General features: G+C 38.0%; 2 protein-coding genes across 5 annotated transcripts; both read right to left on the bottom strand.

The window, feature by feature from the left end:
- Nucleotides 1–55322: 55322 nt before the first annotated feature.
- IPO8 (importin 8) lies at nt 55323–143061 on the bottom strand. Of its 4 annotated transcripts, none has more exons than XM_025930292.2 (25): nt 142757–143060; nt 135996–136077; nt 127413–127569; nt 123962–124120; nt 122807–122963; nt 119037–119126; nt 117383–117477; nt 116439–116523; nt 114006–114140; nt 112067–112166; nt 108982–109058; nt 108578–108694; nt 108050–108139; nt 106457–106622; nt 105118–105278; nt 104154–104279; nt 100661–100727; nt 96835–96960; nt 96061–96158; nt 92982–93077; nt 74548–74768; nt 70257–70462; nt 67461–67664; nt 66839–66955; nt 55323–57255 (listed from the first exon to the last, which is right to left on the bottom strand). In XM_025930292.2, the coding sequence occupies exons 1-25, from the start codon at nt 142838–142840 to the stop codon at nt 57158–57160; spliced, it is 3114 nt and encodes a 1037-aa protein (XP_025786077.1). In that variant the 5' UTR covers nt 142841–143060; the 3' UTR covers nt 55323–57157. The 4 variants fall into 4 exon arrangements, with proteins under 4 accessions (XP_025786077.1, XP_086569850.1, XP_086569848.1 ...); XM_086713724.1 differs by lacking the exon at nt 142757–143060 and adding an exon at nt 139456–139973; XM_086713722.1 differs by lacking the exon at nt 123962–124120 and having other exon boundaries at nt 142757–143061.
- LOC112867418 (BOP1 ribosomal biogenesis factor) lies at nt 70469–73781 on the bottom strand. Its single transcript, XM_086711859.1, is given in 16 exon segments — nt 70469–71263; nt 71266–71438; nt 71441–71747; nt 71750–71825; nt 71827–71861; nt 71863–72138; nt 72140–72181; nt 72184–72332; nt 72335–72514; nt 72517–72579; nt 72582–72657; nt 72660–72990; nt 72992–73063; nt 73065–73154; nt 73156–73298; nt 73770–73781. Coding segments are annotated over 16 exon segments (2079 nt in total). The 3' UTR covers nt 70469–71209.
- Nucleotides 143062–144179: the final 1118 nt, after the last annotated feature.

Raw genomic sequence — 144179 nt, 5'->3', positions numbered from 1 at the left:
TCTATAAACAACATAATACAAATTAGGAGTTGGGGGTAGGATGATGCTCTTCAGATGCTTGAAGACATTGACTGTAGCTGGAAAATTCATTTTGTGTTGCTCTAGATAAACTGAGTATCAAATTGAAACTGAACAGTAGATACCAGAGACATAAAATTGAGCTTAAAATAAAGAAACTTTCTCATCTCCCTAGGCTTTCTTTCACTAACGATGTTGTCTTCCTTACAAAGTGTTAGGCACCTTGTCATCTTGTATAGGCCAGGTGACTGAATTAATGAGGTAGTAAGAGATATTACTGAAGTGGTTGTTGAGCTGGTTAGGCAATTATTCTAAGATTCTATTACAATGAATAGTTTCTTTAGGGAAAAGTTTTCACAGCATTGGATTTGGCAATGATTTCTTGGATAGGACATCTAAAGCATAGGGAATAAAACCAAAAAAAGGCATATTGGACTTCATGAAAATCAAAAAATTTTTTGCGTCAAAAGTCACTATCAACAGAATGGGAGAAAATATTTGCAAATCATATAGCTGGTAAGTGATTAATATCCAGAATATATAGGGAGCTCCTAAAACTCAACAAGAGAATGTAACAACCTGAGTCAAATTGGGCAAAAGACTTGGATAGACATTTCTCCATGGAAGATACACAAATGGCCACTAAGCACATGAAAAGATGCTCAATATCACTAATCATCAGGGAAATGCAAATCAAAACCACAATGAGATACCACTCCACACCCATTAGTAAGGCTGCTGTAAAAAAACAAACAAACAAACAGGAAATGACAAGTGTTAATGAGGATGTGGAAAAATTGGAAATTTTGTGCGAATGTTGCATGGGATGTAAAATGGTACAGCTGCTATGGAAAACAGTATAGCAGTTCCTCAAAAAATTGAGAATAAAACGACCACGTGATCAAGCAACTCCACTTCTAGGTGTATACTCAAAAGAACTGAAGGCAGGGTCTCAAAGAGATATTTGTATACCCATGTTCAGAGCAAGATTATTCGTATTAGCTAAAAGATAGAAGCAACCCAAACGTCCACCACTGGATTAATGGGTAAACAAAATGTGTATATTCATACAGTGGAATATTATTCCACCTTAAAAGGGAAGGACATTCCGACACATGATACAACATGGATGAACCTTGAGGACATTATGTTAAGTGAAATAAACCAGTCACAAAAAGACAAATACTATATCGTTCCACTCCTATGAGAAAACTATTGTGAAAATTAATGAGAGAATCTCATTTAAAATGGAGTGAGGAGGCCAGCAGGGGGAGCTCTCATGCCCTACAGCTCCTTGTTAATTGCAGACCCAACAGAGAAAGATCTGCCTTGCAAATGGATACTACTTTAGCTACTACCTTACTACCCCTGTAAGAGGAAGAAAAAAAAAATCCTCCTGTTGTCAGGCAACAGCCCAGGCAATGAAATACTGTCACAGCTCAGCTGATGAAAAGCCACTATACTTTGAACTCCTAGTTTACTCCAATGTTTATAACAGCCTTCCCAATTTCCTCCCCTCCTCTCTAAAAGAGCTTCTCTCTCCTTTGTCCTCCAAGCTTGCCTATGATCCTGCTCTTCTCTGCTATGCCCAAACAAACCCATTTTTGCTGGTAAAATAACTGGCAGATTTATTTTTAAGGTCAATATTATAGTAGTCAGGTGCACAGATTCAGAAAGTAAAATGGGGGCTTCAAGAGGCTGAAGATAGGGGGACATGGAGAGTTATTGGTGAATAGGTACAGAGTTTTAGTTTTGCAAGATGAAAAGAATTCTGGAGATGGGTGGAGATGATGGTTGCATAACCATACAAATGTACCTGATACCTGGGAACGGTACCCCAGAAAATGGTTATGATAATAAATTTTATGTTATGTGTATTTTACCACATTAACAAAAAAAAAAATCAGGAGAAAAAACTTTTTCTTACCAACTCCATTACCTACCATTTTTAGAACAGCTGAAAAGCACAGCTTTCTTGCAAGTCAGGGCCAGCAGGAAATGATGCACTATAATAGAAATCACCTGGATTCCCTGCAGGCATCCTTAGTCTCTTCAAGTGCACAGGATTATCTCTGCAGGGAAATTACACATTCGAGGGTTTTTTCACTTTAGAATCAGCAACTTGCACTGTGCATGGCATTTTGCAAAACAATAGAGACTGGTTTTCTATTATTTAGGAAATAATAGAAAATAATAGTGATAATTATTGTAGTAACCATATAAATGTTTGTATGTGAAGAGTGGGGTTTCACAAACCTGTAGTGTTAAAGATGGGTTCTCATATCCTAACCTGAAAATATTTCTTATTTAATTAAAGCTTCAAAGCAGCCATGGAACTAAATCCAGATCAAGCACAGGCCTGGATAAACATGGGTGGAGTCCAGCACATCAGGGTAGAAGAAATAATTCACTTCCACGTGGACTGGGGCTTCCCTCTGTGTTTTCTCTTTCTGTATTTCTTCTGTCTTAAATGATTAAAAACCTATATCCTCTGGGGTGCTGGGGTGGCTCAGTCGGTTAAGCGTCCCACTTCAGCTCAGGTCATGATATCTCGGTCCGTGAGTTTGAGCCCCGTGTCAGGCTTTGTGCTGACAGCTCAGAGCCTGGAGCCTGCTCCAGATTCTGTCTCCTTCTCTCTGCCCCTCCCCCACTCGTGCTCTGTCTCTGTCTCTCAAAAATGAATAAATGTTAAAAAAAAAAAAATTTAGGAAAGACTATATCCTCATTGAATTACTTGAAGACCCAAAACATAGGGTTTTAAAAGTGAAAATAGCAGTTTGTACTCTGCCTTATGTTATCTGGATGCTAAGTGTCATGCACCCCTTGTTCTTCCAAGGAAAAAAAGTATGTTAATGAGGCACGATGATCTTACTGATCACAAATAGGACTTACAGATCAGAAGTATCGCACAGCGATTACAAAGTAATTTATGTGAGCTAAAGTCCTACTAGAATTTAGTTGGCTTATTTTTCTCACAATTTTAATTGAACGCAACAACTCAAGAATTACTTTAAAATTTTTAAGTTTATTTACTTTTGAGAAACAGCATGAACAGGGGAGGGGCAGAGAGAGAGGGAGAGAGGATCCCAAGCAGGCCCCATGCTGCCAGCACAGAGCCTGACATGGGTCTCCATCTCACAAACCGTGAGATCATGACCTGAGCCAAAATCAAGAGTCAGACGTTTAACGGACTGAGCCACCCAGGCGCCCCAAGAATTACTTTAAATACTATTTTCCTTTAAACACTCTTTTCCCCTTAAGTACTTTTTTCCTATTTCTTATACCTATCTTTTTTTTTTTTCCTTTCCTTTTTTCCCTTTACTGGTAAATACGCTTGCTTTCTCTACTCTCCCCCTGCCCCCTTTTTTTTTCAAGAGGAAAACTACACTTGATGAATCTACCAACCAAGAAGCACTGGAAGGTATTTTGGATCTATCCAGTAAAAGAAAAGATTGACCATCTTCTGTTCATTTTTCTCCACCCTGATTCAGTGTTCTGCTTTCAGCCCTCCCCCAACCCTGTTAATGGGCAGGAGATTGGTTCAGGACTTCCTCAGCAGTGGGTCTGCAGTGATCCACCTGATCCTAGACCCGCATGCCTTTCCACAGGAAAAATAGAACAAGCTGGAGTGAGCACTCTCTCAGCTTTAGCCTCCATGCTTTTACTATCAAAGTAAATGTTCAAAGTCTCCATTGTTTTTTATTTGGACTTGTTGCCTTAGTCAGCTCCTCTAGCTCTCTCCAGCTCAGCTGAACTCGAACATTAAGCAAAACAGATGTGGCCAAGGACTGGGAAGATGGTGGGGTAGGAAGCACCAGGAATCAGTCTCCCACCTAGACAACTGCACTGGGAAGAACCTGTCTGGTGTTGACAGTGCCTCCATGAGAGTCAAGAGTGGTGGAGGCCTTGCTTTCACATCAGTAAGGGCACAACCAGTGACACTGTCGTCTCCAAAATCAAGGTGACACATCTGGGGACACATGCTGATAACTGGTGCTGAGAGACTTACATTTCTGTGGTGAAAATATGAAGGGCAGCAGGGAGAGGGAGAGGAGGACCTGATATTTTATCCATTTGTGCCTGGTTTCACTTCCATTTTAATGTATACTTTTCTCTACACTTGCAACCTGGGGACCTAATTCCGTCTCTTAACTTTTAATTTCAAAGATACAAAGACTTAGCTGCTACTGAGGCAGAGCATCTATTCTAGAAGGAGTGAGACATTTCAAAGTGGGAAAACCCTCCAGGGGTAAGCCAACTGGGGAATGCCACCAAGAGAAAGCTCATTTGATTCTCAAGAAGGATGCAATCAATATTTGGGATGTAGACGTACTAAAAAAAATCATCATCCTTTATCTGAAATTCAAATTTAATGTCATGTCCCGCTTTTCATTTGTTTGTTGTGAATCTGGCAATCCTCCTTCAGCTGGGAACACTCACCCATATGTGTGTCATTTTTGCCCCATGCCATTGAATGATTGGATGCAGAATAGGTCAGTATGTGTCACCTTCTTACTGGGAATCTGACTCTAAGGAGGATGATATGAAGGAAGTTACCTCACCCCATTCTTGAGAAGTTGGTAGCCAGCACTTTGCACTTGGTGAGAATCCCAGAAATCTCCGTGGATGCTTGAGGACATGAACAAAATACTATGTGGCTTTAACAAGATTGCTACGGCAGAGTTATGTAGGAAACAGTTACAGATCACAGCGATTTCAGATTGTCTTTAGGGAACTGGATGATGCATAATAAAGTTTTGATTGGGGAAAAAAAGATATCCTACAGAGAAGTAAGAATTCCATTTTGAGGGAATAAATCTGATTAAAGAATCATAACAGTTGGGCATGTGTTCCCATTGCAGTTTCATAGATTAGAAGCTGCAGTGGCTGGCCCAGAATTCTTTTTTTCTTTTCTATGTAGATGAAATTTGCCACTTTTTCATAGATGGTACCCAAATGGAGAGGTTCGGAATTAAGGAGGAAGGTGCCGATCAGAGTATGTATCAGGCATGAGTCCGACATCAGGTTTTGAGCAGAGACTATCAGGTGAGGTTCACCCTCAGCAGTGTTGGTGACGTACTGTGTGTACCAGTCTTCTTGAACATACGTTCAACTCCAGTCAACTCAGCTATACTTGATGGAGAACTTGGCACTGACAGAGATGCTGGGGTCAATAGAGACTCTTTTTTTTTTAAATTTTTTTTTAAACATTTACTTATTTTTGAGACAGAGAGAGACAGAGCATGAACGGGGGAGGGGCAGAGAGAGAGGGAGACACAGAATCAGAAGCAGGCTCCAGGCTCTGAGCTGTCAGCACAGAGCCCGGCGCGGGGCTCGAACTCCTGGACCTCGAGATCGTGACCTGAGCTGAAGTCGGCCGCTTAACTGACTGAGCCACCCAGGTGCCCCAACAGAGACTCTTAAGAAGCCTGTGGGGCACTAGATTCCATTCACCCCTGCCCACCCCAGGATGCCACCCAGCAATTCCCCCATCACCCCTGACATCATGGCCATCGGCTTTTACTCTCTTTGGGTCTGACCCATCAGCATGCTGCTATACCTCCCATGCTAAAATTAAAACAAAACTTTGGCCTCTACTTCCCCTGCCAGATACTGCTCTTTTTTCCTTTCGCCAAAACTCCTAAAAAGATTTTCCTAAACTGTCTCCAATTCCTCATAGCCTTTTCTCCCTTAAACCTGCCCTAATCAGACATTTCATCCACCCATCCCCTGTCCTCTGATACTGTTCTTACTAAGTTCACCAATAACTCTATGTAGCTAAATTCAATGTCAGTTCCCAGTCTACAGCGTTACAGATTTAACAGCAGCATTTGAAGCACTTTCTTGACTTCCAAGACCACACGCTCTCTTGGCTTTCTATTTGTCAGGCTTTGGCTAATATAATGCTGTACAACAAACAATCCCAAAATCTCAGCGGCTCGCTAAAACCACCTTTTCGTTTCTCACAGATCTGAAGGTAGGCTGTGGTTTAGCTGACCTAGGTGTTGCTCAGCTAGGCAATTCCAGGTTCTGGTTCTGCTCTATAGGCCATTTATTTAAAGCTTATTTTACTCTGTAATGTTTTTGAAATTCATCCATGTTGTCACAGGTTTGAGCAATTCAGTGATTCTGAATTGGTCATTTTAAAAAATATGTGTATTCTAGTTCTGTCCACTGAAAGGGTCTAAGAGCAATGATCCCCCGGTAGCAATGAATACAAATAGTGCCCAAATCTTGATTTCTAAATACCATTCCCACTAAAAGGGATCAAATCTCCTTGGACAAATGGCTAGTTGCAAGATTGGTCCAGGGAAAGTAGAAAGTGAATCTTGAATACCATGTACTAGAAAGCAAGAAAACGCTTAAATATTAATGAAGACATGTTAAAAGAGCATAACAGCCAGTTTATTTTTTTATAGCGTCAATGTTAACTTTTTAATTTTTTTAATATGAAATGTATTGTCAAATTGGTTTCCATACAATACCCAGTGCTCATCCCAACAGGTGCCCTCCTCAATGCCCATCACCCACCCTCCCCTCTCTCCCACCCCCCATCAACCCTCAGTTTATTCTCAGTTTTGTTTTTGTTTTTTAATTTTTTTTAATGTTTATTTATTTTTCAGACAGAGAGAGACACAGCATGAACAGGGAAGGGCCAGAGAGAGAGGGAGACACAGAATGTGAAGCAGGCTCCAGGCTCTGAGCTGTCAGCACAGAGCCCGACGCGGGGCTCGAACTCACGAACTGTGAGATCATGACCTGAGCCGAAGTTGGACGCTTAACCGACTGAGCCACCCAGGAGCCCCTATTCTCAGTTTTTAAGAGTCTCTTATGGTTTGGCTCCCTCCCTCTCTAACTTTTTTTTCCCTTCCCCTCCCCCATGGTCTTCTGTTAAGTTTCTCAGGATCCACGTAAGAGTGAAAACATATGGTATCTGTCTTTCTCTGTATGACTTATTTCACTTACCATAACACTCTCCAGTTCCATCCACGTTGCTACAAAAGGCCAGATTTCATTCTTTCTCATTGCCAAGTAGTATTCTGTTGTATATATAAACCACATCTTTTTTATCCATTCATCAGTTGATGGACATTTAGGCTCTTTCCATAATTTGGTTATTGTGGAAAGTGCTGCTATAAACATTGGGATACAAGCGCCCCCTATACATCAGCACTCCTGTATCCCTTGGGTAAATTCCTAGCAGTGCTATTCCTGGGTCATAGGGTAGATTTATTTTCAATTTTTTGAGGAGCCTCCACAATGTTTTCCAGAGTGGCTGCCCCAGTTTGCATTCCCACCAACAGTGCAAGAGGGTTCCCATTTCTCCACATCCTCTCCAGCATCTATGGCTCCTGATTTGTTCATTTTAGCCACTCTGACTGGCGTGAGGTGATATCTCAGTGTGGTTTTGACTTGTATTTCCCAACATGAGCATCTTTTCATGTGCCTGTTGGCCATCTGGATGTCTTCTTTAGAGAAGTGTCTATTCATGTTTTCTGCCCATTTCTTCACTGGATTATTTGTTTTTTGGGTGTGGAGTTTGGTGAGTTCTTTATAGATTTTGGATACTAGCCCTTTGTCCGATATGTCATTTGCAAATATCTTTTCCCATTCTGTCAGTTGCCTTTTAGTTTTGTTGATTGTTTCCTTCACTGTGCAGAAGCTTTTTATCTTGATGAGGTCCCAATAGTTCATTTTTGCTTTTAATTCCCTTGTCTTTGGAGATGTGTCGAGTAAGAAATTGCTGTGGCTGAGGTCAGAGAGGTTTTTTCCTGATTTCTCTTCTAGGGTTTTGATGGTTTCCTGTCTCATATTCAGGTCCTTTATCCATTTTGAATTTATTTTTGTGAATGGTGTAAGAAAGTGGTCTAGTTTCATTCTTCTGCATGTTGCTGTCCTGTTCTCCCAGCACCATTTGTTAAAGAAACTGCATAACAGCCACTTTAAAAGAGTTCTTATTTGCCCCATTAATTCACTGAATTGCATTAAAAATTTTTAAATTTAATTTAATTTAAAAAAAAGTCTACAAAGAGAATGGGATAGTTACAGAATAACACCTGCTTTAAAAAATATTAAAAGGAATGATTGATTCCAAAAATCACCACCTTGCATCTCTAACATAATCACAATTTAGGCAAGAATCATCAATGGATGCTAAAACCATTTTGCAAAATAAGATATTGAATATTGAATAAGAATTGTAGATAAGAAGCACATTGCATGACTCACATCAAAAGGAGCTCACATCAAAAGGGATCAGGGGCGCCTGGCTGGCTGAGTCGGGTAAGCATCTGACTTTGGCTCAGGTCATGATCTCACAGTTCATGAGTTCAAGCCCCACGTTGGGCTCTGTGCTGACAGCTCAGAGCCTGGAGCCTGCTTTGGATTCTGTGTCTCCTCTCTCTGTCCCTCCTCCATGTATGCACTCCCCGCCCCCACCCCCAAAAAAAACCATAAAATTTTTTTTAATATTTAAAAAAAAAGTGTTGTGATCAGAGGGTGTACCGAACAAAGCAGGAAGGTGCCCACAGGAAAGAATTATAGGCATTCTCCAGGGCCAAAGGGTACAAAAAACTATCTTCAGATAGTACCGCTCAAATAAGAACTTCCTGCTCCATTTCTCCTGCTTCCTCCCGTGTTCTGGGGAATGAAATTCTGTGGGGAAAAGGGGGCCACTCCCTCACCCTCCCAGGAGCACAGGCTACAGGCTGATAGGGGAGGAGGGGAAGAAGTCATCTTTAATTCAAGATTGAAGTTTTACTTAATCTACTGAGTTTGACATTCTAATTTATGAATCCTGAAGATTCAAAATATGAGCTTCAGGTAGAAAGCACAGTGAAGTCTTGGAAGTTTCCAGATGACATCAAACTTTACCAGGTAATGAATAGCTGTATTGACGGCTGAGAAGAGACCGTGGAACAAGTCTGTGGAGAGACAGCAAGCTACGGCCAGGGTGGAATAAAGACTCACCGGTCGATAATCACCTCTAGGGTTTTTCCTGTAAACCTGTCACAATATGTCAACATACTTTTTCTAGTTTGTATTTTAAATTGTACAAGTGCTCCCAGAGGCCTGGTGACACATGTAACTTTTTATAAATATATAAGAGCCAAACAATCTGCACACAACTACCAGCCTGCTGAAGACTCCCATCCCCTTCAGATTCAACCACTCTGATTGTCTGAAGACAATTGTGTTTGGAAATTTTAAACATACAGCTAATCAGTCTCAGGAAAACCAGAGTTTACTCCAGTAACATGACAACAGAGCATTTTCTCCAGCCCTTGTTTCGTCAGCATTAGAACCAGGAGATCTGTTCACATCACCAAGAACAGGGAGGGAGCCACAAAGCAGGTGAGGTGCAGGCAGAGATGGTGGCGTGGGGTAAAGAAGGAAGTGTGGGGTCTGCAGAGAGACCCAAGTTCAAATCCCAGTCTTGTGCTTTCTACCTGGCATGTCCTCGGCCAAATTACTTAACTCCCACCATGAGAGGCAGCTTGGTGTGGCAGCCGGGCTTTCCTGGACTCACATCTTCCCCTGCCACCTCCTTGCTGGTGATTTCTGGCAGTGGGGCAATGATAACACGATACGGACTTCGTCGCATTGTTACAAGGAGGCAATGTCAGCTACGTGAAATACCTAAACAAGGACCTGTCGTGCAGAAAGCAGTATAGCTGCTATTTTATAATCAGCTTTTAAAAAGTATATAGTCCCTCATAGGGCATGAGTGATGATTCACTGAGTAGAGGAAGAGGGCAATACACACAGGTTCAAATCCTAAAATCTCAGCTCTGCCACTTATCAGTTATATATCCTAAAGTGATTTCCTTTATCTTCCTGTACTTCTGTTTTGAGACTGAAGGAGACAATGCACTTACAGAACCTCGCAGAGGCCCCCGCACATAGTGAGGGGACAGTAAGCTGGTGCTTCTGTCCATGCCATGCCCCAGCAAATGGTACCTTTTGCTGTCCTGATCATTCTTATCACGAGTTATTTTCTCCTAAAGAGGAAAAGACTATCAATTTTGTTGGAGTCAGAGGTGATCTCCAGATGAGGGCTGATATGGGCTGAACTGTGTCCCCCCAAAATTCAGGTGTGGAAATCCTAACCCCACTACCTCAGATTGTAACTATATTTGAAGATCATTAGATTAAAACAAGGCCATTAGAGTGGGCCCCAATCCAGTCAGACTGGCATCCTTTTAAAAAGAATAGATTCAGACACACAGGGAGACACAGAAACTTGAGCATACAGTGAAGAGACCACATGAGGACACAGCAAGAAGGTGGGCATCTTCAATCCAAGGAGAGAGGCCTCAGAAGACAACCTGTCAACACCTTGACCCTGTATTTCTGGCCTCCAGAAAACTAATTTCTGTTGTTTAAGCCACCCAGTCTGTGGTATTTTGTTATGTCAGCCCTAACAAATTAGCACAAGGATATAAATCTATTCTAAACATTTTGAAGAAAAGGATACTCCATTTTCCAAAGTCCAAAGTGTTTGGCAATTTATTCAGCAAACATTTGTCGACCACCTGATACAGATGAAGCACTGCTTAGTACTGGAGGTACCACAGGGAAGTGCTGTGTGTCCTTGGGGAGCTCACAGACCACTGTGGGGCCCTGACAGGTAAAGAAGGAATTGGTCACACTAGCTATGCCACTGTGAACGTGAGGCTTCCCGGGTTGTCACGGCAAGAAAAGAACAAGATGGAGGAGGGTCATAGGCCTCACATCAAGTCTACTCCCAGTCGATTGTCACATGGCCCCCAACCTCACCTCAAGAAAGGCTAGAAAACATAGCAAGGGTGAAAATTTGGTAAGCACCTGCCTCAGGTGATATGTTTATTATATCTCCATTCTATTGGAGAGGTGAAGTATATTGCCCAAGGCCACACCACTAATAAACAGTGGAGTCAGGAATCTAATCTAACTGTCTGATTTTAAAACCCACATCTTCACCACTGTTCTGTATGGTCAGATCACTAAAGAGCTTTTATTATAAGAAGATTGACTATCCTGTAGACAATGGGGGCTGCTAAAGAGTTTTAAGCGGAAGAATGGCACTACAAGACTTTCCTTTTAGGCAGATCATGTGGGCTGTGGTTTGGATGATGACTTTGAGAAAGGAAGGCTGGAAGCAAAAAGGCCCCTCAGGAAGCTACAGCAATTTCTTCGATGAGAGATGATGAGGGCCTCAAGTAGGGCAATGATGGAAGGAATGGAGAGAAAGGACATATTGGGGAAGTTTGGGGGATGTGGATCAAATTAGCCCAACTTACTGATTTGATATAGAGGTGAGGAAGAGGAACTCTTCAAGAAAAATATCCTTGCATTTGAATGGTGGCCTGTCAAGATGGCGTCACCAATGAAAGCAAAATACAGAAAGGGGAGCAGGTTTACTGGAGAAAATGGTGACTTCAATTTTGGAAATGCTGAGTTTGAGGAAGTTGGGAGACAACAAGCAGCAATGCATATCCAACTACTTATGGAACAATTCCAGAGCATGGGAAGAAAGTAGTTGGGGTAGGAAGTTATGAGTATGCAGGTGGTAGGTGAACGAGGGAGAGTTGGAATCCCATAGAAAACAATCGTCGAAAGGCCAATTTCAGGGCACCTGCCTGACTCAGTTGGTACGGTATGCAACTCTTGATTTCAGGGTCATGAATTCGAGCCCCACATTAGATGTGGAACCTACTTAAAAAAAATTAAAATGAAAAGGCCAAGTTCACAAGTGATGATAGAATCAAATGCGGCAGAGTCCAGTATAAACAATATCATTTGGGTTTTGCCATGAAAAGTCATTGATGAATGAGCTTACTGGAAAGAGCTTCTGCGGAGTGGGAAAGCATGGGGCTGACGTGAGATAGCCACATTCCAAAGTGAAAATGAATGTAAATTGCTACCACGTTTGATCTTCTCAACAAGATAGGAGATAGGTGTTGAGCAGGGACTTTATCCTACTTTATCCTGAAGCTCAGTGTGGTGACCCAAGGTATCAGGCAGTGGCTGAGAACTCGGGCTCTGGAGTACTGCTCTCTCAGATGGAGTCCCTTGGAACTAGACTCGGAGATGGATATTTGTATGCAGGTTTGTTGGGGAGCATTTTCAAAACCAGCATCTTTAAGGAAACGAGGGAAGCAGATTTAGGCAGAGGTGATGAAGTAGCTACAAAGATTTAATCATCTTGCAGAGGGCTCTTGGTTTGGAAAGGGATTTCAAGTTGCCTTGAAATTTTCATATGGATTTATTACACGGTTTTCCAAACCAGATAACCCAATGTTGGTCATTCCCGATAGCCAAACCTACAAATTCAGTTTCATGGTTTTTATCTTCCTGCAGCTGCTGATGTCAAACAACACTCAGGAGGGTGGTGTCAGGATTGGTGGTACTTTCACATAAAACAGAATCTTCAACATCGGTAGATGACAACAAGAAGTGTTTATTTCTTCATGAGGGTGTTGTCTATGTTGGTAGGAACAGAAAACAAGTTTTCACTTCAAGTTCAATGAGGAGTTGTATTGGGAAACCTCCATTGCCTGGCACCATATTTCCAACGTATCTTAGGGATGTGAAAGCCTTAGCGTCAGTGCTCCAGGCCACCCCAGCTAAACCAGCCCTTAAATGGGATTGTGGTTGGTCACTATTGCCAGAGATGCTCTGAAGACAAACAAGTTAAATAAACAGATTGTTTACTCTCTCATTGTGCCTACATCTGACAGGCTTTCATCCTCTTCTTTTAACCCGAGTTTAATGAATATAGTACAATCTACACCAGCTGCAACTGCCAGGTGATGTTCGTTCCTTTCCTGCTCTTTCATAGACTCCCTCCTCATGCTAATCCTCACGAGTGGCTGTCCTTTGGTTGGCTGCTGTATTACAGGCTGTGGTAAGCAGAATAACAGCCCTCACCCCCAGATGGTATCCAAATCCTAATCCCCAGAATTTGTGAATGTGTAATGTTACATGACACAGGGGAATTAAAGTTTCAGACACAATTTAGTTTAATAATCAGTTGACCTTGAAATGGGCCGTGTCTGCAGGTTATCCAGGTGTGCTCAATGTAATCACAAGGTTCCTTAAAAATAGAAGAGAGGGGCGGAAGAGAGGATCGGAGTGATGTGGTATGAGAAAGACCGAGCTTTGAAAATGGAAGAAAGAGGTAGTGAGGCAATGAATACGGATAGTCTCTAGAAGCTGGAAAAGGCAAGGAAATGGTTCCTTTCCTAGAGCTTCCAGAAAGGGATGCTGCCCTGCCACTACCTTGATGTTAGCCCAAGTGAAACTCAGCTGGGACTTCTGACCTCTGGAACTGTAAGATACTAAATCTGTGTGCGTTAAGCCGTTAAATTTGTGGTAATGTATTACAGCAGCAATGGAAAATGAATTGCACAGGCCCTGGTAGAGAGTAGGTGCAGGAAAATTCTCAATTTTGATTAATATTTTGAGCTGGATTAAGATTTTACATTATAAAGTTACTGTGGGTCCTATTATTACCTAAAAGCAATCAGAAAATCATCGGGCCTGCTGGGTGTTTTCATCTAAAAACTTCTTCCAGTGGATAAAACTTAAAGAGCAAATGAAAGGTAAAAATGTGCTCTTAGATTATATCCCAGGGGCGCCTGGGTGGCTCAGTTGCTTCAGTGTCCGACTTTGGCTCAGGTCATGATCTCATGGTTCGAGAGTTCAAGCCCCACATTGGGCTCTCTGCTGTCAGCACAGAGCCAGTTTGGATCCTCTGTCCCCCTCTCTCTCTGATACTCCCCTACTTGCATGCATTTTCTCTATCAAAAAAATATTAACATTTAAGGGGCGCCTGGGTGGCTCAGTCAGTTAAGCATCTGACTTCGGCTCAGGTCATGATCTTGCAGTTCGTGAGTTCGAGCCCCACATCTGGCTCTGTGCTGACAGCTCAGAGCCTGGAGCCTCCTTCGGATTCTGTGTCTCCCTCTTTCTCTGCCCCTCTCCTGCTTGTGCTCTGTCTCTCTCTCTCTCTCTCTCAAAAATAAATAAACATTAAAAAAATTAACATTTAAAAAATAGATTATATCCCATAGGTTGTGATTGTTTAGTGTACCTCTTCTAATAGTATAATATCTAAATATTAAGTATCTAATAGTATAATATCTAAATATCTATGAAGTATTATAATGTTACTGGTCCATGACATTTAAAAATTTTTTTAATTCTGGTATAAATAATGTACATTTTTATATTAGTTTCAGGTGTACAATATAGTGATTCAACAATTCTATACATTAATCAGTGCTCATCAAGATAAGTGTACTCTCAATCCCTTTCACCTATTTCACTCATCCCCCACCCACTCCCCCTCTGGTCTGTATAGTTAAAGTCCAGTTTGGGTTTGTCTCTCTCTCTCTCTCTCTCTCTCTCTTTTTTTAACTTTGTCCATTTGTTTTGTTTCTTCCACATATGAGTGAAATAAAATATCTCTCTTTCTCTGACTGGATTATTTCACTTAACATTGTATCCTCTAGGTCCATCCATGTTGTTGCAAGTATCAAGATTTCACTTTTTTTATGGCTGAATAATATTCCATTGTGCATATATGTATACCACTTCTTCCTTATCCATTCATCTATGATGAACACTTGGGTTGCTACCATATTTTGCCTATTGTAAGTAATGCTGCAATAAACAGGGCTGCATATATATTTTTGAGTTAATATTTTTGTATTTTGGGGTTAAATACCCAATAGTGTGATTACTGGATCATAGAGTAGTTTTATTTTAATTTTTTGGGAAGCCTCATACTGTTTTCCACAGCAGCTGTACCGGTTTGCATTCCTACCAATAATGCATTAAGGATTCCTTTTTCTCCATATCCTTGCGAATACTTGTTTTTTGTGTTTTTGAGTTTAGCTATTCTGACAGGTGTGAAGTGATATCTCCCGGCAGTTTTGGTTTGTGTTTCCCTGATGATGAGTGATGTTAAGCATCTTTTCATGAGTCTGTTGGCCATTTAGATGTCTTCTTTGGACAAATGTCCATGTCTTCTGCCCATTTTTAATTGGATTATTTTTGGGGTGTTGAGTTGTATAAGTTCTTTGTGTATTTTTGGATACTAACCCCTTGTTGGATATATCATTTGCAAATATCTTTTCCCATCCAGTAGTTTTCTTTTAATTTTGTTGGTTGTTTCCTTTGCTCTGCAGAAGCTTTTTATTTTAATGTAGTCCCAATAATTTATTTTTGCTTTTATTTCCCTTGCCTCAGGAGACCTGTCTAGAAAAAAAAAAAAAAAAAAAAGTTGCTATGGCAAGACATTACTGCCTGTGCTCTTCAAAGATTTTTGTTTTTGTGGTTTCAGATCTCACATTTATATCTTTAATCCATTTTTAGTTTATTTTGTGTATGGTAGGAAAAGTGGTCCAGTTTCATTCTTTTGCACATAGTTGATCAGTTTTCCCAACACAATTTAAGAGATTACCTTTTTTCTATCGGATATTCTTTCCTGCTGTGTCAAAGATTAATTGACCATATAATTGGAGGTTTATTTCTGGGTTTTCTATTCTGTTCTGTTGATTTATGTGTCTATTTTTTGTGCCTTACCATACTGTTTTGATTACTACAGCTTTGTAGTGTAACTTGAAATCTGGGTTTGTGATGCCTCCAGTTTTATTCTTCTTTTTCCAGGTCGCTTTTGCTATTCCAGGTCTTTTGTGGTTCCATACAAATTTTAGGATTATTTGTTCTAGCTATATGAAAACTGCTGCTGGTATTTTGATTGCATTGAAGGTGTAGATTGCTTTGGGTAGTATGGACATTTTAACAATATTTGTTCTTCTAATCCATGAGCACGGAATGTCTTTCCATTTCTTTGTGTCATCTTCAATTTATTTCATCCATGTTTTATACTTTTCAGAGTACAAGTCTTTCACCTCTTTGGTTAGGTTTATTCCTAGGTATTTTATTATTTTTGGTGCCATTATAAATGGGATTGTTTTCTTAATTTCTCTTTCTGCTGCTCATTATTAATGTATAGAAATGCAACAGGTTTCTATACATTGATTTTTGTTTCCTGCAACTTTACTGAACTCATTTATCAGTTCTAGTAGTTTTTTGGTGGAGTCTTTTGGATTTTCTATACATGTATCAGGTCATTTACAAATAGTGACAGTTTTACTTCTTCCTTACCAATTTAGATGCCTTTTATTTCTTTTTGTTGTCTGATTGCTATGGCTAGGACTTCCAGTATTATGTTTGAATAAAAGTGGGGAGAATGGACATCCTTGTCTTGTTCCTGTCAGCTTTATTTTTCAATATGTAAAGCTTTCACAAATGAAAAGGACAAATTTATAGGCTATATTTATGTGGGCATAAAGCATCATTTGCAACCATGGCTGAATTAATTGTTGACACATTCAGACATTACCTCAAGTTATACTCACTCCATGGGTCAGCCCTTCTAACTCATGCAACTGAGACAGTTGTTCAATAGATCAGTTTAATGTGCATGACAAACTTACATTGCTATAAAGCTATTTCTCAGTCTCTTTCAAAAGTATTCATAAGCTTGGATATGCCTCTCTGCCCTTGGGCTCTATTTTTACCGACTCATGTTTATATTCAACTTGGAAATCTGATTTTCAGAGATGCCTGTGTTTAGAATTGACTGTGGGATTTAAATACAAGAACAGGATTGCTTGTGTAATATAATAACACAGGCGTTTGCCTCCCTAGGTCTTTTGTTGAGCTGTCACTTGACGATGGTTATTTGGTGACATTGTTAATTTTATTCTGCAATGCACAGAACCACTAAATTAGAGTAATGGATTATGCTGTCAGTCACGTTTGAGAAAAACCCTGGGAGATTTTCTAATGGAATGAAATCAACACAGTCAAACTATACTAACTCTGATTAGCGATATACTTTAATTATTAAAGAACCAAATTTTTAAAATGCTGTGAAGTGCATTTCTTTATGATAGATCTTATTTCCAGAGCATGCTTTGATAAGATTACAAATGTTGTCTTCAGGGTAATATTTAACTTAACAATACTTTATAGCAAAGTATAAGACTGGAGTTTAAAAGCATTTGATTATATATATGTATATACAATTGCCCTTAAGCAACATGGATTTGAACTGCATGGATCTACTTATACATGGATTCTTTTCAATAGATGCAGTACTAACAATGTATTTTCTATTATTTTCTTTACTTTAGCTTACTTTATTAAAAGAATACTGTATATAATACATATACAATATATATGTTAATCAACTGTTTATGTTATCAGTAAGGCTTCTGGTCAACATTAGGCTATCAGTAGTTAAGTTTTGGGGAGTCAAAGTTATATGTACATAATCAACTGTGAGAGGGGGGCCAACACCCCAACCCCTGCATTGTTCAAGGGTCAACACATGTGTACCAACACATATAAACAAACATATTTTACATACAGAGAAAGAGACGGAAAAGGACAGGGAGAGACAGAACTGGAGAATGGGAGGAACAGGAAGGGAGATTGAGAGGGTGGCGAAAGGAGAGGAGAGACCAAGCAGAGGAGAGAGACCACCTGCCCTGGGGATCTTTTCTTGATAGTTGTTAATTAAGGGCTGGAATATTCTTTACTTGGGGCAGGGGTTTCTTCAAGGTTTCCTGCTTTTTCTTCTTATTTGGTCAGGGACTGCCTGTCATGGCACCAGGCATCTGAGGCCAGTCTTGTTTGATTCCACTTCTTGTGGAGTACTGCCAGGACAGGCTTCTGATTTCCTGGAGAGTTGGTCATGATGTCCTCATGTCCTCTTTCTTGTCCTCCAGGTATCCTGCTGGAGGCTAACCAACTGCTTATTCTAACATCGGTCCCGAATGCTTACCCAAAGCTCTATGAGTTTCTCTGTCTCCCCAGGAGAGACCATGCCCAGACCCTCAGTCTCTGGCCCATACCCAGAATTGGCATAAAACCTCCTGATAAAGGCAACTGCAGGTTCTCCGCAGCTTTATAAGATGTTCTCTCTCTTCTTAATCTCTAGAATTGTAGTTCCTCTGGTACTGTTTGCTTTTGCAGTTCTCTGATGCCTTAGAAAGTATGATTCTAGGTTTATTTGGATTTTGTAGTTATTCTCAGTAGGAGTATTTTCCTGCCACGAATTCTATCCTATCCAAAAGCAGAAATGTCTGATTTTTATCCATTTGATCTCACTTGGACAGAGAGAAATGAAGTCTCTCACTATGGTTTCCCCATTTCTCCTTGTGCCTCCAATAATTACTGTTTTTATTGACACTTCTGCTACACTATTTAATACAGATATATTCATAACTGTTGGTTTGTATGCATTGGCATTATGAAATGCCTTAATATTGTTTTTTTTGGCTTGATTTCTACCTTCTCTAGTATTATATTGCAATCCCCATTTTCTTTGTTTTGCTCTTTTCTGCTATGTCTTTGTTCATCTTTTTTTACTTTGAACTTTTCCGAATAATTTTTGTTTTCAGGGTTACTTTTATATATAGCCTGGGAACTGGGTATGTAGCCTAGATTCGTGACTCAACTGAGAATCAATTTTTTCTTATACTAGGTAAACTTACTTTCTTGGTATGGTTGATTTTAGTTCTATAATATCATTTATGTAACATTTTAAAAGTCCCTCCTGTGTGGTATTTCTTCTTGTTTAGTGGCTATATGATTATATCTTTATTTAATACCTTTATTCTTTTTACTTTAGAAAAAGAAATATATTTTTCTAATATATTAGATATCTTAATTATATTAGGTAGTTTTCCTAATATAAGCAGCTTTGAAATTACGTTTTCTTATGTTTCTTATGCTTTCTTCTTCCCCCGTCATTCCTTCCCTGCATCATACAGTTTTAGTCAACATTGTCTTAGTGTTGGCTTTGTACTGTTAAATATGTTATACTTCTAAAACTTGATTTTTTTCAATTATAATGTCTCCTGGCTTCTAGATTTTATTGATGAAGCAACCAACAAGCTTATTCTTCTACTTTCTCTCCCTCTTATTTTTCCATTTTTAAAGTTTTATCTTTTTTAAATTGTCAGATCATATATCACTTAAATTCTATTCTGTCATCCTAATTTTTATGTTTTTTTAATGTTCTATCTCCAGGTAGATATACTTGCCATCAATAAGAAGTCTTTTTACTGAGGCTTCCCCAGTCATTCTTTGACAGTTTTTCCTCTAGTAGTTTCTATAAGAAGAGTACACATAAACCTCATTCCCTGAATTCTGGAACGTTCAAAGCAATTTGATAGTATTCGCTTTTGGGAGATGTGGTCAAGAGTATATGGACAAGAGTGTCTATTTCTTACAACAGTATAAATTGGCGTAACCACTGGAAAACAGTTTAGCAACAACTTGCAAAATGAAACATTTATTACAACCCAGAAATTTCACTTGTAATCAAGAGAAACTCTTGCATATTCCAGAAGTCACATATAGGAATGTTTATAACAGCACAGTTTATAATAGCAAAAGTGGAATGGGCATCAAAAGCAAATGGATAAATAAATCAAGGTATATTCCTGAAATTGAATTTTTTACATCAGTCAAAACTAATGATCTGTAGCCATAATCTACACTTAGAGATTTTTTTAAGTTTATTTATTTATTTTGAGAGAGGGAGAGAAATAAAGCATAAGCAGGTGAGGGGCAGAGAGAAGGAGAGACAGAATCCCAAGCAGGCTCTGCACCATCAACTCAGAGCCCAACATGGGCTCAAACCCATGAACTGTGAGATCATGACCTGAGCCAAGATCCAGAGTCACTGCTTAACCAACTGAGCCACCCAGGGGTCCTTAGAGATTAATCTTAACAATGTGCTGTGTTTTATTCTCATCTTTTCATTTTGATATATGTCAAACTGTAATATGTAATATTACATAAAATAATGCTGTATCTTTCATTTTATGGGGCCTTATATTCAGTGAAATATGGTAATAATATATGACAAAATGAAGTCAGAAGATTATGTACAATGTGATGCCCTTGTTTAAAGTTGAAACAACTAAAACTAAGACATTTTTATTTGTGCATATATATATATGATAATACTACATATGTACGAGGGAATAATTTTTTTAAATGTCATATTGAGGGACACCTGGGTGGCTCAGTAGGTTGACCGTCTGACTCTTGATTTTGGGTCAGGTCATGATCTCACCATTCCAGAGTTCGAGTCCCATGTCGGGCTCTATGCTGATGGTGCATGCCTACTTGGGATTCTCTCTCTCTCCCTCTATCTCTGCCCCTCCCCTGCTCATGCTCTCTCTCTCAAAATAAATATTAAAAAAAAATTTTTTTTTTAAGTAAAACTTGGCTGGTTCATACTCTGTTTGACTATATGTGTTTAAAATATCTCTGGCATTGAATGTTGCTATTGAATAATGTGATATCAGCCTGATTTTCTTTCTCTTTTTTTTAAAATGATACAATCCTTGTGCTTGGGTTTCCAAGTGATTTCTTCTTCTTTAAAGGTGATAACTCTACTAAAATGCACCTGTGTTGTTGGTATGGGACCAACTTTCCGTGTTACACAGTGTGTCCTTTCAAGACACACACTTAAATTTTATATTACTGGAATATTTTCTATAATTATACTTTTCAAATGTGTATTCCATCCCCCTGTTTTGCCTTTCTTCTGTTGGATTCTATGCCTGTCTTCCATATCTATGATTTGGTCTTCAATACCTTTGATCCCTTTCTCTGTTTTGGTTTTATTTTGCTTCCTCTCCCCTTTTCTTTCCTATCTTTTACTGTGCATTTCATAGTATCTGTTTTCCCCTGTGCTTTTAAATGATTTATTCTTTATATTTTTTTTTTTGCTTTCCTTCCTGAGTCCTGCCTCTTTCTCTTCCTGTCATCTATCATACCATTAACATCTAATGTCCCTTCTCTCAGTTCTAGTTGTTCTTTGTGCTCTACCTTCATAAATGTAATTTTATTTGAATGCAGATCTTACCTGCTCTGTAACAATGCTTTCTGATGGATTGTCATTTCTATAGGAAAGGTTTGCTGTATCTTCCCATATGTTTCTTATTGTATAGAATTTAAAAAATAGATACACTATCATTTATTTTTGTAATTCATATTTGATGAATTTGTATTTACCTGTACTTTCCTAGACTAGCTACTGGCATGTGATTAGGCAAGTGTGGGTGGATAGAGGCGAGGGTTACCTCCTCTAGTGAAAGATTTTTCTTTACATATCTCATGACATTTTTCATCCCACCCCTTTATCACCTTCTTTTGTGTTAAATGGACACATTCTGCTGTACCATTTTAATTCCTTTGTTCTCTTTACTCTCTATTTTTTTAATTATTCTCTTAGTGGTTACTCTGGGGATTATAATAAGCATCTTAACATAAAACAATCTAGTTTAAAATAATACTAAATTCCTGTAATATATACATATATATTTTCTTCAATACGGCTCTTTCCTCTCTCCTCCCTGTGTTGTTATTGTGTATAATTATTATATTGAGTACATATTTATATATTATAAATATATCAATATAGCTGTATCCTTCTTATTTTATGTAGTTGTCTTTTAAATCAACCTAAAGGACAAATAACAAAAAATATATTGTCTTCTATATTTACTTATGTGTGGTAGGCAGAATAATGGCTCCTCGCAAATGTTCTTGTCATATCTTTTGACAGCTGTGATTATGTTAGGTTACATGGTAAAGGGGAATTAAGGTTTCAGAAAGAATGAATGCTGCTCACCAGACTTTAAAATGGCGGGGAAGGGGCCGGGTTATGCTAGATTAGTGTGGTGAATACAATGTAATCAGTATTTTAAAAATGGAAGAAGAAAGCATAAGAGGTCAGAGGAATATGATGTGAGAAGTTTCAACCCACCATTTCTGACTTTGAAGATGTAGGAAGGGATCCACGATTCAAGGAATACAAGAACATCTAGAAGCTGAAAAAGGGAATTGGATGGATCTTCCCCTAGAGCTTACCAGAAGAGAATGCAGCCTGCTGACACCGTGACTTTAGGCCAACAAAACCTGTGTTGGACTTCTAAACTTGAAAATCATGAGATAATACATTTGCATTGTTTTAGGCCACTAAGTTTTTGGTAAATTTTTATAGTAGCCATAGGATACTAACCCACGATGTAATGACCTTTACTGGTGCTCTTTATTTCCTCATGACGATGTCAGGTACTGCTTAGTGTCCTTTCTTTTTAGCCAGAAAATTGTCTTATAAAATTTATTATAGAGTCATAACTGCTAGCAACAAATTCCCTTAGTCTTTTTAGAATGTGGGTATGTCTTTATTTTACCTTCATTTTTTGGATAGTTTTGCTGGAAATATAATTTTTATTGGACTTTTTTACTTTTAACACTTTTTAACTGCCTTCTAGCCTCCATTGTTTCTAATGAAGTCAACTATTTATTTTATGGGGCCCCTTTGTGGCGATATGTGGTTTTTCTCTTGCTTTGTCCAAAAATTTCTTCTTGTCTTTTGGCAATTTCAATATGATGCGTCTAGATGTGGATCTGTTTAAATTTATCCCACCTAGACTTTGTTGAGCTACTTGGTTTTGTAGATAAATGTTTTAATCAAATGTGGGATGTTTTCAGTCATTATGACCTCAAATATTTTTTCTGCCCCCTTGGGTTTTTTTCTTTTACATATGGCACTTCTGTGTATGCCTCTCTGTACTTCATCTGGTTCCATATGATATCTATAGTCTGTTTTTTCACTCCTTCGGATGCTTCACCCAATACTGTGCCTACCTGAAAAGGTGATCCCGTCATTTTTAGATGGTGTGCATTGGTTGCTGCTTTTGATATTTACTAGTCTGGACACCCTTGGGCATCTTCCACCTTTCTCTCTCTCTTTTCCAGCACTTGAAACCTATTCAAACTTGGTTCTGTCCACAGCAAGTGTCACTCATAATGCAGTCCTGCTACCCTGGAAAATTCCTGTTGCTGATGACTTCTGAGGACTGTTGCTGCCACATCCCTCTGTGCTCCGCTATTATTCTCATTTCTGCCTTCTGCCTTGGCCTCCCAAGAATTCTGCTGAACTCAGCTGCTTTTGAAAACACTTTGATTAAATTTAGGGATTTTCTGTTTCCTCGTTTCATGAAAATTGAGTTTGTGGCTTTAAAAAACTAGTTTTCCCTCTGGTTTTCAAAAGAAGGCATGGGAAGATGTATAATAAACTACCACCATATTTATATCAACTGTCCTTAAAATATGTGTGAAAAATTTCTAGCATATTTTCAAAATCTATGTACAGTATTCAAGAGAAAGAAAAAAATCAGAGAACAAAAACAAAGCTGACCCTGAGTTTCAGTCAGATATTTTTTTTTTAATTTTTTTTAACGTTTATTTATTTTTGAGACAGAGAGAGACAGAGCATGAACAGGGAAGGGGCAGAGAGAGAGGGAGACACAGAATCTGAAACAGGCTCCAGGCTCTGAGCTGTCAGCACAGAGCCCAACGCAGGGCTCGAACCCACGGACCATGAGATCATGACCTGAGCCGAAGTCGGATGCTTAACCAACCAAGCCACCCAGGCGCCCCGCAGTCAGATATTTTGACTGTTGTTTTGTTTATTTCACTGCATGGCTTTTAAGGGGATTGAGGATCAGAGTGATGTTACAGGCAGTTGGTCACATGTCTAAGGTGAATTTTGAACAGGATTGGGGAAATAGCTAAGCGGAGCCAAAATCAAATATGAGAATTTCATAATTTCTCAGCGATTTTCTTAAATTAATCTTAGGGAAAGAAGTCCCAAGAGAGAATCTCAAGTAAGGTCCTTGCTGATGGCACAGAGCCAAATGTGGGGCTCATATCGTGAGTTCATGACCTGAACCAAAATCAAGAGTCAGACATTCAACCACCTGAGGCACCCAGATGCCCCTATACCACCTCTTTATCCATTTATCTAGAATGGACACTTAGGTTGCTTCCATATCCTGGCTATTCTAAATAGGGCTGAATATATATAGGAGTGCATGTATCTTTTCAAATTAGTGTTTTTGTACTCTTTGGGTGAATTCCTAGTATAGGAATGAATGGATCATATGGTGACTCTATTTTTAATTTGAGGAAAGTCCATACTATTTCCCACAGTGACTGCACCAGTTTGTGTTCCCACCAACAGTGCATTGAGGTTTCTTTTTCTCCACATCCTCATCAACACTTGCTGTTTCTTGTGTTTTTTATTTTAGCCATTCTGACAGGTGTGAAGTGATATCTCATGGTTTTGATCTGCATTTCCCTGATGACGAGTGATGTTGAGCATTTTTTCACATGACTGTTGGCCATCTGGATGCCTTCTTTGGAGAAAGGTCTCTTCGTGTCTTCTGCCCATGTCTTGCAATTGGACAATCTGTTATTTAGATGTTGAATTATATACGTTCTTCAAATATTTTGGAAACTAACATCTTGTCAGATCATTCACAAATATCTTCTCCTATTCAGTAGATTGTCTTTTGTCTTATTAATGGATTCCTATGCTGTGCAAAAAATCTTTTTATTTTGATGTAGTCCCAATAGTTAGTTTTGTTTTATTTTGTTTTTGTTTCCCTTTCCTAAGAAGACATAGCTAAAAAAAAAAAAAAGTTTTTACTGCAAATGTTAGAAAAATTACTGATTGTGCTCTCGTATAGGACTATTATGGTTCCAGGTCTCACGTTTAGGTCTTTAATCTTTGTTTATACCATAGACAGAGACATAAAGATTAAAAAAAAAAAAAAAAAAGTAGTCCAGTTTCATTCTTTGGCATGTAGCTGTCCAGTTTTCCCAACACCATTTGTTGAAGAAATGGTCTCTTTTCTATTGCATATTCTTGCCTCCTTGGTCATAGATTGATTGACCATATAATCATGGTTTATTTCATGGTTTATTTCTGGGCTCTCTTTTCTGTCCCATTGATCAATGTGTCTATTTTTGTGCCAGTACCACACCATTTTGGTTACTATAGCTTGTAATATATTTGAAATCTAGAATTTGAAATCCAGCCTTTTCTTTTTTCTCAAGATTATTTTGGCTATTTGGGATCTTTTGTGGTTCCATACCAATTTTAGGATTATTCATTCTAGTTCTATGAAAATACTATTGGTATTTTCATAGGGATTGCATTAAATCTATAATTGAATTGCTTTGGGTACTATGGACATTTTAACAATATTAATTCTTTCAATTCATAAGCATGGTATATTTTTCCATTTATTTGTGTCTTCAATTTCTTTCATCACTGTCTTATACTTTTCAGTGTTGTTTGATTTGCAGATATTGAACCACTCCGTATTTCAGGAATAAATCCCAGTTGATCGATGTACTGTTGGATTCAGTTTGCTGATATTTTGTTGAGGATTTTTATTTACCTACATTCATCACAGACATTGGCCTATAGTTTCTATTTTGTATTATCTTTATCTGGTTTTGGTATCAAGGTAATGCTTGCAGTATATAATGAATCTGGAAGCTTTCCTTCCTGTTCTATTTTTTGGAATGGTTGGAGAAGAGTTAATATATATTCTTCTTTAAGTATTTGGTATAATTCACCCGTGAAGCCATCTGGTCCTGACCTTTTTTTTGTTAGGAGTTCTTTGCTGATTCAATTTTATTGCTGGTAATCAGTCTGTTCAAGTTTTCTATTTCTTCCTGATTCAGTTTGGGAGATTATATGTTTCTAGGAATTTATCTATTTCTTCTAAGTTGACTAGTTTGTTGACATACAATTTTTCATGTTCTCCTACAATCTTTTGTATTTCTGTGGTGTTGGTTGTTATTACTTCTCTTTCATTTCTGATTTTGACTCTATTTTTTTGATAACCTAGTCTAAAGGTTTATCAATTCTGTTGAACTTTTAAAAAACAATTTTTAATGTTTATTTTTGAAAGAGAGACAGAGTGTGTGGGGGGGAGGGGCAGAAAGGGAAACACAGAATCTGAAGCAGGCTCCAGGCTCCGAGTTGTCAGCACAGAGCCTGACGCAGGGCTTGAACTCACCAACCATAATACCATGATCTGTGCCGAAGTCAGATGCTTAACTGACTGAGCCACCCAGGCACCCCAATTATGTTGATCTTTTTAAAGAATCAGCTCCTGGTTTTATTGATCTGTTCTACTGTTTTTTAGTTTCTATGTTGTTAATTTCTGCTTTAATCTTTATTATTTCCTTCCTTGTACTAGTTTGGGGTTTTGTTTGTTCTTTTTTTCTAGCTCCTTTAGGTTTAAGGTCAGATTGTTTGAGATTTTCCTTGTTCCTTGGTGTAGACCTGTATTGCTACCAACTTCCCTCTTAGAACCATGTTTACTGTATCTCAAAGATTTTGGACCATTGTTTTCACATTGTGTTTTCATTTTGATTTGTCTCCATGTATTTTTTTTATTTCCTTTTGATTTTTTGGTTAACCCATTTATTTAGTAGCATATTATTTAACCTCCATTTATTTGTGTTCTTTCCAGGTTTTTTCTTCAGATTGATTTCTAGTTTCATAGTGTTGTGTTCAAAAAAGATGCATGTTATAACTTCAATCTTTTTTAATTTTTTGAGACTTGTTTTGTGTCCTAACATGATCTGTTCAAGAGAATATTCCATGTATACCCAAAAAGGATGTATGTGCTGCTCTTTTAGGATGGAATGTTCTGAATATATCTGTTAGATCCATTTGATCCAATGTGTCCTTCAAAGGTACTCTTGTTTGTTGTTGATTTTCTGTTTGGACAACCTATCCACTGCTGTCAGTGGGATGTTAAAGTCCTCTATTATGCTGTGGCAAGTGACGTGGAGCCACTTTGGAAAACTCCTGTAGATGGCAGGTTAATCGTTGCTGGTCTACAGGAGAGCACAGGTGTCTCTGTGGCTGCAATATGCTCATTGGTGGCCTGCGGGGGGAGGTGGGGGAGGAGCGGGAATCAACCTATTTGTAATTAGCCTCTCTACAACAGCTGCAGAGATATCAAACTCAGACCTTGCTCGATAATCAGCCAGGGAGGAGACCTGGCTGCAGGTACTGCAGGCTTGTTGGTGTTTGGGGTTATCTCCCCCACCATACCCTCCCTCTCATCAAGGACAGGACTCACTTTGGTATGGCACTTGTCCAGATTAGGGCTGCCTTTCAGGTGTGGTGGGACAGGAGCCATTTTGAAAGGATACCTACCGAGGTGTACAGGTCTGTAGGAAAACACTAGGGTGGGACACATGGTGCTAACAAGGTAGATGGAGAATGTTAGCACTCTCTCCCAAAAACATGCAGGATTTAGTCTGGGGGAGGAGAAAGAAATGGTGCCCACCAGCACTTTTGTTCCTGGAGAAATCTCTTACAGATCCCTGCCCCTCCAGTGCACATTCTAACATTAGTCAATAAATCACTTCACATACACCCCAAGTGATTTTCACACTGTTGCTTTGTGCTCTCAGGCTATTTAGTATGCTGGCTCTTTAAGGGCAAGAATTGTGTTTCCTATTGACCTCTGGGTCTCCTGGAGCTAAGCGTACTAATTTTTAAGAAGTTTTTATTTTTTTTTAAATGTTATTTAAATCCAAATTAGTTAACGTATAGTATAGTAATGGTTTCAGGAGTAGAATTCAGTGATTTGTCACTTACATGTAACACCAGTGCTCATCCCAACAAGTGCCCTCCTAAATGCCCATCATTATTATTTGCCATAAATTATTATTATTTACCATTCAACTTGGTTGCTTTCCATTACCCAGTCTTCCAGATCATGGATCTGTTCTTCTGCATCCTCTAATCTGCTCTTTATTTACACTAGTATATTATTCCACCCCCCCAACCTGCCCCCCCTCCAGCAACCCTCAGTTTGTTCCCTATTGTGGTTTGCCTCGCTCTCTGTTTTTATCTTATTTTCCTTCCCATTCCCTAAGTTCATCTGTTTTGTTTCTTAAATTCCACATATGAGTGAAATCATATATTTACTTTGACTTATTTTGCTTAACAATAATATACTCTAGTTCCATCCATATTGCTGCAAATGGCAAGATTTCATTCTTTTTGATTGCCAAGTAATACTCTATTTTATTTATTTATTTTTTTAGTAATACTATTTTATATGTGTGTTTGTGTGTATACACACACAATATATTGTGTGTGTGTATATATATGTATATATATATATACACATATATATATACACACACACACATACCAAACCTTCCTTATCCATTTGTCAGTTGATGGATATTTGGGCCCTTTCCATAATCTGGTTATTGTTGGTAGTACTGCTATAAACACCAGGGCGCATGTGTCCCTTCGAATCAGCATTTTTGTATCCTTTCGATAAATACCTAGTATAGTAAAACCTTGGATTGTGAGTAACTTGTTCTGTGAGTGTCCCACAAGATGAGCAAACATTTCTAATAAATTTTAACTTGATAAAAAAGCGATGTCTTGCAATGTGAGTAATATGTGATGCCAAATGTCACATGATCACACCTGAGCCGATGGTTCTTCTCTCTCTCACTGCAAGATTGTGGGTGATCATTTCCCACACTCGGATGCTCAGTCTCAGGCCATGGTGTTCAGTAGAAATCAGTGACTTTTCAGAACGTTGGAAGGTACCCACAACTGAAACTAGTGTATTTTTTGTCACTTCAAAGCACCTGTGGACAGTCCTTTGCTTTTCCACACAAGAGTAAGTTTACGAATGTTTTGCTTCATTCTAGGTCAGGCTGCCTGCAGATATAGACCCTTTCCTCTGCTGCCTTATTGCCAGTTACATTAAATATCGTACATGACAAGAGTTTATTAATACTGTCTTGTAGCAGTGATTCCATTAGTGATAGTGAAAGTCGTCCTAAACAACCCTCCTCTCTCTTGTCTCCCTCATACCAGCCATTAAGGTTTTCAAAGTACAGGTTAATTTGTTTATTTTTCTTTATATTTTGTATTTTCTTTATTATTTAATATTGTATTACAGTATTGTAATCATTTTTATATGAATATTTTTGGGTTGTAGAATGAATCATCTAAGTTTCTGTTATTTCTGATGGGGACATACGCTTTGATATGCAAGTGCTTTGGATTACAAGCGTGTTTCTGGAATGAATTATACTTGCAAACCAAGGTTTTACTGTAGTGCTATTGTTGATCACACAGTAGTTCTATTTTTAATTTTTTTGAGGAACCTCCGTACTGTTTTCCAGAGTGGCTGCACCAGTTCACATTTCCACCAGCAGTGCAAAAGTGTTCTCCTTTCTCCTCATCCTCGCTAAAACTTGTTGTTTCTTGTGTTGTTGATTTTAGCCATTCTGACAGATATGAGGTGATAGCTCATTGTAGTTTTGATTTGCATTCCTCTAATGATAAGTGATGATGAGCCTCTTTTCATGCGTCTGTCAGCCATCTGTATGCCTTCTTTGGAGAAATGTCTGTTCATGTCTTCTACCCATTGTTTAATTGGATTTTGTCTTTTGGACATTGTTTATAAGTACTTTATATATTTTGGATAATAACCCTTTATTGGATATGCCATTTCCAAATATCTTTTCTCATTCCATAGGTTGTCTTTTAGTTGTGTTCATGGTTTCCTTCACTGTGCAGAAGCTTTTATTCTAATGTAGTGCCAATAATTTATTTTTGCTTTTATTTCCCTTGCTTCAGGAAACCTATCTAGGGAAGTATTACCATGGCTGGTATCAAAGAAGTTACTGCCTGTGTTCTGTTCTTGGATTTTTATGGCTTCAGGTTTCACAGTTAGGTTTTTAATCCATTTTGAATTTATTTTTGTGCATAGTATAAGTAAGTGGTCCAGTTTCACTTTTTTACATGTTGCTGTCCACTTTTCCCAACACCATTTGTTGAAGAGATTGTCTTTTTCCCATTGGATATTCTTTCCTGCTTTGTCAAAGGTTAATTGACCATATAATTGTGGGTTTGTTTCTGGGCTTTCTATTCAGTTCCATTGATCTGTGTGACTATTTTTGTGCCAGTACCATACTGTTTTGATTACTACAGTTTTGTAATATAGCTTTAAGCCCAGAATTGTGATGCTTCCAGCTTTGGTTTTCCTTTTCAGGACACCTTTAGCTATTTGGGGTCTTTTATGGTTTCATACGCATTTTAGGATTCTTTGTTCTAGCTCTGTGAAAAAATGCTGGTGGCATTTTGATAACAATTGCATTGAATTCGTAGATTGCTTTTAAAATGTATAGACATTTTAAAAATAGTAGTGCTTCCAATCCGTGAACATGATGTCTTTCCATTTCTTTGTGTCATCTTCAATTTCTTTCATCAGTGTTTTATAGCTTTCAGAGTACAGGTCTATCCCCTCTTTGATTAAATTTATTCCTAAGTATTTTATCATTTTTGGTGCAATTGTATATGAGACTATTGTCTCAATTTCTCTTTCTGCTGCTTCATTATTGGTGTAAAGAAATGCGACAGATTTCTGTACATTAATTTTGTAACCCGCAACTTTCCTGAATTTGTGTATCAGTTGTAGCAGTTTTTTTGGTAGAATCTGTCAGGTTTTCTATATACAGTATCATGTTATCTGCAAATAGTGACAGTTTTGTTTCTTCCTTAATGATTTGGATGCACTTTATTCCTTTTTCTTATCTGATTGCTATGGCTAGGACTTCCAGTACTATGTTAATTGAAAGTGGTGAGAGTAGACATTGTTGTCTTATTCCTCACTTTAGGGGGAAAGCTCTGTTTTCCCCATTAACAATGGTGCTAACTGTGAGTTTTTCATGTAGGACATTTATTTATTTATTTATTTATTTATTTAACATTTATTTACCTTTGAGAGAAAGAGACAGAGCATAAGTGGGGGAGGGGCAGAGAGAGGGAGACACAGAATCTGAGACAGGCTCCAGGCTCTGAGCTGTCAGCACAGAGCCCAACAGAGGGCTCGAACTCACAGACCATGAGATCATGACCTGAGCTGAAGTCAGATGCTTAACCAACTGAGCCACCCAGACACCTGTCATGTAGGACCTTTATTATGTTGAGGTGTGTTCCCTTTAAACCTATTTTGTTGAGACTTTTTATCATAAATGGATGTTGTACTTTGTTAAATGCTTTTTCTGTGTCTGTTGAAATGATAGGGTTCTTATCCTTTCTCCTGAGGTGATGTATCACATTGATTGATTTGTGAATATCGAACTACACTTGCAACCCAGAAATAGATCGCACTTGATTGTGTTGAAAGACTTTTTTTTTAATATTGTTGAATTTGATTTGCTAGTATTTTGTTGAGAATTTGTGCATCTATGTTCATCCAGGATATTGGCCTGTAGTTTTTTCTCTCTCTCGCTTTTTTTTTTTTTTTTTTTTTTTTGTAGCATCTTTTTCTTGTTTGGGTATAGGGTAATGCTGGCCTCATAAAATGAACTTGGAAGTCTTACTTCCTTTTCTATTTTTTGAAATAGTTTAAGAAAATGGGTATTAATTTTTCGTTAAATGTTTGGTAGAATTTGCCTGTAAAGCATGTGGTCCTGGACTTTTGTTTGTTGGGAGTTTTTTAATTACTGATTTAATTTCTTTGCTGTTATCAATCTAGTCAGTTTCTATTTCTTTCTGATTCAATTTTCGAAGTTAGATGTTCCTAGGAATTTTTCTCTTTCTTCTAAGTTGTCCAATATGTTGGCATATAGTTGTTCATAATAGTCTCTTATGATTGTATTTGTGGTGTTGGTTGTGATTTCTCCTCCCTCACTTGTGATTTCATTTATTTGAGTCCTTCCTATTTATTTCTTGGTAAGTCTGGTAGGAAGTTTATCAATTAATTTTTTCAAAGAACTAGCTCCTGGTTTTGTTATGGTCTATTGTGGATTTTTTTAAAAAAAGTTTTTTGTCTGTTTTCTTAGTTCCTATTATGTTTTTATTTCTGTTTTAATCTTTATTTCTTCCATCTGCTGGTTTTAGTTTTTTTTTTTTTTTTTTTTCTAGCTCCTTTAGATGCAAGGTTAGGTGTTTATTTGAGATTTGTCTTGCTTCTTGTTGTATGCCTGTATTGTTAGAAACTTCCCTCTTAGAATGGCTTTTGCTGCCTCCCAGAGGTTTTGAACCATTTTGTTTTCAGTTTCATTTGTTTCCATGTACTTTTTAATTCTTTTTTTTTTTAATTTTATTTATTTATTTTGAGAGGGTGAGGGCGAGGGCAAGAGGATCCCAAGCAGGCTCCACGCTGCCAGTATGGAGCTGAATGTGGGGCTTGAACTCACAGACCACGAGATCATGACCCAATCTGAAACCAAAAGCTGGGCACTTAATTTATTCTATTATTGGCACCCCTTAATTTATTCTATTTATTGGTTGACCCATTCATTGTTTAGTAGCATGTTATTTAACCTCCATGTACTTGTGGTCTTTCCAGATTTTTTCCTGTGGTTTATTTCTAGTTTCATAGCCTTATGGTCAGAAAAGATGAACTATATGATTTTAATTTTCTTGAATTTGTTGTGGGATAATATGTGATGTATTCTGGAGAATGTTCCATGTGCACTTGAAAAGAATGTATATTCTGCTGTTTTAGGATGGAATGTTGTAAGTATATCTGTTAGATCTGTCTGTACCAATGTGTCATTTAAAGCCATTGTGTCCTTGTTGATTTTCTTAGGATAATACATTGGTGTAAGTTGGGTGTTAAAGTCCCCTACTATTGTATTATTATTTATTAGTTCTTTGTTTGTTATTAACTGTTTCATGTATTTGGGTCCTCCTATGTTGTGTGCATAAATATTTACAATTGTTATATCTTCTTATTGGATTGTCCTCTTTATTACTATATAGCACCCTTCTTTGTCTCTTGTACAGTCTGTTTCAAAGTGTACTTTGTCTGATGTAAGTATTGCTACTCTGGCTGTCTTTTAACATTCATTTGCATGATAGATGTTTATCCTCTCACTTTCAATCTTCAGGTGTCATCAGTCTAAAATGAGTCTCTAGGGGCGCCTGGGTGGCGCAGTCGGTTAAGCGTCCGACTTCAGCCAGGTCACGATCTCGCGGTCCGTGAGTTCGAGCCCCGCGTCAGGCTCTGGGCTGATGGCTCGGAGCCTGGAGCCTGTTTCCCATTCTGTGTCTCCCTCTCTCTCTGCCCCTCCCCCGTTCATGCTCTGTCTCTCTCTGTCCCAAAAATAAATAAAAAACGTTGAAAAAAAAATTTTTTTTAATAAAAAAATAAAAAAAAATAAAATGAGTCTCTTGTTGGCAGCATTGGTCTTGGTTTTGGTTTTGTTTTTTTTTTCAAACAGTATCAAACAGTTTTTTTTTCAAAAAGTATCTATTTCGATACTATGTCTTTTGATTGGAGTTTTAGTCCATTTGCATCCAAAGTAATTATTGATATGTATTTATTGCCATTTTATTATTTGTTTGTGGTTGTTTCTGAAGACTATCTCTGATCCTTTCTTCTCTTTCTTTCATGTTTTGCTGATTATCTTTAGTGATTTATTTCTCTTGATCCTCTACATATTTATTAGTGGTTTTTATACATGGTTACCATTAGGTTTGTATATAACTTCTTCTGTATAGCATTATAACTTATGTTGATAGTCACTCAAGTTTGAGTGACTTCTCTTCTCCTCTCCTCCTCATGTTTTAGGTATATGTTATTATCTTTTGTACCCTTTTTTGTGAGTTTTCCACTGATTTTTTTTTACAGAAATATTCATTTTTACTGCTTTTGTGTTTCTTACCTCCTTACTGTCACTTGGTCTCTTCTTTCCACTCAGAGAGTCCCTTTTAACATATCTTGCAGAACTGGTTTATTGGTCACAAACTCCTTTAGTTTTTATTTGTCTAGGAAACGCTATATCTTTCTTTTCTTTTTCTAAATGATAGCCTTGTCAGATAGAGCTGGGGGTAGGAGGCTTGGAGTTGGCTAATCCTCAGGAGAACTCATGGGCTTGGTGTACTGCTAGTGGGTTAGGTAGTAAGTTTCTGTGCAGCCCTGCCTCTCATGGGTGGCTCTGTTTATGCTGGGGGACAGGAGAGGAAAATGGCATCTGCCAGCTCCCTCGTTTTCAGGGAAGTCTCCCAACATGCTCCAAAATCAGATCTGTTACCTGTTTGCCCCTTGCATCCTGTGAACTGCCATTTTTATATTGCCTTTCCATGCAGACTGCTGTCTCTTTAAGGGCACTGATAGAGCTGTCACCCTCTTGGCTCACCCAGTGCTGATTCAGACCTTTAAAGCTCCAGGCTCAAAGTATCACTGGTTTTACAAAATCATGGAATTCGGCCCCTCTGGTTTTTAAAGCCAAACATTATGAGGATTAGTCTTCCCTGTGTGAGCTCCCTGGTATGAGGGCCCATTTCTCTGCCTTCTCCACATACATGCAGATCCCTCTACCTTTCTGACTTTCCTGAACTTTCAGATGCAGCTTCTTCTCTATATTTAGTTATAGAGTTTTTTCTGCCAGTCTTTGGATTGCTCTCGGGTTTGTTGACTTAGATATGGATATCTAGTTGAAAATGTGAGAGAGGATGCTTTCAGGGTCCTCCTGCCCCACCATCTTTCCAAGCCTCCCCTGGACCCCACTTTCTTACACTATACACAAAGATAAATTCAAAATGGATTCAAGATCTAAATGTGAGACATAAAATCATAAAAATCCTAAAAGAGAACACAGAAGATAATTTCTCTGATATTGACCTTAGCAACATTTTTCTAGATACGTCTCCTAAAGCAAGGGAAATAAACACAAAAATAAACTATTGGAACTACATCAAAATTAAAAGCTTGTACACAGCAAAGGACATCATCAACAAAACTAAAAAACAACCTACTGAGTGGGAGAAGATATTTGCGAATGATACGTCCAATAAGGAGTTAATATCCAATAATATATAAAGAACTTCTTTGGGTTCTTCTCAACACCAAAAAAACTCCCAAATAATCCAATTAATAATTGGGCAAAAGACATGAACAGACATTTCTCCAATGACAATATACAGATAGTCAACAGACACATGAAAAGATGATCATCATCACTAATCAGGGAAAAGCAAGTCAAAACCACAATGAGATATCAGAATGGCTAGAATCTAAAACATAAGAAGCAAGTGTTGGTGAGGATGTGGAGAAAAAGGAACCTTTGTGCACTGTTGGAGGGAATGCAAACTGGTGCAGTCACTGTGGAAAACAGTATGGAGAGTCTTCAAAAAATTAAAAATGGAATTACCACATGATCCATTCATTCCTCTACTAGGAATTTACCCAAAGACTGTGAAAACACTAGTTCAAAAAGATATATGCATCCCTATGTTTTTTGCAACATTATTTAGAATAGCTAAGAAATGGAGCAACACAAGTTTTCATCAATAGATGAATGGGTAAAGAAGATGTGGTATATATGCACAATGGAATATTACTCAGCCTTAAAAAGAATGAAATATTGCCATTTATAATAACATGGATGGGTCTAGAGGGTATAATGCTAAGTTAAATAAGTCAGAGAAAGACAAAAACCATATGATTCATTCACATGTGGAATTTAAGAAACAAAACAAACAAATGGGAAAAAAAGACCAACAAAAAACACTCTTTTTTTTTTTTTTTAAATTTTTTTTTTCAACGTTTATTTATTTTTGGGACAGAGAGAGACAGAGCATGAATGGGAGAGGGGCAGAGAGAGAGGGAGACACAGAATCGGAAACAGGCTCCAGGCTCTGAGCCATCAGCCCAGAGCCCGACGCGGGGCTCAAACTCACGGACCGCGAGATCGTGACTTGGCTGAAGTCGGACGCTTAACCGACTGCGCCACCCAGGCGCCCCCAAAAAACACTCTTTAACATAGAGAACAAACTAGTAGTTACCAGATGGGAAGCGAGGGGGGGGGCGGTGGATAAAATAGCTGAAGAGGATTAAGAGTACACTTATCGTGGTGAGTATTGATAATGTATAGAATTGGTGAATCACTATATTGTACACCTGAAACTAATATAACATTGTATTATAATTATACTGGAATAAATGAATGAATAAAGGACAAAAGACTTGAACAGACATTTCTCCAAAAAAGTTATACAAACGGACAACAACCATATGAAAGAATGGTTAACATCACTAATTAGAAAAATGCAAATCAAAACCACAATGAGATGCTACCTTATTCCTATTAGGGTGGCCACTATTAAAAAAAATTATCAGGGGCTCCTGGTGGCTCAGCCAGCTAAGCGTCAACTTCAGCTCAGGTCATGATCTCACAGTCCGTGAGTTTGAGCCCCACTTCTGGCTTTGTGCTGACAGCTCAGAGCCTGGAGCCTGCTTCGGATTCTGTGTCTCCCTGTCTGCCCCTCCCCCACTCATGCTCGCTCGCGCGCTCTCTCTCTCTCTCTCTCTGTCATAAATAAACGTTAAAAAAAATTTTTAAATAAAAAAAACAATTCTTAGAAAATAAATAAATAAAAACATTCTAAAGTTCTACCTTTCTACTCCTCCAACCAAATTATATGTTTGTTTATTTATTTTAATTTCAGTATAATTAACATACAGTGTTATACTAGGTTCATATGTACAACATAGCGATTCAACAGTTCTATACATTACTCAGTGCTGGTCATGATAAGTGTACTCTTAATCCTCTTCACTTATTTCACCCATCCTCCCACCCACCTCTCCTCTGGTAACCACCAGTTTGTTCTCTATATTTAAGAGCTTGCTTTTAAGTTTGCCTCTTTTTTTCCTTGCTCATTAGTTATGTTTATTAAATTCCACATATGAATGAAATCATATAGTACTTCTCTTTCTCTGACTTATTTCACTTAGCATTATATCCTCTAGTTTGATCCATGTTGTTGCATATGGCAAGATTTCTTTTTTTATGGCTAAGTAATATTCCATTGTATATATATACCACATCTTTATCCATTCATCTCTTTTTTGTATATAATTTTTATTTTTATTTAATTTGAGAAAAAGAGGGAGAAAGAATATCCCAAGGAGGCTTCATGCTGTCAGCTGAGCTGGACATGGGGCTGGGTCTCAAAACCCATGAGATCATGACCTGAGCTGAAACGAAGAGTTGGGTGCTTAACAGACTGAGCCACCCAGTCACCCCATCCATTTATCTCTTCATGAACCCTTGGATTGCTTCCATATATTTACTATCCTAAATAAGGCTGCAGTAAATATAGGGGCACATACATCTTTCTGAATTAGTGTTTTTCTATTGTTTGAGTAAATATTCAAAAGTGAAATTACTGGATCATATGGTGACTCTATTTTTAATTTTTTGAGGAATCTCCATACTGTTTTGCACCAGTTTGCATTCCCATCAACAGTGCATATAGGTTCCTTTTTTCTCCACATCCTTGCCAATATCTGTTGTTTCTTATGTTGTTGATTTTAGACATTCTGACAGGTGTGAAGTAATATCTCATTGTGGTTTTGATTTGCATTTCCATGATTAGTGATGTTGAGCATCTTTTCACGTGTCTGTTGGCCATCTGCATGTCTTCTTTGGGGAAATGTCTATTCGTGTCTTCTGCCCATTTTTTTAAAGTAGTCTTCATGCCCAGCATGGAGCTCAACACAGGGCTTGAAATCACAACCCTGAGATCAAGACTTGAGCTGAGATCAAGAATCAGATGCTTAACCAACTGAGCCATCCATCTGCCCTTTTTTTAATTGGATTATTTGGGGCTTTTGCTGTTGGGTAGTGTAAGCTCTTTATATGTTTTTGGATATTAACCCCACATCAGATATGCCATTTGCAAATATCTTCTTCCATTCAGTAGGTTATCTTTTTGTTCTCTTGATTGTTTCCTTTGCTGTGCAAAAGCTTTTAATTTTTATATAGTCCCAATAATTTATTTTTGCTTTTGTTTCCCTTGCCTCAGGAGACATAGCTAGAAAAATATTGCTACTGCAGATGTCAGGAAAATTATTGCCTGTGCTCTCTTCAAGGAGTTTTATGGGTTCAGGTCCCACATTTTGGTATTTAATTCATGTTGAGTTTATATTTGTGTATGGTGTGAGAAAGTGGTCTAGTTTCATTCTTTGGCATCTAGCTGTCCAGTTTTTCCAACATCGTCTGTTGAAGAGACTGTCTCTTTTCAATTTCCTGTTCTTTCCCCCATTGTAGTAGATCAATTGACGATGGGTTTATTTCTGGGCTCTCTATTCTATTCCATTTCTCTATATGTCTGTTTTTTGTGCTAGGACCATATTGTTTTGATTACTACAACTTTGTAGTGTAACCTGAAATCTTGGATTGTGATACCTCCAGTTTTGTTCTTTTTCAAGATTGCTTTGGCTGTTTGGGTTCTTTTGTGGTTCTATAAAATTTTAGTATCACTTGTTCTTGCTATATGAAAAATGCTATTGGAACTTTGATATAGGGATTGCATTAGATGTATAGAGTGCTTTAGGTAGTGTAAACATATTAACAATACTTGTTCCCTCAATCCATGAGTATAGGCTACCTGTCCATATGTTTGTATCATCTTCAATTTCTTTCATCAGTGTTTTACAGTTTTCAGAGTACAGGCCTTTCACCTCCTTGGTTAACTTTATTCCTAGGTATTCTTTTTGGTGCAATTGTAAGTGGGATGGCTTTCTTAATTTCTCTTTCTGCCACTTTATTAGTAGTATATATAAATGCAATAAATTTCTTTATATTGATTTTGAATCCTGCAACCTTATTGAATTCATTTTTCAGTTCTAGTAGTTTTTGGATGGAGTCTTTAGGGTTTTCTATATAGTCTTATGTCATCTCCAAATAGAGGAGACATATGTCATCTCCTTACCAACTTGGATTCCTTTTATTTCTCTTTTTTGTGTGATTGCTATAGCTACAACTTCCAGTACTATGTTAAATAAAAGTGGTGAGTGTGGGCATTCTTGTCTTCTTCCTGACCTTAGGGGAAAAGCTCTCAATTTTTCACCATTGAGCATGATGCTAGTTGTAGGTTTTTCACTGTGGTCTTTATTATGTTGAGGTATGTTCCCTCTTAACCTACTTTGTTGGAGATAAATGGATATTGTACTTTCTCAATGCTTTTTTCACATCTATTGAAACAATCATATGGTTTTTATCATTTCTCTTGCTGATATGATGTATCACATTGATTGATTTGTGAATATTGAACCACTCTTGCATCCCAGAAATAAATCCCACTTGATGGTGTTGAGTGATTTTTTTTAATTGTTGGATTCAGTTTGCTACTATTTTGGTGAGGATTTTTTGTGGTGTCTTTATCTGGTTTTGGTATCAGGGTAATGCTGGCCTCATAGAATGAATTTGGAAGCTTTCCTTCCTCTTCTAATTTTTGGAATAGTTTCAGAAGATAGGCATTAACTCATCTTTAAATACTCAGTAGAATTCACCTCTGAAGCCATCTAGTCCTGGGCTTTTTTTTCTTGGGAGTTCTTTTATTACTGATTTAATTTCATTGCCAATGACACTCTTCAAATATCCTATTTCTTCCTGGTTCAGTTTTGAAAGGTTATATGATTCTAGAAACTTATCCATTTCTTCTAGGCTGTCCAATTTGCTGGCATATCATATTTCATAATATTCTCTTACAACTGTTTATATTTCTGTGGTGTTGGTTATTTCTCACCTTTCATTTCTGATTTTGTTTGAATCCTCTCTGTCTTTCTATGTTTCTCTCTCTCTCTCTCTCTCTCTCTCTATGAGCCTGGCAAAAAGTTTATCAAATTTGTTCATCTTTTCACAGAACCAGTTCCTGGTTTCATTGATCTGTTCTATTGTTTTTTTAGTTTCTTTTTCATTTATTTCTGCTCTGCTCTTCATTATTTCTTTCCTTCTGTTAGAGGAGTTAGTTAGTTAGATTCTAACAGGATGCCTAGAGGCCAGCAAAGAAGAAGTCATGGCCAGCTATTGGGAAAGCCAGAGGCCTGTCCTGGCAGCACTCCAAAACAAAACTTACCACACTGGATCAAACCAGACAGGCCAAGATGGCTGACAAAATAGGCCAGAAATCCCTGAACAAATAAGAAAGAAAAAGCTTGAAACACTGTTTGCAAGAATTCCCTGCCTCAAGTAACAAATATTCCTCCCCGTTGCTAACAACTGTTGATAAAAGGTAGAAGAAACTCAAACCCCAGGGCACGGGATGCCTCTCTGCCTTTCTCCCTCTCCCACTCTCACATCTTGAGAGTGTACTTTTGCTTTAACGAACTTTTCTGCTTGTGTCTCTTACCCACTGTGTTGCATCTGTCCTTGAATTCTTCCTTGTCATGAGACCAAGAACCATCAGCAACATCTTTGGGATGGGCTGTGTCGAGGCGTCAGTGCCTAGAGTCTCCCCAGTTAACCTGGCAACATTTCTACTGGTTTCTGGATTTAGTTTTTTCTTCTTTTTCTTGCTCATTCAGGTTTAAGGTTAGGTTGTATATTTGAGATTTTTCTTGCTTCCTGAGGTAGACCTGTATTGCTATAAAGTTCCTTTTTAGAACAGCTTTGTTTGCATCTTAAATATTTTGGATCATTAATTTCTATCTTCATTTGTCTCCATGTATTTTTATTTCTTCTTTGATTTCTTGGTTAACCCATTCATTGTTTAGTACCATGTTATTTAAGTTCCGTGTATTTGTGTTCTTTCCAGGTGTTTTTGTTATGGTTGATTTCTAGTTTCATAGCGTTGTGGTTGGAAAGGATACACAGTATCTTTTTGAATTGGTTGAGGCTTGTTTTATGGCCTAATATTGTGGACAATGTTCCATGTGCAACTTGAAGAGAATGTATTTCTGTTTAGGATGGAATGTTCTAAATACATCTATTAGATCCATCTAATCCAATGTGTCCTCAAAGCCATTGTTTCCTTGTTGATTTCCTGTTTGGGTGATCTAGCCACTGATGTAAGTGGGGTGTTAAAGTCCCCTACTATTATTGTATTCCTATCGATTTGTTCCTTTATGCTTGTTAATAGCTGTTTATATATTTGGGAGCTTTCATGTTGGGTGCATAAATATTTACAATTGTTTTATGATTTTGTAGCATCCTTCTTTGTCCCTTGTAATAGTCTTTGTTTTAAGGTATATTTTGTCCAAAATAATATTGCTACCCTGGCTTTCTTTTCACTTCCATTTATATGATAAATACTTGATCCCTTCACTCTCAGTCTGCATGTGTGTGTAGGTCTGAAATGAGTCTCTTTTGGGCAGCATATAGAGGGCCTTTTTTATCCATTCTGTCACCCTTTGTCTTTGGATAATGAGCAGTTAGTCCATTTACATTCAAAGTAATTGTTGATTGGTATGTATTTATTGCCATTTTGTTACTTGACTTACTGTTGTTTTTGTAGTTCTTCTCTGTTCATTTGTCTTTAGTTGCATATCTATTACTGGTTTTGATTTGTGGTCACTATTAGGTTTATATATACATTTATACATATAGCAGTCCTTAGATTAGGGAAGTTTTTAGCTATTATTTCTTCAAATACATTTTCTGCACCTTTGTCCCTTCTTCTCTTTCTGTGATCCCTATAATACGAATGATGTTACCATTGATGGTGTCACTGAGTTCCCTTAATCTATTCTCTTTTCTTACTCTTTTTTATTTCTCCTGGGTAGCTTGATTGCTTTCCATTTCTCTATCTCCAGATCACTAATCTGTTCATTTGTACTTTCTAGTCTAGTATTTATTCCATCTGGTATATTTTTCATTTTAATTATTAAATTTTTCATCTCTAGTTGGTTCTCTTTTATGTTTTCTGTCTCTTTGTTGAGGGTTTCACTGAGGTTCTCCACTCTTTTCTCAAATCCAATGAGTATCTTTATGGCCATTACCTCAAATTCTCTATCAGGCATATAACTTATCTCTGTTTTGCTTAGCTCTCTTGCTCTGATTGTGTCCTCTTCTTTAATTTGAGACATATTCCTGTATCTCCTATTTTTGTCTAACTCTCTGTGTCTGTTTCTGTGCATTAAGAAAGTCAGTTATGTCTCCTATTCTTGAAAGTAGTGGTCTTATGAAGAAAAGGTCTGTGGTGTCCTGCAATGCAGTATACCCTGTTCATCAGAAACTGGCACTTCAGGGGTGTCTCCTCTGTGTGTTGCATGCACCTTACTGTTGTGACTAAGCCACATTTGCTTTCTGTCCAGTTATCTTCAATGGCTGTCTTTGCCTGTTGTGGGGAGGGTTTGGCCCCGTATTGATAATAGGCTAGTCTGGGGCTGCCTTGGGTTTGAGTTGAGTCAGAGGAGGCATTTGCCAGAACTGTGGTCACATCAAACTGCAGAACACTTTCTCTGTGTTGCCCTGTGAGAGGCTTTCACTGGTGGGCAGGGCCTGCAGTCAGACCAGGTGACTACCCCCAGCTCACTTCTGGGGCTGCAGTGGAAATTGTCTGTGTGACATCTTCCCCTCTTCCCATGGCAAAAGCCAATTTGGGGTGGTGCTGACCAGTGTAAGGGCTGCTTGCACATTACCAGGCTTATGGCATCACTTTGGATGATCCCCTGCCGAGGGCAGGTTTGAAGGGGTGTCTTTGCAGGAGAACATGGGGGTGGGGTTCACAATGTTAGCAAGGTTTACACTTTCTACTGTGGGAAGAGTACTGGAGCTGCTTTGGGGAACTCCTGGGGAGGTGAAGTTAAAGGGGTCAGTTTCACTGGAGAATGTGGGGGTGGGACATAACAGGATGTTAGCATTGTGTGCAGAGGTCTGCTATGAGAGGGAATGTGTTGCTACCTTGGAGAATAGCTGAGGGTTGGTTGTAGGGGTGGATCCAAAGAAGAGCATGAGGTGAGCTGCTGTTAACAAGCTAGGTGTAGAGTGTTGGCACTGCACGTATTCCCACAATTCCTGAGTCATGTACCTCGGCTGGTGGGCAGGGAGGGAAATGGTACCCACTGCCTCTTTAGTTCTCAGAGAAGTCTCCTAAAGATACCTGCCCCTCCAGCATACATTCTGAGGTTACTAAATAAATCTCCTTCCCATATACGCCGGGTGTTTTTTCAAACTACTGCTTCTATGCTGTATCTCTACAGGGCTATTTGTTATGCTGTCCCTTTAAGGGCAGAGACTCATTTTTCTATTGCCCTCTCTTTCTCCCCAAGTTGAGCCATTGGTTTTTAAAGTTCCTAGTGTTGAGCCCCACTGATTGTAAGAACTCCTTAATTAAGCCCCTCTGGTTTTTAGAGTCAAATGTTATGGGGATTTGTCTCCCCATTGTGAGTGCCGGTGCCTGGGGTGGGATCTGCTCCTCTCCGTTCTCTGTGTCTGTGGTGTCCCTCCCTCCCACGGCCAGTCTCATAGGTCAGTTTTGTTCCTAATGATGTCTCTACCCATCAATTTGATTCCTGATCACATGTCCACCCTTCCTACCATTTTTCAGTGTGGCCTCTTCTCTATGATTAGCAGGGGAGAGTCCACTAGTCGTTTTCTAGGTTCTTGACAATGGTGTGGGTGTTATCTAGGTGTATCCATGCGACCAGGTGAACTTAGGATCTTCCTACTCCACCATCTTTTCCAGACAGACGGGTTTCTGATGTAAAACAAAGTTTTATAGCCTTGTGATATCTCAGAAAATTTTCATTTTAAACTTAAAGCCAAGAGTAGGTCATTTCAATTCATAAGCTTTAAGTTAAATACGTAGCATGTAATTCTTTTAAATCTTCCTATATGTTATATTCTGCATTAGCTAGTACTCATTTTAACAGAAAAGGCATAAATGACCGGATTAGAAACCTCATCATGTCTCAGTTATCCATTCCAAACTCAATGCATCACCTTTGACTAGATGACAAGGTCAGATCTGAAAGTCTTGTGCTTTGGAGAAAGAAACAACCAGCTTCTTTAGCAACAAAAATGTCAGGAAGTAGCAAATTCCTTCAAGACCTGGATTTTAGATACCCTTATAGAAGGTAGTGGAGATACAGGGATCCTTTTCATAATCCTCTGAATCACAGTGTAGGTGGTTGCCTAACAATTCTTGGTCCCTAGGGCACCTGGGTGGCTCAGTCAGTTAAGCATTTGACTTCGGCTTGGGTCATGATCTCTCAGTTCACGAGTTCAGGCCCCATGTTGTGCTCTGTGCTGACGGCTTAGAGCCTGGAGCCTGATTCGGATTCTGTGTCTCCTTCTCTCTCTCTCTGCCCCTTCCCCACTTGTGCTCTGTCTCTGTCTCTCTCAAAAATAAATACAGATTTTAAAAAATAATAATAATAATTCTTCGTCCCTAAGTATAATGCTCATAGCCCCTGATAAGCTCACCCAGACAAGAGGGGAAGGCCTAACACAGAATGCCAAGACGGGAGAGAGGGCAAAGAAGGGCTGGCTGCTGGGGTAATGTGATCTCTCCAGATGGATTCTTTCATCTTAGATGAAAAGGTCAGTCCTATGATCTTACTATTCTTTTGCAAACATTGCAGTGGTTGACTTTAATACAGGGATTAAGGTCTATCCTTTAAGTGATGTAATGTGAACAATTCTTTCTTAATCTTATATTGATTTAAGGCTCTGCATAGGCTTTGATTTAGTTAAGTGTGCAGAGTAGTTCACAGATAGCTGAATTCCAGCAACAACGACAATTGCTATACTTACACTGCAGCTGTTGAGCTGCTAACTTTTCTTTATAACAGTGTTATAGAATAGAAAGATAGTAGTTGTTTGAATACAACAGACATGACTCTCCATTTGTCTGTACTGTATTAAAATGTTTTAAAATCACATATTTTTTTTATTTTGAAAACACTCAAACCTTGAGTTACAGACCAGATTGTTTCCAGACTTTTTCATGAAACTTTAAAATACAGTAAATAATATTACTCCACTGATAATTTTTTAAATAATTATTTAAGGGGATTTCATAATGTCTTAATGATAAGTGACACCTACATATGAGTGCTCCTTTTGAATTGGCTCAGAGTCATTTAAAAAATAATATCTTGGGGCACCTGGGTGGCTCAGTTAAGCATCCGACTCTTGATTTCGGCTCATGTCATGATCTGACAGTTTGTGAGTTCAAGGCCCGTGTCAGGCTCCAAACTGACAGCACAGAGCCTACTTGGGATTCTCTCTCTCTCTCTCTCTCTCTCTCCCTGCCCCTCTCCTGCTTGCTTGTTCTCGTTCTCTTTCTCTCTCAAAATAAATAAATAAACTTAAAGAAATAATAGCACGGATGTTTCTCTTCCTTTACTAGCTAAATTCTGGATCAATATACTATGAGTGGCAAAGCTGAGAGAACGTAGTGGAGAACCAGGGGGTAGGTAGGGGAAATTAAAAATAAGTGCTCTGAAGTCTTGTGATGGCTGAAAGAATGTAAAACAAAAATGTAAGAACACATGAGATAGCATGTTTACATTGTGCCAAAAAAAAAAAAAAAATACCACCCAAAAACAAAAAACAAAACCCAAAAGCCAATACCATACTTATTATTTCAAGGAATACATCACAATAGCAGGGTTACTTGTATCATTTGCCTTGAAGTAACAGGTACACCCACTCATTGCCCGCCACACCCATATCTCACCTCTAAAGAAAATCAGGGAGGCCAAATGCCTTTTGGGGGTTTGAGGCAAAACCATGCTCTATAGAGGAATTCCACAGAAGGTAGTGACAAACTGACCAATTTCATTCTTTCTTTATAATAGACACAGATTCAAAGAACTATGCAGAAATGGGAGTTCTGTCCTAACGTTGACCAACGTATGTGCTGGTGCTCCGTGAGCCCTGCTGTGTAGCTATCTTTGGGAGCAAGGGTGAATGAGTAGCTAAGAGGGAGATGATAACCTGTTAGACCTAACATGTTCCTGAATCCTTGTGAAAGAGACCCTTGTCACTGAAGGTAACCAGGAATGTCTTTTGTAATCCTGAAAAACCAGAAACCGGGCTTCTGCTTCAGAAACGCCCACTAAGTCTGGAACAGGATGCTTGTTTTCGCCTCCCATTAATCTCTTAGAGATACCATAGTCTTTCCCCTTTCTGAAACACAGATGGTGACACAAGGTCTAATTAAAGGTTAGCTGCCGATTAGGTGCACGTGAACCCTTTGATCTCACTACAGTGCTTTTCTGTGCATCCCCTCACTCTAAAACTTCTGCACAGTAAAGCCCGAACTTTGCAGAGAATAACTATATACAGAGCCTGGATCATCTTCCACCCCATCCCCGCTGTCAGTAAGTTACCCTGATAAAACTGTGCAAATTGTATGGAGTTACCTGCTTCATTTCCGGTCTCACAGTGTCTTCTCAGTTTGGGGAACAGCTTCCTTTCCCCCCCCCCCACCTTCTAAGAGTAGAGATGAGAGTGTTCCACAGACAACACCTTCCCTCCAGCAGCAAATCATCTACTTCACCATCCAACTGTGGGGGTGGCTGCTGCTGTGGAGCTGTTTTCTCCTCCTAAAGGCCAGGTGCCTGCACAGAAAACTACCTGTCTCTGAGATCGTCGTATTTAGCCTCTGAGAAGCTCAAAGTTCCAAGCTCATTGGCAGAACCTCAAATACCCATTTATTCATTTGTTCATATTAATCATGCTTGGTCTCCAGATACAGGGTATATAAAGAAGGCAAAATGTGTACAAAATACTATATAAAACATAGTCTCTTCCCTCAAACTTACAATCAATGGCATGAGCAATTCAAGGCAGATCAGAAAAAATACAAGTGCTGTGAAAAAGAAGAGGAAGGACCTAACAGCAAGACCAGCGATTACCCACTGTGAAGGAATTCTAATTTGCTAACATGCACGAGGAGAGACCAGTTGGAGTCAGATGGTCTGGAAATCAGCAGTCAAGATAGAGCTGCAGAAGTTTCCAGAATGAATGACTGCCAAGCAAGAGAAATGACGGTACTGTCCTCACTCACTAGACTGTACGAATGGGAGTCACTATAAACTAAGAGAGCTGAGTTGGGGACACTGGGCCACAGCTGAAAGGTGCCCATAAGGCCTTACTGCTTAGTTCTCATCTGCCCCAGTTCTTCCCTTCATCCTCAAGGATATTTTTTGGGAAAAGGCCACTCTTGCCTCAGTTGCTCTTAGCTCCCTGCATATTCCAAACCCTTTGGAAATCCTCCAATTTCTAGCTCTTGAGGGGCATCCATCTACTTGTGAAATCTTTTTCACACAGATCTCCAGGGTGAATTTCCTCTCACTTGACCTGCAGGGAGCACAGGCACTCTCTCACCTCCTCCATCTACAGCAGAGCCTCTCACTCCCTCCTCCCTTCAACACAGCCCTCTCCTCCCTCTGATGCCACTGCTGCCTGCCCCAGACTCTCCCACTGCCCAGTCACTGACTCTCTGTTGCACACACACCTCTCTTCTGGCTATGGGATCAGCCACATACACCTCTCTTCTGGCTATGGGATCAGCCACAGCTGCCCTGGTGTCTGAGCTGCGTCCAACCCTTTGTTCACTGATTTTTGTGGCCTCACTCCCTAGCAGACTGCCCAAGAAGATTCCAACCCATCCACAGTCAGCACTTACACACTGATCTTAATGGAGAGAATGAAATGGGGACGGGAGCCATTTCAGACCCATCTGGATTTTTTTTTTTTAACAGATGAAACATATGTGTATCTGTAGTGTTCTCTGATCACATGACCAAGTTTTCCCTTGATTTTCTCCATGGATTTTTTAGTTTTCACTCTCCCTTACTGAAGAGAAAAGTGGACTGTAATTCACTATATTGCTTAAATGACATAATTTAAAATAATTGTTTTCTACCTTAGGAATTTTCCCTGATCAACAATTTACTGGTTTCAGTGTGGTCTTAACATAAGAGATGGGGAAAGGAACTTGCTGTCATGATAGGTAAGTACATGAGAATCAAAGGGCCAGCATTTACTATTGCACTCAGCTTTATTGTATTGTTATTCCATTTTTTTATTATCTTTTCATTATTTGTGAATTCCAGTATAATTAACGTACAGTGTTGTATTAGTTTCTGGTGTACAATATAGTGATTCAACAATCCTGTGAACACTGAATATGTATCAAGATAAGTATACTCTTAGTCCTTCACCTATTTTACTCATCCCCTCACCCTCCTCCCCTCTAGTAAATACCCGTTTGTTCACTCTACTTAAGAGTTTTGGGTTGTCTTTTTTCTTTGTTCATTTGTTTTGTTACTTAAATTCTACATATGAGTGAAATCCTATGGTATTTGTCTTTCTCTAATGGACTTATTTCACTGAGCATTATACTCTCTAGCGCCATCCGTGTTGTTGCAAATGGCAAGATTTCATTCTTTTTATGGTTCAGTAATATTCCAGTGTATGGAATCCCTTCATCTAGTGATGGACACTGGACACATGAATTGCTTTCATGTATTTAGCTCTTGTAAATAATGGTGCAATAAACACAGGAGTCCATGTATCTTTTCAGATTATTGTTTTCATATTAACTGGGTCAATACCCAGTCGTGAAATTCCTGGATCATATGGTTATTTTATTTTCAATTTTTTGAGGAACCTCCATACTGCTTTCTACAGTGACTGCACCAGTTTGCATTCCTACCAACAGTGCATGAGGGTACCTTTCTCTACTCATCCTTACCAGCACTAGTTGTTTCTTCTGTGTTTTGTTTTGTTTCGTTTTGTTTTGTTTTGTTTTGTTTTGTTCTGTTTTGTTTTAGCCATTCTGATAGATATGAGGTGATATCTCATTGTGGTTTTTATTTGCATTTCTCTGATGATGAGTGATATTGAGCATGTTTTCATGTGTCTATTGGCTATTTGGATGTCTTCTTTGGATAAATGTCTGTTATGTCTTCTGCCCATTTTTTAATTGAGTTGTTTGGTTTTGAGGTGTTGAGTTGTAGACTTTTTTTATATATTTTTTACGCTAAACCCTTGTCAGATATATCATTTACAAATCTCTTCGTCCATTCAGTAGGTTGTCTTTTAGTTTTGTTGGTTTTTTCCTTTGCTGTACAGAAACTTTTTATTTTGATGAGCTCTTAATAGTTTATTTTTGCTTTCATTTTCCTTGCCACAAGACACATGTCTAGAAAAATATCGTTACAGCCAATGTCAGAGAAATTATTGTCTGTGCTCTCTTTGAGGAGTTTTATGGTTTCAGGTCTCACATTTAGGTCTTTAATCCACGTTGAGGTTATCTTTGTGTGTGATACAAGAAAATGGTCCAGGGTGCCTGGGTGGCTCAGTCAGTTAAGCTTCCAACTGTTGATTTCAGCTCAGGTCATGATCTCATGGAGCCTGCTTGGGATTCTTTCTTTCCCTGTCTCTCTGCCCCTCTTCCCCCGCAAAAATAAATAAACTTGAAAAAAAAAATGGTCCCATTTCATTCTTCTGCATTTAGCTGTCCAGTTTTCCCAACACCATTTCCCATTGCATATTCTTGCCGCCTTTGTAGTAGATCAATTGACCATATAATCATGGGTTTATTTCTGGACTCTCTATTCTGTTCTAGTGATTTATGTGTCTATTTTTGTGGTGATACCACACCATTTTGATTACTATAGCTTTCTAGTATGTCTTGCAAACTAGAATTGTGATGCCTCTAGTTTTGATTTAGCTATTAGTGGTCTTTTGTGTTTCCATACAAATTTTAGGATTCTTTGTTCTACTATTGTGAAAAATTTTATTGGTATTTTCATAGAGATTGCATTAAATTTCTGTAGATTACTTTGAGTATTAACAATATTTTAATATTTGTTTTCCCAATCCATGAGCATGGAATAGCTTTCCATTTGTGTGTGTCATCTTCAATCTCTTTCATTAATGTTTTATACTTTTCAGAGTACAGATCTTTCACTTCCTTAGTTTAGTCTTAGGTATTTTACTCTTTTTAGTGCAATTATAAATGGGATGATTTTCTTAATTTCTTCTTCTGCTACTTCATTATTAGTGTACACAAATGCAATGAATTTCTGTATATTGATTTTGGATTCTGCAACCTTACTTAATTCATTTATCAGTTCTAGTAGTTTTTTGATGGAGTCCTTAGGGTTTTCTATATATAGTCTCCTTTCATCTGCAAATAGTGAAAGTTTTACTTCTTCCTCACCAGTTTCAATACATTTTATTCCTTTTTCTTAACTGACTGAGCCACCCAGGCACCCCGATTTTATTCCTTTTTCTTGTATGAATGCTGTGGCTAGAACCTCCAGCACTCTCCTGAATAAAAATAGTGAGAATGGACATTCTTGTCTTGTTCCTGATCTTAGGGGAAAAGCTCTCAATTTTTCACTATTGAGTATGATGTTAGCCGTGGGTTTTTCATATGTAGTCTTTATTATGTTGAGCTACTTTCCCTCTAAACCTACTTTTTTGAGGACTTCTATCTTAAATGGATGTTGTACTTTGTCAACTGCTGTTTCAGCATGTATTGAAATGATCATATGGTTTTTATCATCTCTTATTGATGATGTATCATGTTGATAGATTTGCAAATATTGAATTACACTTGTATCCCAGAAATAAATCCCACTTGATCATAGTGAATGATTTAGTGTATTATTGGATTTAGTATGCTAATATTTTGTTGAGGATGTTTGCATCAATGTTGATCAGAGATATTGGCCTATAGTTCTCTTTTTTTTTTAATAGTGTCTTTAGTTGGTTTTGGTATCAAAGTAATGCTGGCCTCATAGAATGAATTTGGAAGCTGCCCTTCCTCTTATATTTTTTGGAATAGTTTGAAAAGAAAAGGTATTAACTCTTTTTTAGATGTTCAGTAGAATTAATCTGTGAAGCCATCTGGTCCTGGACTGTTGCTTGTTGGGAATTTTCTTATTACTAACTCAATTTCATTCTGGTAATCAGTCTGTTCACATATTCTATTTCTTCCTGTTTCAGGAAGGTTGTTTGGGAGGTTGTATGTTTCTAGAAATTTATCCATTTCTTGTAAGTTGTCCAGTTTGTTGCCATTTTTCATAATAGTCTCTTAAAATTCTTTGTATTTATGTAGTGTTAGGTGATATTTCTCCTCTTTAATTTCTGATTTTGTTTATTTTAGTTCTCTCTCTCTCTCTTTTTTTGGACGAGTTTGGCTGAAGTTTTTTCAATTTTGTTGATCCTTTCAAAGAACCAGCCCCTGGCTCCGTTGATTAGTTCTATTGGGTGTTGATGTTGTTGTTTCTATTTCATTTATTTCTGCCCAATCTATTATTTCCTTCCTTCTGCTTGTTTGGGGACTTGTTTGCTCTTTTTCTTGTTCCCTCAGGTGTAAGATTAGGTTGTTTATTTAAGATTTTTCTTCTTTCTTGAGATATTGTTATAATCTCTCTTAGAAAAGCTTTTACTGCATCCTGAATGAATGAATGTGGACCATTGTGTTTTCATTTTCATTTGTTTCCATGTATTTTTTTATTTCCTCTTTGATTTTTTTTTGGTTGACCCATTTATTGTTTAATAGCATGATATTTAACCTCCATGTATTTGTGTTCTTTCCAGATTTTTTGTTTGGTCAATTTCTAGTTTCATAGCATTGTATTCAGAAGAGATGCATGGTATAACTTCTATCTTTTAAAATTTGTTGAGACTTGCTTTGTGGCCTAATACGTGATCTATTGTGGAGAATGTTTCATGTGCACTTGAAAAGAATGTGTATTCTATTGTTTAGGATGGAATGTTCTGAATATATGTTAAATCCATCTGGTCCAGTGTGTCATTTAAAGGCATTGTTTCCTTGTTGATTTTCTGTTTGGATGATCTGTCCATTGTTGTAAGTGGAATGTTAAAGTCCCCTACTATTACTTACTTTGTTTGTTAATAGCTGCTTTATATATTTGGGAGCTTTCATGTTGGGTGCATAAATATTTGAAATTGTTATATCCTCTTGTTGGATTAGTCCCTTTATGATTATGTAGGGTTCTTCTTTGTCTCTTGTAAAGGTCTTTGTTTTAAGGGCTATTTTCTCCAATATAAGTATTGCTACCCTTGTTTTCTTTTCACTTCCATTTGCATGAGAATTGTTTTTCCATCTCTTCACTTTCAGTCTGCATGTATGTTTAGGTCTGAAATGAGTCTCTTGTAGGCAGCATATATATGGGTCTTGCTTTTTTATCCACTCAGTCACCCTTTGTCTTTTGATATGAGCATTTATTTGGTCCATTTACATTCAAAGTAATTATTGAGAGGCATGTACTTATTACCATTTTGTTATTTTAAGTTGTTTTGTAGTTCTTCTTCTCTTCTCTTGCCCTCTTCTCTTGTGGTTTGCTGGCATTCTTTAGTGGTATACTTGGATTCCTTTCTCTTTATTTTTTGCATATCTATTACTGGTTTTTGATTTCTGGTTTCCATTAGGTTTATATATAATATCTTATACATATAGGTGTCTATGCTAAGCTGATGGTCACTTAAGTTTGAACTCATTCTAAAAGCACATAAAGTTTTACTCCTCTCTCTCTCTCTCTGTCTCTCATGTTTTAGGCACATCATGTCATACTTTAAATCCTTTTATTTTATGAATCCTTGACTGATTTTTATAGATATACTTGATTTTACTGATTGGACTTGTGCTTTCTATTTTTCCTACTCCTGCCTATGGTCTTCCCTTTCCACTCAAAGAATCCCCTTTCAAATTTCCTCTAAGGTTTACTGGCGGTGAATTCCTTTAACTTTTGTTTTTGTAGAAAACTCTTTATCTCTCCTTCCATTCTGAATTATAGCCTTGCCAGATAAGGTATTCTTGGTTGTAGGTTATTTTCTTTCAACACTTCGAATAAATCATGCCACTCCCATCTGGTCAGCAAAGTTTCTGGTCAGCAAAGTTTCTGCTGAAAAACCACCTGATAGTCCTTAAGAGGTTTTCTTTCCTGTAACTGTTTTCTCCTGCTGCTTTTTTTTTTTTTTTCAACGTTTTTTATTTATTTTTGGGACAGAGAGAGACAGAGCATGAACGGGGGAGGGGCAGAGAGAGAGGGAGACACAGAATCGGAAACAAGCTCCAGGCTCCAAGCCATCAGCCCAGAGCCCGACGCGGGGCTCGAACTCACGCACCGCGAGATCGTGACCTGGCTGAAGTCGGACGCTTAACCGACTGCGCCACCCAGGCGCCCCTCCTGCTGCTTTTAAAATTCTCTTTATCACTACTTTTTGCCATTTTAATTACTATGTGTCATGGTGTGGACCTCCTTGGGTTGATTTTGTTGGGTGCTCTCTGTGCCTCCTGGATCTGAATTTCTGTTTCCCTCCCCAGATTGAGGAAGTTTTTAGCTCTTAGTTCTTCAAATAAATTTTCTGCCCCTTTCCCTCTCTTCTTCTGGGATCCCTATAATGTAAATGTTATGCTAGATAGTGTCATTGAGTCCCCTTAATCTAGTCCCATTTTTTCTTTTTTCTTCCTCCTGTTCATCATGATTGCTCTCCATCCATTACTCTGTTCTCCAGGTCACTGATCCGTTCTGCTTTCTCTGGTCTTATTCCAATTTTTCATTTCAGTTATTGAGATTTTCATCTCTGTTTGGTTCTCTTTTATGTTTTCTGTCTCTTCGTTGAGGGTGTCACTGAGGTCCTCCACTCTTTCCTCAAATCTGATGAGAATCTTTATGGCCACTACTTTAAATTCTCTATCAGGCATATTACTTATTTCTGTTTGTTTAGCTTTCTTGCTGTGATTTTGTCCTATTCTTTCATTTGGAACAAATCATCTGTCTCATTTTGTCTAACTCTCTGGGTCTGTTTCTGGGTGTTAGAAAAATTAGCTATGTCTCCTACTCCTGAAAGTATTGCCCTTATGAAAAAGAGGCCCTGTGGTGCCCTGCAGTGCAGAGACCCCACTTACAGAAACAGGTGCTTCAGGGGCGTCTCCTATATACGTTGCATGCACCCTATTGTGGCTGAGCTGCATTTGCTTTCAGTCTAGTTGTCCGCAATGGCTGTCACTGACTATTGTGGGTAGGGTTTGGTCCCTGTGTCAATGGGTCAGTACGGGGAATACCTTGGGCTTGAGTTGAGCCAGACCAGGTGTTTGCCAGAGCTGCAGTAGCACCCAATTGCAGGGCACTCTCCCTATGTTGAACCCTGAGATGTTCACTGCTGGGTAGGGCCTGCAGTCAGACCACATATCTTCACACAGTAACTGCTGGCACATTTGGACTGGTATGTATGGTTTTCCTCACCCTTCCTCAGGGCAGGAGTCATTTCAGAGTGGTGCTGGCCGGGGCTGCTTTCATACTATCAAGCTTGTGGCACTGCTCCGGATGGACTTCTGAGTGTGGTTTGGGGGGAGATGGGTGCACTTGTTAGCAAAGCTAGATGGAGAGTGTCCATGCTACGCTGGTTGCTGCAGGTATCTAGGCTAGGGGGCAGAGGAGAGAAATGGTGCTTGCTAGCTCTTTTGTTCTTGGAGAAATGTAAGATCCCTGCCCCTCCAGCACACATTCTGAGATTAAATATATCTTCCTGTGTACCCCAGGCATTTTTAAAACTGCTGCTTCTATGCCATATCTCAGTAGGGTTGTTTGCTATGCTGTCTCTTTAAGGGTGAGGACTCAGTTTCCTCTTGCCCTCTTGCTCTGAGCAAAGCCTGATGATTTGTAAAGTTCCCAGTGTTGGGGCGCCTGGGTGGCTCAGTTGGTTAAGCATCCGACTTCAGCTCAGGTCATGATCTCACGGTCCGTGAGTTCGAGCCCCGCGTCGGGCTCTGGGCTGATGATGGCCCAGAGCCTGGAGCCTGCTTCCGATTCTGTGTCTCCCTCTCTCTCTGACCCTCCCCCGTTCATGCTCTGTCTCTGTCTCAAAAATAAATAAACGTTAAAAAAAAAATTTTTTTTAAAGTTCCCAGTGTTGAGCCCCATTGATCATAAAAACTCATAAAGTCCTTCTGGCTTTCAAAGGCAAAAATTATGGGGATTCATCTTCCCATGGTGGATCTCCCCATGCCTGGGGTGCTGGATGTAGAGTCGGCTAGTCTCTTCTATCCATGCCTGAGGTGTGCCTCCCTCCCCTCCTCAGTTTTGAGGGGGGGGTTTTGTTTCTAACTGCATTGCTGCCTTTCCTACACTCTGAAGTGGCCTCTTCTCTACATTAAGCAGTGAAAGTCTGTTCTGCGAGTCTTTGGGTCATTTTCTGGGTTATTTACACTGATGTGGATTTTATCTAAGTGTATTCATGGTAGTAAGTGAGGTAAGGATCTTTCTACTCTGCCATCTTCCCTGGAAGTCCCCGTTCCACTCAACTTTGACCTCTCCTAATCTGATGACAGTCTATCAGAAAATGGCTCTCTTTCCAGCACCTTTTTTATTTTCCTTCAAAGTCCTGCTGTGGCTTAATGGCCTTAGCTTTTTCAGAGTATCTTTCTCCTCGGGATACCACAATTTATGAGATGGGCTCTAGCTCCCAACCGCTCCCCAGGCTCCCCGCTCCTGATGAGCCCTTGTTACCCTCCCAGGCCAACAGTTCCTTGCTCCACCTGCCCCCAAATAAGGATTTTTATCACCTGCTTAAAGCACCTCCACATTTCAGAAGATTTCACACAGAGGGGTTCAGAATCCTGGGAATCAGTCCATGTTTTATTTTACAGTACATTCATATAAGTTCCTGCATTTCCAAGGTAACCAGATCACATTCAGGTTAGCACTGCTGGTAACAAAATTATACAACTACCCTGGCTTCAAAAACAAGATAGGATGATACACATTAATATCTGTTTCCCTTTAATACTGTAGAAGACAATACCTCACAAAAATAAAATCACATGCCTTTTACAATCCAGTGTGAAGGCATATTTATGTTAAAAGAAACCATTTTAGACATGTGGAGAAGAGTTTCAAAGCTTAAGATATCTAAAATGTCCCCCAGTGCCATCTGTCTCTTCTGTCAGCTGGCACATTCAATATCAATGCCTTGGGAAGAGAGGGACAGAGGAAAGCAAGGGACCATTTAGCTCTGAAACTCATGGCTTCTTAGGCTACTTCTGTAAAAACTACTTAAATAACCTAAAATGCTAAAAAGAGTTAATATTAACAAGGGATGGTAATATAGGAAGCACCTGGAGAAAATTCCTCCAGTAACTGAGGGGAAATAGAAGCTGCAGACATTTCACAAAAATGGAAAACTGTATCACATCCAGTAATACATTGTTTGGAAAATACACTTTCACTTTACTGTATGAAAAGACTATGATCCATGTTCTAGTCTTGAATCTGTTCATAAAAAGAGCCACAGCCTCCATCTGCAATATTTTCTGTAGGCATCATTACCATCGAAGAGTGACCAATATCCCAACCCTTGAAGAATATAACAAGCCAAACTGAGCTATAATAAAGGCTAGAATGAATTAGGTAGGAGAAAATTCAGATGTGTGAGAAGTAGAAGTTAAATTCATTTGGGTCATTTTTTCTAGATAAAAAAGGTTAGAAAATGTTTTGGACCCAGGTCCAACATAGCTGGAATGATAAGTTGTTGAAAATGCAAGCCCCCATCCAGAAACCACGTGCTTAATGTAGCACCCTTCTCCCAGAAGTTCAATGTGCTTTTGTATTATTACCAATTCATTACATAATGAAGTACATGATTCAGAATATACTTGGACTTATTGTTAATTCCAATGACTAAAGAGTTCCTGCCACTTGCTGCCAAGAAATTTTTGAGTCCTTCACTTATTAGGTTATAAATGGAATTTATACTCATATTTTCTGACCCCAATAGAAACACCACCCCTTTCAAGGCTCAAATATATGATGGAAGAGGGAATAAGACACTTAGTAAGAAAGCCTCAAAACATACAATGAAAAACCAGAGCCAGTGCATGTTATAACCCCTGAAGACAGCCCCCAGCAGCAGGGTGAGCAAGGGGAGCAGTGATGTTTTTGAAACCAGAGTGACTTGTAACTAACTGCCTAACAGTAAAATCACACAGTAAAATGCAGAATAAGTCAACAAATAGCCAAGGTTTACATTATATCTAGAAATATGTTTTATGCTTTAAAAAAAATTGCAATGCACTCCAAAAAAATTTTTCAGATAATTCATGTACAACAGAAGGCACTGTTATCCGCATAAATCCATTGATTCTGCATGGCAAAAACCTGAGACGTGCAATTCAATCCTTTAAATCCACCTTGGTCATTCATCCTTTGGAGAATATGATTTGTCCTTTTCAGTCCACTGATTTTGTTCTTCTTTAATTTCATACATTACAGTAGCTGCTTAGAATATATATTTCAGGGTGAGAAAGGTCAAAGGGGAAGAGGGAGTGGATAAATGTGCTGCCCAATGTCAGTTATCCGGCACAGCAGCAGGGTGCTGAATAGCAGCTCACTGTCGTCCTCCCCTTGACCTTCACATTCCCCCGGTGAAGGAAAATATAGTGATGTTCCTTCTTTCAGTTGTTGCTGGGCACAGTCCCAAAGTTAAATGCGGAGAGGACTCCTTTGTTTTCAAACGTGAAGCCTCCCTGTTGTTCAATCTTCTTCTTGGCCTCTAGTATTTGTCAAGAGAAAGGGAGGGGACAAAATTAGAGTATTTAAGGTGACAAAGTTGGAAATAACCTAAAATGAGCTAGATTTATTTATACTTAGCATTGTGAAGGACTGTGACTTATGATATTAGTTATCCTGCCCAACCAAGCATTAGCCTTTTTTGGTTTTAATTCTAGTGTAGTTAATATACAGTGTTATATTAGTTTCCGGTGTATAATATAGTGATTTAACACTTCCACACAACACCCACTGCTCATCAAGGTAAGTATATTCCTGAACTCTTTCACCTATTTTGCCCCCCCCCCACCCCGCCCCGCACCTCCCCTCTGGTAACCATCTGTTTGTTCTCTTTAGTTACGAGTGGGTTTTTTGGTTTGTCTCTCTTTTTTTCCCCTTTGTCCATGTGTTTCTTAAATTTCGCATATGAGTGAAATCATATGGCATTTATCCTTCTCTGACTGGCTTATCTTGCTTGGCATTATACTCTCTAGATCCATCCGTATTGTTGCAAATGACAGGATTTCATTCTTACTTATAGCTGAATAACATTCCATTGTACATATATATACACAATTTCTTTATCCATTCACCTATTGATGGACACCTGGGCTGCTTCTATCAATTGGCTATTGTAAATAATAACAGCAATAAACACAGGGGTGTGTGTGTGTGTGTGTGTATATATATATATATATATATACACATACATATATACATACATATATATACACTCATATATACACACATACATGTACACATACATGTACATATACATATCTTTGATTAGTGTTTTTGTATTCCTTATAGCTAAATACCCAATAGTGCAATTACTGGATCATATGGTAGTTCTATTTTTCACTTTTTGAGGAACCTCCACATACTGTCTCCCACAGTGGCTGCACCAATTTGCATTCCCATCAATAGTGCACAGGGTTTCCTTTTTCTCTACATCCTTGACAACACTTGTTTCTTGTGTTTTTTTATTCTAGCCAGTCTGATAGGTGTAAGGTGATCTCTCATCATGCTTTTGATTTGCATTTCTCTGATGAGTGATGTTGAGCATCTTTTTACATTGTCTGTTGGCCATCTGGATATCTTCTTTGGACAAATGTCTGTTCAAGTGTTCTGACCATTTTTTAAATGGATTGTTTTCTGGGTGTTATGTTGTATGAATAACTTACACTAACCATTTACTGGACTGTCATTTGCAAATCTCTTTCCCATTCAGTAGGCTTTTAGTTTTGTTGGTTGTTTCCTTTGCTGTGCAGAAGTTTTTATCATGATGTAATCCCAACAGTTTATTTTTGCTTTTGTTTCCCTTATCTCAGGAAACTGATCTAGAGAGACGTTGGTATAGCTGATGTCAGAAAAATTACTGCCTGTGCTCTCTTCTGTAAGTTTATGGTTCCAGGTCTCCCATTTATGTCCTTAATATATTTTGAGTTTATTTTTGTATATGGTGTAAGAAAGTGGTCTACTTTTCCCAAAACTATTGAAGAGACTCTGTTCTATTGCATATTCTTGCCTCCTTTGTCACAGATTTACTGGCCATATAATTATGCGTTTATTTATGACCTTTCCGTTCTTCATCTTGATCTGTGTGTCTATTTTTGTGCCAGTGCCATACTGTCTTGATTACTACAGCTTTGTAATATACCTTGGAATCTGGGATTGTGATACCTCCAGTTTTTTCTTTTTCAAGACTGCTTTATTTGGGGTCTTCTGTGGTTCCACACAAATTTTAAGACTGTTTGTTCTAGGGGCACATGGGTGGCTCATTTGGTAAGCGTCCGACTTCAGCTCCAGTCATGATCTCACAGTTCACAAGTTTGAGCCCTGCATCGGGCTCTATGCTGACAACTCAGAGCCTGGAGCCTGCTTCAGATTCTGCGTCTCCCTCTCTTTCTGCACCTCCCCTGCTCCCTTTCTCTCAAAAATAAATATAACATTAAAAATAATTTAAAAAAAAAGATTGTTCTAGTTCTGTGAAAACTACTGTTGGTACTTTGATAGGGATTGCCTTAAATCTGTAGATTGCTTTGAGTAGTATGGACTTTTTAACAACATTCTTCCAATGTTTTATACTTTTCAAACTATAGGTCTTTTACCTTCTTGGTTAAGTTTATTCCTAGGTATTTTACTCTTTTTGGTGTGATTGTAAATGGGATTGTTTTCTTAATTTCTCTGACATTTCATTATTAGTGTATACAAATGCATGTTGATTTTGTATCCCACGACCTTAATGAACTCATTTATCAGTTCTAGTAGTTCTTCAATGGAGTCTTTAAGTTTCCTATGTATACAATCCCATGTTATCTGCAAATAGTGAAAGTTTTACTTCCTCCTTATGAATTTGGATGCCTTTATCCCTTTTTGTCTCAAGCTGTGGCTAGAACTTGCAGTACTATGTTGAATAAAAGTGGTGAGAGTGGACATCCTTGTCTTGTTCCTGATCTTAGAAGAAAAACTGTTTTTCACCATTCAGTCTGATGTTAGCTGTGGGTTTTTCACCTGTAGTCTTTATTATATTGAGCTATGTTCCATCTACCACTTTGTTGAATGTTATTATCATGAATGGATGTTGTACTTTGTCAAATGTTTTTTCTGCATCTACTGAAATGATCATATGGTTTTTATACTTTGTCTTATTAATGTGATATATCACATTGGTTGATTTGCAAGTATCGAACCACTCTTGCATCCTGGGAATAAATCTCACTTGATTGTGATGAATGATTTTTTTTAACATAGTGTTGGATTTAGTGTGCTAATATTTTGTTGAGGATTGTTGAATCTGTCTTCACCAGAGATACTGGCCTGGTAGTTCTTTTTGTGGTATCTTTATCTGGTTTTGGTATCAAAGTAATGCTGGCCTCATGGAATGAATTTGGAAGTTTTGCCTCCTCTTCTATTTCTTTGAAAAGTTTAAGAAGAATAGGTATTAACTCTTCTTTAAATGTCTGGTAGAATTCACCTGTGAAGTCATGTGGTCCTGGACTTTTGTTTGTTGGGAGTCTTTTGATTACTGACTCAATTTCATTGCCAGTAACTGATCTGTTCAAATAGTCTATCTCTTCCTGGTTCAGTTTTGGGAGAACTGGTTCAGTACTGGCAATGTTTCTAAGAAGTTACCCATTTCTTATAGGTTGTCCAATTCATTGGCATATAATTTTTCACAATATTCTCTTACAATCCTTTGTATTTCTGTGGTGTTACTTCTCCTCTTTCATTTCTGATTTTGAGTCCTTTCTAAACTCTCTGATGGGTACAGCTAAAGGTTTGTTAATTTTTGTTGATCTTTTCACAGAACCAGCTCCTGGTTTTATTGATCTATTGTTTTTCAGTTTCTATATCATTTATTTCTGCTCTAATCATTATTATTTCCTTCCTTCTGCTAGTTTGGGAATTTGTTCTTTTTTTCTTGTTTCCTCGGGTGTAAGGTTAAGATTTTTCTTGTTTCTTGAAGTAGACTGGTATCATTATTATCTTCTCTGTTGAGAATGACTTTTGCTGCTCCCAACAGTCTTTGACCACTGTGTTTTCATTTTCATTTGTCTCCATGTATCTTTTTATTTCTTCTTTGATTTCTTGGTTGACTCATTCATTATTTAGTAGCATGTTATTTAATCTCCATGTACTTGTGTTCTTTCCAGGTTTTTTCTTGTGGTTCATTTCTACTTTCATAGCATTCTGCTCAGAAAAGATGCATATGACTTCAATCTTTTTGAATTTGTCAAAACTTGTTTTGTGGCCTGATACGTGATCTACTGTGGAGAATGTTTCATGTGCAGTTGAAAAAATGTGTATTCTGCCGTTTTAGGACAGAAGGTTCTGAATATATCTGTTAAATCCATCTGATCCAGTATGTCCTTCAAAGCCATTATTTCCATCTTGATTTCCTGTTTGGATATCTCTTCTTTGATATGGGGGGGGGGGGTCTTGGAGTCCCTTCCTATTACTGTATTACTATCAGTTAATAACAAATAAAGGAACTAATTGTTTCATGTATTTGTGTGTTCCCATGTTGGGTGCATAAGTATTTACAACTGTTTTATCTTCTTATTGTTCCCTTTAAAATTATGTAGGGTCCTTTCTTTGTCTCTTGTTAAGTCTTTGTTTTAACATCTATTTTGCCCAATATAAATATTGCTACCCTGGCTTTCTTTTTGCTTCCATTTGCATGATAACTGTTTTTCCTTCAGTCTGCACATGCCTTGGGGTCTGAAATGAGTCTCTTGAAGGCAGTATATAGATGGGTCTTGTTTTTTCATCTGTTCCATCACTCTCAGTCTTTGACTAGAGAATTTATTCCATTTATTTTTTAGGGTTTTTTTTAATGTTTTATTTTTGAGACAGAGACAGAGCATGAGCAGCGGAGGGGCAGAGAGAGAGCAAGACACAGAATCCGAAGCAGGCTCCAGGCCCTGAGCTCTCAGCACAGAGCCCGATGCAAGGCTCAAACTCACAAACCACGAGATCATGACCTGAGCCGAAGTCGGACACTTAACCGACTGAGCCACCCAGGTGCCCCTAGTCCATTTGAAGTAATTATTTATAGGTATGTATTTATTGCCATTTTGTGACTTGTTTTGTGGTTATTTTTGTAGTTCTTCTCCATTCCTTTCTTCCCTTGCTCTCTTCCCTCCCCAAAAGCTGGCTTTCTTAGTGATATACTTGGATTCCTTTCTCTTTATTTTTTGCGTATTACTGGTTTTGATTTGTGGTTACCATTAGGTTTGTATATAACATCTGCTATATATAGCAGTCTATGTTAAGTTGATGGTCACTTAAGTTTGAAACCATTCTTTAGTCCTGTCCTTCCCGCCCCCCCCCCCCCGCATATATTAGGTATATGGTGTCATACTTTATATCCTTTTGTGAGTCTTTTACTGGTATTTACAGATATAGTTATTTTTACTTCTTTTGTGTGCTTCCTACTTTTATTACTCATGGTTTTTGTTTTCCACTAAAAGAGTCCCCTTTAACATTTCTTGTAGTGCTGGTTTAGTGGTCATGAATTTCTTTAACTTTTGTTTGGGAACCTCTTTATCTCTCCTTCTATTCTGCATGATAGCCTTGCTGGATAGAATTTTATTGGTGGCAGATTTTTCTCCTTCCAGCACTCTAAATATATCTTGTCGCTCGCATCTGGCCTGCAAAATTTCTGCTGAAAAATCCACTGATAGCCTTGTACATAACTTTCTCCTTCTCTGTTGCTGCTTTTAAAATTCTCTTTGTCACTACTTTTTGCCATCTTAATTACTATGTATCTTGGAATGGACCTCCTTTGGTTGTTTTTGTTGGGAAATCTCTGTACCTCCTGGATCTGGATTTGTTTTCTTCCCCAGATTGGGGAAGCTTTCAGCTATTATTTCTTCAAATGAACTTTCTGCCCCCCTTTTCTCTCTTCTTCTGGCATCCCTATAATGTGAATGTTATCAAACCTGATGGAGTCACTGAGTTCCCTAAGTCTATTCTCATTTTGCATAATTTGTCTTCCTCTCACCCGCTCACCTTAATTTCCATTATTCTGTCCTCCAGGTCACCGATCCATTCTGTTTCCTCTAGTCTACTATTTATTCCACTTACTGTAATTTTAATTTCAATTATCATGTTCTTCATCTCTGACTGGTTGTTTTTCACTGTTTTCTCTTTGTTAAAAATCCTCCACTGTTACTTCAAGTCCAGCAAGTATCTTTATGACCATTACTTTAATTTCTCTATCAAGCATATTACTTATCTCTGTTTGGCTTAGGTGTCTTGCTATTGTTTTTTCCTTTTCTTTCATTTGGGACATATTTCTCTGTCTCATTTTGTGTAACTTTCTGTGTTTCTCTGTGTTAGGAAATTCAGCTACATCTCTTGCTCTTGAAAGTAGTGGGTAGAGCATGGCATGCAGTTTTAACAAGGTGGTGCTGGTCCTCTGCCAGAGGGGATGTGTCTCTGCCCCGGAGACCATGGCTGGCCAGACCAATCTGCAAAGCATGCAAAGGCAGGGTGCACAGTGTGTGTGTGTTGGTTTTTTTTTAATTTACATCTAAGCACATAGCACAACGATTTCAGGGGTAGATTCCTTAATGCCCCTTACCCATTTAGCCCATCCCCCCTCCCACAACCCCTCCAGTAACCCTCTGTTTGTTCTCTATATTTAAGAGTCTCTTATGTTTTGTCCCCCTCCCTGTTTTTATATTATTTTTGCTTCTCTTCCCTTGTGTTCATCTGTTTTGCATCTTAAAGTCTTCATATGAATGAAGTCATATGATATTTGTCTTTCTCTAATTTCGCCTAGCATAATACCCTCTAGTTCCATCCACGTAGTTGCAATTGGCAAGATTTCATTCTTCTTGATTGCTGAGTAATACTCCATTGTGTGTGTTTGTGTGTGTGTGTATACGCACACACACACACATCCCACATCTTCTTTATCCATTTATCCATCGATGGACATTTGGGCTCTTTCCATACTTTGGTTATTGTCAATAGTGCTGCTATAAACAGTGGGGTGCATGCGTCCCTTCGAAACAGCACACCTGTATCCCTTGGATAAATACCTAGCAGTGCAATTGCTGGGTTGTAGGGTAGTTCTATCTTTGGATTTTTGAGGAACGTCCATCCTGTTTTCCAGGGTGGCTGCACCAGTTTGCATTCCCACCAGCAGTGCAAAAGAAATCCTCTTTCTCTGCATCCTTGCCAATATATGATGTTGCCTGAGTTGTTAATGTTAGCCATTCTGACAGGTGTGAGGTGGTATCTCATGGTGGTTTTGATCTGTATTTCCCGGATGATGAGTGATGTTGAGCATTTTTTCATGTGTCAGTTGGCCATCTGGATGTCTCTGGAGAAGGGTCTATTCATGCCTTTTGCCCATTTCTTCACTGGATTGTTTTTGGGGTGTTGAGTTTGATAAGTTCTTTATAGATTTTGGACACTGGGGCGCCTGGGTGGCTCAGTCAGTTAAGCGTCTGACTTCGGCTCAGGTCATGGTTTCACGGTTCGTGGGTTCGAATCCTGCACTGGGCTCTGTGCTGACAGCTCAGAGCCTGCACCCTGCTTCGAATTCTGTGTCTCCCTCTCTCTCTGCCCCTCCCCTGCTCATACTCTGTTTCTGTCTCTCAAAAATAAATAAATATTAAAAAAAATTATAGATTTTGGATGCTAACCCTTTGTCTGATATGTCATTTGCAAATATCTTCTCCCATTCCATTGGTTGCCTTTTAGTTTTGATGACTGTTTCCTTTGCTGTGCAGAAGCTTTTTATTTTGATGAGGTTCCACTAGTTCATTTTTGCTTTTGTTTTCCTTTGCTCTGGAGACGTGGTGAGTAAGAAGTTGCTGTGGCCAAGATCAAAGAGGTTTTTGCCTGCTTTCTCCTCGAGGATTTTCCTGTCTTACATTTAGGTCTTTTATCCCCTTAGTTTGAGTTTATTTTTGTGTATGGTGTAAAAAAGTGGTCCAGGTGCACTTAACAGCATGTTGCTGTCCAGTTTCCCCAGCAACATTTGCTGAAGTGACAGTCTTTTTTTCCATTGGATATTCTTTCCTGCTTTGTCAAAGATTAGTTAGCCATACATTTGTGGGTCCATTTCTGGGTTTTCTATTCTGTTCCATTGATCTGAGTGTCTGCTTTTGTGCCAGATCTGTTCGTGTTATCTTGATGATTACAGCTTTATAATACAGCTTAAAGTCCAGGATTGTGATGCCTCCTGCTTTGGTTTTCTTTTATCAAGATTGCTTTGGCTATTCAGGGTCTTTTCTGGTTCCATACAAATTTTAGGATTGTTTGTTCTAGCTCTGTGAAGAATGCTGGTGTTATTTTGATAGGTATTGCAATGAATATGTAGATTGCTTTGGGTAGTATTAACATTTTAACAATATTTGTTCTTCCTATCCAGGAACATGGAATCTTTTTCCATTTTTTTGTGTCTTCTTCAATTTCTTTCATAAACTTTCTATAGTTTTCAGTGTAGAGATTTTTCACCTCTTTGGTTAGATTCCTAGGTATTTTATAGTTTTTGGTGCAGGGTGCACAGTTTTAATAAGGTTCTTGCGTCCTCCACAGGTGACCAGCTGCCACTGCTGGGACTGAGACTCCACAATGCGCACAGTAGAGAGGCATGGTGTTGGCAGTTTGCAATGGTCTTCTAGGGAAGGGGGCCCACAGCACCAGAACTGAGGCAGGCCCAGCTAAAAAGGGTGGGGCATAGTATAAACAAGTTAGGTAGTGAATGCCGGCTCCAGGCTGGTTCCTGCAGGTGTCTGAGTGTTTATGCCGGAGGGCAAGGAAGGGAAATGGCACCCACCAGCTCCTTGTTCCTGGAGGTATCTTCCAGCAATCTCCGTCTCTCTGGGACACACAAATACCCTCTTGTATGCCCCGGGCATTTTTCAAAGTACTGCTTCTATGCTGTGTTTCTGCAGGCTGTTGGCTGTGCTGTGTCTTTAAAGGGATGAGGACTCAGTTTCCTATCACCCTCCAGACTCTCCCAGAACTGAACCTGCTGACTGTCAGAACTCATGAAATTTGGTCCCTCTGGTTTCCAAAGCCAAACGTTATAGGGATTCATCTTCCCATGCAAGCTCGCACCATGATGGTCTGTTTTCTCTCTTCTCCACACCTGCGGATCCCTCCCTCCAGTGGACAGACCCATAGTCCATTTAGCTTCCCACTGCATCTCCACTCTTCTATCCTCTCTGATGTGGACTCTTCTCTACATTTAGTTGTAGAGTTTGTTCTGCCGTCTCTGGGTCATTTTCTGGGTTATTTACCCTGATGTGAGCGTTACCTAGTTGTATCTGTGGGGTGACGTGAGCTCAGGATCCACCCATTGGAAGTCCCTGAGTATCAGCTTTTAATAGGGCTATGTCAGTAAGTAGTTATGTTACTATTACAGAAAAACTGCTAAAAATGAACAAAATGGAAAAACTTTACCTCCCCCAACTTCCAGGAAAAATGACAAAATGAAAAGGTGCAAAGTGGTTTTTTTAATAGTTCTATAGGCTACTGCTGAAAGTGTACCCAGAATTCTCCTGATACCGACTCTGTACAGGGCTGACAAGAGAACTCTATGCAGAAGAACTTAGGTTCTAAATTCCAGGTGCCTATTCCATGTTTTACACTAAAGTATTTTTGTAATTACAATTTTTTTTCCACTGATTTTCTAGGAGTGACCATAATAATGTCTGCATAGAACAATTTCTCCAAGTCAAAAACTGAAAATCAACAAGAATCACTAACATGTAAATCCCAGCAAAAGAAATGAAGAGTGTTTCTTTTCCAGGAAGACAAACTCCTTATAAGAATTCATGAAGTGAACTGGCTCCAAAACAGAGGGTAAGTACATGAATACCACCACCACTAAAAGACACCTATTAATGCACAGGGTTTTGCAGAGCTAAGATATCATGATCAGTGATTAAAAAAAAAAAAAAAAATCATACAATTATCTTGAAAGGCTGGCCTCTAACAATTTTTAAAACAGTCTTTATGTGCCACAAGGCTCATTAAGAAGGTAAGAAGGTTGCTCATTAATAAGACTGACTACTGGCACGCTGATGCCCTCCAATCTGGGAATGCAGCTGGCTGACCTGCTACTGTCCTCCGGTGCTCTGCCAGGGTATACACCTCCTGCAGCGCCCTCCTCTGGTCCTCACTGAGCGGTGCCATCAGCAGCTGGTACCAGGCAGCATCCCGATTCTGCACAGCTGTTGCATTTGGGGAGTGTGTAGAAGAAGAAAAAGATAAGAGTCTAGTGAAAATTATCATTACAGAGAACAAAAGTACATGATCATTTCTGAGTACCCACTCCATATCTAACCATGTGGGGCTATCAGAGGAAGGTTAGGACATTACAAATCTCTGTGTTGCCCCAGTTCTCGACCTCCTTCACCATCTCTTCCTCCTGGGGTTTTACTATGCTCCCTAAAATCCAGATCTTGGCAAACACCTCTATTCACATGCTACCATGTTCCGCCAGATTTTCCCCGTACCTGCAGTTTCAGCTTCACTCCCACACCAAGAACTCAAGTTAGTGCTTGAGGCAAAACCATGCTCTAAGCCTCCCAGATTTTTCCATTTGGACATCTCACCACAACTAAAACCAAACTTAACATCTAAACTGATTTTGGACAATTCCCAAAACAATTTTTAAACCGAAGGAAATAAAGAATTTAGAGAAAATATCTAAAAATTTAGGGAGTAAAGACATACTTAGCAGAGCTTGTGTAAAAATTTGATATTCATCCACACTATTGTCAAGGTCAAGTGGAGTGCTGAATCCCTCAAGGGCAGTTTCTTCCAATACTTCTTCATCCCAATCATCCTCCTCCTCCTCCTCATCTTCACCTCTTCCGTTATTAGACTGCATCGCTTGAGCGGTTACATTCGTCTCCTCTTCATCACTTGAAATCTCCTCTGGCAATCCATTAATTATTTAAAAAGAATCAGAACACAAAAGGACAAAACATAAAATTCCACAGAACAAAAATTATAAAATGACATTCTGGAAATGGAAAAACTACCGCCTATTTTTACATGAAATTCTAAAAATAAAACTTTATAGTTTGTTAAATTGAAAATGACTTTAGAGGCACCTGGGTGGCTCAGTCAGTTAAGCATCCAACTTCAACTCAGGTCATGATCTCATAGTTCGTGAGTTCTAACCCCACATCAGGCTCTGTGCTGACAGCTCAGAGCCTGGAGCCTGCTTCAGATTCTTTGTCTCCTCCTCTCTCTGCCCCTCCCTGCTCGCACTCTTTCTCTCTCTCAAAACTAAATAAACATTTTTTAAAAAATGACTTTATACTCCTCACTGAAAACAATTTCCAAGTAACCCTAAATCTATAGTCCACTGGACATTACTACTGTTTTGCTATGGCTGTCTCATATTCATTTATATAAAGATGCTAATTAATCAGAGTCCCAAGTTTTTTGTCAAAAAAATTGTGTAGTCAGTACATTTTTTTTAATGTTTATTTTTGAGAGAGAGAGAGTGCAAGCGGGGGAGAGGCAGAGAGAGAGGGAGATACAGAATCCAAAGCAGGCTCCAGGCTCTAAGCTGTCACCACACAGCCTGATACAGGGCTCCAGCTCACGAACCGCAAGATCATGACCTGAGCCGAAGTCGGACACTTAACTGACTGGGCCCCCGGCGCCCCAGTGCATGTGTTTTAAGTAACAATGAGTTCCCATTGAGAATTTGGGTCTCTCAACAGTTAATTCAGTTGATTACAAACTACTCACAAGTGTTCAAATGAGGTCATTTCTGCTAATAGAAACATAAAAATACAGAAATAAAGAAAAAATAGCTACATGTGTGTTGAAAAGTGGAAAGCTGAATTGCATATCACCATGGATTCTGTTTCTATTTTCAGGGCTGATCTGTTCTAAGCAGTTAGCCCAATATTATAAATAACTGGAAGATAGTAAATGCAGAACAAAATCAACCCAAGACAGAAAAACCTAGAGTAAAACCCAAACCAGGCAGTATTATTCCAAAACTATTTCTATAAAACATACCACACTAAAGCACCTGAATTAAATGGCAAAGTAGTTTTAGGGATAAGGCAAGAAACAGAAGTTTTGATCATACATACACACACACACATATATATACGTATATATGACACATATATACGACAAAAATAGCAAGAAATACCTTTCCTAATTAGTCATTCTATATACTTAAGCACAAATTGAACAGGAAAGTCTGGAAAATTACCAGAAATTTTTTCTCACGTCATATTAGTTATAAGCCAACAGTTTACAAAACAAAAAATTAGAACTGAAAAAAAGAATTCTTTAATTGTTGGCCTATACTTAGCAAAAGAATAAAAACCCTTCTAGTAAAGAAGTCCTACATAGAATTCCGGAAAGCAAATTAGATCAGAAGTTGTGCTCTATGTTAGGAGTTAGAGAAGAGTACCATTCCTCGTACCCAAACTAGGATGATGCGAATTAAATGCAAAATGTTTAAATCTACACTTGTATGTTTTACATGAAACATTCTGATTTTTCTCATTTAAAGAAATTCTGTTTTTAACAGATATCGTAAGTTTCTCAAATTCCACATAAGAGTGAAAACGTAACAGAAGACCATGGGGGAAGGGAAGGAAACAAAAAATAGTTACAAATGGAGAGGGAGACAAACATAAGAGACTCTTAAATACAGAGCACAAACTGAAGGTTGATGGAAGCAGGGGGATGGGGAAAATGGGTGATGGGCACTGAAGAGGGCACTTGTTGGGATAAGCACAGGGTGTTGTATGTAAGAGATGAATCAAGGGAATCTACTCCTGAAGCCAAGAGCACACTGCATGCTAGCTAATTTGACAGTAAATTATATGAAGGAAGGGAGGGGAAAGGAAGGGGAAGAAATTCTGCTTTTAACTGGAAGAGGGAAAAAACTCCATTTGGAGTTGGATTAGGTTACTTCCTGCACCCAAGCAAGTAGTTTTGCAATTATCATCAAATAAAGATCTAATATCCTTGACTCTAACAATCTTATTCTGTCAATTAAGCAAATAACCTTCATTTATGTACTTTACTCCAAATTTATTAATACGTAAAACATAAGTTTCTCCCAATTACAATTAAGAACCATTAAAAAAAAACATCAGGCATTCTATTAATCTGTTATACTGATACTTCCCTTAACTAATGGTTCATTGAATTCATGCTGCCGACTTCACAGAGACTATTGGCACAAACAAGAAAATGAAATACTGGTTCCTAACTCATTGTCAAAACTATTTGATTCTGTTATAAATGTATCTGAATTTCTCAGAGTTTAACAACATTCATTAAGCTCAATAATTATTTAAATGTCAAAAAATTAACAGATTTAAATTTACATTACAGGATATGTCAACCAAACCCAAAATATTTGTTAAATGTGCAACAAGCCAAAGAATGTAACTGAATGATTCCAAATAGACTAAAATTCAGAGAAAATGCATGCTCAAATCAAAATCAATTCTAGTATTCATTACAATTAGAAGACTTTACCGTTTTCTTCCATATCAGCCTTCTCTGCTTTTGAGCGATCTTCCTGGTTTACCAGTTGTCTGGTAGCACAAACCTGCTTTAGGCCAAGGAAAAGGAAAAGAATTGAGGGTACAATCTGTCCCACCACAGCATCTACTGCAGGAGGTCGATTTTGCAATTCCAAAAGGATACTCAGTCCTATTATACACATCTTCCGGTCATGATGCCTACAAATCACAAAGAAAAAAATGTACTCATGAGAAATGAGGACAACTGAAGATTCTACAAGAACAAATGGCCAAGGTGATTTTTAAGGTTCACTCAATGGAATTATACAGAGGGATCCCCCATCTTGTACTACGTGAAATCCTATATAAACCAAGTTTTGTAAACCAACTATCATCAAAGAGCTATAAAAGTCTGTAATCAATGTGGTGAATCTTACTATAGTATCAATTTATAACTGATTTAAATGCTTTATCTGTGCCTTGGCATAACAAGTTCTATTAAAGCAGGAATACCTGTATTTGACAGCATAAAATTCCTATCCAATGGAAAAAAGGAAAAATTCAGACTGTGTCTTCATTAGATTGGTCTACAAGGTTTCTCAGCACACACACTGTACCCCCAGTGCCAAAAGCTATTCAGAAACTCAGCATATAATAAGCTAAACTTAATGACTATAAGTAAATCAATTAAATATACTCTGCTATAACATAGCATAAGGAAAATTTGATTCTGAAGGGAAAAAAATTTTTTTAATGTTTATTTTTGAGAGAGAGGGAGAGACAAAGCACGAGCAGGGGAGGGGCAGAGGGAGAGAGGGAGGCTGAATCCGAAGCAGATGAAATGATGAATGTATTATAAGCTACTATTATTCGCATTGCTCTTTTTTTTTCCCCCCAAGCTGGGCGAACACCTCTATTAAGATCCTGAGCAAACACATGGCCTGGCCCCTCAGGAAACAGGGTGGCTTAGGTGAAGAGGCAGATGGTGCCATTGGCCCCTGAGAAAACCCACAGCTGGGGCCAGGGGAGAAAGCCACATCCAGTACACCCAGGTCTTGGCTCAGCACGTGTCCCCACAGCACCTTCACAGGCACCAGCAGTTGGTTCTGCAGCAGGTCACTGGCAGACAATGACACTCCCGAGTCAGAGCTAGATGTGAAGACCTGGTACCAGGTGTGGAAGGCCACAGCCCTTGGGTCGTCCTGTGGTGCCTCACCACCCTGTACGGCTCACCAGAAAGGTCCAGATCAAACCACACCAGCTTGCTGTCATAGCTCCCACAGATGACCTTGTCCCCTGCAGGGTGCACTGCCAGGCTGGACACCCACTTACAGTTCAGTCTCAGCTTCTGGGTGAGCTCCTGGCACAGGAGATAGTAAAAGCAGATGCTGCACTGGAAAGTCACTAACACAAAGGATGGGACAGAGTAGAAGGCCACCCACGGCACCTGGCCATGGCTGCAGAAGGGGGTCTGCCTGCAGCGCCAGCTCAGCGCCAGCTCAGCTAGTGGATCAGCACCTGTGTGTGGCCTGCAGGGGCCAGGACCACAGCCAAGAAGTCCCCACACCCATGCCAGGTCAACAGTCACAGGCTTCCCATGGCGGATGTGCAGCCACAGGTCCCCCCTGGCGTTTCTCCTCTGGGGCCTCCAGCCAGTAGGCAGGCTGAATGGCCGGCATCTCAGGTGGGATGAAGGCACACAGCAGCTGGTCCTCGCTGCCCACCACCAGCTGGGCCCCCAAGGCCAGGATCAGTAGCAGCACCACGTCCTCTACAGCCACAGCCACCAGGCAGATGGTGGGGTGAGTGTTCCGGCCAATACTCCTCAGCATACCCACAACGGGCACAGTCCTCATGCAGTGGGTGGCAGCCACCTCCCAGAGTCATACATAGTAAGCCATCATCAGAGCCTGAAGCCAGCCACTGGCCCTCTCCAGGATGACACTAAGGTGGTGGACAAGGTTGCTGGGGCCTCTAGAGACGAGGACCTGACATGTGAGGAAAGGCTGCGGGTCCTGCAGCTGGGACAGTTTGGGGACGAGGTCTTCAGGGTTCACATTCACCCTCACCTTGCACTGCCGTGGACACAGTAGAGGTCAAGGCAGCATGTGAAGCATTCCTGGAGGAAACAGCTATACACAGGCACACCCCGCAGGTTCGGAAACTTGCGTGGCGGGAAGGTGGGCTTCCTCTCACCTGGCTCCCATTGCTCCCACACCTCTTCGCTGGGCAGATACGCAGGAGGTGGGCCGTAGAACTCAGTGTGATGCCGAGGACCAGCTTGGGAGTGGGTATGTGTATCTTGTGCCCATCCAGCCCAACATCGGGGTCTTCCACACCCACAGATTACTGAAGCTAGGGGTGGGGTTCTGGGGCCCGTGAAGCTGCATCTGGCCCATCTTAATGGCATTTGCCCCAAGTGAGAGACCCTCTCCTTCTCCACCAGGGATGGGATGACGCTGTGCTTGTCAGCAGGTCAGCTGGTTACTGAGTGGAGCACCAGGTCCCCAGTGAAGAAGTCCATAGCCAGCTCATACAGATCGAAGCTCATGTCCCCCAATTGGCCCCTCTGCAGCCACCATGCCAGGGCCACCTGCTCATCAGTCAGCCATAAGTCGTGCCCTGTCATCCAGTCCTGCATCATGCACCGGTAGTCAGGATCATCCACTTTGTCCAGAACCTGGTCCAGCTTGTCACGAGTACGCAGGGGCTCATAGCTGTGCCTGCCATCCGTGCCCAATGCCCATGCCCACCATGTTCCAGATGTCCTCTGTCCTTGGGGAAGAGGTCCCGGCCTGCACCTGTGGCCCAGTGGTCTTCTTCATCACTGCTGATCCTATCTTCTCCCTCTGCTGAGTCATCTTCACTCCTGTCACTGCTAGAATCTTCCAAGCCTGAGAACGTGCTCTCTGTCAGAGAAGCGACAATCTCTGCCATCCTGGAGGCTAGGAGGAGGGGCACAGATCAAAGAGAACTCCACCAGCTCCAACTCCAGCTCTGGCTCCAGTGGCCGCTTCCCAGGCCGTGCCTGTGTCACAGCCACACGCCTGCCACACTACCCAGCCGGTCCCAGCCCACTGCATTGCCTGATTCAAGTTACTAAAGCCAAAGGAGTATATTATAACAGGAACTGCACTGGACCTGAGGATGCCCCCCAATAGGGGGGCACATTAGGTGTCAAGAGGATCACAGCAGGAAAGATGATTATCAAGTAGGACTCTAAAGAATCCAAGGAAGCATAAGCCAAGCCTGTCCAGTCTGTGCAATAGTAGAAATGGCCTTTCTATCTTTGGAAAACTGCTTCTAGATGCTAATAAAGAGAGAAGCATTCCAACTGCATAACTGTGAGTGACAAAGCCTCTGCTCCCTAAATCTTTGTCAGAGAAAACTTCAAGCACAACTTTTTAAAGTATGTTCTTCCCTTCAAGTCTTTAATAAAAAAATCTAAATCAATGACAAATTCCAGTATCCTACAAGTAGAAAAACTAGAATGCACGCAGCAGCTTGTTAGTATCTTCCCCCACACCTGTTCTGCCATGCTAATTCACACCTCTATCACTTGGCAGTGTCCTGACTACTCCTACTGGAATTCTCCTTCCTCAGCATTTCTAAATGATATCATTTCTAAATGTTCTCTTACAAAACTTAAAAAACAAAACACTAGTTGTATCTAATGTTTTAAACAAATTAATTGCAATCTAGCTCAAATTCTAGCATAACAATCACTAATAGGTGTGGGGTCACTTGAGGTGGGCATGTACCTACTACTCGGCATCTCATTTTTCTTGTTTGAGAAGTAGGAGGGTGCTTCACATGAAGACAAACTCTCGCACCAGGGAAGCACCCAAGCTACAACGAACAATCCTTCTTTCTGACCTCACATTTGAGAACAAGCTCCCTTGAGATCTGCAGAGTTCCAATATCCAATAACCTGGGCCAGTAAATCTTTACCAGACTGGCATTTTCCTTAGAAACCTGACCCCATTTAGAACGTTTTTACCTATACACACTTAATAGTCATGGAACCTGATGGACACTTAGTTCTCATTGCCTAAAGATCTAACGCTATCATGCAAGTAAAAAACAACTAGGGACAGACTATACCTAATTTTCAGAGCTTGCATTCTTTCCACTAGATTATACTACTGAAACACAGTTTAATTCTCTAAAAATTAAAATTTATGTTTACAATGCACTAAAAATAATCCTCAAAAATGAAAATTACCTCTTTATATGCTATTTTACATTTTTAAAATCAATGTTCCAGAAACAGAAATGTAGAGTAAAATTCAAAAGACACATACCCAAGAAAACAATCCGTATCGTTCATCCACTGATTTATAAACTGTACAGTTAACGGTCCAGGATTGTGAGGCAACTGAATTTGTTCTAAAGTATGTAGCAGCAAATCAGGGTTGTAGTACAAGGCAGCAATGGCAACCTGAAGACACATGGTGCGGAGCTCACTAGTTTTCACTCCTCGGGTTAGTCTCTCCAAAACAAGTTGAACAAAGAGAGGAATGCACTAGAGAAAACAATAAAGAAGAGAGTCAGCCATACACAGAGAAACCAGGTAACTTTTATAGAAAGCAGTATGTTGGTAGAGACTATTCTCAAATAAGATACCCTTAAGGACAATTAAACCTTTGCTTACCTTGTTCTTATGGTATTAAACAAATTTATATTCTCATAAAGCCCAGAGATTAAATGGCCAAAAAGAGGTCCTAGAGCAGTGAGAGGAAGTCTCCTTCCCTTCTCTTTTTTAATGCTTATTTATTTATTTTGAAAGACAGAGTGAGGGAAGGGCAGAGGGAAAGGGAAAATCACAAGCAGTCTCCGTGCTGTCAGCGCAGAGCCTGATATGGGGCTCGATCTCACAAACTATGATCATGACCTGAGCCTAAACCGAGTCAGACACTTAATCAACTGGGCCACCCAGATGCCCCAACAAGTCTCCTTCCTTTTTGAGTGCAGATTACAGTGAAGACTATCCCACAAGAATCCACACTCAAATGATGGCAACAATCCAAATATAGACCCAGCCACTTCCACATTTAAGGTAAAATGACTAGACTGGAATTTTTGTGAAATCAGAGTAAATGGGACTTAAAAAATAAATAAGCATGACATGACCAGAATTTCTCTTGAGAAAGAAAATTCCTAAGTCACAAAATGTAAAGTACAGCATGGTGACTACATTTCATAATGCTGTATTACAGCCACCTGGGTGGCTCAGTCAGTTAAGCATCTGACTTCAGCTCAGGTCATGATCTCACAGTTCATGAGTTTGAGCCCTGCTTTGGTTGAGCCCTGCTTCTCTCTCTCTCTCTCTCTCTGCCCCTTGTGGGATTCTCTCTCTCCCCCCCTCCCCTCTGCCCCTCCCTCACTTGCTCGCTCTCTCTCTCAAAAAACAATAGTAATGCTGTATTACATATTTGAAAGTTGCTAAGAGTAGATATTAAAAGATCTTATCACAAAGAAAAACAATTTGTAACTGTGTATGGTGCTGGATATAACTAGATTTATTGTGATCATTTTACAACATATATAAATATCAAATCATTATATTATCTCAAAATAAAAATAAAATTCCTATTAATAGAAGACTGAAGAAAAAATGGTAGACTTCGCATTTGAAAATAAAGGCATCTGACTCCAATTCTACCATTGATGAACCACTTTCATTAGAAGTATTTCCTTTTTTTAAAAATTTTTTAATGTTTTTATTTATTTTATTTTTTTATTTTATTTTTTTATTTTATTTATTTATTTATTTATTTATTTATTTATTTATTTATAGAGAGAGGGAAAGAGTGTGAGTGGTGGAGGGGCAGAGAGGGAAACACAGAATCTGAAGCATGTTTCGGGCTCCAAGCTGTCAGCACAGAGCCCACTTCAGATTCTCTGTCCTCTCTCTCTCTCTACCCCTCCACCACTCACACGCTCTCTCTTGCTCACTCTCTCTCAAAAAAAATAAACAAAAAAAATTTTTTTTAAAGAACTAGTTCCTAATAGTTATTTTCACTAAAAGGGATGGGCTGAAATGATTTGTGTAAAATAAAATCCTGAGGTGTTAATATAAGCTCATTTTAAAATTAAACTTTAGGGGCGCCTGGGTGGCACAGTCGGTTGGGCGTCCGACTTCAGCCAGGTCACGATCTCGCGGTCCGTGAGTTCGAGCCCCGCGTCAGGCTCTGGGCGGATGGCTCAGAGCCTGGAGCCTGTTTCCGATTCTGTGTCTCCCTCTCTCTCTGCCCCTCCCCCATTCATGCTCTGTCTCTCTCTGTCCCAAAAATAAATAAACGTTGGAAAAAAAAAAAATTTAAATAAATAAATAAATAAATAAATAAAAATAAAATTAAACTTTAGCAGAAAAAAATAAAAAATAAATAAAATTAAACTTTAATCCTCAGGGAGGATTGGAGGATTAGGCAGAGCACAGAGGTGGTTGAGGGCAGTGAAGACACTCTGTAGGTTACTAGAATGGCGGTTACATATCATTATACATCTGTCCAAACCCATGAAATATACAACACCAAGAATGAAGCCTAGTGTCCAGCGTGGGCTCTGGGTGATAACGATGCATTATCAACGTAGGCACATCGACCATAACCAATGTACCACCCTCGTGTATATGTTGATAATGGAGGACACTATGCATGTGTGGGTAAGGGGTATATGGGATATCTCTGTTCCATCTGCTCACTTTTGCTGTGAACCTGTAACTGCTCTAAATAATACTCTATTAGGGGCGCCTGGGTGGCGCAGTCGGTTAAGCGTCCGACTTCAGCCAGGTCACGATCTCGCGGTCCGTGAGTTCGAGCCCCGCGTCGGGCTCTGGGCTGATGGCTCGGAGCCTGGAGCCTGTTTCCCATTCTGTGTCTCCCTCTCTCTCTGCCCCTCCCCCGTTCATGCTCTGTCTCTCTCTGTCCCAAAAATAAATAAACGTTGAAAAAAAAAATTTAAAAAAAAAAAAATAAATAAATAATACTCTATTAAACAACAAAGTTTCACGTAGAAATTTACGAATTAAATTTAATATTTTTTTTGTGGTCCAAGTTATAAATATATTAGGAGCAGCAGAATACTAACTAGCCTTATTTAGGAGGATACATAAAAGTACCATGTATAGTTATGTGTTTTAGTTTTAAGATTGAGATTTTAGGGACGCCTGGGTGGCTCAGTCTAGGTTAAGTGTCCAACTCCCGATTTCGGTTCAGGTCATGATCCCACAGTCGTGACATCAAGCCCCATGTTTGGCTCCCCACTGATTGTGGAGCCTGCTTGGGATTCTCTCTCCCTATCTGCCCCTCCCCTGCTCATTCTCATTCTCTCTCTCTCAAAATAAATAAACGTTAAAAAAAAATGAGATTTTATAAAGGGATGACTAGTTTGATGTTTGACTAACCCTACTGGTTTCTTCTCAAATTCCAATACAGAGCATTCAGATAGCACAACACATGTAGGATGCAGGCTACATTAAAAATTATTACTATGGGAGAAAGGGGAACCCTCTTACAGTGTTGGTGGGAATGAAAACTGGTGCAGCCACTTGTGGAAAACAGTATGAAGGTTCCCCAAAAAGTTAAAAATACAATTACCCTATGATCTAGTAATCATACTACTGGGTATTTACCCAAAAAACAAAAACACTAATTCAAAGGGATACATGCACCCCTGCTTATAGCACCATTATTTACAACAGCCAAATTATGGAAGCAGCCCAAGTGTCTATCAGTTGATGAATGGATAAAGAAGATGTGGTGTGTGTATATATATGTATACACACACACACACACACACACACACACACAAATAGAATATTCAGCCATAATAAAGAATGAAATCTTGCCACTTGTAATGACATAGATGGAACTAGAGAGTATAATGCTCAGCAAAATAAGTCAGTAAGAGAAAGACAAATACCATATGATTTCACTCATATGTGGAATTTAAGAAACAAAACAAATGAGCAAAGGAAAAAGGGAGTGAGGCAAACCAAGAACAGACTCAAATATAGAGAACAAACTGATGGTTACCAGAGGGGAGGTGAGTGGGGGGATGGGTTAAACAGGTGATGGGAATTAAGGAGGGCACTTTTTTTTTTGTCCAATAACTCTTTATTTTTTTTTCACTATATGAAATTTATTGTCAAATTGGTTTCCATACAACACCCAGTGCTCATCCCAAAAGGTGCCCTCCTCAATACCCATCACCCAAACTCCCCTCCCTCCCACCCCCCATCAACCCTCAGTTTGTTCTCAGTTTTTAAGAGTCTCTTATGCTTTGGCTCTCTCCCACTCTAACCTCTTTTTTTTTTTTTCCTTCCCCTCCCCCATGGGTTTCTGTTAAGTTTCTCAGGATCCACATAAGAGTGAAACCATATGGTATCTGTCTTTCTCTGTATGGCTTATTTCACTTAGCATCACACTCTCCAGTTCCATCCACATTGCTACAAAGGGCCATATTTCATTTTTTCTCATTGCCACGTAGTACTCCATTGTGTATATAAACCACAATTTCTTTATCCATTCATCTGTTGATGGACATTTAGGCTCTTTCCATAATTTGGCTATTGTTGAGAGTGCTGCTATAAACATTGGGGTAGAAGTGCCCCTATGCATCAGGACTCCTGTATCCCTTGGGTAAATTCCTAGCAGTGCTACTGCTGGGTCATAGGGTAGGTCTATTCTTAATTTTTTGAGGAACCTCCACACTGTTTTCCAGAGTGGCTGTACCAGTTTGCATTCCCACCAACAGTGCAAGAGGGTAAGGAGGGCACTTGTGATGAGCACAGCGTGTTGCATGGAAGTGCTGAATCACTATATTGTACACCGGAAACTAACATTACGCTGTGAAAAATTTTAAATTAAAAAAATTTTAAATTATTACGGTAAAATAATTATAGTAAATCAATGAAGCCATAAGAAAATGTAAACTAGAAAAGCTCTTCTTGAGATACTTTAATAATAAAGTTTCATTTTAACAAATGTTTACTATTACTTGCAAAGCCATTAAGAATACAAAGAAACTCTGAGGTTTTAAAACTAATAAAACTAAAATTATCCTTTTACATTAATACACCATCAATTGTGGGGACTGATTATGCAGAATACTTCTATATACGACTATGGAGTGATCTACAGGATGGATATATCATTATGTGAAGAAGGTAAGATGGGAAAAAAAATATGTACAGTATGCGGCTGTTTAAAAGGTGAGGAAAGAAAAAGGTGAGGAAGGAAGAATGAATACACCTCTTTGCTTACCTTTTATTTTATCTTAAATGTTTAGTTTTGAGAGAGAGAGACAGAGCACAAGCGTAGCAGGGGCAGAGAGAGAGGGAGACCCAGAATGCAGAGTAGGCTTCAGGCTCTAAGCTCTGAGCTGTCAGCACAGAGCCCGACACAGGGCTCGAACCCACAAACCGTGAGATCATGACCTGAGCCAAACAAAGTCAGACACTTAACAGAGTGAGCCACCCAGGTGCCCCGGCTTACTTTTTAAAATGAAAGGATAACTAGACACTGGGGGTGGGCAGACAGGGAGAGAGAATAAGGGGAGAGGGGAGAGGGATGGAAGCCAGACTTCTCTGAATACACCTTGTTTCATAAATTAGATTTCAGAATTATGTACATGTTTTATATAGTTAGAAAAAAAAATTAAAGCAATTCCTAAAAGTTAAATAAAATGAAATAAATGAATCAAACAGCGATTATTGTAAATGACTTTAAAATTTATGATCTGACTATATTTTGGCTATATATATTCCTAGCATATGGACATACCCTGGAGATAAAAACAGCCAGTAAAAAATTTTAAACTGTTAATAATCATCATATGTTAGAGATAATGTTGGTATAATTACTCTGAGACTGTACGTCCATATTAGTGGGATAAAGAAAGTGAATACTTATGATGAGAACCAGGATTTCGGGTATGGCAGATACAGATTCAGATCAATTAGGTTAAGTAAAAATAACGCAGTCCTGAATTTGAACTGGAAATGTCTGTGTGTGCTAATGATAAGTAAATCTTAAAATGATACAATATGTATTTCTCGGCTCTCTTTGGAAATAATGACCAACTCATTAACAATAAATATCCCTTGTGTTTATAGTCTTAAATACCATTTCCCAAGGTAGGGCAGGACATGTACAAGATGAACCTGGAACATCTAGTCATACCAGACAGCAAGAAAACTACTAAACACTACTGGAGTCACTTAAGGTGGGCATGTATGCTCCCAACTGGCCCAAGTTTAAGCAACTTTGTATACCTGAAATACACGGAAATACATCAAACAAATTTGAACCTGTAAGTTCATAATAATATTTAAAAAGCAAAAAAAAAAAAAAAAAAAATCAAAACACCTCACTGGTCATCTTTGGAGAATGTTAGGAAACAAACTTATTATCTTGAATCATAGAAAATAAAAGGAAATACTCCAACTGTTCCTCAGAGTAACCCCAATAATTGACGAAAAAACATTTCATAAATATTTCAGCTAATAAATGAAAAAGAAATGACAGAATAATCACCACCAACAGCAGTAACATCATAAGATGAGAGACAACCAGACATTCTGTGCCTCCTGGTAGAAATAGAAACCACCATCTATGAAGCATTCTTGCCAAAAGTATCACAAATGCATCTAACCTAATCTCTAGATCTAACTACCAAGTTACAGGAAATAAGACGAATGTAATTTCAAGGCAATACAGCCGTGCAGCTCTACTTAAGTGCACCAGAACTGTAGCTTCCCTAACATTCAAGATTCCCTAGTGACCCTAACTTTCTGACATAGAAATACCAACTTTCCAATCCCTCTGGAACCCAGTTTTAGGAGCAAAAACCCACTGTATTATACTAGAAATTTTTATTTGCTAACTTCAAATGGATCTATCCAGCTAAAAGCATTTTTTTTTTCAGCTTCAGGTATAGAATTTAGTGATTTAACACTTACATACAACATCCAGTGTTCATCACAAGTACCCTCCTTATTCCCCATCATCCATTTAACTCATCTCCCTACCCACCTCCCCTCTGGTAACCATCAGTTTGTTCTCTATATTCAGGAATCTGTTTCTTGGTTTGCTTCTCTTTTTTTCCCATGTTTATTTGTTTTGTTTCTTAAATTCCAAACATGAGTAAAATCATATGCTATTTGTCCTTCTCTTACTGACTTATTTCGCTTAGCATAACACTCTCTAGCCCCATCCATATCATTGCAAATGGCAAGATTTCACTCTTCTTTTTATGGCTAATATTCCATCATCATCATATATATATATACATATATATATATACGTATATTGTGTATATATATATGTGTATATATGTGTATATATATATGTATATATATGTGTGTATATATATATGTGTATATATATGTGTGTGTATATACACACACACACACCACATCTTCTTTATCCATTCATCAGTCGATGGGAATTTGGAGTCGATGGGTATTTGGGCTCTTTCCATTGGGCTATTGTTGATAATGCTACTATAAACACTGGGGTGCATGTATCCTTGCTTCCAATTAGTATTTTTGGATCCTTTGTGTAAATACCTAGTAGAGCAATTGCTGGACCGTAGGGTAGTTCTATTTTCAATAAAAGCAATTCTTTAATTCAACTTTTTGTTACCTATCAGACTCCTCCAAATGAAATTTCAACTTGTTCCACTTTCCACAACCTCTCCTACTTTACTGAAAAGATAAAGCTATTGGATTTAAGCTTCCACACCCCTTCTTTCTACCTCAAGACATCTCTCGAGCATTATTCAAACAGCACTTTCACAACATTAGATGTTCCTTGGGTTTGGAAAACAAAAACATTCCAGAGTTAAATTAATTTGGAATACACAGATACTAACACACTCTTAGACACATTTTCAGATAAAGGCACAAGAAGTCAAGCAATAATGAAATCTGTTGAATATTGTTTTACCTAATATTTCCTAGACTTATCTGACCATTGAATACTTTTTTGTAATGAACACCTACTAATACCATTAAATGGTCACAGTTTGAGTAATATCATCACTCTATTCCCATCTACTGGTATCCATACAATCTGTAACTGTGGGAAAAGTCATCCTTATAACTTTCGAAGGAAAACCTGTGCTCTCAAGCTTTTCCCTGGCCTCCTCATCTAACACCTTGTTTTTTCAGGTGTTTTCTATGCAGTGTTTGCAATGGCACCCACTATAAATCTTATTCTAGGTTTCTCTTTCCAATGTTTCTCACCTAGAACAGAAGTAGTACCCTCAGACTGCAAGTAGCAATAGCCTCCTTGTTCCTCTTCACAGCCAGTGTATGCAGAAGACCAGTTTAGATTAAGGCTACTGCTAGCAAACTCATTATTCTAAGTCCCTAACTTTGATCATGTCATTTCTCTGCTCAATGGATTCTCTGTTCAATTGCTTACAGCAAGGGTTGGTAAACTTACAGTAGATATTTAATAATACTTTCAACTTTGCAGGCTATATACAGTCTCTGTTGCACACTTTTTTTTTCTTTAAACATCCCTTCAAAAATGTAAAAACCACTCTTCATTCCTAGGCCATACATACAGGTCACAGACTGGATTTGGCCCACAGGCCATAGCTTCCCTACTTCTGGCTTAGAGGAGAGATTCTGAACTCTTTGGTATGGGTATATTCCACACCTTCCAGGCATGATTAGATTCTATTGCTGAGGACTTTCCAAAAGCCAGTCAACAGAACTGAACCCTTCTCTACTTTCACTCAAGTTCCGTTCTTTACTATCTCCTTGTTCTGTTGACATCATAATGTCTTTCTACCTCACCTACTTCACCTAAAACAGTACTCGTTGAAGGAGAAAATGAGCCTTCAAAAATACATGTAAAACTTTATCAACCCGGAAAGGAGGCTGGAGGGTCACTCTTCTCAAAAATAATGGAGAACTTGGTGGTAAGCAGCAAATAAGAGGAGGCTGGTGGTTCCTCCTAATTAAAATAAAAAGATAAACCGTAAGCTAGAAGTTCACATGAGAAAAACAGGAAAGAGACAGTCAAGAAGAATCCTCCTGGGGTCAGAACTAACTCAAACATGGGCTTTGAAAACCTCAAAACAGCCATTATAAATGTTTAAAAAATAAAACATTTTCTTAATGTTTATTTATTTTTGAGAAAGAGAGCATGAGCAGGAGGAGGGTAGAGGGAATGGGAGACACAGAATCCAAAGCAGGTTTCAGGCTTGAACCCACAGACCACAAGATCATGACCTGAGCTGAAGTCGGATGCTAAACTGAGTCACCCAGACACTCCTAAAAGAAAACATCTTTAAAATATAGGAAGCTATGATGACCATGTCTCATCAAACAGAAAATATCTATTAGGACATGAAAATTGCAAAAAAGAATCAAATGGAAATTCTAGAGTTAAAAAATGCTATAGGGGCACTTGACTCAGACAGTAGAGTATGTAGCTCTTGATCATGGGGTTCTAAGTTCAAGCCCCACGTTGAGCATGGAGCTCACTTAAAAAAAAAATGAAAAATTAATTAGAAGGGCTCAACAATAGATCTGAACTGGCAGAAGAGAGAATAAGCAAACCTGATGATAGACTGAAAAAGAGTATGTAATCCAAACACCAGAGAAAAGAGAGAATAAAGAAAAATTATCAGAGCCTCAAAGAAATGTGGAACACCATTAAGCACACCAATGTATATGTAGAGGGAGAATCAGAAGGAGAGAAGAGAGAAAAAGAAGAAAAAATACTTGAAGAAATAATGGCTGGAAACATTCCCAGTCTGATAAAAAACAATCTATATATCCAAGAAAGTCAACAAATCCAAGTAAGATAAATACAAAGACATTTCATAGTAAAAATGGTAAAAGACAAAGAGATAACATTTATAGCTGCATGAGAAAAAACATACATAGCGACCAAGTACAAGATTAATCAATGTTAATCAATGTTTCTTATCAGAAACAATGGAGACCAGAAGGCAGGGTGATTGTATATTCAAATTGCTAAAAGAAAAAACCAAGAATTCAGTAAAACTGTCTATCAAAACTGAAAGTAAAATAAAATACTCTCAGAAAACAACAACAGAGAATTCACTGCTATCAGACCTTACCCTGAACTTACTAAAGGAAGTTCAAGCTAAAAGCAAGTGACCCAGAAGATTATTCAAAGACACACACGCGCGCACACACACACACACACAAGCTCCCGTAAATGTAATTATGTAATTTTCAAAAATAGAAAAACACTATTTCTTTGACTTTCTCCTCTTAAATGTTTTAAAAATGAAAGGCAATTAAAAAAAAAAGAAAAATAGAAAAGAAAAAGCAATTGCATAAAATAACATTTTAAAATTGTATTGCTGGGACTATAAAATATAGAAATGTAATATATTCAATATTAACAATACAAAGGAAATAGGAGAAACATTTTACTGGAGAAAGCAAATGACACCAGATGGTAACTCCAATCCAAAGGAACAAATGAAAAGAATTGAGAAATGGTAAATAAGAGAGTTAATATGACAAACTCTATAAACATATACTTGGCTTGCCTTTCTTAGCTTCTTTAACATAAAATTACAAAAAATAACTATTTCTAGGTTTATACATATATAAATGTAATATATATAACAGTAATAGTATAAAAAGGAGGAAGAAGAGATAGAGCTATATAGGAGTAATGCATCTATTTCTCACTAAAATTATGTTAACCTAAATCTGAAGTAGATACTATTAAGATGTATACAGTAAGCCCTAGAGCAACCACTAAGAAAAAAAAATTTTTTGAGAGAGAGAGCACATGTGCACACAAGCTGTGGAGTGCCAGGGGGAGAGGGAGAGAGAGAATCTTAAGCAAGCTACACGCCCAACAAGAAGCCTGATGCTGGGTCTGATCTCACAACCAGGAGATCATGACCTGAGCTAAAATCAAGAGTTGGATGCTTAACCAACTGAGCTTCCCAAGCACCCGGAAAATTTTTTAAATAGTGAAAAAAAAAATTAAAGAAATTAAAATGTGACATTAGAAAATATTTACTTAGGGCACCTAAGTGGCTCAGTCAGTTAAGCATCTGCCTTCAGCTCAGCTCATGATCTCAAGGTTCGTGAGTTCAAGCCCCACATCAGGCTCTGTGCTGACAGCTCAGACCCTGGAGCCGGCTTCAGATTCTGTGTCTCCCTCTCTCTGTCCCTCCACTCAAGCTCTGTTTCTCAAAAATAAATTTTAAAAAAAAATTTTTTTTAAGAAAATATTTAACTATTTCAAAAGAAAGCAGTAAAAAAAGAACAGGGGAAAAATGAGATATATAAAATAAAAAATGACAGACTCGGGGCGCCTAGGTGGCGCAGTCGGTTAAGCATCCGACTTCAGCCAGGTCACGATCTCGCGGTCCGTGAGTTCGAGCCCCGCGTCGGGCTCTGGGCTGATGGCTCAGAGCCTGGAGCCTGTTTCCAATTCTGTGTCTCCCTCTCTCTCTGCCCCTCGCCCGTTCATGCTCTGTCTCTCTCTGTCCCAAAAATAAATAAATGTTAAAAAAAAAAAAAAATTAAAAAAAAAAAAATGACAGACTAAATCCATGCATAACAATAACATTAAATATTAATAGATTAAACAATCAAAAGAGAATGTCAAATTGGATTTAAAAAAACAAGATTCATCTATATGCTATCTACAGGAAACACACTTTAGATTCAAAAATATAAATAGCTTAAAAGTAAAAAGATGAAAAAAGATATGCAAACAGCAACCATAAGAAAGTCGGAGTGGCTATACTACTATTAGACAATATAGACATTAAAACAAAAAAAAATGTTACTAGAGACAAAGAGAAATATTTTTATTGAAAAAGGGGTGAACTCAGGAAGATATAGCATTTATAAACATACATGTACCTAAAAACAGAGCTCTAAAATATCTGAAGCAAAAACTGACAGAAAAAAAGGGAGAAATAGACAAATTCAACAACAGTTGGAGACTTAACTTTTAATGATGGATAGAACAATAATGGATGAGGGATGCCTGGGTGGCTCAGTCCATTAGGCATCTGACTCTTGGTTTCAGCTCAGGTCATGATCTCACAGTTCATGAATTCAAGCCCTCATTTAGGCTCTACCAACAGCGCAGAGTCTGCTTGGGATTCTCTCTCTGCCCCTCCCCCACTTGTGCTCTCGCTCGCTCTCTCTCTCAAAATAAACATGAAAAAAAATTTTTTTAAGTAAAGAACAATGATGGATGAGTAGGTGTGCCCAAGTGGCACAGTCGGTTGAGAAACCAACTCTTGATTTCGGCTCAGGTATGATCTCAGGATTGTGGGACTGAGAACCACATCAGGCTCCTTAATACTTAGCATGGAGCCTACTTAAGATTCATTCATTCATTCATTCATTCATTCTCTCTCTCTCTCTCTCTCTCTCTCCCCCCTCTCCCTCACCCTCTCTAAAATAAAATAAAAATATTTTTTAAAAATAATGGATAAGTAGAAGATCAGCAAGTGGATAAGACACTTAAGCAACATTATAAATCAACTAGATCTAACAAAAATCTATACAACATTCCACCCAACAAAAGCAGAATACATATTATTCTTAAATGCAATGGAACAGTATCAGGACAAACTATATTTGGGGCCATAAAACAAGTCCCAATACATTTAAAAAGAACGAAATTATGGAAAGTATGTTCTCTAATCACAATGGAGTAAAATTAGAAATAATAACAGAGGGGTACTTGGGTGGCTCAGTCAACTGGTCAAACATCCAACTTTAGCTCAGGTTGTGATCTCACAGTTCATGAGTTCAAATCCCACACTGGACTCTCTGCTGTCAGCACAGAGCCCCCCTCAGATCCCGTCCCCCTCTCTCTCTGCTCCCCACCAGCTTGTGAGAGTGCGCACATGTGCTCTCTCTCTCAAAAATAAACATTAAAAAAAAATCAATAACAGAATTTGGGAAATTCACAAATACTTGCAAATTAACACACTCCTAAATAACCAATGGGTCCAGAATAAACCACCAAAAAAATGAGAACATATTTTGAGTTAAATGAATATAGCTAAAACAGCACTTAGAGGAAAATTTATAGTTGCAGATGTATTTAAAAAATAATTCAAATCATAACATAACCTTCCACCTTAAGATACTGGAAATAGGGATACCTGACCAGCTCAGTTGGTTAAGGGTCCAACTCTTGAACTTGGCTCAGGTCATGATCTCACAGTTTGTGAGTTTGAGCCCCAAGTGCAGAACCTGCTTAGGATTCTGTCTCTCCCTCTCTCTGTCCCTCCCTCACTTATGCACATACATGTGTTCTCTCTCTCTCAAAATAAATAAATAAACTTAAAAAAATAAGATACTAGAAATAAAAGAGCAAACTAAACTCAAAGCAAATGGAAGAGAATAAATGGTAAAGATTAGACCAGAAACTAATGAAATAGAAAACAGAAAAACAATAGTGAACAAAACCATAAATTGGTTCTTTGAAAAGATCGACAAAATTGGAAAACCTTTATTTAGCTCAACTGACCAAAAGATAAAAAAGAGAGAGAGAAGACACTAATTACCAAGCCTGGGAACATACTACCAACCTACAGAAATAAAAAAAATATGAACTTCATGCCAACAAATTAGTTAACATAAATTACACCAACAAATTCCTAGAAAGATGCAAACTACTGAAATTAACTCAAAAATAAATAGAAATATGAATACACCTATAATAAAGGTGTAGAAAAAGCCATTTGACAAAATTCAACATGCTTCATGATAAAAATAGTCAACAAAGTACAAACAAACAGGAACTCCCTCAACCTGATAAAAAGCGTCTATGAAAAACCCACAGCTAACATCAGACTTAATGGTGAAAGGAATGTTTCCCCCTAAGATTAGGAACAACACCTCTCCTTTCACCACATCTGTTCAACATTGCACTAGAGGTTCTAGCCAAGGCAATTAGGCGAGAAAAATAAAAAGCACCCAGACTGGTAATCCTAAAAAGTTTACTGAAACATTAATCTAATAAACAAGCTTGGCAAGGTTGCAGGATACACAATAAATACATATTTTTAAAATGTATTTCTAAACATGGGCAATTAAACTTGAAAATGAAATTAAGAAAATAATTCCATTTACAATAGCATTAAAAAGACTAAACTATGAATATTTTAACAAAAGAACTGCAAAACTTATACTGTGAAAACTAAACATTTTTAGAAGAAATTTGACCTAAACATAAGGAAAGAGATCCCATGTTCAGGGGATAAAAGACTAAGTATTCTTAAAATGGCAATATTTCCCAGATCTACAATGATTCTACAGATTCAGCACAATGCCTCTCACAATACCAGCTGACTTCTTTGCTGAAATTGACAAGCTGCCCTAAATTTCACATGGAAACTCAAGGAACCCAGAATAGTCACAACAGTCTTGCAAAAGAACAAAACTGGAAGACTAGAACTTCCTAATTTCAAAATTTAATAAAGATAGTGTAGTCCTGGCTTAAAGATAAAAAAAAAAAAATCAATCAAATAGAATGAGAATACAGAAATGAACCCTCACCTTTATAGTCAATTCATTTGACAAGGGTGCTAAGACAATTCAATAGGGAAAGAATAGTTTTTTCAACAAATAGTACTGAGACAACTTGCTATCCACATGCAGAATAATGAATTAACTCCTTCCACACAGAAAATTTAACTCAAAACGAATTAAAGAGCTAAATGTTGCAGCTAAAACCATAAAACTTTTCGAAGAGAACAGAAGGAAATCTCTGTGAACTTATATTTAGCAACAGGTTCTTAAATATACCACCAACCACAAGCAACAAAAGAAAAATTAGATAAACTGGGCATCATCAAAATTAAAAACTGCTTCAAAGGACACCATCAAGAAAGTGGTAACACAACTGGGGCGCCTGGGGGGCTCAGTTGGTTGAGCTTCCAACTTCAGCTGAGGTCAGGATCTCACAGTTCGTGAGTTCAAGCCCCTCTGCGCTGACAGTGTGGTGCCTGTGTGGGATTCTCTCTTTCTCCCTCTCTCTCTGACCCTCCCCCACTTGCATGCTATCTCAAAATAAATCAAACTTAAAAAAAAAAAAAAACGATTTAAGACAGTGGTAACACAATCCACAAATTGGGAGAAAATTTTTGCAAACTGTACATCTGACAATGGACTTGAATTTAGAATATTTAAATAACCCCCATAACTCAATAAACAAATAACCTAATTAAAATGGGCCAAGAATCTGAATAGACATTTCTCAAAAAAAAAAAAAAAAAAAAAAAAAAGATATACAAATGGCCATAGGAAAAGATACTCAACATCATTAGCCATCAAGCAAATGCAAATCAAAACTGTGATATACTACTTCACACCTACAAGGGTGGCTATAAGAAAAAAAAAAAAAAAACTGATCAAGAAAACAAGAGCAACAAAGCAAGAATTGATGAGGATACAGACAAATTGGAATCCTCCTCATTCACTGCTGGTAGGAATGGGAAATGGTGCAGCTGCTTTGGAAAAAGTTTGGCAGTTCTTCAAACAATTAAACAAAGAACCGCCACTCCTAGATATATTCCAAGAGAAATGAAAGTACGTCCACACAAAAATCTGCATAGAAATGTGCATACTATTATTCACAGTAGACAAAAAGTGGGAATAATCAGGGGCACGTGGCTGGCTCAGTCAGTAGGGCATGTGACTTCTGATCTCAGAGTCATGACTTCAAGCCCCTCATTGGGGATGGAGCTGACTTAAAAAAAAGTGGATATAATCCAAGAATCCACCAACTAATGAATGGCTAAAATAAATGTGATATATCCACACAATGGAATATTTGGCAATAAAAAGAAATGAAGTACTAGTACGCATGCTACCACATGGATGAACCTTTAAACCATTATGCTAAGTGAGAAAAGTCATTCACAAAGGACCACATGATTCTGTTTATATAAAATGTCTAGAATAGACAAATCTCTAAAATAAGAAAGCGGAAAAATGGTTGCCTAGGCTGGGGGGCGGGGGGGGTAGGTGTTAAGGGGAAATGAGGAGTTCTTTGGGAGATAGTGATGGAATGCTCTAAAACTGACCAAAGTAACCATAAAATACCTAGGAATAAACCTAACCAAAGAGGTGAAAAATCTATACACTAAAAAGTATAGAAAGCTTATGAAAGAAATTGAAGAAGACACAAAAAAATGGAAAAACATTCCATGCTCCTGGATAGGAAGAGCAAATATTGTTAAAATGTCAATACTACCCAAAGCAATCTACATATTCAATGCAATACGTATCAAAACAACACCAGCACTCTTCAAAGAGCTAGAATAAACAATTCTTAAATTTGTATGGAACCAGAAAAGACCCCAAATAGCCAAAGCAATCCTGAAAAAGAAAACCAAAGCAGGAGGCATCACAATCCCAGACTTCAAGCTATACTACAAAGCTGTAATCATCAAGACAGTATGGTACTGGCACAAGAACAGACACTCAGATCAATGGAACAGAACAGAGAACCCAGAAATGGAACCAAAAACGTATGGTCAACTAATCTTTGACAAAGCAGGAAAGAATATCCAATGGAATAAAGACAGTCTCTTCAGTAAGTGGTGCTGGGAATACTGGACAGCGACACACAGAAAAATGAACCTGGACGACTTTCTTACACCATACACAAAAATAAACTCAAAATGGATGAAAGACCTAAATGTAAGACAGGAAAATCCTAGAGGAAAAATCAGGCAACAACCTCTTTGGCCTTGGCCACAGCAATTTTTTACTTCACATGTCTCTGGAGGCAAGGGAAAGAAAAGCAAAAATAAACTATTGGGACCTCATCAAGATAAAAAGCTTCTGCACGGCGAAGGAAATAATCAGCAAAACTAAAAGGCAACCAATGGAACAAGAGAACATATTTGCAAATGACATATCAGATAAAAGGTTAGATCCAAAATCTATCAAGAACTTATCAAACTCAACACCCCAAAAACAAATAATCCAGTGAAAAAATGGGCAAAAGACATGAATAGACACCTTTCCAAAAAAGACATCCAGATGGCTGACACACACATGAAAAAATGCTCAACATCACTAATCATCAGGGAAATACAAATCAAAACCACAATGAGATACCACCTCACACCTGTCAGAATAGCTAACATTAACAGCTCAGGCAACAACAGATATTGGCAAGGATGCAGACAAAGAGGAACCCTTTTGCACCACTGGTGGGAATGCAAACTGGTGCAGCCACTCTAGAAAACATTACAGAGGTTCCTCAAAATATTAAAAATAGAACTACCCTACAATCAATCCAGCAATTACATTACTAGGTATTTATCCAAGGGATACAGGTATGCTGTTTCAAAGGGGCACATACACCAACGTTTATAGCAGCACTACTGACAATAGCCAAAGTATGGAAAGAGCTCAAATGTCCATAAACAGATGAAAAGATAAAGAAGATGTGGTATGTATATACACAGTGTAATATTACTCAGCAGTCAAAAAAAGAATGAAATCTTGCCATTTGCAACAGCGTGGATGGAACTACAGTGTATTATGTTAAGCAAAATAAGTCAGAGAAAGACATAGCATATGATTTCACTCATATGTGGAACTTAAGATACAAAACAGACGAACATAAGGGAAGGGATGTAAAATAATATAAAAAAAGAGAGGGGGACAAACCATAAGAGAACAAACTGAGGGTTGCTGGAGGGGTATTGGGTATGGGGATGGGCTAAATGGGCAAGGGGCATTAAGGAGGACAGTTGCTGGGATGAGCACTGGGTGTTATAAGTAAGTGATGAATCACTAAATTCTATTCTTGAAATCATTATTACACCATTTATATTAACTTGGATTTAAATTTTAAAATTAATTAATTAAAAAATAAAACTGACTATATGAATAGCTGCATGATTCTGTGAATATATTAAAATACACTGAATCCACTGTAAATGAATGAATTATACGGTATGTGAATTATAGCTCAATAAAGCTGTTACCAAAAAATACATGGAGCAAACATTACAGAACTGAAAGAAAAAAAGACAACTCCACAATTTTACTTGAAGATTTTTTTTCTCAGTATCTATCATACCATGATTACACCAAATATCAAATTAATCTTTGTTGAAAATTTATAATACTTTTTTAAAAATTTTATTTTGAGGGAGGGAGAGAGAGAGAGAGCAGGGGAGGGGCAGAGAGAGAGAGAGAGAGAGAGAGAGAGGAGAATCCCAAGCAGGCTCAGTGCTGTCACCGCAGAGCCCAATGTGGGGCTCAAACTCACAAACCGAGCTGAAATCAACAGTCGGACACTGAGCCACCGGGCGCCCCTATAATACTTTTTAAATCAGTAAAAGAAACTTTTTCTTTTTTGTACAGTATCTTCATTTCTGGTTAAAAGAACAAATCTGAGAATATTTCAATAGAATCTACAAAAACAAAGGGAAAATGCAAATCTCTGGGAAACCAATTAAGTAGAATTTACATATTTATCTCCTTCATGATTCGCTTGATAGCCTCTTAAATTATTACATATTTTTCTGTTTATTTCTTTCTCTGCTAGAATGCAAGGTGCATTGCAAGGGTATTTTTCCTTGCCATTTAAATAGGATTTGTACCAGGAAGCACAAACTTCAGGCTATCTTTTTAATTTTCCATCATATAATATAAACAAAATGTCAATCAGGTAAAATTTCAGTATAAACATCAAGTACAAACTTTCCATACATGTATTACCTGATCAATTCCCTTTCCTTTGCACTGAAGAATGATGACTTCAAGGAGTTTGGCTGCATGACATTCCGCATCTTCTCCTGCATCTCCACATAGTACCTACAGTAATCACAATTTAGCTTAGCAGTGAATGGCACTGCAGAGAATTTAATCAAGTGTACAGGAAGCAAATAGCTCATAAAAATTCACACATTAGAATCGCAGCTTTGCTTTCTAAGTTTGCCCATCCAAAAGAAGGAAGGTCAAAATAAAGTACATCTATCTTCTTTATCTACTCTAATTCCTTTTAAGAAGAAAGAATTCACCTATTTAACTTTGGATTAATAAAGTTAAGCTACAGGAATTAACTTCAGATAAACGAAGCGTCCCTTAAAGGCAACAAAGCAACAAACCAATAAAATGAAATGAAAAGAAATTTTAAAACCTTACTTTTAAACAATGAAACAAACCCTGTAGTTTCTGTTTCTTTTGAGTTCTTGTCCATATATACTCACTTTTTTCAAAATAATAACCATAATTTGATATCACACACCTTTTAATTTCTCCATTTGGACTTTAAACTACAAACATTTTCCATCGATGTTATAACCACTTAGGACTGTAAGTATTACAGTAGATAAATATAACAGTTTACGAGATATTCCTCTATTGTCAATGCTGTATTTTCACTATTATAAACAATTCTACAATGCACGTGTTCATACATAAAATTTGGAATATAATTGCCTTATAATAAGGTTCCCAGAAGAGAGATTCGCAGAGTAGAGGCAAGCTTATGTTGGAAATTAAGAAATGTAAAAAAATAAATGTTAAAACACAAGCTATAAGAAAAAGAACAGACTTAACCCAAAGAACAAAGAGGAGACAGAAATTAAAAATACAAACAATACAAATAACAGAAACAAAAAACAGATTCAATGAATAAAGACAACAAAGCAGACAGCTTTTGTCAAAATTATTCTTAAAAAGAACAGAATTTTAAAAATATTAGAAATGATAGTTGCAAACAAAATACTTAAGCTATTTGTTTAAACAAAAGACAAGAAAGACACAAATACAGATAAAGGAGAGATTAAAAATAAGTAAATATTATGGAGAACATTATATTCCTTATATATTTGAAAACTCAGGTTAATTGGATAATTTCCTAGGCAAATACAATTTAAGAAAACTGAATTAAAAAGAAATTCCAGGTAAAGAAGACAGATTGAACATTCCCATTTAATTTTATTACTTCCCAAAAGACTATTAAAATGACAGTAAAGAGATTTTAGAGGCATAAATCCACAAAGACAGAGAAAAGGAAAAAGTAGATAGCTATAAAATTTTGGAAGCTGGAAAACAGATGGATCAGTGAGCTGAATCCTAAGCAGGTAGCTGGCAACACCAAGAACCAACACTATTTACATAAAATTTAAAATTTACCTCTAGGGCAATGTATTTAGATCTAGATTCTAAATGTAAATGGGCTCTGGAACCAAAATGCTTGGTTCAAATTCCAGCACTGCCACTTATTATCTGTGTTTTCAAACAAACTTATTAACCTCTGTGTCTTACTGTTCCCATCATGGCGTACAATACAGAAAGAATAAATAAATCACTCCTTTTTCCCCAAATTGTATTTGCTTGGTTTTTTGTTGGTTGGTTGGCTGGTTGGTTGTTGGTTGGTTTTGGTCCCCACCTCCAAAAGGAGAAGAAACAAAATATGTTTAGTAATTTAAAAAATGGGCTCTGGAGCCAGACCACCTGGGTTCAAATATGGCTCCAACAAAGACTAGCTCTGTGACTTAGGACAATGTACTAAACCTCAGGAACGATGCAAAAAATTATACCTTGGTCTCCTCTTTGACCAAAAGGTGATACCTTCCTCATAATATTGTAAAGATAAAATAAGTTAATATGTATAAAATGCTGAGGAAATACCTGGTATACAGGAAGAGTCCAGTAAGTATTAGTTATTACTAAAAACCAAGAACAGGACATATATTTTAACTACTTGGTAAGTCTAAGGACATTACTGTGAGCATCACTTTTATCCCAGCAGCTATAATACAGAGCAGCTGTACTAATGGGTGTAGGACTGTTATGTTTTCTGCTTGCTGCTTTCTCTTTTCCTTTCCCTCAATAGCACTTGTCTACACTACTTAGGAGAAAATACTAAGCACTGCCAAGTGATTATGATTTAATAAGCTAGGTTATTACAGAGCTAAAGGAGTCTTTAAAAATCATGACTCTACTCCTTTCATTTATATGTGATGAAACTTAGTGACCTCCCAAAATCTACCAGGCTCTTTACAACTGAACTGAGACTTTAATCAGATGTGCTGATTGTCAGCTCAGAGCTCTTAACATATCTTGGTACACATCTCTTTTAGTGAGAAAGACAGGTTGTAGACTAAATACTTTAGTCCCAACTCCAAGGCCAAACTTAGATATTTGGCAGCTTTATGCAACATACAATTTTATATTTATGTGTATATAAATATTCACCTAAAGGAGAAAGGAAAACATCATTTATACTCATCAATGACTCCTAGATACAACCAATAGAGGGCAAAATCTAACCTGTGACAAAGACAACACAGTAGACATGTTTGCATGTGAATCTAACAGTAGCCAGTATATGGCTGATAAATCAACCTGTATTGAGCTAAATGATGCTGTTTTTCCAACTATTCCAATTTTTTGTCTTATTTATAATCAAAATATATACATCTAGTTGTTTCCAATATACACATTCAATTTTAAAAAATCAAGACTGACAAACTGTGTGCTTATTTTCTTAGCACTTTTCTTTCATCAAGTAGTAAGTTTGCATTTTTGAAGGAAAAACAAACAAAATTATTTACCCTGACCATTATAAAGTACACAGCTATAAAAGTGGCAAGCATTCTTAAGCACAACACAAATATAAATTTTTCAAATAATAATTCCAAGCTCTATTAGAAAATACAAAATGGCAAATATATGTTGATGAAGGCAATACAGAACTAAAGGTGTAAGAAACAAATTCAGAGTGACCAGCAGTAAAACACTCAAACATTACAAGAACCACTACAACAACTGATTAGGACACACTTACCTTTCTACACATTGTAAAAAGTATTTCTAAATGCTTTGGATTAGATAATAAAGTATTTGTATCTATTGTCACATAATTATGCAGGAGAGGCATCATATCTGGAAAAAAAAAATTCAAAATCCCAATGAGACTTGAGTAACAGGAGTAGAAATAAATGATTCCCACGGAAGCTATATTTCTATAGCACCCACATATTACTATCTTCCTTCACAGCCACAAATGCTAGTAAGGAAAGTGACAGATCTGCCCTATTTATAGATGAGGAAAATGTGGATCAGGAAGATTAAAATGCTCACCATTTATTATAGTGATTGTTCTGAATGTTTGTCCTTTACTCTAAAGGACGCATCACCACTTCACAAAGTATGTATTTTCTTGCTTATCTGTGTGTTCCCCACCTTCCCTCTGGTTCCCCCCAACCAGAATGGAAGCGTCAAAAGCGCAATGCTGTCTATTTTGTTCACTGCTATACCGCTATACTTAGAACAGTGCTTGAAATATAGATAGTATTCAGAAAATACTAACTGAATTAATGTATGGACATTTGTTCTGACTGCAAACTAATTTGAGATACAACAGGAAACAGGCTCCTTCCTACTGCCTGTATCCCTAACTCTGGAAAACACTGCTCTAACAGCACCACCCTTTACTCCACAGAGAAATAACAACTGTTTTCTGATTAGTACCGGAATCGTATGTGTCTTTATGTCATGTGTCAAAGGAAATAATGTCCAGACACAGAAAAGCAAAAATGTTACATGGCCAAAGGCATACCTGTAAAGTATTCAAAACAATCCTGCTGAAACACCTCATATAATATACCTAGCAGCTGCCACATTTGAGGGGAAATGCCATGGCAGGTTAAACTGTAGGCCAGTGAAAGAATTTCTTCATAGAATTCTAGAAGGAAGAAAATCTCTAGTTAGAATGCTAGAAAACAGCAAAAATTAAAACACAAAGACCACAGACGGGAGGATTGAGACTATCTACCTGCATACATTCCTCGGCACCTAACATACTTGAGCACCCCTTTCTCAGCATTCCCATATTTGCCACCTTCCATCTGCCCCCTACCCAACAGGACAGGGCAAAGATTTGTTTTTACTAAATTTCCCTAGAATACTGGAAATACGTATTTTCTTGATACTGTGTACTAAAATATAGTTATACTTCTAAAGCTATATTAGAAATGGGTACAAGAAGGAATTGTATATCTCTTGTGCACAGTACTGTTAACTTACAAATAATTAATGTTCTTTGGAAAGCTTAATTAAGCTAGGCTACAATATCTTCTGGTCTCACATATTTTTACAAACTATGTTCTGGACCGTATTTTGTCAATTTACAAATCATGTAATACTTGTGCAGTATTTTAAAATTTATCTCAAGTCAGTGATACCCACTATAAAGTAGAAGAGTCCAAAGAGAATATTGTATTTGCATATATATTGCAAATATATTTGCATATATATGTATATATATGTATTTGCATATATCTTTCTTATTGCTCTCAGTCAAAAGTGCATTATATCTAAACATACAATCAGAAAATACAAATCTCAATAGAAAATTTTTCAAATAATTCCCACCATGTTCATCACTGAGCAAAAGTCTTTTAAGTTCAAAGATTTTTTCCCTCTTATTTATTTTAATTTTCAATGTTTATTTATTTTTGAGAAAGAGAGGCACAGCATGACAGAGAGAGAGGGAGACACAGATCCAAAGCAGGCTCCAGGCTCTGAGCTGTCAGCACAGAGCCTGACGTGGGGCTTGAATTCAGGAGCTGTGAGATTATGACCTGAGCCAAAGTAGGATGCTCAACCCACTGAGCCACACAGGCGTCCCTCCTATTTAAAAGGAACTAATATTCACTCGGGAAGCTTGGAGTTTTTTTCTGTAATATAATTTTTTTAATGTTTATTTTTGAGAGAGAGAGAGAGATGGGGACAGAGGATCCAAAGCAGGCTCCATGCTGACAGCAGCGAATCCAACGTGGGGCCCAAAACCACGAACCTAACACTGAGATCATAACCTAAGCAGAAGTCGGACATTCAACCAACTGAGCCAGCCAGGTGACCCTGTAGCATTATTTAAAACAATATATATGGGGAGCCTGGGTGGCTCAGTTAAGAGTCCAACTTCAGCTCAGGTCATGATTTCAAGGTTTGTGAGTTCAAGCCCTGCCTTGGGCTCTCCTCACCTGCTTCAGATCCTCTATCTTTCTCTGCCCCTCCCCCACTCATTCTCGTTCTCTCTCAAAAAATAAATATTAAAAACAAACAAACAATATATTCAAAAGCTGATAAGACAGATAGTTGCCTTACCAAGAACAAAATAAAATATAAATTACAGATATTGGGAAAGAACTTGTTACATAAGACAATCACTTGAAAAACAGCATTATCTGAATATGAAACATCTGAAAGTTCTGTTCATCATTACCCCACACCTTGGAGAAAAGGAGAGCAAACGCCTCTTCCTAACTTTATAAAGGCTCAAGACAGAAAAGGAGCCCAATATTTCCTTGCACGCGCTCAGCACGTGTGCACAACCCGATACTCAGATGCTGAAGACCAGGACTCTGAAACTTGACAGAGAAACCAGAAGGCACAAAGCTGTTGCAGATTACTTTTTGCAGCTGTGCTGGAGGCTGAACTGTGGTGGGCAGCTATCTAGGACCCAGTGTGGACAAAGACAGCACTGACTTTCTCAGCAGACCACTTCTATGGCACAATCATGCTGGCTCCAGCCAATTCCAGCCTTCCCACGGATTCAGTGAGCTACCAAACATCCTTCCACTACATTCCATTTATGCTTGAATTCGCCAAAAGTTATTTCAATCATTCTCAATCAAGAAGACTCTTAGGGTGGGATGATTATACTAACTTTCACTTCCTGCATAAGATAAAGCAGATAAAGCAGTAATAGCTAAACCTAGGTTCTAATAATAAATGAAATCTTATAAGTAAATTAGCAATGAAAACAGGCAATGGAGAAAAGGAAAGTAGGACAATGGAAAGAGACTGGACCACGGACACAAAGTCAGGCTGCTGTGGTGGGGGCCCCAGAAAAACAGATTCGGCCCATGACATCTTACAGAACTATTTTTTTTTAATTTTTTTTAACGTTTTTATTTATTTTTGAGACAGAGAGAGAGCGTGAACAGGGGAGGGGCAGAGAGAGAGGGAGACACAGAATCGGAAACAGGCTCCAGGCTCTGAGCAGTCAGCACAGAGCCCGACACGGGGCTCGAACTCACGGACCGTGAGATCATGACCTGAGCCGAAGTCGGACGCTTAACCGACCAAGCCACCCAGGCGCCCCCTATTTTTTTTTTTTAATCTAAGATCCCGCATGGCCAAATATTGGTTCAAAAAGGGTCATTAACATTACATCACAACTAAAAACACAAGAAAAGACCACCTGTCACCTTAAAGCTAGGAATGAGATACTAGACAGGCAACTGGAGCCATGGCTTTCTCATCTGTTCACTACACCCAAAAATAGGCCCCTTTCCTTAACATCCTGACATTTCAATTGCTCAAATCAAATAGCTGGTATAGACAGATGAAAAAGTTAGTATAAACTATTTCTCTTTATCTTACTTCACAGTGTCACTCCTCCAGATCGCTTTACTTTAAATGGAGAATTTTTGGTTACAATCTCTTCCATGAATAAAGACATAAATGAATATGTTCTTTTTTTGCTTATCAGAATCTCTAGGGTTATGGTCCAGAAATCTTCATTTGAACTAGCTCCTTGGTGATTCTTATGCATACCAAAGTTTGAGAACTACAGCTTTATAGCAATGATTTCAAAAGTAAGGGGTATGTACCCTAGGCAGTGTACTGAAATGGGAAATAATATATAGATATATGTATATAATATATATATAGTATAAAATATGTGTGTATATATGTATATAATGTGTATTAAAACACTTTATATAGACATTTAATCCCATCCTTCTACATTTCTGTTTTTAAATATGTAAATGTGGTTTCGTAACATATATATTGCCTATAACTTGTATTCAAATATCATTCACATATATCAGAAATGCATGCTCAATTTTCTATCAATGGTGTGAGAAAAATTTTAGAGACAACTGCTCTTAAGCAGTAACACGCTTTTCTTTCAGCTTTCTGTCTGCACACTATATAGGCTGCAACACTCTCCAGGGCACAGGACTGGGGGCTGCCACCTGCAAAGTGCTTGGATACTGGAAAAACAGCCTCTTCTACAAATTCCCATCTATTGTAACATCCTGATTCTATTAGTTACTGGTTCTATTCAGAAGCTGGGCTCTATAATAGATAACGGAACAATAATTATTTCATACTTCTGAAAAGACATAGATCTATCATTTCACATTTTTCAATTCCAAGACTAGGAATTCTTAATTGGATGTATTAAATTTTTCTCTAAATGAAAATACAGATATATAATACTCGAAAGTATATCCAAAAAACAGAAGAAAATGAAAGCTTCTCTCCCTCAAAATTGTCCATACTGTTGAATCTGAAGGGCTAAAAATGCACTTTAAGTTTACCAAGTTAAAAAATATCAATTAACTTTTTTACTCTACCTTTGAACTTACCAATTACATGTTTCTGTAAAACGAGATCAATGATCCGCAGACAGATGTTCTCTAACTGCTGAGTAACCTAAAGACAAATTTAAACATTTAGTTTAAAATCCATCGTGATAACTGGGGTGCCTGGGTGGCTCAGCTGGTTGACCATCTGACTTCCAGTCAGGTCATGATCTCACAGTTTTTGAGTTCGAGACCCACATCAAGCTCGCTGCTGTCGGCACACAGCCCGCTTAGGATCCTCTGCCCCCTGTCTTTGTCCCTCCCCAACTTGTGCTCTCTCAAAAATAAACAAACATTAAAATAAATAAAAATAAAAGATAAAATAAAATCCACCATGATAACTCTTACTCTATAAATACTAACCCAGTAAAAACATCAACAAAACTTTTTTGGAGGGATAAGTTGACAATTCTAAATTTCAAGTGAAAAAAATAACCAAGAAATTCTGAAAAGTAGACGAATGATGGAAGTGAGAGTTAAATCCATAATAAAATTATAAATTAAATTAGTTCCTAACCTCATATTTTACAAGAAAGTAAGTTCCTAGTGAATGAAAGATTTCAACGTGAAAACTTGGGCCACAGAAATACGAGAAGAAATGAAAAGAAGTTGTGTATAATCCTGAAGATGGAAAATGGCTCAAAGCCCAAAAATCAGAAACAAATATATTGAGCCATTTGATTTCAAAAATTAAAAATATCTACATAGTGTAGGGAAAAATCAAAGATGAATGAAAAATTGAGGGTATCACAGACAAATATCAAATTGGCTCCCGTGAAATCAAGTCAAGAGGAAAAAAAGGCAAAGGTCATGAAAAAGAAATACAAACAGACTTTAAGCTTATAACAAGATATTAACTCTCATACATGAGAAGGGTACAAATTCTAAGCCCAAGATTACCATTTTTCACCTATCAAACTGGCAATGATCAAAAAGTATTAGCTGGGAAGAGAGGCACTGCTATACATTGATTTGAGGAGTGTAATGTGGCCAAGTTAGCAATTCTCTCTCAAGATCCTTTGACCCAGCAAGTCCACTTCAAGGAATCTGTCCTCCAGACATATTATTACCTGTGCAAATGACATGTAACAGGCCATTCACTGCAGCAATGTTTGTGATTAGTAATAACCAAAGGTCCGTTTAGGAAGGGACAGTTAAAGGATATTCATTAATGAGGGACTGGTTGAATAAACCGACACATAAAGAAAGATTATGCAACTACTAAAAATACTAACTTTAGTGGCTAATAATTATGGAAGGATCACCAAGACATAATTCAAAAATGGCAGATAAAAACTGTATACTATCATTTTCATAAAAGGAAAAAGTACACGCTCATTTTTTTTTACTTAGACATTATAAGAGAAAATATCTCTGGAAGGGTACAAAAACCTAGGAGAGGAACTACCTCCTCCACAGAGGAGAATGACATCTGGGGAGCTGAGTGAGAAGGTGAAATTTCACTGAATACCTTTTCATGTCTTTTGAATTTTTCAACACAGGTTGTACTAAATATTTTTTAAATAATTTGCAAAAATTAAACTCCATCATGGGTTACATTGTCCATCTAAGTATCCTATTTCAACTTTTGAGCATATTCTTTGAATATTCAGCTTTAAAGTACTCTGTTAAAGTTCAAATGATCCAAAATCTCCAGTTTGAAAATTTGTCAATATATTTAAATCATTAAAGAAAACTGCATATACGTAAACATCTGGTTTAGATTTCTAATTTTGTTCTGCATATACTCAGTGTGCATGTATTCATACACATGTGATTTTTCCTTTTAAGGAAAGACTTTTCTCAAAGTTTGCTTTTAATAAGCCAAAGTTCAAAATCCCAAGACAGGCAGTCAGGAGACCAAGATTCTACTCCTTGTTTTGCCTCTAATTATCTATGACCTTCGTAAAGCCACTCACTGAAGGCTTCACATTTTTTTCATAGGTAAGGAAGCTGGATTGGATTAGTGCTTCTCAATTTTAAACCATGCCTCCTTTGATAATCACAGTAAGTTCACATGCTCCTTTAACTTTATCTGAAATGCAAAATTAATATCAAGAGTGAAAATATTAAAACAAAAAGGTAAAGTACTGTTTTGTTTTCAAACTAATCCTGCTGCTCATTTTACTACTGCCCATCTTCGACACACACATATTTTAGAAAACTGGATTAGGAGATTTCTAAGGTCTCCAAATTTAAAAATACAAGTTCTGCATATAAGGCAAAAGAATTATCCTTAAGTATGCTTGTTGTAATTTGGAACATCTCACTGTTCCTGAATGGCCCATACAGTTTTAACAAGAATACAAAAATAATGAATATGGGAATGAAAATTCACATTAAGCCTTTTTAGGTGAAGGAGGCCTGCCCAGGAGAAGAATATCGAACTGTTTTTAAGAATCCAGTAATTTTCCACTGGTGTGTGATAAACACAGGATAAATCAACAGCCACGGGGTTTAACAATGCTATTTAAAGAACCACCACCTGCTTCCTAAGTCCCACTGTATGAAACAGGAGCTGCCGCCATTGCTGAGCAAGTCAGCCTAAGCTCACAGAAGGAACCAACTCAAATCTGAGAGGCAATGTAATACTTGGGGAGGAGGGTGGCAGGTTTCAGGTGGAGATAAATGGATATATTATCAGAATAATCTGACTGCAAACCCAAAACTCTATGGCCATGAGCAAGACTCCTGATACTACATAAACTTGTTTTCCACTTCTGCAAAAGGACACTACCATTACCAGCTCTAGTGATCTCATGGTGACACTAGTAAAATCCTATCAGTGAACAGAGGGGAAAGCACCTAATAACTATCTGCACAAATTCTTCTCCCAATATTGTTCTGGAATTCAGTTTAAGAAAGATGATGTTTTAAGTTCTTCTTCCCTTCCATTCTCATGATGTTTGTTACATTTGAATTTTGTTCCACTACTTAATATCTGCCACTGTGATTGAATGGCTATCACTCTCTACAAGAAGACTAGACTGTGGGTTCCAAAAGGCAGAGTTCATGTCTTATTCAATTTGATATTCCCCCAAAATCTAGCCTGGAACACAGATGTGATGAACTAAACTCAGTTTAATAATACAGAGATGTCCTATATACCTTACAACAACATGTAATATTTCCCCCCTCAATCATTTTAATATGGCCTTTGAAAATTTGAAGGTAGTTTTTAAAATCTAACAACATATATAATAGCAATTTTAACATTTATTTATTTTGAGAGAGAGAGAGAGAGAGAGAGCAGAGAAGGCACAGAGAGAGAGAGGGAGACAGAGAATCCCAAGCAGGCTCTGCAGCTGTCAGCACAGCTGACATGGGGCTCGAACTCATGAACCATAGATCATGACCTGAGCCAAAACCAAGAGTCAGACACTTAATCAACTGAGCCACCCAGATGCCCCTAAATAGCAACTTTAAAGTCATGCCCATTGATCATATAAATTTCAGTTAATGGTACTATAATGACATAATAAAACACAAATTCCACCTCTTTATGATCTTCTACAACTGTCAAGATAGTATCAATAGTATGTAAAATTCCCATCGCCATTACTGTTTTGTCTTCGATTTCTTCATATTCATCACTTTGAAGGACTTTGCCAAATATCTCAGCCTATGAACATAACGTAAACATATTCAACAATTAGTAATGTTATACCTACCCCTCGTTGTTGTTGTAAGTTAATAAAAGGGCAGTGGCACTCATCTAAACGTCAGCATTGCTCAAACATAAGTTACACACTTTACCAAGTAAATCAATGATAGACTATCATGTTTTAAGTACAGCCAATTTTTCCTTATCTAGTCACTAGAGTGGAATATACATTAGTTATAACAATTAGCTATTATTTAACTTCTGGTTGTCATTAAACAAATAAACCCAAAGTCTAAGAAAACTGAAATCTAGCAATAGTCAAGAGAAAAATTTGATAGAAGGTAGAAGACAAAGTTAAGAAATCACCTAGAAAATGAAACAAAAAAGGCAGATAGACATGGAAGACAAGAGGAAAAAAAGGTAAGAAAATTAAAGACTCGGTCCTGATCCAATATTCCTTATCAGAACTATAGAATAGAAAAAAAAAAAAAAATGGTAGGGAGAAATTAATCAAATAAGTAATGCAAAAATTGCCCAAAACTGAAGGAAATGAGTTTCCAGATTCAAAACCCACAAAATGAAAATTTAAAAAGCTCACAAAGTACATCATTGTAAAATCTCAGAATATTACAGATGAAATGATCCCAATGTTATTAGATTTAAGTCTAATTAAATATAGAAATTAACAACTGTCAGAATTACTAGAGCAAACATTTTTATATTAACATTTCAATTACATATAAAACTGAACTCCAAATTTTGGAATTCAATTTACTTAGATTAGTCAAGGCTTTTATTTTTATTATTCAAGGCTGAATTTACTTTCAAACTAACATAAAACTTTGCCCATTCTTACCAAATGTTGGGTCATATCAACAGCAATTGAAGCTACTTCTTGACTATATTCACATATCATCTTCTGGATAACATTAGTAACATCATCATTTTCTGTCTCTCTAACAATGTGCAACAGCTCCTGCATGATAGGCCTTACGTGTGGCTTCATATATTCCTTAGCTAATGCAATAAAACAAACAAAATGAGTAAAAAAATTAGGTATTCAAAATTGGCGATAGGAATTAACTTGGTCACAAGGTTAAGTGACACAGGGTAATAGGCTCTTGACAGATACTTGCTTTATGGTATAAGATACAAAGCTGTACCAGGGCACCTGGGTGGTTCAGTCAGTTAAGCGTCTGACTCTTGGTTTCAGCTCAGGTCATGATCTCACAGTTTGTGAGTTCAAGTCCCGCATCAGGCTCTGCACTGAAGCACAGAGCCTGCTTGGGATTCTTTGTCTCCCTCTCTCTCTGTCCCTCCCCACAGCACATTCTCTGTTTCTCTCAAAATAAAAAAAAATTTTTTAAAAGCTATACCAAAATAATCTTCACTAACACATCCACTTCCCCTTAATTAGAGGTAATCAATCCTACAGAGGAAAGAACTGTCCTGCCCAAAATGCCAAGACCCTTCATTGAGAAATTCTAATTATACAAATGTTCTATCATCAGGATGACTTACAGAACATGTATATATCAAGATATAAGTATAAAAAATCATGTACATAAAAACTATGCCGAATACCTCCTCCCACATGTCCTTGTACAATATTCAGTCTTCCCACTGAAACACTGTTGAACAGAAGTAAATTAGATTCGTGTACTTCATAAAACTGAATTTACTTCCCAAGGTTTACTTGAACTTTGAACAGAATATTCTTCTGAACAAACAAACGAGTTATCTGTGTTATCACTCACCAGAAATTCCACTTGCTACTTTCAGAACTAGTAGAATCAGAGTCCTAGAGCTGAAAGGTCTCTTGAGGCCATTTAGTTCAATCCCCTGAATTTAAATATATGGAAAGCTAACCCTTGACAGACGGTATGCCTCTACACAGGCTTACACAGCAACCTAGTAGCACCATCAAAATTAGACACCAGGTCTCCTGATTCCCAGCCTACCCCAGGGGCCAATAACTATCAACTTATTTCCTAATCCAAAATTTTTCTGGAGACCAGTCAACAGGAACTCCTGAAAAGGGCAAGGATAAACTGCTATAAAATTCTGAGGGAACAAAAGCTCAGAAATCTAAACCTTGCACCTGAAGACTCAGAGAAATCATCCTTAAGGATAAGAAGAAAGGATTTCAAAAAATAAAATAACATAAACCCTTTAAAAGATATTTTTGGCTTTACCTTGTGTCTGGTTAGAAATTAATGACTGAAGAGCAAGGGCAGCTTCAACTTTGACAGGCATCTCCTTATCTTCAATCAGGCTCTTCTTTGCCAGTTCGACTGCATTTCTCAGATTGAGCTCATTATGAAACTTCAAAGAACTAAACGCATGAAGTACCCAACAGGACTATAAGAAGAAATTAAGTAGGAAACTGTTAGGATTGTGGCATTCTATAATAAAGTCATGCACATAAGAACTTCTTAGTAAAATATCATTAACTCTACCAAGTACTGTTTGTTTTTGGAGAGTAGCATATTACCCATAGTTTTTAACTTCTGGACTTCCCACTCTTTTTATTTAAAAAGACAGTTGTTACTTCTAAATTATCTATACGCAATTTTTCACAGGGAAAAGAAAATGGGCCTAACTGAAGCGTCTCTGAAAAAAGAAATCCTGTTTATGCTTAATAAATATTATGAGTCATAACTAATGTGTTATTTATATGTAAGAGCTACTACAAACCAACGTTTAACTTTCATTTGCTGGCCTTCCCAGCAAACAAATGAAATATTATTTTCCCTTACTCATGTAAGGACTTAGCAAACTTTTTTGCTCATATAAGGTATGAAGAATTTTAAATCTTATATAGATTACCAAACTTTAAACTATTAGACCACAGAATCATATTATTACTTTAATTCTCCATGTACATAAAACACAATTAACAGTAATTTGTTTTACTGCTAAAAGACTTTTAGCAAGAGAATTACAATTCACACAGACTGTCAAAGGTTACAGCCTACCTATAAAAACACTTGTATGCCCTCCATACCTCTAATCTACATGTGCCCAAATACTTCTCCAGTGAATGTTGCCATCTGTTTATAAAAAGGCTTTAGTGTGTAAGACATTGTTAACGTATGTTCTTTATAGCAAGACATTTTTTGTGTTGATGTAATTATAAAGATAAACACTAGGCTCTCGAATTAAAGTTCTATTTTTATTTCTGCATAAAAGATATTGATTCTAGAAGTCATATACACTTAGAACACAAATAAGTTTATGTGAATTATTATCTTCCCCATTTTTCTAAGGCATATCGACCTAATATACTATCTGTACTAATTAAGGTTTTAGCCAAACTAGAATTTCAGGCTGTTTTGGACACTGAAAATTAATCAGTTTACAAATTTACATTGTACTATTGCTATAACATTATCCCTCTCACTCCATGTTTTATGAATGCAGCAAGTGGGGCTAGAGTGAAAATTTAAAGCAGCTGGAATTAAAATCCATAAATCCTTTATTTATTAGTTTGTTCTTTATTCAGCTTATGTGACCATAAGGGACAGTCTGACTTCATTTTGTTCCAATACATGGTCAATTTATCCAAAAACATTTAGTTCAAAAAATATCTTACAAATGAACATTTTTTAAAGTTTATTTTTCTTAAAAAAAAAAAAAAGTTTATTTTTCTTAATAATCCCTATACCCATCGTGAAGCTCGATCTCACAACCCCAAGATCAAGAATCATATGCTCCTCTAACTAAGCCAGCCAGGTGCCCCACAAATGAACATTTTAAGAAACACAATGGAAATATGGAAAACTTACTCTAGCTCGAAGATATCCCAGGTTAGACAATAATAGTGGAAATACATGATTCTGTAGCAACAACTCCATTTGGTCCTTGAATAAACTCTTCTGTTAGGAGATAGATATGAAGTTTTAACTTATCAATGCCTTTTTCATATATAAAAATCACAACCAAATAAAGTGTTTATTATGACTTATGCTTAGTATACTTCTATGTGTAATTTTATAAAATTATGTGACCTACATATTGTATGTTTTAAAAGAAGAAATAGTACCTTACAAAATAATTTGATACTGATTGACTTTTGACTTTTGCAGCAATAACACTAAAGTCATATTGCATCCTTTTTTAATTTAGCAACAGTTTCATGCTGAAAAACTGACAAAGTAAAATTTTTGTTTTAATCAAAGAAACAGGTGACAGAGAAAAGGATGTTTACAGTCAAATCAATTATGCAGAAGCAGTCACAAGTTTTAAATTATTCATAACTGTCATATCCTCTCATTTGCCTATGCTCAAGTAAATTATATTTTGAGTAGTTGAACCTTCAATAAAATATCAGCAAGGGAACCAATCACATGCAGGGCTCCATCTTTCTTCCTAGGGTCAAAGTTCGGGTCTGTCAGGATTTGATAACAGAATGCCATCATTTTTGGTAACACCTACAGAAACAGAAGAATCTGTTTTAGTCTACGTGAGCTTTCACTGCCCAACTGCTATAGTATTAAATAGGATGTACAAATTTTCAAAACTAAAGCCATTTTACTGTGTTTTATCAAGCAATTATAATTAAGAAAACAACCCTTTTCCCTTACTAGGACAGAAAAATATTCCTAAAGTGATAGGTTATAATGAATAATATAATTTGTCAAATACTAGGGGTATAACAGAGTGTCAAATCCACACAGTGCACCTCTCCATCTTGGATTTAAAAGGAATTACTGCATACCTCTTTTCTTTTCTTTGCAGCAGTATATAAGAGAGTCTGGGCTGCTGTGGTGGGAGAAGCATAATCTTCAAAAATATCTAAGATTTTAAAAGGTTAAACCACATTAGTAAAAATACAATTACTTATTATAGATTTTAAACCTGACTGACCACTATTCCAAAACAAAAAAATAAAACACTCCACATATGACACTGGTTTATAGCATAAAAAAAGTTAAAGGTGTATTGGTGCTCCCATGCACAACAATTATTTATCAAACTCTGTAGGCTGTCCTTTTAAACAAGCATATTAAAGAGGATAATACATGGCTGGCATATCTGTTTCACAGGAAAAGTGCTTTCTATCAAAAAACAACAACAATTTATTTAGTGCTTACTATGTGCCAGCACTGTTCTAGGCTCTGGGGACACAAAGATCAAACAAACAGGGCCCTCACAGAGCTCACATGGTGGAAAAAAAAGAAACCAATTATACACATATACACACATACACACATAATAAGTCAGGCTCAGAACAAATTTACAACAGGATAAGGAGAAAGAGAGTGATGGAGTATGGAGAGTGAGGGAAATGGGGTGTCAGGGAAACCATCTTTAATTCTGTTAGGGCAACACTTAAGCAGAAATTGAATGAATGAGGGAGAAAACTCTACATGGAATTCTAAAGAGAAAGCTCTCCAAGCCAAGGAACCACAAGTGTAAAAGCCATGATGGACTGCTAGGCTAGCGCTCAGCTCTGTCAACAGGTAGATTTAGCAGGTATTCAATGGGCATTTATTGAATACACACCTATTTAAAACACACTGTTTAATGTCAAGAAAAATTTCACAAATTTCAGAATAGGTAGTTATAGATAAAAATCTGAAAACTTGAAAAGTATCTTATATGCCCATATTTCAATATATAAAAAAAAAAAATCTAAGTCTTTGCCAAAATATAAAATACAAATGTAATAATACTAATAACTATCACTTATTGAGTGCCAGGCACTATACTAATGAGATTACCTACTGTACCAGGCACTTACTTCTTTGGCAGGCACTATGCTAAGATTTTACAACCATCTAATATTCTACTCTAAGCAGTTAAATAAGTTAATAAACTATTATCCTGCTTAATCTTCCCAACACTATTAGCATTGCTGATTTTATAGCTGAAAACACTGCATCTCAGAGAGGGTAAGTAACTTGCCCACAGTCACACAATAAGTGGCCAAGTGGGGCACCTGGGTGGCTCAGTCGGTTGAGCGTCTGACTTTGGCTCAGGTCATGATCTCACAGCTCATGAGTTCCAGCCCGGCATCCGGCTCTGTGCTGACAGCTCAGAGCCTGGAGCCTGCTTCAGATTCTGTGTCTCCCTCTCTCTCTGCCCCTCCCCTGCTCATCCTCTGTCTCCTTCTCTCAAAAATAAACATTAAAAAAATTTTTAATAAAATTTAGAAATAAGTGACCAAGCCAGCGTCACACCCATACTGTCGTAACACAAGAACCTGTGAGCTCTCATAGTTTTTACCAAATCTAAAAACATTATTAGTATCAGTCAATGCATTTAGATAAGAATAATTTGTTCATGTAAATAACTATAAATGACAAAAATGTAAAAAGAAAATTACATGATTCTGTAATTATTCTTTCCTATAGCTATCCAAAAGTAAAATACATGTATCCAAAATATATGCATCCAATATATCCAAAAGTAAAAAAATAGTAGGCACTATGTTCTAGTACACAAAAGAAGATTATTTTTCAAAAAACACTTCAGTTAGTCTTGAATTGTCCATATTATTTTAATCAATAAAATGTAAATTCTATCAATCAACACTCACAGCTCTTAAGTATTATATTTCTAAAAACTGAGATACTATCTCATTCAACATGAAAAGTGAAATAATGATAGCTCCCTGAACACTAAACAAATACTCTGCACATTAGAAAAACACACAGGTATTAAAGAAAAACTAAACACTAAAAGAATATCTTGAAGAAGACAGAAGAAAGATAGGCTAATCACTCTGTTCCAGAAAACAAAAGCGTTAGGAAGGAGAAATAAATCATGCATATGTGAAATGACTTTCAAAAGGAAACGGTAGAATGGAGGGATAAAGCAGATGGTAAATACTGTTTCTCATTCATTTGCTTTTCCCATACTTTGTCTCCAATACAAGAGGCACTCCCTCACTCAATAGACCAAACAATACTAAGTACAAAGCACTGTAAAAACAATATAACCCAATAATTTAGCATCTATACCAGCAGACTGAACTCAAGTAGCCAGAGACACCTGGCCGAACAAGGGAAAAGCACCGTGTTGTCACTATCTTCATCATGACTTGGGCAGGGCTAATTTTATCAATTATTTATTTCAACATTTACTGAAGGTAGACTAGAGCCAAATACTAGTAGAGGAATGGAGAGGTGTAGGAGGGATGGAGAATGCAACATAAAGCAAATAAACAAGATAAAGTCCCTGCCCTCAAATGGCTCTAAGCTGCAGGAGAAACAGGTATTCAAACAACATTTTGCTATGTTAAGTGACAGTATTCCATGAAGCAACTCATTTAAACCAGGGTAAAAGGGAATGAACTCAGGCAACCTACACAACTCAATAACTTCCAGAAAGATCCAAGCAAAAAGAACCTCCAGAGAATGGGACCACACAGTGGTAATCTCACTCTCTTCTGGAATACTTAGCCACTAAGATAAAGAAGCATACTAAATTGGAATGCTCCTAAAATATGCAGAAATCCAAACGATCCAGACTAAGAACAACCCAATCTACAAATGGGTATTCCCAAAGGTAGAGATAGGGATGGTCCCTCCAGATCAGCATCAAAACAGAAAGCGTTGTAGCTGGCTCCATGACTGCTTCAGCACCCCTAAGAGGGGTGAACAAAACAGCTTTCCATCTTCTACACGCAAAGGCCTCAAGTCCACTGGCTCAAGAGAACATCAAACTCTTCAGAGTTTATCATGTAAAGCAGAACTTTGGGAATTTAATACAGCAATAAAATCTGCTTAAAAATATAAATTAAGTTATATTACTCTACATATCAAGAGACTAATGAGGAATAAAATCATCTCGATTACCAAATTTCATTCTTATATATTCATATGGATCTTCTTGCCACAGTTCTTCATCCTCATCTTTATAACACATCACAGAAAAAATCACATCTTCAGAGATATTCTAAGAAGAGAAAAAACAAAACAACAAATGGCTATAGGCTATTCAAATTTGGGGAATATTAATAATGTATTTACTGATAGCCTTTCTGATGTTCGTTTTCCAAACTGTTAATCTTTATGTTCAGCCTGTGTTGGCTGAGGGGAAAGCAGGAAAGCAAGAGCCTGGGGGTGTGGGGCAGACAGAATTAAACTTAAGATTATTTTTAAACAACTGATTAAAATATAAAGAGATGAATGGAAATGCTATTCTTGGAAGCAAAAGCAGGGATAATAAAGTTTTACTAACAGACCAATATTAAACACACCTTAATTCTTTAAGGAAGAGAGATAATTATCAAGCCAAGATTATATTTATTATTGTATTTCTTATTGTGAACATTCTTACATTTCCATTTTGGTCCTAAATGTCAACGTGCCAGCAATATTAAAATTTCTTTTCCTCTTCCACTTTCAAAAACCGAATTTCCTACTCTAGAAATGCAGGTTTCAGTCAGAAAAAAAATCATATCTGCTGCTAATGCTCTACTAAGCCCATTTAACAATTATATATGTAGAAATAGGATCATCTCTTCTCACTTATTCCAAATTAAATTCTGGGAGAAAAAAATTCAACCAAGAGACTGGACTTTTCTTAAGAGACTGGACTTTTCTTATTCCTATACAATGGCTATGTAAAAATAAGGCCAAAGGCATCAAGAAAAAAAATTCACTCTTACTTTATAAGAACATAGTATATAAAATGAAATCAGTACCATTATTAACTGCAAAGAAATCATCACTATTTGATCAACAGGATTAGACAAATATTATTAAGAGGTCTACAGAAAACAAAAGATATTATATTTATAAAACCAGTAATAAGGTAATACTAAGCAAATTCCATCCTGGACACCAAAGGCAAAGTAAAGAAATGTGTTTTCCTTTTTAGGAACTATCACAGAGATTACAGAATTTAAGAGTTCACAGTTTGAGAGAAAAAAAAAAATTCAGTTCCTAACATCCCTGAATTACCTAAAATTATCTACATACATATAAGAATTTATTCATTAATGGCTCATAATTTTTGATTCTCATTTGTTCTTTAAATAATGAGGCTGAATTCTATCTTTAAGTAAACAATTGATATAAAAACAGAAAACTATAACTTCTGCTACAGAACTTAAGCCAAAAAGAAAAATAAAAACCTCATTAGCTTCTATCTACAAAAGAAAATGATCATGCTTCAGGCTTCATCTACTGCAAAATAATACTACCTTAGTACAGCCCTGGTGACTCTTTTCAAAATGCTATTGCATACAATACCACATCTGATCCTAGTAACCTTTAGATGAGAGGGATAGAGGGGCGCCTGGGTGGCTCAGTCAGTTGAGCGTCTGACTTTGGCTCAGGTCATGATCTCATGGTTCGTGAGGTCAAGCCCCGCGTTGGGCTCTGTGCTGACAGCTCAGAGCCTGGAGCCTGCTTCAGATTCTATGTCTCCCTCTCTCTCTCTCTGCCCCTCCTCCACTCATGCTCTCTCTCTTTCAAAAATAAATAAAAACATTAAAAAAAAGAAGATAAGAAGGATAGAAAAACACTAGCCAACTGAACAGAAGAGAAACTGAGGCCACATGAGACTCCAAGAAAGACCAAATGAATCCAGGTCTTAAACTCTATTAAACTTGAAAGCTTCACTCTTCTCACATACTTAAATTTCCAAGCCCCTCCTATCAAATATAAGACTGCACACATTTGAAATTAATAGAAATAAAAATATATTAAATATGACATACAGGATTAGTGTCTAGAAAACCTAACTTAACCAGAGAATAATTTTGGAGAGCTATTCCCTGACACTGACCTGTATGTGTGGCTTCATCTGCTTCCAGGTGACAGAATGAACAATCCCTTGATTGAGATAGTTGAATGCTTGCTGAAGAACACGGGGGGCTACATACTCTTTCTGTCTATATTGGTCTAAAATTTTTAGTAGTACCTACAGGTAAATGGGAAAGAAAGTATAGGAGAACATAAATAATTTTAAGGTTAAAGGGAGGGGCATTTTAGGCATGACATAAAACCCAGAATCCACAAAAATAAAAATAAACTGATTTTTAGAGAAACTAATATTTTGTGAGAAAACTTGTGGGCAGTTTTAATTAGATGGATCCAAGTTATACTGAACTAAAGGACGTCTCACTGGGATTTCCAGCCTTTTGTCCTACTTCTAACCTGTGGAACAACGCAGAACAAGTCACAAGTCTATGTTCTATTCCATGTAACTAAGCTCTTCAAATAAGTTAAGACTCCGGTTAAGAGAAATAATAACAGACTTCACAAAATGAACACTGAAAACATGTATACAGCAAGAGATACCATTAACAGATTTTAATTATTTGATAAAGCTGCATTTCAAATTGGAAGAGAAAATAATAAGTTATCCAGAAAACAGTATCAGGACAACTGATTAGCCCGATGAAAAAAAAAATAAATTGGCTCCCTAACTAAACTCCATCCCAAAATTAATTCCAGATGGGGAACTATTTCAACAACAAAAACGAAAGCATAGAATGCCTAGAAGAAAATACCGAAGAATTTTATTTTATAATCCCACACCACAGAAAGTCTTTGTAAATATAACACAAAACTGAAAAGTTTTTGTTTTTTTTTTTTTAAATTGTTTCTAAGGAAGGAACCATGCCCAAAGTGGCTTATGACTATCCCAAGGACCTGCCCATCAGAGGTAGCACTACGACAAAATCCAAATCTTCTAATTCCTGATCCCAGAGCACTTCAGGATAGCAAGCTTAAACCTAAACTGCTAAATAAATAAAGAGAGTTCTTTCAAAACATGTACAGAATTGATGAACTCAGAACATAAATTCAGCTCAAGTTATGTAAAATTAGGTTTATAAGCATTGTAAGAAGTCCCACCATCGCCTAGATGCCCTTTCTGCAATGCAGGCCAAAAGGGGATGCTATGGAACATGGGTCTTCCTAGACAGTTTGGCTCACCCAAAGAAACAACAGCAAAGGAGACAACAGTTTTTAAATAAGAAAATAATTTTTAAATACTAGGAATATATATCTTAAATAACCAACGTACAAATAGTTTATGACATGGATGCAACGCCATCAAATCTGAATGTGTATGTACATACAAAACATACACACATTTACATGACACTGGAAAAACTCGGCCAAACACACTTCAAGAAGGTATCAACTTCAAGATGGTTAATGAGTTTAACTGCAGTGGAAATAACAGAAGACAGAACTGCCTGGCTTCCTGATTATCCTAGTTTCCATACTGAACGGCTGAACAGATAATTTTATTCATTATTCACTAATATTCCCTACAGACTGTCTTGTGGGCCAACAAAATAATTTGTGAGAAAATTACAGCCATAGCTTTCCTGAATTGTTGCAAGGTGCTTTTTAGAAATGATAATCTATAAAATGATAGTAGACAAAACGATCATCTATAAAAGGAAGTACTCCATCTATGATGACAGGTTTGAGGCAGTTAGCTTGATATCACTGACAATAAAGAAAACTAATATGCATAGATTTATAAAAATCTAGAAACACCCTCTATATCATTAAAGCCTTTTACTATGTCTGATTAATCTTTGCTTCCTCACTGTAGTCCTGAAACAGCCAGTGCTTGAATAGTTATTAAATTTTATTTGTTGAAATATAAACAAAAATGTGATTCAAATGGCAATACAGATCAACCAATCTTCATGCCCAAATGTCCTCTGTACGTTTTAAATATTAATATCAACTTGGATTATTTCTCAAGAACTCCTAATTTGCACTGTAGAGAATGGTTCCTCAACTTCCACAAAAATGTGTAAGTTCTCAACCAAAGATCTTAATTTCTGAGCTCAAGCTCCCTTGAAATGAATCAATTCATTACATAAATCTTCTGATATAAAAGTTTAGAACAAAGAGGGGAGATCAAACGAACAGAGAATAAGAAACCCATAAGAGGTCCAAGAGTTAACAGAAGAACCCAATCTAAGCACTGGTCACTGTGACATCAGTATCAATAAACTTAAAAGCTTTGAATCTAGCATCTAGGAGTTTGGAAGGACACTTCTTATGGAAGCTGCCCTAGGACGTTTGGTTCTAAAACTGATTGCACTATATTAGATTCCCAGATCTGCCATTTTATCCCCTATAAATATATAATGTATTAATATGTTCATAATCTACTTTTAAATGAACAGAAATGACAACTATTTTCAGGAGTAACTGTCCTTCTATTTAAAAAGCATACGTTTATTACCTGCTGAATTCCCACTGCATAGGTTTTCAAAAAGAATTCAGAAAATTCAAAGTATTCTTTTGTGACATTTCCTGGGCTTCCATATCTTAAAACACAAAGAGAAAATGTTTAAATGCTGTAAATTTTTAAAACAAGAGCATGCTCACTAGCTTAAATACCATCCCTTGTTGAAAGATCTATGCTATATGGGCAGAAAACTAACACTTGCCCCTTTTCCACAAGCCCCAAGATGAAATCATAATAAGCTTGTACTTAGATTCTGGGCCATACTTAAAATTTCAGACAGAAGCTTCCACCTACTTAACCAAGAGTTCCTAAAGGGCAAATATTACAAATAAAAATATTATATATGACTCTTTTTTCTTTTTCAAAAAATGCATCAATAATTAAATTTCACTAACTTTCTTATGGAACTAAGTAGCCATGCACCTTCTTGTACAATTCCTAGGTATTTCCAATGAACTAAAAAAATGTCATGCCCATTCTTTTTTTATAGAAGAACAGAAAGACCAGAGAAGACTGTCCACATCATTATAATCTCAAAGCCAATGATCACAGTTAGGCCTACCTTAAAACAAACAAAGGGTGACTTCTTTTTGCCCACTGTGGCTTTAAAGACTAACAGTGAGGGGCACCTGGGTGACTCAGTTGGTTAAGCATCTGACTTTGGCTCAGGTCGTGATCTCATGGTTCTTGAGTTTCAGCCCTGAGTCGGGCTCTGTGCTGACAGCTTGGAGCCTGGAGCCTGGAGCCTGCTTCGGATTCTGTATCCTGCCCTCTCTTTGCCCCTCCCCCTACTCGCTCGCTCGCTCTCTCGCTCTCTCAAAAATAAAAAACAAGGCTAACAGTGATATACTGTGAAGCATCAAGGGACCTATCGAGCTTTATTATATTCAGTACTGAGGTACTGACCATAAGATCACAAATCTAGTAAACAGAATTACCGTTCAAAGAGACGAGCTACAATATGTAGTGCCCATTTCTTACACTTCCACCAGACTAGTTCTGGTCTATCATCCTCATCAATCTGCAGAGTCTCCTAAGGGGACAAAAACACCCAGATTAAATTCCTGCATGGTAAAGGGGTTTATGTAAATAACAAAAGCAAAATAAATCTTATTATAAATTAATATTATAGTGAGTTAAGATTGCCATACAAATGCAAATTCTTACTTACGATTGCTAGGTAGGAATTAAATAAGCAAAGCAAATTTCAACTAACTAATGCTATTGTTCACATTTATCTCCTACCTTCAAAAGGCCCAAATAAATGTAAAACAAAATACACAACACCATGTCCCTTGAGGAAACTCTGGGATGACAGAAAGGTATGATATCTTGATCTGGGAAATAGTGATGCAGGTAAATGTTTGTCAAAATTCACTGATCTGTTACCTAAATTTTGTATATTTTGTATATAAATTAAACCTCAATATAGTCTGTCCAAGATATGGATAAAATAAAGAATATTGCATATTTGAAGACAAGCTTACGTTTAAAAATGTGTAATTTAATTTAGTTATTTTGACTAGTTATTAGGTTGACTAGTGAAATACAGCATCACTGTTATTACAGATAAAAATGATACACTGTCAATGTTAAAAAAAAAAAAAAAAGAACTAAAATAAAGAAAAACAAGGCGGGGGGGGGGGGGGGGGGGCCTGGGTGGCGCAGTCGGTTAAGCGTCCGACTTCAGCCAGGTCATGATCTCGCGGTCCGGGAGTTCGAGCCCCACGTCGGGCTCTGGGCTGATGGCTCAGAGCCTGGAGCCTGTTTCGGATTCTGTGTCTCCCTCTCTCTGACCCTCCCCCATTCATGCTCTGTCTCTCTCTGTCTCAAAAATAAATAAATAAATAAATAAATAAATAAATAAATAAATAAATAAATAAATGTTTTTTAAAAATTTTAAAAAAAAGAGACACCGTCTTTCATCTACCAAACTGGCAACCTTAGAATTTAACATGACAGACATTCTCAGTCCCTACTTAATAAAGTATAATCCAGGACAATGTTTCTAGAGAGCATTTTGTAAGATCTGTCAAAGTCTTAAACACTTCTAGGAGTTTATCCAAAGAAAATAATAGTGTATGTACATAAAAATTTAACTACATACATCCTTATAGTTAAAACACCAACACCCTAAAGCCACCTAAATGTCCAGCAAATGAAGCATTCAACAAAAATGACAATATAAAAACATTCATAATAAAAAATATTTACAAGAGATTTTAAATGAAAAATGAATTTCAAAACAGTACCTACCTATGCCATTTTTATAAATAAAATGTGGCCATATATAGATCCACAGGGAAAAAAAGGCCAGAAAAATAAATACCAAGTTTTAAAAATGGTTTCTCTCCTTCAAAATAAACTTAATTTTAAAAATTTAAAAAAAAAATGGTTCTTATCGTCTTTAGTAGGATTAAATATATTTTATTAATTTTGCTTATCTGAACTTTATAAAAATAAGTATTACTATTTTTATGAGAATAGTAATTGTTTTTACAAATAGCAGGCTAAGATAATCAATTGGCCCACCACAAATATCCCAAACCCAAGTTTTCCCAATTTTTCTGAAGAACAGAAGCCCTTCCTTACAGGAGGAACTGTCCTGTCAATAATAGTTCGAAAGATCTCCATCCACGCTGTCATGGTCTGGTTAGTCACCAGTTGAAGAGGCAATGCATACTGAAAGCAAAAGAACGATGTCATCAAACAATAATTCTTCCCCTCCGAAAAAAGCCACAATTTCACCTATATTGGAAGGCTGAAATACATCCAATGGTTAACATTTGACCATGAAAATGGTAATTTCATATGGTTCAACGTAAATTTAACTTAGATATAAGCATATATACATAAACTAAAATTTTGAAAATCTAGAAGTATACATGCCATGAATTGTTTCTCTGCAACCTTTTTAAATGAAAAAAAAAGAACTTTATTACAGTAAGGTCTCATTTATTCAGCATGAGATTCTAGATAAGTGATTTTTACCATTTGCCCCTTTGTGTATCAAGCTTTTCCTTTTAACCACTTTTTTCCCCAGGCTTTATTGAGATATAATTGACATATACCATTGTGTAAGCTTAAGATACACAATGTGATTATCTGATGCACGTATATATATTTTTTTAATTGATTACCAAAATAAGGTTAACACCTCCATCACCTCACACAATTACCTTATTTGTGGTGAGAACTCATTTTAACCACTTAAATGAAAATCTTTACCTCATGACACACTTTGTTCAATTACTTTACGCTGCAGCATAACACCATAGCTACTCTATAACCACACTGTGAGTTACAGGAGGCAAGGCACAGTGCCTCTGCATCCATGCATTTTCAAAACCTCTACACGTCAAGAACACAGTGACAGGTAAGAGGCAGTCTCTGTCCTCACAATGCTTACACTCTAGTTAGGGAAAACACACATATAAACAAGGAATTACAATACGGTATGATATATAATCCAGATAAAAAACAGTACAACATTGTTAAAGGCACACATGGAAGGATCGCCTCATCCAGGCTGGTGGGATCAGGGACATCTTTCTAGAAGTGATACACAAGCTGAGACCTGGAGAAAGAGCACAAACTGCCCAGGGCATAAAGGACAAGAGTGTTCCTGTATTTTTGTACAGCATTTCAGAGGCTGAAGGCATGACGTTCTCATGAAGCTGAAAGAATTTCGGTATGGCTAGAGTGTAAAGTACAAAGGTAAGAATGGTAAAAGATAAGGTGGAGCCAGAAGGGTTTTATAAGCCATGTTAGGAAGTTCCCAGCTTAAGTGCAACGGGGAATGGTTTGGGCCTGAGATAGGGAGCAGAGGAGGAGCGGATTCAGCATTAGTGGGAGAGTGACGAGGAGTTCACTTCTGGACAAACTGAATTCTGAAGTATGTATGGAATGTCCACATGCCCTGTACACAACGTTTAATAAATGCTACCTAGACAAAGTCAACTTAATTGTATCATACTCCTTAAAATACATTTTTCTGCCTCTTCCCAAATTATCAGACATTAACTTTCTCCATACATTATCCTTGTATGGTACCTCTTAAAGCTGCCTGAATTTTTGCTTCCAGGATTCCCAGAGGGAGCATATTACTGTAGTAGCATAAAATAGATTACCAAAGTGATTAAAAATGTTGAGGGTTGGGGCGCCTGGGTGGCGCAGTCGGTTGAGCGTCCGGCTTCAGCCAGGTCACGATCTCGCGGTCCGTGAGTTCGAGCCCCGCGTCGGGCTCTGGGCTGATGGCTCAGAGCCTGGAGCCTGTTTCCGATTCTGTGTCTCCCTCTCTCTCTGCCCCTCCCCCGTTCATGCTCTATCTCTCTCTGTCCCAAAAATAAATAAACGTTGAAAAAAAAAAATAAAAAAAAAAATGTTGAGGGTTTGCATTGGTTTTTTTAGGTTTGTAGCAGCAAATGTTGAGAGAAAACATTCTAGACTTTGCCCTCTTAGCAAATCAAACAGAGGTGGAGGCTTTAGGAAAATCATTTCATCAGCCTCTTACTTCCTGATTCCTACTATGCTTCTTTAGATGGGAAAGGGAAGTCCAGCCTCTGTATAAATGGGATGTTCCTCTATCTAACAGCAGAACATCTCACGGAATAAAAAATATTTCCCTCAGAGTAGAGTGCTTCTCCCAAGGAAAATTTCTGAACAGTGTTTTAATAAATAGCCAAAGGTACCATATATCTTCCGTCTCTATTAGTTTTAAAAAAGGGCAGGGGTGGGGGGGCAGAATATAGTTTCCAAGTATCCTAGTTTCTTCTCTCTTTTCAGATACACTTCCTCCTCCCTTCCATCTCCCCACAAAAGGCTAAGCTGGAAAAAAAAAAAAAGAAAAAGAAAAAAACCCTACATCAGATCATTCTCTATTAAAAGTTTAAGAGATGCTGGAGTGCCTGGGTGGCTCAGTCAGTTAAGCGACTCAGGTCATGATCTCATAGCTCGTGAGTTCAAGCCCCATGTTGGGCTCTGTGCTGACAGTTCAGAGCCTGGAGCTTGCTTCAGATTCTATGTCTCCCTCTCTCTCTCTGCCCCTCCCTCACTCAGTCTGTCTCTCTCTCAAAAATAAAAACATTAAAAAAATTTTTTAAGTTTAAAAGATTCATCTAAAAATATAAATTGTTATTGAAGTGAAATATTCTGAAATACTACAAAAGTACTTAATTAAGTGGCATATGGAGCCAAGAACAAAACCAACTATCTTGGCTCTCTAACTCAACAACACTACCCTCTTGCCATGACTAACTAAAAAGTCATGTTAGAGGAGTCTAGGTGGCTCAGTTGGTCAAGCATATGATTCTTGATTTTGGCTCAGGTCATGATCTCAGTCATGAGATCAAGCCCTGTGTCGGGCTCCACGCTGAGTGTGGAGCCTGCTTAGGATTCTCTCTCTCTCTCTCTATGCCCCTTTTCCACCCCACGCTCACTCTCTCAAAATAAATAAACTTTAAAAAAAAAAAAAAAAAAGGCATGCTAACAGAGATATGACTCATTCATCTTCAAACACTTTAGAGCCTGACAATTATTCTTCCTCCACCCAGATCTAAATAATTTATCTAAATCTTTCAAGGATTAAATTTAAAATATTTTTATATTTAAAACATTCCATCTCTGTCCCCTTCTAATTACGTTTTAGACTCTCATATTAATATTCTTTATAGCTTTCAGATAAGAAAAAGGAAGTAGTTTAAGTGAAGAAAAATGAGGTACTAAATCTTTTTTGTTAGCTTTAAATTGGGTCAAATTGCAAAGAAACTATCACCAGTATGATTTCCCAGTAAAAGAGGGACCCTCTTCTTTTCCCTCCTCTTCTCCCATAATCCTAATTTATCAGTAGGCAGAATGCTGACAGATTAAGCAAGTAATTTAGGGGCAGTTAATTACCCTGGTTCTTCCTTACCCAGCACTTCAGACACTGGAGTGAAAGGTATAGTCAGTGACTCTGAGCTCTGACACTAAGATAACCTTGGATGACTAAGTTAATTTCTGTGAGCCTATTCTCTCATGAGGTTGTTTTTGTTTTTTGTTTTTTTAAGAAATACATGTGAGGGGCACCAGGGTGACTCAGTCAGTTAAGGGTCCAGCTCTTGATTTCGGATCAGGTCATGATCCCAGTTTTGTGAGATCAAGCCCTGCGTCAGGCTCCATGCTGACGGTGCAGAGCTTGCTTGGGATTCTCTCTCTCCTCTCTCTGTTCCCCTCATCCCAACCTCAATAAATAAAACATTTTTAAAAAATAAATAAATACATGTGAGAATATATAATAATTTTTAATAACTGACACTTATTAAGCACTTTCCATATGCCATATTTACAAGACCCTATATTTTTCTTCTGCAGTAGAAACTTACCTGAACAAGTGCATAAAAGATTTTCAGAATCTGTTTCTGTAGTAAAACAGAATAATGTGAGGAATCAGGAAGGAGCTGCATGATTTGTTGCTGAATACGAGGCAGAAATATTTGCATTGCTGCTATAAGAGGCTCTCTTTCCTCTGCTTTCTTATATCTACATGAGCAAAGACAAAAAGACAAAAAAATCATTTCCCCCCCTACAAAAGAGCTATAAATAATGAACAAAAAAATATTTTTTAAACTAGATAAAGCTAACAAAACATTCCAAACACTGGCTAACATTTTGTATGGACTGTTAGAATAAACTTGGAAGAAACTTTGAAAGAGCACATCCCTGTTTTAGGCAGCGAAACTAAAATCTTTCTAGAAAGATTTAAATTGATTTAAAAGCATTCTAGACTATTTAGCAAATTTCCTAAATGAATTTTTCTACTAAATTTTCATCATACCACAACTCTTCCTATAAAATACAAGTTGATATGCCTTTTTAAATGGACAATCCTATTATAATGTGGGGAAAAAACATTTCTTCTTATAATACGTTAAATTGAGAACCTAAAATAGCTTGCAAACTTAGGTGTTCTTAGATCATTTCAATTGCTCCCAATTTAAAATATCTTCTAAAGACTCTACAGAGTCTGAACTAACTAGTTTTTAACTATAGGACTCTGCATACCTAAGAAGGAAGCAATCCTCTTAGAAACCAGAAAGCAATGCTATTAAATGTGACACTAGTCTCCTATCTCCCAAGCAACTTTTATCGAAAAGAAGGTTACTAGCAAAGAAACTTCAACATCTTGCATCCAAAAAGTTAAACGTTTGGTTTACTTAACAATGCACTCACCTGAACACAAATGTTAAAGTACCTCTATATGAGAGTTTCCAAGGAAAGCTGTTAATAAATGGGCCTCTGAAACTGACAAATTCAAGAAACACTGCATATCTTATCACTGCCTTAGAGATTAGCAATGTACAATAGCAGATTAAAGGTTCTTTGAATAACTGTAGTAAATAAACATGTTTGTGCTTAACCTAACATTTCCCAAACTAACCTGATTCTGCAGAACACCCATAGAGCAGATCTCTCTATGCAATTTAATCCTTTCTAAGTAACACAAGACTGGTATCTTCAGCCAACAGAAATCAACTTACTCATATGTCTTCACCAGTTGATACAGACATAATAAACTGCCAAGCCAGCTTCCACTGCTCTGTGATTGCAAGTAATAGTCTATCTTGTCGACTACCGCCGGCCAGTGACCAGGGAAATCATATTTAATGATGGCACGGAGACACATTGTTAACTGGACTCTATAAGGTGAGGGAAAAAAGTCCAAAATCGAAGTAGTTATAAATATCAGGTTTCAAACACCTCTAATAATTTTCATAACAACACTCTAACTCCTATTTACCTATATTATATAGTTACATATCTGGGGTAGGGGGAAAAAAACAACAGTCCTATAAAGGAAAACCTCCTCAGTATCTTTACTTACGAAAACACACAAAAATACGTAATTTCCTAAAATGAATGAAAACTTTCAAACAGGATTATCCTAAATACAGCTTTGGGGGAAAAACAAGAAATTAAAAATAAAAATTCATTTAAATTTTTGCCAAAAAAAAAAAAAAAAACAGACAACAAATCCACCTCAGCTCTGCAAAATTTTCCAGCTTTTGGTTATTATATCCTAAGGGGAAAACAAAACAAAACAAATAAAGTATTGTATAATTTCAACTGGAAAAAGTCTAAAAATAGTCAAAGTAGGTAAAACCGAGGCCGTCATAACCATGGGAAGCATCTCTGTGAGCCAAAACCTTGAAGCATCCATTATCAGTTAATAGCCAACACAGTATGCTGCTCCTATCAAAGCTTCCTGAGATAATAATTTCTTTACTTTAAGAATAAGAAACTATTAGCAGGCAATTCTTGAAGATGAAAGCTAAGAGTTATTTGCAAAGAAATGAAGAAAAAGGCAGTAAGAAAGTCATGAAACAGAATTTTCTTTAATTTTTTTTTTAATGTTTTATTTATTTTTAAGAGAGAGAGAGACACAGAGTGTGAGTGAAGGAGAGGCAGAGAGAGGGAGACACAGAATCTGAAGCAATATCCAGGCTCTGTCAACACAGAGCTTGATGCAGGGTTTGAACCCACGAACCATGAGATCATGACCTGAGCCGAAGGTGGACGCTCAACCCACTGAGTCACCCACGTGCCCCGAGAGAATTCTCTTTAATAACACCACAAAGTTAAGTGATAAAAGATGTGACCTCATAACATTTAAGTCGGTAATTATTTCTCCAATGGGATCCCTACTGTATTGAGATTGAAAAAAAAAATAAGGAAAACATTTTTCTTCTACAAACAAACAATATGTCCTTATGTGGTCATTTGCAAATGGTTAGGAAAAAAAACTGTGTGTTCAGTTGAATAGCCAATAACTAGGATTCTCTGAAATGAAACCCACAAAATAATACCTTTACTTTATGTTACAAAATCCATTTGAAAAATTTCCTTTGCAATACTCTTAAACTTTGAAAACAGTTCTTCAAAAGTGATTACAATTAAGCCTTAAGGACATAAAGCAACTGCCTCATAACAAAGATAAAAGTCTCCTCTTGCACCACCACCAGTTGTTCCTAAACAATAAATAGGTCATATTTGTGTGCAATAAAACTGAAACTTTTCATTTTTCTAAATTTCACCTTCAGGTGACCCTCCCCCGTCAACCCTTTCTTATTCCAACCACACCAAGAATGGCAGTGAGCAGCCATCCTTTCTTCCATTACTGTGTGGAAGGGTCACACAATTCAGAGAGTAAATGTAAAGATCTGACAAGACACAAACACATGACAGTAGCATAGGGGAACCACTGCCAGACTGGCGTTTGGGCACCCCACTGAGAATAATGGTGATTGTCTTTAATCAATATGCCTACTTTCTCCTCTTAACAAAATAACTACACAAAGAGGAGTTCAATGTTTATTCTCCTTCCTTTTGTTCTCCTCCCACGTTTTTCCCCTACTACTGCTTATGACATAATGTACATGAGACACTTGGGGATAAAGCTATATCTCATCTCTTAACATTAAACAGTTTCATTCCCCTACCTCAGGTTCACCTATTTCCCTCCTCCCTTTTCAACAGAAACTTAATTACAAGCTCACATTGAAAAAAAAATCTAGGGGCGCCTGGGTGGCGCAATCGGTTAAGCGTCCGACTTCAGCCAGGTCACGATCTCGCGGTCCGTGAGTTCGAGCCCCGCGTCAGGCTCTGGGCTGATGGCTCAGAGCCTGGAGCCTGTTTCCGATTCTGTGTCTCCCTCTCTCTCTGCCCCTCCCCCGTTCATGCTCTGTCTCTCTCTGTCCCAAAAATAAATAAACGTTAAAAAAAAAAAAAAAAAAAAAGAAAGAAAAAAAATCTATTTTTCCTTTTTTAAAATTGCAAAATTTTTATGACCCAAGAGCTCTGCTGTGCAATAGGGGAAGCCACTAGCTCTATGTTAACACTTTAACCAAAATTAGATGAAAAATTCAATTCCTCAGTTACAGTAGCCACATTTCAAGTACTCAACAGTCATGCCATGGCTATAGATTTCCATCATCACAAAAAGGTCTCTTGGACAGTGCTGCTCTATAGCATCCAATTTGAATTTTATTTTTTTTATGTTTGTTTGTTTATTTATTCTTTTGACAGAGAGAGTGCACACACCACAGAGGGGCAGAGAGAGAGAGGGAGAGAGAGAATCCCAAGCAGGCTCCATGCCATCAACCTGGAGCCCAATGCAGGGCTCAATCCCACAAATTGCGAGGTCATGACCTGAACTGAGAAATCAAGAGCTGGACGCTCAACCCACTAAGCTACCCAGTTGCCCCTCTAACCTGAACTTTAAAAACCAGGGGCTCCTGGGTGGCTCAGTGGGTTGAGCATCTGACTCTTGATTTCAACTCAGGTCATGATCTCACGGTTCATGAGTTTGAGCCCCACGTCGGGCTCTGCACTGACAGCATGGAGCCTGCTTGGGATTCTTCCTCTCTCCCCGCCCCACCCTTGCTCATGTTCTCTCTCAAATAAAATTTTTTTTTAAATAAAATAAATTTAAAAACAATAAAAAATAAAAACCAGAGCCAATCTTCTAGCTTATACCTACTCTATCCTGTCTTCTCCAAAGGAAAAGATACTTAGTTCATAAAAAATGAGTAAAAAGATAGGTAAAGTATAAAGAAAAGTGGTAGGTTAAAATTCCCAGAAGTCAATTTCCCTGTATCAGGGTGGGGGAAGTGGCAGAAACAGATAGTAAAACGTAAAGAAACCATAACTAAGAACACAGATTATTTAAATAGCAAGGATTTATATAATCTTAGGTAAGTATGATTTTTGCCTTAACTCTTTGTGGCTAATTATAGCAACTAAATCTTTTGCAAAATATTCTGAGGCAAATAATTACAAATGCAAAGACAAATAAGTAAAACAATATTTTTTGAGTGCCCACCTTCATTACTTTACCTCTTTAGAAATACGAACTTGAAGCTGATGATTAAATCCAACCTCTCCCATCCAAGTATTTTGTGCCTGCTACTAATCATATATAGTATAATGTACCTCACTAAATCTGGAGACCGAATTATTCCTTCCACAATGTTATCACGTATTTGCTGGCGATCATTTTCATGAATGTTGAATGGAAATACCGCTTCCCCTGGTGGAGGTTCTCGGTCAGGCCAGTACTGTGTCACCATGTTCTTCAAGTAAATGGCAGCTAAGATAGAGGAAAACAATGCTAATGTAGCAGTATTGAAAAGATGGCTTTAATTCAGCTTTACAGAGCATGCAAGGCTAAGCCCTTCACTGCTAAACATGATACTCAGCAAAAATGGAAAATCTTACAATTATAAATAGCAAACTGGGGAAGGGAACATGTGTAAGAAATGTAAGTTTCTCTTTAACTCGTAAAGCAAATTTAAGCAGAAAACATTTCATTAAATCAAGCTTCTGAGTTTATATGACAGAAAAATGATCGAGGAATCAAGTATGCATCCGTAGACTAAATACCAGGTAGTCTAAATGAAACTATCTTAATGTACTTTAATATCATAAAAATCATACAGTTCATAATGCCTAATGCTGAGTTTACAACAGGTGAAATTCTACTGTCCTTCAGGTAGACTGCTTCTCCTGTTTATTTTCTTTCACTGGCTACTATCCTGCACATACTACCATATTTGAAATATTGCTAATTTTTGTCTAACCCTTCTAAAATAATTACCACTTATAAATACAATAATAGGGAAAAGGACATCAGCCTTCAAATATTTTTGTAAAACCTCAGGAAATTTATCAGCTGTTTATTTCTATCAAAATACCTAATTAATCATTTTGTTCCTATTCTTTCCAGCCATCTTCAATAGTTAGCAAAACGCTTCCGAAAGAAACAAGCTGACATACTACAACAGGGTTTTGATAGGGAAAGTGAAGCTCTCTAATTACCCCAGCTGACTACTGAATGTAAATACTCACTTATAATATCATATGCTTATATATACATAATATATAATAAAGAAATGCGAACTACAAAGACGTGTAACTTTCTTCCCTTCAATTTCTCCTCTCCCTTTTTGCCCCACCATACCCTCCCTTCATCCCAGTTTTAACATAAAACTAAATTGGTTCACAGAAGCATTATAACACAAAGAATAAACCAACATGTTCTACACTGCCTATAATACAATTGAAATTTAATGAAGCCATGAACTTGACATACTATAAGCTCTTCTTTCATTAGTTTTGATTCAACAAAGGTCTGAAAAAGACAATTCCACTTAGGATTTCCATTTTTTTTTTTTTTTTGGATAAAAACAAAAATTATTTGAGAAAGAGAGACAGAAAGGGGGGGGTATGCCTTGAGTTTTTGTCTTAACTTGTTTTTATTTTTTTTTTTTTCCTGTTTTCATTTTTTTTTTTTAATATGAAATTTATTGTCAAATTGGTTTCCATACAACACCCAGTGCTCATCCCAAAAGGTGCCCTCCTCAGTACCCATCACCCACCCTCTCCTCCCTCCCACCCCCCATCAACCCTTAGTTTGTTCTCAGTTCTCAACAGTCTCTTATGCTTTGGCTCTCTCCCACTCTAACCTCTTTTTTTTTTTTTTTTTTTTGTTCCCCTCCCCCATGGGTTTCTCTTAAGTTTCTCAGGATCCACATAAGAGTGAAACCATATGGTATCTGTCTTTCTCTGTATGGCTTATTTCACTTAGCATCACACTCTCCAGTTCCATCCACGTTGCTACAAAAGGCCATATTTCATTTTTTCTCATTGCCACGTAGTACTCCATTGTGTATATAAACCACAATTTCTTTATCCATTCATCAGTTGATGGACATTTAGGCTCTTTCCATAATTTGGCTATTGTTGAGAGTGCTGCTATGAACATTGGGGTACAAGTGCCCCTATGCATCAGTACTCCTGTGTCCCTTGGATAAATTCCTAGCAGTGCTATTGCTGGGTCATAGGGTAGGTCTATTTTTAATTTTCTGAGGAACCTCCACACTGCTTTCCAGAGCGGCTGCACCAATTTGCATTCCCACCAACAGTGCAAGAGGGTTCCCATTTCTCCACATCCTCTCCAGCATCTATAGTCTCCTGATTTGTTCATTTTGGCCACTCTGACTGGCGTGAGGTGATATCTGAGTGTGGTTTTGATTTGTATTTCCCTGATAAGGAGCGACGCTGAACATCTTTTCATGTGCCTGTTGGCCATCCGGATGTCTTCTTTAGAGAAGTGTCTATTCATGTTTTCTGCCCATTTCTTCACTGGGTTATTTGCTTTTCGGGTGTGGAGTTTGGTGAGCTCTTTATAGATTTTGGATACTAGCCCTTTGTCCGATATGTCATTTGCAAATATCTTTTCCCATTCCGTTGGTTGCCTTTTAGTTTTGTTGGTTGTTTCCTTTGCTGTGCAGAAGCTTTTTATCTTCATAAGGTCCCAGCAATTCACTTTTGCTTTTAATTCCCTTGCCTTTGGGGATGTGTCGAGTAAGAGATTGCTACGGCTGAGGTCAGAGAGGTCTTTTCCTGCTTTCTCCTCTAAGGTTTTGATGGTTTCCTGTCTCACATTCAGGTCCTTTATCCATTTTGAGTTTATTTTTGTGAATGGTGTGAGAAAGTGGTCTAGTTTCAACCTTCTGCATGTTGCTGTCCAGTTCTCCCAGCACCATTTTTAACTTGTTTTTAATTAGGTTACACAAGCTCTGGACTAAGCACCATCTTTTATCCCAGTCATTTATTATATTATTAGCCATAAAAATTTATAGGCTGTTGAAAAACTGAATAAGTGATCTAAGAATATGGTCCAACCTGTCAGTAGTTCAGAATGATTTTATTAGACTAATCTTTGCAAAAAGAAAATCAGCTATATATTTTTAAACATTTATTTATTTATTTATTTTAGAGAGAGAGAAAGAGAGAATGCAAGCAGGGGGAGGGGCGCAGACAGAGACAAAATCCCCAGCAGGCTCTGCACTGTCAGCACGGAGCCCTACATGGGGCTCAAACCCATGAACCATGAGACCATGACCTGAGCCAAAATCAAGAGTCGGACACTTAGCCACCCAGGCACCCCAAAAATCAGCTATATTATACACAAGACCAAATTTTAATCTCTACAGAACTAGCCTTGAAAATAGCACCTTTCAGACAGCAAAGATACAGACATAGTAAAATAGTGGACTTACCTATAATTTAGTCTTTAGTGCTATTAATTTTACCACAAAAAAATGTTTATTATAGGGCTCCATACAAGATGGCCTACATAAAAGGCACACCAATTTATGTATGTTAAAATAAATCTTGGGGCGCCTGGGTGGCTCAGTGGGTTGACTGTCCAACTCTCGATTTCGGCTCAGGTCATGATCCCAGGCTCATGTGATTGAGCCCCTTCTCAGGGTACCACACTGAGCATGGAGGCTGCTTAAGCTTCTCTCTCTCTCTCTCTCTCTCTCTCTCTCTCTGCCCTTCCCCACACCCTCTCTCTCCCTCAAATAAAAATTTTTAAAAATCGTAACATAAATCTTCAATTAGTTAAAACAAAATTGAACTTAATGTAATAATTTAAAAAGAGAATATTAATTTCTCTTATGGATAATCATGGATTGCTAAGAAGGATGAAGGAAAAGTACCAAAGATAATTCAAACTATCAATAACCTAAAAACCTCCCTTTAATTATTTAAAGTTATCTAACCATCTGCCAGACCTAAGAAACAAAATCAAAACAAAACAAATATCATCTTAATCCAGTCATAAAGAAATTATTAAACTTTATTTTTCTGCAAAATCTCCTTACCATTCCAAGCATCTTAAGTTTGAAATTAACTTTCTAAAGCATACACACAGTTCCCTTCTCAAGCATAATGAATCACCACTTACGCCCTACGCTCTGGACCCAGACCCACAACTACACAGGTCAGTCAGTCCCAGAATGTCAAAGGGGAAAGGATGCCACTATGAACTCATGGAAGCAAAATGCTGTGCTTTTTGAGTTGACGTTTCTAAGCTTTTCTATTTTCATTGTAATTTAGTAGCCGACCCCCCTCAGTTGAATCTGTTAATGGCTAGGAAATCAAATAAAGTGTGTAAATTATATCCAAAACAAAATCAAATAGATTCTAAGAACCAAGGAACTTCATACAAACAAGACCCATGAATTTTAATGGAAGAGTTTCTTGTAATGCTTTTGGACTGATCGGAGGCATATTCCTGGTTTTTTCTAGGTTCTGTATTTTAGAACATTAAGGTTAAACTTAAAGAATCACCTGTGAATCGCTTAGCTATAAGCTGAATTTTTATATCCTCTCCCTATCCATCTTTTAGAAATACAGGGGGCGCCTGGGTGGCGCAGTCGGTTAAGCGTCCGACTTCAGCCAGGTCACGATCTCGCGGTCCGTGAGTTCGAGCCCCGCATCAGGCTCTGGGCTGATGGCTCAGAGCCTGGAGCCTGTTTCCGATTCTGTGTCTCCCTCTCTCTCTGCCCCTCCCCCGTTCATGTTCTGTCTCTCTCTGTCCCCAAAATAAATAAACGTTGAAAAAAAAATTAAAAAAAAAAAAAATACATACAAAAAGCCAGGAGAACAAAAAGCAAGCAACTGACAGAAAACAGTAACCATGCTATTCTTTAAATGACAGTCCCCGCACCAGACACTAACAATGCTTCTTTGGGTCTAATGTAACACCCACTCCTCAACTACCACTTTTTTTTTTAAATCTTTTTTTTAAAGCTTTTATTTTTAATCTTATTAATAAAGATTATTAATAAAGATTAATCTATTTATTTTAATTTTCACATCAAACATGGGGCTTGAATTCACAACCCCAAGATGAAGGGTCACAAATTTTAAATCCAAACTACTTTTCTGCTGACAGTAACTCCAAAATGTACTAAAGAAAAGACATTTCTTAACCTAAGTTTACATATATTAGAGGGTCTCCTCACAGGCAAGGAGTAAAAAACTGGAAGCAAAGTCACTTGAGAGATTCTTAATCATAACTGTACTAAATTTAAAATGGGTTCCTTTCTCTGCATATTACATGATGATATTAATAATGCTATTATGCCTCTCAATACCTCAAAAGGAAACGAGAACATCCAAATTTATTTTATTTTGCTTACCAATATCGAAATGTTACATTTTTTTTTTTCCTATTTCTTCACAGTAAGGTAATATAAGGGACATTCACTAATGAGCTTGATTGATGGTAGTAAGAATATTTTAGTATTGCCCACAAACCAAAAAATCAAGAACTGAATATTCTGCAGAACTATGTCTTTCCAGTCAACACTAGCATAATTTTTTACAGTTTTCTGCAGGCTTATTTTTTTTTGTCAAAGCAAAGATCACATCATTCTTTTTTAAATGTCATGATAACACAAGTTACTTGTCTGGGTGTCACCATAAGGTTCTTAGAGCATCCTTGTATTTTAATCATAGATTAAATAGGACAGAAAATTTATAAGTAGCATTCAAATTTAGGACAGTTATAATGTAGAATTTTACACTGTGTATTTCAGATTCTATGATAAAATGGATGCTCTAGGATAGAAAATTACCTAATAAATTAAAAAATGAACCACCAAGATAAACTCTGTCCTGTGACTAACAGATTTGAAATCTACATAAATTATGAAGAAAAATTGCCTACAAATGCCGTTTACATTTTATATCAAAACTTAATTACCTAAGTTATTAAGATTCAAAGTTGCATAGAGGATATGAGGAATCTAGCATTTAATGCAGTACTGATACAAAAAGTAAGCAAAAGCAACTTGGTGAGAAGATTCAAAATTCTACATGTTGAGGAGCCTGGGTGGCTCAGTCAGTTGAACATCTGACTCTTGATTTCAGCTCAGGTCATGATCTCACGGTTCGTGAGTTCGAGCACAGCATTGGGCTTGCTGCTGTCAGCCCAGGGCCTGGAGCCTGCTTCAGATTCTGTGTCTCCCTCTCCCTCTGCCCCTCCTCTCCTCATGTTCTGTCTGTCTCTCTCTCAAAAAATAAAATAAACATTAAAAAAAAAAAAAGATTTAAACTGAAGTACTCCCCCGCTCACACTCTCTCTCAGATATGAATAAACATAAAAAAAAATATATATATATATCAAATTGTTTAAATTAACTATAGTAGTGGGGTGCCTGGGTGGCTCAGTCAGTTAAGCATCCGACTTCTGTTCAGGTCATAATCTTACAGTTCCTGGGTTCCAGTCCCGCGTCGGGCTCTGTGCTGACAGCTCAGAGCCTGCAGCCTGCTTCCAATTCTGTGTCTCCCTCTCTCTCTGCCCCTCCCTTACTCACACTCTGTCTCTCTCAAAAATAAATAAACATTAAAAAAAAAAATTTTTTTTTAAAACCAACAGTTAGTTGATCATAGGTATCAATGGGGGTGGAATTAAGGGCAATCCAATGAGTTTTTGTAATGTTTATACGTCATGTAAAGAAGACATATTAAATTAACAAAATGCTTTAAGAGCTTTAAAAATACTATTTCTACAAAGCTTCACAGGAACTTCACAATGGCCCAATAAATACTTATTTAGGTTATTAAAATCGGTTCCATTTAGCAAAATTTTATTTCGGAACAGCCCTATTTTATGAAACAAAGATTAAACAACTGAGAGTTATGGTTTCAAAAAATCTACACAGAAGTCTTATAAACCTTATTAAAGTAACAAATAATTGTAATGCGTATGTTTCTCTATAGGTTTTCCTTTGTTTTCTTTTTTTAATGTTTATTTATTTTTTGAGAGAGAGAGAGACAGAGCACAAGCAAGGGAGGGGCAGAGAGAGAGGGAGACACAGAATCTGAAGCAGGCTCCAGGCTCTGAGCTGTCAGCACAGAGCCCGATGTGGGGCTCAAACCCACAAACGGATCATGACGTGAGCTGAAGACAAACACTTAATGAACTGAGCCACCCAGGCTACCCTCTACAGGAAATAATACATATTGCTGTTAAGTATTTTCCCAAAGCTAATGATTCCTTACCTTTTTCTTTGTTATGTTCAAGGAAAATTAAATACTTTCATCAGCATATGGAGTATAAACTCATCTCTATAAAACTGTTAATCTGGGGGTGCCTGGGTGGCGCAGTCGGTTAAGCGTCCGACTTCAACCAGGTCACGATCTCACGGTCTGTGAGTTCGAGCCCCGTGTCGGGCTCTGGGCTGATGGCTCAGAGCCTGGAGCCTGTTTCCGATTCTGTGTCTCCCTCTCTCTCTGCCCCTCACCCGTTCATGCTCTGTCTCTCTCTGTCCCAAAAATAAATAAACGTTGAAAAAAAAAATTAAAAAAAAAACACAAAAAAAAACTGTTAATCTGTACTTCTACCTGAACATATGCAAAAATTAATGTTCACCTAATATTAACAATGGCCATTTCTGAGCAATGAAAATACTGGGCAATTTTTTTTACTTTCCTCTTTGTATTTTTCTTTTTTTTTTTTTTTTTTCAACGTTTATTTATTTTTGGGACAGAGAGAGACAGAGCATGAACGGGCGAGGGGCAGAGAGAGAGGGAGACACAGAATCAGAAACAGGCTCCAGGCTCTGAGCCATCAGCCCAGAGCCCGATGCGGGGCTCGAACTCACGGACCGCGAGATCGCGACCTGGCTGAAGTCGGACGCTTAACCGACTGCGCCACCCAGGCGCCCCCTCTTTGTATTTTTCTGTATTGCCCAAATTATTTACAATGAGCATATAACAATAACATAATAAAAAAAAGTCTTTTCAGATTTTTAGCATTTGTCATTTTACTCCTTTTATCTTGAAATTACTATCTTTTCAGGACTCATGACACTCCAAGGCTTTCACCAGTTTTTACTTTCTGGGCTTTAATGACCAGCTCATTAAAAAGGCAAAAAGAGGAATACACAGCATCATGGAACTACCATAAGGTCCCAGAGACTTCAAATTAAGTTTCATGTTTAAAACAAAAGTCCTGCTCCCCAAACATGTGTTTAGGATCATCTGTGCACATATTATCTCCATGATCTGACTTATGAATGGAGCTCAAACCCACATACATAAATTCATAGTCTTAAACTGTGGGACCAAAGAGTGGGCCACCAGGAATAAAAAAAAAAAAAAAAAAAAAAAAAAAAATTATGGAGATTAACCTATTAAAATTGTGAAAGCCAAGGGAAAAAATGGCAAAGTTACCAAGGAATCCACAGGTAAAAAGGAAGAAGAGGAAGAGGCAGGGGAGATGTAAGAGCTCAGTATCTACCTCTAAGTTTCCAGGGGAAAAGGAAGTGAGTTTCTAAGCCATTAGAAATGCTTTATGTGTGGGGCACCTGGGTGGCTCAGTTGGTTGAGCGTCAGACTTTGGCTCAGGTCATGTTCTCGAGGTTTGTGAGTTTGGGCCCCACATCTGGCTCTGTGCTGACAGCTCAGAGCCTGGAGCTTGCTTCCGATTCTATGCCTCCCTCTCTCTCTCTGCCCCTCCCCCACACATACTCTGTCTCTCTCTGCCTCTCAAAAATAAAGAAAATTTAAAAAAAAATTTTTAAATAAAAAAAAGAAATGCTTTGTGTGTACTTCCATTTTTTAAAGAAATCACAGATACTTAGAATTAAAATAAAACTCTAGTTGTACTTTTACCTATAAATAATTTTATAAAAGATAAAAAAACCTACTCACCTGCCTGGCGTACTGGGAATTCCACATGGTCAGAGACTATAATCCGAAGTAAACTGGGGGCAAAATTGATAATCTTGTAGGACTGAAATTACAAAGAAATATTTATAAAATAGGGCAATACAAACAAGTAACTGTTAACACTATAACTGAATACATTACTATGCAAATAAAAGGAAAACTTTTAAAGTGAGAGAAATTCTCCAAGGCAAAATTAAGATTACCAAAATACTTCAAATCAAAATTGTAACAAATTGATGAATAAAGGAGTAAGAACATTTTTACAGTTTTTTTAACATACATTGTCAAAAATGCTCTCTAGAAACTATGTAGCAATTTACACTCCCTAAAGTAGAATACCCCCATCTATCCAATACAAGGATTAGCATTATCATTCTTTCAAAACTTTAAAACCTTACTCTCATATCATTTCTACTAGGTTGAAATTTTATCAACAAAAAGGTTGGCTATTTGTTTTCTTCTACAAATTGAGTATTCCCTTTATCCTTTTTTAAATAAAATATTTGTTTTATTCTTTAAAAATCCTAAGAGCTATTTGTGAATTTAAAATCTTAACCTTTTATTGCACCTATACATTCCAAGTGTTTCTTCCCAGCTTATTTGTGCTTCAATTTTGCTTGTATTATTTTTGACAAACAGAAACGTGGAAAACATGGGCTACAGAAAACAGGAGATCCAACGCAGGAAAACAGACAAGATAATGTTAATTACGGAGAGGAGAAGGTTATGGAGATTATGGAAGTTATGGAGAGGAACCAGTCCAGATTGGAATAATGTGCCTCACAAGACAGTGTTGAGAGGTATCATCACCATCTGCCCTCTGCTGGTGGAGCATCTTTTAAACTTGACACCCAGGGGCACCTGGGTGGCTCAATTGGTTAAGCATCTGACTTGGGCTCAGGTCATGATCTCATGGTTCATGAGTTCAAGCTCCACATCAGGCTCTGAGCTGTCAGCACAGCACAGGAGCCTGCTTGGATTCTCATCCTCTCTCTCTCTCTCTCTCTCTCTCTCTCTCTCTCTCTCTGCCCCTCTCCTGCTCACACTCTCTCTCAAAAACAAATAAACATTAAAAAAAAGTTTTTTAATAAAAAAAATAAAATAGACTTGATGCCCAAGTGAGCCTATACTGAATGCCTGCTGCCTAGGTCCTGCTGCCTAGGTCACTTCCCACACACATGTTCTACTTTGAACTACTCCTGATTTGGCCATGGTGACTTTAGAAGTTAAAAAATACAGGGGCACCTGGGTAGCTCAGTTGGTTAAGCGTCCAACTTCATCTCAGGTCACGACCTCACAGTTCATGAATGTGAGCCCCACATAGGGCTCTGTGCTGACAACTCAGAGCCTGGAGACTGCTTCAGATTCTGTGTCTCCCTCTCTCCCTGCCCCTCCCCTGCTTGCTCTCTCTCTGAAAAATAAATAAGCATTAAAAAAAATTTTTTTAAAAAGTTAAAAAGCACAGAGCAGCCCATTCCTTCTGACCATATTCCCTCCAGATGTCTACTACCTGGACCATGTTACCACCGTGCCACATTCCCAGAGCTTACAATTGGCCTTGCCCACAGACATTCCCAGAAAGGACTCAAATTCTCAGTGAGGCTAAAGCTGACAATGATGCAGAGAATCTGTTCAGTTTACCTTCTCCCAGGAGCCTGGATCTATGGTGGCATCCCTTTCAATATACTGTTAGGTTTAAGTATGCCACTCAACTTATTAATTTATCACCTTTCTTATTCATTTATTCATAATAGCATTTATTAAGATAAGGATTTGACTAAAAAATCTGGAGAAAACCCGCATCTTTAAAATATCAATCCTTTCCATCCAAGAACATTATGCTTTCCAAATCTTTCTATAAAATTTTGAATTATCGGGGCGCCTGGGTGGCGCAGTCGGTTAAGCGTCCGACTTCAGCCAGGTCACGATCTCGCGCTCCGTGAGTTCGAGCCCCGCGTCAGGCTCTGGGCTGATGGCTCGGAGCCTGGAGCCTGTTTCCCATTCTGTGTCTCCCTCTCTCTCTGCCCCTCCCCCGTTCATGCTCTGTCTCTCTCTGTCCCAAAAAATAAATAAAAAACGTTGAAAAAAAAGTTAAAAAAAAAAAAGTAAATTCTCTTTCATTTACCATTGAAACCACCATTTTAAAGTAGTTTTTAAGAAAATAGATTTCTTTTAACAGCAGTTTACAGGAGTCAAAATTAATACAGATTTAACCCAATCTAACCTATGTTTACATTCTTATTAAACAACTCATGTTTATGATAATGAAAGATCCTTTAGTGAATCAAGATTAAAACTCTACTTGAGACACCTGGGTGGCTCAGTCGGTTAAGTGTCTGACTTCAGCTCAGGTCATGATCTCACGGTTTGTGGGTTTGAGCCTGGCATCATGCTCTGTTGCTAACAGCTCAGCCTAGAGCCTGTTTCAGATTCTGTGTCTCCCTCTCTCTCTACCCCTCCCCCACTCACACTCTGTCTCTCTCTTTCAAAAATAAACATAAAAAATTAAAAAAAAAAACTCTACAGTTTTACATGCCTGGGTGGCTTGGTTGTGTAAGTGGCCAACTCTTAATTTCAGCTCAGGTCATGATCTCACAGTTCAAGAGAGCGAGCTCCACACTGGGCTCTGCACAGACGACGTGGCGCCTGCTTGAGATTCTCTCTCTCACTCTCTCTCTCTGCCCCTGCCCTACTTGTACGCTCATCTCTCTGTCTCTCTCTCTCTCTCTCAAAATGAATAAAAAGAAAACAAAAAAACAAACATCTATAGTTCTAATCCATACAGTTAGATACTTAATATACAAAGTACAAAATCTTTACACTTGATTAATGGTATCTATTTAAGAAGACTTACTGTGGAGATTGCTTTTATTTCAACACTACTGCCTTTATACACATTTTGGAACTCCTCTTTTTGCAAATGCTTGCCATTTCAATGAACTTGTACAACTTTTTCTCTTCTCCTTTCAGCCCTGATTCAGCCTATGTTAATCTGGCCAGCTAAAACATTCAAGGGTAAATTCAGATAGAGTCTCATACTACTTTCCTCACAAATATTTCTCCCATTTCTTTTTCCACCTTGGGCTTCAAGTTTCTAAGAAAAAAAAAAAATTTCTTGATATTTACTTTGTATCTGTGAAGCTTTCTGAAAACAAAAGTTTGCTTACTGGGGCACCTGGGTAGTGCAGTCAGTTAAGCCTGATCTCAGGTCAGGTCATGATCTCATGGTTCATGAGTTCAAGCCCTGCATCCGGCTCTCTGCGGTCAGCACAGAGCCTGCTTCAGGTCCTCTATCTCCCTCCCACCTCCGCCCCTCCCCTGTTCATGCTCTCTCTCTCAAAAATAAATAAGCATTTAAGTAATTAAATAGATATATAAACAGATAGATAGATAGATAGATAGATAGATAGATAGATAGATAGATAAGAGTTTGCTTACTTACCTAAATTCTGCATCTGATGAGAACTCATTTAAAGCAACGATCTGATGTTTCCCATTCTCTGCCTCACTGTTGCCACTACATTAACTTTTCTAGTCCTCCAACATCCAAGTTGAAGTCCTTTACTGGACTTGCTCTTCCCTCTGTTGCCTTCCCAGTCCTTCAGTTGCTTCACTCCTTCACAACATCTAGGTCTCTACTCAGGAGAATGACCACCCTATTTGTACACCCCAACACTGCCTCTCCGGGACTTTGTTATCTATAGCACTAATGACCTGAAATTATATTATTTACTTGTCTGTAAACCCCACTAGAATGCAACCTCCGTGAAAGCAGAGCCTTGTATTAGTGCCTGCATTATAACTCAATAAATATGTTATTCATATAAGCAATCTCTCTTAAAGGGCAACAGAAATGATATAGATAGATGCACGGAAAAGCGGGGATTCCAAAGCTTGGCAATGAAAGTAATTATCTTTATTTCCCTATTAAGGCCATGTGGAGAATGCTTTTTTAGAAAAAGATACTTTTCGGGGCGCCTGGGTGGCGCAGTCGGTTAAGCGTCCGACTTCAGCCAGGTCACGATCTCGCGGTCCGTGAGTTCGAGCCCCGCGTCGGGCTCTGGGCTGATGGCTCGGAGCCTGGAGCCTGTTTCCCATTCTGTGTCTCCCTCTCTCTCTGCCCCTCGCCCGTTCAGGCTCTGTCTCTCTCTGTCCCAAAAATAAAATAAACGTTGAAAAAAAAATTTAAAAAAAAAAAAAAGAAAAAGATACTTTTCTATATGAGTTACTGAAGCAAGATATCTACCCATTTGTACTTTCCTTTGCTGCTGCTAAAGGGACTTCTGGGTCTAGAGGCAAGGAGGAATATATTCAGGATGCATTCTTAATATCATGAGAGAAAATGAAAATCCATTTTCCCGTATATACAACATCATACACGGTAATCAAGAAACCAGTCACTGGTGGGGCACCTGGGTGGCGCAGTCGGTTAAGCGTCCGACTTCAGCCAGGTCACGATCTCGCGGTCTGTGAGTTCGAGCCCCGTGTCGGGCTCTGGGCTGATGGCTCGGAGCCTGGAGCCTGTTTCCGATTCTGTGTCTCCCTCTCTCTCTGCCCCTCACCTGTTCATGCTCTGTCTCTCTCTGTCCCAAAAATAAATAAACGTTGGAAAAAAAAAAATTAAAAAAAAAAAAAAAAAAAAGAAACCAGTCACTGGTAACAGATATATGTCGGCTACAGAAAAATATAGCTTCAAACAAGAACTTACCCTTCAGAACACAGGCTGTTGTTTTGAAACTGCCTACTCTTCTACCTAACAATTGACGAATCATCAATACACTGCTCCCATTTCCTCAGCCTATTTGCTGAGGGGGGACCTAGACTAAAATAAATGAACTGGACCCGAATCACTTACGGTAGATGACCCACCCATTTATCCAACAAAGCAAGATGTTACAGTGGCGATAAAGAATAAGCATACAAAACCCAACATTATAACCATATTTTACTATAAGGTTATGCAACATTATACTTGTCTTCTACTTACAGACAGTTCAAAACAAAACACAACTCAGAGCATATTACAATCCAAAGCATTACACAAAATATAAATACTAAACGAGTGGCACAGAAATAAGCTAGTTTTAGAAGTTGCAGAGGAAATTATGGTCTGTGATGAAATGGGTGGATATGGGGCAGGGCAGAGTCAGGACGAAATGGTTTTGGATTGAAATACCATGAAGAAAAATGCAGAACTGGGCCCCAAGTGTCTCTCCTAGTTCTGCAGGCTTTCCCACCAACCTTCTCCTTCTATACAGCCTGCACTTAAATACTGATGAATCAGAAACAAAGCAAGGATAGGCTAACAGAGGCAGGAAGGTATAACATGACATCAAAGATACGATCCCTACTGACACTATCAAAATAACATCTGGCCTCATTGTGAAGAGAAGGGGGTCACAAATAGGCCAACTCCCCTGTTCATACTAGTAGACTGCAAGTTCAGCTCTTGCTTTGTTCCTTCTAACCAACCCCTGGATTGCTAGTCTTCTGGCCAATCAACATATAGTACCTCTACTCTGCAAAGCCTGGGACAGGTACTGACTTTAACTTTCCACTAGTGAGCAAGAGTCCTTTTCTTTTTGAGGTACTAACACATTCTTTTAGGCTTCAGTTTAACTCAACCAGTGTTTTCACTCTCCCTTTTATCTCTTCAGAATCCTGAATTCACACTTACTCCAAGCACCACTCAGATTTCCCACTGGATTTCAAAGATTCAAAACACATAGCTGCACTTTGAAGTCAAATCCAACCAGGGCAAACTTGAGAGAACTCCTACAGAAACTTTTACTTAAGTTGCTCTCAAACTTCAGGAAGCACAGAATCACCTAGCCAGCTAATTAAAACATAATTAGGCCCCACCCCAGAGTTTCTGATTCTCTAAATGTGAAGCCCCATAACTTCCATTTCCAACAAGTTCCCAGGTGATGTTGATTCCTTTACATTTTAAAGAGTACCCCCCAAAATCAACCAGCTGTCACTCTTAATTCGTGAGAGGTCTATCATTATTTACAGGTGAGGAGGGAAAACATAAGGTAGATTTTGGGATCATTACAATTTCTAAATGTCAGTGGTAACGCTGGAACAAGATCAGGGCTAGTAAGAACAGAGAAGATAAAAGAAAGTCTTACACATTTTAGCGTTTATAAGACATCCCTCCAAACACAAATTACTCGACGTGTCTTTTGTAAAGTAGTACCACCATGAAAATTGCCTGTTGTTCCCCCAGCACTCTCCCGGCAGCGTTTCCCAGCAGTCCAACAAAACTCTGCCAATCAGTGTCAAAAACAGTCCTACCAAGCCCACAGAAGCAGGCGCTGGGCAGGGTTTCCCACCGCAACACCTAAAAAGGGCTGGTCTGGAGTAAAGCCGAACTCAGATTTGAATTTTAAGTGAATTTTCCCACCCGTGTCCCTAAATCAGCGAACTTAGGGAAATCACACCCTGCAAACACTAGCAAAGCTTGCCAAAGCCTCTTTCTCCGGACCAAACGGGCTAAACAAACTGCACCGTGGAAGGAAAATGACACGAAAAGATGCAAAGGTGGCCAACAGGTGCGCGAGTTGTTCAGAAAAGATCCAGGGAGTGCCGCTAAACTGGACCCCGGGGCGGGGGGCGAGCCGGGCCGAGACCAGCGCCAGGGTCCGAAGCCCCCGTTGGGGTGGAGATCAGGGGCGCCGAGGAGGGAAAGCCGGGCGAGACCGCGGGGGGTGCCAGGGGGGCGCCGCAGGCCCGCTCCTCACCTGGTTGAGCTCATTCTCAGCTGCAATTCGCAGCTTCGGGTCGATGGTGCCCTTCAGCGCCTGGATGATTCGGTTGAGGTCCATCTCCCCGGGTGGGGGCTCCGCGGCCCCCGGACCAGTAGGCCAGACTGCAGCTTTAGTTTTTCTTTTGACCCACTCAGCCTCCTCCTCCGCGACCCCTGGACTACCTCACTCCCCACCCCCCGCCACCGTCGCCACCTGCAGCCACTTGCTGCGCCACTCTGACTCCGCGCCCCCTGTCCTCCCTTTCTACCCCCCACAACTCGCTCTCCATTCACCCTTTTACGACAGCCGGTGGGAGGCGGGAGAAGGGAGAAGAGGAAGCGGCGCTTCCTTTACGGCGGCCTCTTCCCCAGGGCGTGATTCTATGGCCGCTCCCACAGGCGGCCTCCATGCTGCTGTACGAAAAAACAGTAGTGGCTTCTCTCCGGGAGGGAAACGGCACTTACTGTCTCCGGCAGGCGGCCGCCATGCTGCCTTACGGAAAACAGTCTGCCGCTTCCCAGATGAGGAAACCAGCGGGCTCGGTGTCTCTTTACAGCTGCTTCGTAATTAAGCATATACAGATGGAATGGCACTTTTTCTTAGTACGAAAACTGGGCATCACAACTGAACCTGTTCCAGGGCAGACTTGTTGGGACCTTAAGATCATCTAGCCCACACGAGGACAGGGTTCCCTTGGTTTGTAGAAACCATCATTCATTCATTCATTCATTCACTCACTGAACATTTGTTAAACATATGTTTTTGAACCAGAGTACTGAGATATTTAGGTACCACATTACAACAAGATGAATGAGATGCAGGTTATTATGAAGGAAATTACAATCTGGTAGAAGAGACAGATGTACAAACATTTGAAGTAATTGGAAATAAAGAGATCTGAGAAACTATGTGCCTGAGGGTTTCTGAAAAATGTCCTACCTTCTCAGAAAAGTAGTAAAAGACAAGAAGGGTTATACAATTTCCACCCACTGTGGCCATACTTGACCTGATAAATTCAATGGCATAGTGGGTGGCGATATGTCTCTAACAGCTTCCAGTTTTGCCCTTCTTTAATCCATTCTCCACACTGCCATCAGAGCATTTCTTAAAGATTAATACTGTCATGTCCCTTCCTTGATGATTTCCATCAATTTCAAGATAAAATATAAACTCCTTACCACTCCAGGGTCTTAGGAAACCTAGTGCCTTTCAACTGTTCCAACCCTCAAGACTCTTCTCAAATTCCCTACCTTGTCTCATAGAGCCCTGCAAAGATGAGCAAAGCCATCAGGCTCAACTCACTCAAACATAAATTAATCTCTGCTTACCCCTCTTCACATCCTTACCTCCAATACAAATCCAATCCTTTCCCATCTCTTCTGGGAACATGCTCCATAAGTTTCTCTCTTTTCTATAG

This window comes from Puma concolor, chromosome B4, assembly GCF_028749965.1.
Source record: "Puma concolor isolate L17-30 chromosome B4, mPumCon1.1.hap2, whole genome shotgun sequence".
NCBI lineage: Eukaryota > Metazoa > Chordata > Mammalia > Carnivora > Felidae > Puma > Puma concolor.
This window is presented reverse-complemented; position numbering and strand designations above follow the sequence as displayed.

Coding starts and splice junctions, on each gene's coding strand:
- IPO8 (XM_025930292.2), bottom strand. CDS start 142,840: ATGGACCTCAACCGAATCATCCAGGCGCTGAAGGGCACCATCGACCCG. Junction 124,121..127,412: donor CGGTCTCCAGATTTAGTGAG/GTACATTATACT, acceptor CTCACCTTATAG/AGTCCAGTTAACAATGTGTC. Junction 112,167..114,005: donor AGATGAAGCCACACATACAG/GTCAGTGTCAGG, acceptor TTCTCTTCTTAG/AATATCTCTGAAGATGTGAT.